The sequence below is a fragment of the Trachurus japonicus genome, chromosome 13 (assembly GCF_045865225.1).
Source record: "Trachurus japonicus isolate A0001 chromosome 13, Traja_1.0".
Lineage (NCBI taxonomy): Eukaryota > Metazoa > Chordata > Actinopteri > Carangiformes > Carangidae > Trachurus > Trachurus japonicus.
This window is the reverse complement of record NC_140919.1, coordinates 9,993,477-10,137,655: the sequence shown is the minus strand read 5'-3', so window position 1 is coordinate 10,137,655 and position 144,179 is coordinate 9,993,477. Positions and strand designations below refer to the sequence as shown.

Here is a 144,179-nt window from a genome sequence, read left to right as displayed (position 1 = left end):
GTCGCCTGAAATGTCTAGTGATTGATAAAAAAATTACTGATAAAAATATTTTTTTAACCAATTATTATTCTTTTTAATGGTATAATATGTAGGAATTCCCCCCATCTAGCGGTGCGGTTGCATATCGGAACGTATTCTTGATGTTGCATTCACGTGAAATGGGGCAGATGTCAGACAGACAACAGACGCTGCATGTAACAGGATAAACAAGCGTCTATGTAAACAAGTGGTCCGCCAGCACGAGGCAAAACAATACAGGCGTGACAATATGTTGTCATGGTGATGTCGTATTGTTTTACCGTCTTTCTCTGGTGGAGTAAAATGACATCCGGTTGGTTTGCCGACGGCCGTCTGCCTGACTACACCTGAATGCAACATCAGTGCCTCCGTCCTTCCTCACACTACACAGTGGTGACAGTTTTAACAGACGCTACCTGGAAAACTTAAACAACTCCTTTCTCGAATATAAATTGAGTTCAAATAAAATGCAGCATATAAAAGTATCTGAGCTGGTGCATCTTGATTGACGGCCGTGATCACACGTATTGTGGGGTTGCCAGAAATTTGTGATGTCAAAATGGGGTCACGAGCCAAAAAAAGGTTGGGAACCACTGGATTAGTCTTAAAGATCTCCACAAAGTTTTAGGAGGCCAACGGTCAAAGATCAAGGACCTCATTAAAGGTTTTGTTTCACCTTCTTTGTCTATCTCTGTTAGAGCTTGAAAGGGAATTTCTTATGAACCTTATTGACCTTATTGATTAGGATGTGCTGGATTAAGGTTCAAGTTCAGAGGCCGAGGTCCAGAACACTTCGGCTAGTTCTCAAAAAAAACAAAAACAAATTATGACAAGATTTCACACAAAAGATTCATATTTTACATGACTCTAGAAAAACAGGAATAGAACTGGTCCCTGACCTTTATAAACTAGTTTCTTCTCTATGAAGACTGTTCCCTAACCATTGTATACTGGTCTGTAACCTTTGTAAAGTAGTTCCTATACTATGTGAATGTTTTCTAACCTTTGTAAACAGTTTATAATAATTGTAAAACTTGTATCTAACCTCTATAAACTAGTCCCTACCCTATGCAAACTATTCTCTAACTTTTGTTAACAATCTCCTATGCATGAAAACTAGCCTCAGACCTTTGGAAACTAGTCTCTGACCATTTTAAACTAGTCTATAAACTATGCAAACCATTCTCTAGATCATGTAAGATAGTCTGTAACCTTTTGTAAACAAACTCTAACACTTGTAAAACATCTGTAACTTTAGTAATTGAGTCTCTAACCCTTGAACTATCTTTAACCGTTGAAAACTAGTCTCTAATCTATACAAACCATTCTCTAACCCATGAAAGCTTGTCTTTAACCCTTTTAAACCAGCTCAAACCTCTGTGAACCAACTGTTTATAAACTAGTCTCCAACCTTTTGTAAATTCACTCTAACCTCTGTAAGCTGGTCTCGGTGAAGGCAGTAATTGTAGTTTCTCCCTCTCTTCCTCTCAGGGTCGATGGATGAGGGAGTGTCTGAGGGTTTGCCGTCAATGCAGGGCACCTCTAACGCTGGAGGACACGCAGAAGACGATGAAAGGTATCAACGATTTGTTACAACTTGCAGCGAGGCAAGTCGCAGGCAGCAGAGTGAATATATAGTGAATATACCCAGAGCTTGTCAGTGCGGTGGGTGTCTGGGCCACACCTGTATAGGTAATAAATATAAATGGCAAAGACATGATGCACGTAAGTATGAAGAGGTTAACGAGCCCTTTAACTGGAAATGTATAAATGATAGACATTAAACGACCAGACACACGTCACTGACATGTCGGTCTAGAAACAGCTGGTGTCTTTAAATTACCACAACTATGACGTGAATAAGACTGGTATGGATATATTTTAAAGGGATAGTTCAACATTTTGGCAAATTGGCCCATTGCCATAATACCTATAGTCATAGCAGTAGGTTTGTTACCTTTAATTGTCGGTGCAAGCTGTTTTTAGAACGGCGGAGCAGAGCCGTGAGCTGCTCAGAGCTACGCTACGGGGGCTGATGGGATTTCTTGGTTTCACCTCATCAAACTCATCAAATACACAATCCAACAACTCCGCAACGCTCTGGTGGACAAGTTGTGACCTGCACATTCACCACGCTATGAGATAATAACACAACGTTACCAGACAGAGTTGTTTTAGAGGGAAATACATGCAAAACCGCTGATGCACGTTGCCTTCAGGGACAGTTTTTCATCAAGCAGTCTCTGTATTTCCCTCTAAAACAACTCTGTGTGGTAACGTTGTGTTATTATCTCATAGCGTGGTGAATGTGCAGGTCACAACTTGTCCACCAGAGCGTTGTGGAGTTGTTGGATTGTGTATTTGATGAGTTTGATGAGGGAAACCAAGAAATCCCTTGAGCCTCCGTAGCGTAGCTCACGACTCAATTAAAGGTAACGAACTTACTGCTATGACTATAGGGATTATGGCAATGGGCCAATTTGCCAAAAATGTTGAACTATCCCTTTTAATGAGAACAGCACGTATGAGGCTGATAACCACTTCCTGTCTGTGTGTTTCAGGCTGGAAGGTATCCAGTACCCGTACCACCTCTACATCAGCCCGTCGGCCCGACCCGGTACCAACGGCCCTGACCGGCCCTTTCAGTGTCCCACCTGCGGAGTCCGATTCACACGCATTCAAAACCTGAAGCAGCACATGCTCATACACTCCGGTAGGTGAAACACTGAGACACTTAAAGGGATAGTTCAACATTTTTGGCAAATTCTCCCATCGCCATAATCCTTATATTCATAGCAGTAGGTTTGTTGCCTTTAATTGTCGGTGCAAGCTGTTTTGAGATCGGCGGGGCAGAGACGTGAGTTGCTCGGTGAACACAATGGTCCCTCATATCAAACTCATCAAATACACAATCCAACAACTCCACAACGCTCTGGTGGACAAGTTGTGACCTGCACATTCACCAAGCTATGAGATAATAACACAACGTTACCAGACAGAGTTGTTTTAGAGGGAAATGCAGCCGGAACTACATTCCAGACACGACTGCTGGGCGGTATTTGCTTCATGTGTCGTAATGTTACATGATTATTTCATAGCGTGGTGAATGTGCAGGTCACAACTTGTCCACCAGAGCGTTGTGGAGTTGTTGGATTGTGTATAGACTGAATCTCCTTGTTGTTTACAACTACTTCTGGGTAGAAAACCAGCATGAGAACAATAGTGACAGACGAGAGTTTCGCTGTATATCTAATTTTTCATGTCACTATATCGCCGTTTAGACTAATCTGATGTTTGTAAAGTCTATAAAACCAATGATTGGACAAACATTACTATTTATGTGTGCACATATTTGTAATTAGTCATGGTTATCATAGATTAGCTAGGCTAACGGTTAGCTACCTGTTTAACTTTAATAACTCAGTGACTCAATAAACGGTCCATGAAAAAATATTTTCTCAAGCGGATATCTGAGTTCCAACATGACTGAGCTAACTGGAGTAGTTTCATGTCGTGTCCGACAACGGGAGGGTTTTAACAGCTGACGTCCTGGTGTTAGCTTAGCTACTGCTGTTAGCTTAGCTACCGCCGTTAGCTGTCCCTGTCAGCTGAGCCACTGGTGCTTTCTAGACACTGTGATTCCCCCAAACTGAATAAATACAACACATAGCAACACAAAACACACACACAGAAATAGTAATGTTTCTTCAATCATTTCAGATTTGTCTAAACGGTGATAGGGCGTGAAAAATATGATATATAGCTAAACTCTCGTTCGTTACTATTGATCTCATTCAAATTACGTGCTGGTTTTCTACCCGGAAGTAGAATGTAAACAACAAGGTGATTCGGTCTATTTGATGAGTTTGATGAGGGACAGGGGACCTGTACCGTTCACCTCCATTGTGTTTACTGAGCAGCTCACGTCTCTGCCCCGCCGATCTCAAAACAACATGCACCGATAATTAAAGGTAATGAACCTATACTGCTATGACTATAGGGATTATGGGGGGAGGAGGATTTGCCAAACAAGTTGAACTATCCCTTTAAGCCGCTTTACAGCTAGATTTGCTGTGGTGCTACTGTTACTTGGAGACTCTGGTGTGCTAGCGGCGGCTATCGTAGCCGTGAGTCCGTGGCCTCAGACAGATGACGTGTGGTGAGCTCACTTCGCTGGAACTCCACACCCTCGGATATTTCTGCAATCGACTCACTTTGTAATCACTCGGGGAGTTTATCAGATTTTCTGCAGCTTTCACAACCGACTCTGAAACAACTTTTACTCTTTTTTAGCTCGGCCCAACTCCTCTAAACACATTTTTTATGTTCAAACTCAGCAGCGTCTCCACATAAAGTGCATCACAGTAAGAAATAGTTAAAAGAGTTTTGAGTTTTATGTTGGTATCAGGGTAAAAACATGAAGTCAGTATTAAAAAAAAAGGAATAAAGGGAAAAGAGAAAAACCAGTTCTCGTGGGTGAAACCATTTATAGTCGGTGTATCTTACATATTAGGACATTGAGAGGAAAGTTTGGAAGCGTTGCCCTGTTGTAAGATGTTTTGGATGTTCTGTCCTCGTTTATTTTTAGATCATGTAGAAATTGTCCAAATTACCATGTTGGCCCTGTTCGCTCATATGATCCAATACTGTTGGATTTAATCTATGTTTAGTTACATCAGACGCTATTAAGCGAGGTTGTTTAAAGAGAGAAAAGTGCCGTAAATAGAGTTTGAAGTCTGGAATAGAAAAAGTATAAAATCTGAAACCTGCTCAGGTCACAGAGAAGTTTAGATGTTGTAGCTCTGATCGTTGTTGTGGTTTATTTTTGTTCCTGTGGAAAAAGATCAAGATGAAATATTATTTTTATAACCTGTAAACAAGTCTAGATTACAGTTTATAGACATATTTAAAGTTTATAAAACTCTCTAACTCTCTTTTTAGCCTGTGGTCGAAAAACAAAAAAAAATAAAAATCTGTCTTCAAATTGAATCAACAGACAAAACAAACACAGTGTTCGTCACTCAGACTGAGTCACATCAAAACACTTTAATGTCCAGTGTTAATTACACTGAGGATAAATCAAGTGTAACCAGCTGGAAAAGGGGAGAAAAAAAACCCTTCAGATAGAAACACGACCGGGCAGCAGGTAAATTCTGGCTCGTCTGTGACGTCCGCAGACTAAAAACTAAAACTGCTGCAGTCTGAGGAAGTTTTAAATCATTTTCTACGACCTGGTGAGAGAGTCGGACCTGTTTTTTTTTTTTTTTTTTGCAAAAGGCCGGTTCAGGACAAGAGTTTGAAGTGCAGCAGTGTCAGCAGAAAAAAACATGAACCATGAAATCTGCTCAACACAGAGCTGCAGGAGGAGGACAGGTCTGAGAATTTCACAATAAAAGTCTGCTGTAGTGTAGTAGAGGAGAAAATGGATAAGATAAGATAAGATGAGACAAATCTTTACTGTTCCCACAAAAGGAAATTCACTTTTTACTGCAGGAGAATGAGGTTGAAGACGTGAAACAAGTGATAACAATTAATACATTAGAAAAATAACAAATCAGCCAAACATAAAGATGTATATACATAGTGAATAATTTGAATAAAATGCAATTTCACACAAAAAACAAAAGAAATGTGTTGAGATATTGTTGCACAGAGTTTTGTAATTTCACAGAAAACGTTAAAGGGATAGTTCAACGTTTTGGCAAATTGGCCCATTGTCATAATCCCCTATAGTCATAGCAGTAGGTTTGTTACCTTTAATTGTCGGTGCAAGCTGTTTTTAGAACGGCGGAGCAGAGCCGTGAGCTGCTCAGAGCTACACTACGGAGGCTCATGGGATTTCATGGTTTCCCTCATCAAACTCATCAAATACACAATCCAACAACTCCACAACGCTCTGGTGGACAAGTTGTGAGCTGCACATTCACCACGCTATGAGATAATAACACAACGTTACCAGACAGAGTTGTTTTAGAGGGAAATTCATGCAAAACGTTGCCTTCAGGGACAGTTTTTCATCAAGCAGTCTCTGAATTTCCCTCTAAAACAACTCTGTCTGGTAACGTTGTGTTATTATCTCATAGCGTGGTGAATGTGCAGGTCACAACTTGTCCACCAGAGCGTTGTGGAGTTGTTGGATTGTGTATTTGATGAGTTTGATGAGGGAAACCAAGAAATCCCATGAGCCTCCGTAGCGTAGCTCTGAGCAGCTCGCGGCTCTGCTCCGCCGTTCTAAAAATAGCTTGCACCGACAATTGACCCTTTGTTGGCCTTCTGATTGGTCTGCTGATCCACCAATCAGAGCGCTTCTCCCCATGTCACATGTTGCACAACATTCTAAGGTTGGACAACCCTGGAATGAAACCCTATGAAACGAGATAGGTAGACAGCAATTTTTTTTGGCAAAAACTACTTAATAATTTTTCAATATGGTTAAAATGTGCCTGGGGTTCCTGCAATAGCAACTCACGATATCTGTAACGTATTCCTGGAGTCATTTTTATCCCATTCCCCAAACCTAAGACATCAATAAACATAGGCTACTTGGCCCATGTGTACTGTATAACATACTGTATTACTTTAACCTTCTGTTAGTTGAGCTTAATAATAGGGTTTGGGGGTGGTCCACTAGGGGGAGCTCTAGGCATAGGTCAGGGGTTAACTGCAAAGTTTTGTTTGTTGTTGTTGTTGTGTGCAGTCCTCATGAGAAGTGAGCCTGTTTTTCCCTGGCTGTACTGAAGTGCTAAGCTCATTCATTCTCCAGTCCACTCTCTGGTCGTGTTCATAGACAGAGAGGATCTAATACCTTCAAAATTATCTAGCAAACGTAACATTACCGCTGCTAATGTCTTTTGAACTTTGTGAAGTTTTACGAGGAAAAACGGGAGATCGGCGGAGATTAGGCGTTAGCTTGTAGCTAACGCTAGCTAGCGTCGTTAGCTACTAGCTAGTGAGTGACCAAAACAATGATTTTTCCCCATTTTTCGGAAAAGTCAGGTAATGCCCGTTCAATCGCTATTGAGCCACGTCTGTCCTCTATCATGGACACTATTTTTCTGATGCATAAGTTAATTAAAATTTTCTTTACAAGCAATTTAAATCTGCCTAATTTTCAATGGTTTCCAATGGGAGTTAACCCTTCCGTGACCATGGTTTGTCCAACCTAGCAACAGTAACCGTGGGGGGCGGGGCCTTGACAAAGGGTCAATTAAAGGTAACAAACCTACTGCTATGACTATAGGGATTATGGCAATGGGCCAATTTGCCAAAATGTTGAACTATCCATTTAAGTGAGTTCCTGGTGATTGTGACGTTAAAACAAATTATTGGCTGCCTCAACACGTTGAATGAATTGAGGGTAAACTATAAATAAACCCACCACTGTACCGGAGAAGCAGCTACTCTTCTTCTTTTCCTCAGTGAGTTCACTTCGCAGGACGTTGTTCTTTTAGGGGAAGACCAGATTACCACGTGTAAACAAAGTGAAGTGTGAGTCAGTGTGATGTGTTCGTCACGACTGTTGAGCAGCTGATGCAACACTGTGGAAAACCTCTGAAATATATTCAACCTGTGCTGCTCCGTCCTGAAGGAGAGGCCGAAAAGAAGCGTCTGTTCCAGTCGCACACATGATTTCTGATCAAATCAAGAGTTCAGTTTTATATTTAGTTGTTTGTTCAGAAAACTAAAATTATCCCACACGGAAACTGTCAACACATGAGCGTCTTTCAGATATGTAATATTTGAGTCACCTGGTTTACCTGTGTTAAAACACATTGGAAACATATGGAAGTAAATTGATGACAAAATGATTTGATTTAAATGAGAAGACTGTTTTTTTTTCTACCCTGAATATTTAAAAGTTTGAATAGATTCAATTGAAACTTTACTGTTTTTTTTATTTGTGTCCTGAATGATCAAAGCTGAATCTTTAATTTTAAATCTGAATGTAGCTTATTTAGGTCGCTTTCACACCTGAAAGTCCGGACCACGGTCCGGACCAGAGGGAAGAAATGATACATTGTTGCAATTAAGTTTTGGTCCGGTCTGTGTTCACACACGCACTTTTTTTGTAAACAAATGACACGTGGTCTACAGGTCGTTCAGCTATTGGTCAGAAAATTTGTGAGGGAAAATCACTTTCTGTCATATTTTGGGGAGCAGCAGCTTTGACAGTTCTCCTTTGCAAGGAGACTGTGGCAGTCTTTCACCGCGCCCTGCTGTCCTGCATGCTCTCTCTCTCTCTCTGTCTCTCTCTCTCTCTCTCTCTCTCTCTCTCTCTCTCTCTCTCTCTCTCTGTGTGTGTGTGAACGGCAATAACGGAGGAAGAGCGCTATGCGGAAATGAATGAATGAAATGATATTGCGTTGGTCGAGCCAAAAGCCGAAAAATCTATTCGTGGTTGACATAATTTATTATGGGAATCACTGCTGTTTTGGTTTGCTTCCTGTATTTGGTCCTATTAAAAGTCCGATTACGTTCTCACCTGAAGCGAACTGGACCATGGTTCACTTCGAACCGGACCAAGTCCTGACTTTTTTGGGGGACCATGGTCTGCTTGTTTGGTCCGACAAAAGTCTGGACCGTGGTCCGGGGGAGTGTTCACACCTGAAATTTTGGTTCGGACCAAACTGAAAAGTCCTAAAGTCCGGACCAAACGAGGCTAGTGTGAAAGTGACCTTAAATAGAGAAAATATGAGACACGTGAGTCCTTAATGGAGAATTCCGGTCATTTTTGACCCCAACCACAACAAACACTCAACAACAAACAACAATCAAATATCTATGGTACATAACTGGAATCCTTAGGAGACACCACTGAACTCATATACCGTAGTGTACAGTATAAACAGTATAAACTTTGTGTTTTTGCATGTAATCAATCACCTCAGATAGCCAAACTCTGAAACATCCTGGAAAGACATTACTATCCGATCGCAGAGCACCTGCTCTCCCCACCACAGAAACTAACACTTTTTCCTTGTTGTGATGATTTCTTTACAAAAATAAACGGTGGAGCAGTGCAGTGGTAATGTCTAGAATATCTTTATATGTTTTATTTTTTCTGTGGTGGGGAGAGCAGGCGCTCTGCGATCGGATAGTAATGTCTTTCCAGGATGTTTCAGAGTTCGGCTATCTGAGGTGAGTGACTACATGCAAAAACACAAGTTTATACTATAAGCTATTTTGTGCACAGACGAGCTGGGTACAATAGAACATTTTGTGCAGAGTCCCCTGAGAGTCAGAGTTAAAAGGCATTTTAAAGAAATAAGTGAGAAAACATAGATGAATGGCATTGAAGAATAAAACACAGATAAAGCTGCCAAAATATATTATATACACAGAAATGTAAATATGTGTGGACAAATGTAATGTTTACTTCACTGACTGTGGGCGTCTTCGCTCTCCAACACCTTGGAAACGACTTAGAGATGAACGGATGAAACTTTTTGTTCTGGGCATTTCGTGGAAATCCTGATTAGGAAAACAGTCTCACTTCCCATGGACACTGTTGTGATGTTGATGTACAGATGTGTCTGAGCTCTGGTTTTCTCCCTCTCCCCCCTCCTCCCCCTCTCCCCCCCTCTTCCCCCTCCTCTCCTCAGGCATTAAGCCTTTCCAGTGTGACCGCTGTGGGAAAAAGTTCACACGGGCCTACTCCCTAAAGATGCATCGGCTGAAGCACGAAGGTAAACGCTGTTTCCGGTGCCAGATTTGTAGCGCCACATTCACGTCCTTCGGTGAATATAAGCACCACATGAGGGTCTCCCGACACATAATCCGCAAGCCGCGGATTTACGAGTGCAAAACGTGCGGCGCCATGTTCACCAACTCTGGCAATTTAATTGTACACCTGAGGAGTCTGAACCATGAGGCATCCGAACTAGCAAACTACTTCCAGAGCAGGTGAGGAAGTCCGGGGGCGCTGATACACCCCAACCCCCCCCCACCACCCCACAACCCCCCCACAACCCACCACCATCATTTACTTACTCAGATCTCACCTGGATCAGAACATGAGCTACATGAGCTTTAGATGCTGACACCTGACGATCATTTGTTCCTTGTGCAGGTTTCTGTCTGTGATGAAGGTTTTACCTGATTGATGCATTTGTTTTTGTTTTCACTGGGGAAACTTTGAACGTCTCTCAGTTAAAGGGATACGCCACCATTTTTTTTTTCATGTCTTGCCTCACTCCCGAGTCCATGACAAGCAGATAGACACCATCCTTTCGACTGTGCGTGCAGTAACAAGGGAGATACGTACAGAGCTGGCGCACCGCTAATTAGCTTAGCTCAAACACTGGAAGAGTATAGGTGTTAGCCTGCCTCCTACCTGAGCCGAAATCAGCAGCATTTTAGCTCTAAACTCTGTAAATATATCACTTAATCGACATTTCAAACATGTTGAGGCGAGAAAGTAGCCGTTTAGATCAGCAGTGTGTCGTTAATTTGTCTAAATACCAGCTGTTTACAATTTTGTTCAAACGAATTTGGCGCTACTCAAGCTAGCTGTTGTGACCAACGCACTTCCAGTTACTTTCACAAAATAAAACACCCGTTGCCCTTTACATACAGAAAACCATGACGATAGAATTTGTGCTTTTACTTTGAAATAGGAAGCTAACCTACCCTCGATAGCTAGCTTGAACCAAAATAAACCGTCTTTGCTTAAACCCTCCGTTTTGACCGATCTTGTCCCGTTACCGGCATTTGACCGCTCAAGATGCCTTACCGGAGAGTTTTGTCAGCTCTGAGACGAAGATCGGCCTGCCGGTTTCCGTTTAGAGTTGCTGAAGAGTTTCTCTGATGACTTTAGGTGGAGGCAGGCTAACACTACCTATACACTTCCAGTGTTTGAGCTAAGCTAATTAGCGGTGCGCCAGCTCTGCCCGTATCTCCCTTGTTACTGCACGCACAGTCGAAAGGATGGTGTCTATCTGCTTGTCATGGACTCGGGAGTGAGGCAAGACAGGAAAAAAAAAAGTTGAACTATCCCTTTAAAGGAACATTCAGACACAGAAAGACAGAGCGAGAGAGAGGGGGAGGTTGAGGTGCTCGTTGGGTTTTCCTCCCTGGTGTCAGAGGATCGATGAGACTCAGATCTGAACGGTGAAAAATCAAAAAGTTAAATTCTTTAAACTCAGAATTCGAACATTAATCTCACTTGTTTAATCCAAACAAACTTTCATTTTCTATTTTTTCTATATTTTGATAATGATCAGTTCCTCATCCTGATGAATTGCTCTTTTAACGCTGCAGTTTATAAACTAAACAAACCAGATTGAACTTGTTATCTCATGATCTCAAAGCTGGCAACACACTGGATGTGCAGCAGTGCACTCACTGATTATTGTGTTGTTAAAAGGTTCTTGTACATCAGAAGAAATTCAATATTTATTCAGTGAGTGCACTATTTTAGAGTAGTGTACACCACGGTTAGTGTGGTTAACTAAAATGTGTATATATGTATGTGTATATAACGAAAACTAAATAAAAATCTGACTCAAACTAAACTGAAAAGTTGCAGGAAGACATAGGACTGTTTCCAGTACGACCCCTCAGGTGGATAAAAGTAAATGTGTCGAAACATTTGGGGGATGAAACTAAAAGGGAAACACAAATCACAGAGAAACTTCTACAAATCAAGACTTCCCTCCTAAAAAAACTAAGACATAAACTGCTTAATCAGTTAATGAAACTCAACAGAAATAAAAAAGCAAACTGAAAAATGAAATAAAAATAAAAACTAACGAAACAATGAAAATGTTGAAACTATAATAACTCTGGTGCACACATACAGTACAGTGCACATAGGAACATCTCACAAAAATCACCAATGATGTCGTATTTGCGTTAAAGCAGCAGCATCTGCATAAAACCAACACCTTCCACTTTAGTTGTCAGTGTCCAGACTGAATGTGAAGATGATTTATGAAATATTTAACCACTGTAGCAGCGGCAAGTTGACTTTTATTGATGTTTTCTGTTGAAAAAAATGAATTTATAAAGAAAAGAAATCAACATTTCAGAATAAAACACATGTAAAGCAGCAAAAACGCTTCAGAAACGTCAACAAACACACAATCTGGTTTATTGTCAAGTTGATTTTCACATGTGAGGAAGTTGTTGTGATTTGTATAAAACAGTAAATGTAGGAAAAACTAAACATGAATAAAGATTAAAGAAACGAGCAGAAGCTACAGGTCAAACCTGAAGATGGATAAAAAAGAAAACAGGTTCAGAATTAAAACTATTAAATAAACTTTTTACGTCACAGGGTTGTTAATTGGTCTGTTTCCTGTGCACAGAACCGTTCAGATGTGACGTTCATCAATCGACTCTGACTCTGAGCTCATCAAGATGTCGAACTGTTCCTTTAACTCCGACCATGGGAGCAGCTGGTACATAAATGAATAAATAAATACATAAATACAATAAAGACAATAAGTTAAACACCTGCAGCTCGTTCATGAGACGTGAGGACGAAGTGGGGGAAGTGGGAAGTTCAGTTTTCTGGACTGAAAACACACACACACACACACACACACACACACACACACACACACACACACACACACACACACGACATCATCAAGGACTTCAGTGTTGTTTAAAATCACTCGTTTTACAGTTTTCATCTTGAAAACTTGTGTTCTCAAATGTTTTGGCCCCGTAAAGTTAAAAAAAAAAATCTCCGGTCGGTGGCTCAGTCGTCTGTGTTTGTTTCTATATGAATGGATTTTCCTTCAGCAAACACAGGAGAGAGTGGGCTGTGTGTTTTTTTTTTTTATCAAAGCCTCGTGAAAGTCTGAACACAGTGTCTTTATGGAGTCGACAACGTGTGTTTTTTACTTCCCAGACTTTTCCACTTCTTAATCAAGTCAAGTCCTCACAGGTCAGCGGGACTCAAACGGGCCGTTGACTCCTCAAAGGTTTTATAGTAGCAGGTCGACGCCTGAGATCATGACAGGATGGAAAAAACTCTCTGGCAGTCGACTCGGCCTCTCGACTCCCATCATCCTTCAGTCCCGCACAGAGAAAAAGATATGTTATAACCACCACACCGACTGGATGTTTCTGTCTCTGTGTGTGTGTGAACCTGCTGCTTTTGTTCCTGTCTCAGTCTCAGTCCACCTTAAAGGGATACGCCAACATTTTTTTTCTCCGTGTCTTGCCTCACTCCCGAGTCCATGACCAGCAGATAGACACCATCCTTTCGACTGTGCGTGCAGTAACAAGGGAGATAGAGCCGTATCGCCCGTAATTAGCTTAGCTCAAACACTGGAAGTGTATGGGTAGTGTTAGCCTGCCTCCTACCCGAGCCGAAATCAGCAGTCAGAAGCTGATTTCATTTTAGCTCTAAACTCTGTAAATATATCACTTTATCGACATTTCAAACATTTTTAGGCGAGAAAGTAGCCGTTTAGATCAGCAGTGTGTCGTTAATTTGTCTAAATACCAGCTGTTTACAATTTTGTTCAGATGAATTCGGCGCTACTCAAGCTAGCCGTTGTGACCGACGCACTTCCGGTTACTTTCACAAAATAAAACACCCGTTGCCCTTTACATACAGAAAACCATGACGATAGAATTTGTGCTTTTACTTTGAAATAGGAAGCTAACCTACCCTGGATGTAGCTAGCTTGAACCAAAATAAACCGTCTTTGCTTGAACCCTCCGTTTTGACCGATCTCGTCCCGTTAGCGGCATTTGACCGCTCAAGATGCCTTACCGGAGAGTTTTGTCAGCTCTGAGACGAAGATCGGCCCGCCGGTTTCCGTTTAGAGTTGCTGAAGAGTTTCTCTGATGACTTTAGGTGGAGGCAGGCTAACACTACCCATACACTTCCAGCGTTTGAGCTAAGCTAATTACGGGCGATACGGCTCTATCTCCCTTGTTACTGCACGCACAGTCGAAAGGATGGTGTCTATCTGCTGGTCATGAACTCGGGAGTGAGGCAAGACACGAAAAAAAAAAAAGTGGCGTATCCCTTTAATTAATTATTTATTCTGGATAACGATATCTGATCCCTCTGTTTCTATAGAGACAAGACATACTGGGAAATGATTGTGCCACAGCAGCTTTCACATTAGTGCAGAAGAGAAGAGAAACAATTCAAATACACATATAAATCCACAAATCTGTAATAAAATATCCAAAATATGAATAAATAAATACAAAATACTGGTGTAATGTTGTAAGAACGGTGCCAAAATACATGAGAAAGTTTCAGACGAACGCTTTTATTTTGATACAGAAGTCCAAGTTTATACTTTCGAGGGCCCAGTCTCTATTAATCCAATTTAAAATCTAAATATTTTAAATCTGTATTGGTTTCAAACACATTGGCGACTTATGGAGGCAAATTAGAGCCGAAAGTAATTGACTTGAATCATCGACTGAAACACATTTTGAAATTTAAACAACACTGAAGTACTTTGACTTTTTCTTTGGTCTGAATTTAACCTCAATGTCCTGGATGTTCAGAGTGTGTTTGACTTTTTATACGGAAGCAAATCAGTGCCAAAATGATTCTGAGTTCAATCAGCAGCTAGAAATTTAATCACTATTGAAATTTTAAACAACACTGAAATGTTTTGACATTAAAAACTCTTTCTTTGGTCTGAGTTTCACCTCCGTAGTGAAAAGATTGAATTGATTCATTTGACATTTTAGCGCTTTTTTTATTTGCGTTCAGATGCAAATCTTGAATTTTAGCATCAGAGTGTTTGATCAACAACAGTTTTTAACTTGATTTCGGATCAAACGGCCAAAAAACACACTTGGACACATGATCAAAGTGATGTAGAAATACATTTTCAAATTTTACAAAACTATAAAGATGAGGTATTTTTGTGTCATGTTCACAATCAATCTAACTGATCGAATTGTCTGTTTATTGATGAATGAACTGATCACTTCTTCCAGGTTGAACAGTTGAATCAATCAACATCAGTGTTGAGATTGATTTTCTTGATCTTCCAGACTTATGGAGTTGTTTTCCTCCAGTGTGACGGAGGTTTATCAGGACCACTGTGTTATTTGCCAAACGTTGAGATAATAATAATTATTATTCCCTTTAAAGGGATACGCCGACATTTTTTTTTTCGTGTCTTGCCTCACTCCCGAGTCCATGACCAGCAGATAGACACCATCCTTTCGACTGTGCGTGCAGTAACAAGGGAGATAGAGCCGTATCGCCTGTAATTAGCTTAGCTCAAACACTGGAAGTGTATAGGTAGTGTTAGCCTGCCTCCACCTAAAGTCATCAGAGAAACTCTTCAGCAACTCTAAACGGAAACCGGCGGGCCGATCTTCGTCTCAGAGCTGACAAAACTCTCCGGTAAGGCATCTTGAGCGGTCAAATGCCGCTAACGGGACGAGATCGGTCAAAACGGAGGGTTCAAGCAAAGACGGTTTATTTTGGTTCAAGCTAGCTACATCGAGGGTAGGTTAGCTTCCTGTTTCAAAGTAAAAGCACAAATTCTATCGTCATGGTTTTCTGTATGTAAAGGGCAACGGGTGTTTTATTTTGTGAAAGTAACCGGAAGTGTGTTGGTCACAACGGCTAGCTTGAGTAGCGCCAAATTCGTCCAAACAAAATTGTAAACAGCTGGTATTTAGACAAATTAACGACACACTGCTGATCTAAACGACTACTTTCTCGCCTAAACATGTTTGAAAAGTCGATAAAGTGATATATTTACAGAGTTTAGAGCTAAAATGAAATCAGCTTCTGATTTCAGCTCGGGTAGGAGGCAGGCTAACACTACCCATACACTTCCAGTGTTTGAGCTAAGCTAATTACGGGCGATACGGCTCTATCTCCCTTGTTACTGCACGCACAGTCGAAAGGGTGGTGTCTATCTGCTGGTCATGGACTCGGGAGTGAGGCAAGACACACACACAAAAAAAATGTTGGCGTATCCCTTAAATCCTGACGTGGGCGTTTCAGACCCGACGTGTGGTTTGGTTTGATCTCAGGATCTCGTGTTGTCACGGCGTTCAGCGTCCCGGTCGGTGAAACTCAACTCAACTCAACTCAACGTCTTCTCTTGGTCCTTGCAGTGATTTCCTCGTGCCCGACTACCTGAGCCAGGTGCAGGAGGAGGAGGAGGTGCTGGGCGTCCAGTACGAGCTGGAGGAGCCCCAGCACCACCCCGTCTCCACCAACGCCTCCAACACCGCCGCCGCCTCGTCCTCCTCCTCCTCCTCCTCCTCCTCGGTCCAGATGCCCGTCATCTCCCAGGTCTCCTCCTCGACCCAGAACTGCGAGAACTCCTCGTCCGGCTTCCTCTCCCCCGAGCCCCTGGACCCCCTCAAGATGATGGACGCTGCTGACGAGACGGCCGCCATGACGGAGGAGACCAAGATGGACATCAACAACAGCGGCGGCGGCGGCGGGGGGGAGAGTTCCCCTGAGGCGTTTGAAGAAGAGCAGCAACACGTCGTCCAGGCCAAGGAGCTGGTTTCCATCACCATCGAATGAGTCACGTCGTCTTCTACTCCTCCTCGCCCGTCATGTCTTACTTTAACTCTGCAGCCATGTCATATGGGAACATCCACGGCTTTACAAAAGAAAGAAAAAGAAAAGAAAAAGGGGGGACGATGACGACGACTCGGACGTGTTTTGTTTTGACGGAGACGCCTGACGACTTCAGTTGCCTTAGTGTTGTTGTTGCCTCCCAGATGCACTTATTCATATGATTTTAACGTTTTACACCAAAAAAAACAACAAAAAGTCAAAAGTTTTCTTTTGTTTTATTTCTTCTGATCTCTTGAACTTGAACTTGAATGAAGCTCGTGCAGTAAATCACTTTAATCTGGGTTCAGCTCATCCCCCGGATCTGAATTTCAAAATAAAATAAGGCTTATCAACAGTGAAACAGTATTTTTTTTCTTTTTTTTTTGTTACAGAGGAGTTGTTTTTTTCCCATATGACGTGAATGCAGCGCTACAGTCGTTTCTGTCTTAGCCAACTTGAGGTCTGTTCAATCCAAGCCTTGTCCTATTTTTTGGAAAGTGCCTGAGTTCCCGTGTTATCAAAGCAACGTGTAGACAAAGAAGAAGAAGGAGAAAAAGAAGAAGGAGAAGGTCTTGACTTTGCCAACGGTGACAAATCAAGTCTTTGCAAACTGAGCTAAAGAAAAAACAACAACTTGTATTTCATTTGTAGTGATTATGCTAGTTTGTTTGGGCAGAGACTGTGTTATATTCCTTCAGTGCCGTCGCTATAGGCAAACTGTTCAATGTCAATATTATCTATATTGCAATAGCTTGTACTGTAGTTTACTATTTGAATGCTGTGTAAGTTGGGTGTTGTGAAATATGACATGTCTGGTGTGTGCGTGCTTTTCTTTTTATCAATATGAACACAGTACATTTCATTTTTTAAATGTTTAAAACTTGAAATTATATCGACAGAGTATTCCCTTTAGATGTTTGTGCAGTTTATGATTTGTTTTGTTTTGTTTTTAAATCGATCTTCGATGAACACTGTCGTTAACGTCAAAAGCTTAAACTCGACGAGTTTAGGAAAAAAACTCAGATCAGCACTGATGCATCTTTTTAAAAACAAGAAAACATACAAATCTAAAAAAGTCTGAAGTTTTTTCCTCACGGCTGCAGCGTCGCCGTCGTCGTCGTCCACCAACACGAGCTCGAAAAACACGAGACTTGGTGAAGTAGCGTTTCCTCCCAAGCTGGAGTTCGGCCTGTTGCCGTGGCGTCCTGGTGTTTTAGCGCGGTACTCTGCTGATGCTGCATGACTGTTACAGCGATGTTTCATTTCGGTACAACTTAGGCCTGTCACAATTATCACGTCATCGCCCGATCGCCATCATTTAGTTTAGCGCGGTGGTTCTCAAACTGTTTCAACATCATCAAGGACTCCCAAACTGACCACGGACGGACAAAATTGTGAAACAAACACCAGAAATACACAAATATGTGTAATATTTGACTGAATAATGTTACTTTTTTGGTTTACTTTTTTATGTACGTTCAAATTGGGGCCAATAGTGTGAATTTTTGGGAAAAAAATTGGGAAATTTCTAGTCTGGGGCTGTTGACTCGCTGTTTTGGTAAGCAACCGTTCCAGGGCAAGAGAGACAGGCCTTTCCATCAAAATAAAAGCACCAAGCTAATAAAATGCGGTGAAACTCTTTAATTTAAGGAATATAATTTACAAGAAAGTCCCAGAGCCATTAAGTTAACATTTTGCTTTCATTGTATTACAAGTTAATGTCTATTTTAATACGTTTTATGTTGGTGAACACTTTTATTTTGGTGAAATTTGATGATTTCCGTCTCCGCTAGAGACAGGAACCAGAATGCAGACAAAATTCGGAGTTAACAGACACGCGAGGCTAGGAAATTTCTGGAAAAAAATGTAATATTTCCGGGAAAAAGTGGTAAAATTTCAAGAAAAAGTTTGGGACCCCCCTTGACCCCAGTTTGAGAACCCCTGATTTAGCGTAATCGTTCAAATGGCTTCCATTCCTGTGGATGAAACCAACAGAAATGTCAGATTTCCATGACCATACTCTCGTTGTTTTCCAGTTGTTTGATGTTCGACGGTTCCTCTTTTAGTGACGTCGTCATCACGTTGCGCCCCCCTTCTTCTTCTTCTTCCTATGGTTTAATTGCACTTGAGTGGAGCCACAAACTGTTTATTTGGAGGAGCTTCATTTCTAATAATGGATGAGCGTCTATTGACATCAGCACCATAGATATAAATGGCTCCTCTTCTTCTTCATAAGGCGAATGTGTTTAATTAAAGGGATAGTTCAACATTTTGGCAAATTGGCCCATTGCCATAATCCCTATCGTCATAGCAGTAGGTTTGTTACCTTTAATTGTCGGTGCAAGTTATTTTTAGAACGGCGGAGCAGAGCCATGAGCTGCTCAGAGCTACGCTACGGAGGCTCATGGGATTTCTTGGTTTCCCTCATCAAACTCATCAAATACACAATCCAACAACTCCACAATGCTCTGGTGGACAAGTTGTGACCTGCACATTCACCACGCTATGAGATAATAACACAACGTTACCACACAGAGTTGTTTTAGAGGGAAATTCATGCAAAACCGCTGATGCGCGTTGCCTTCAGGGACAGTTTTTCATCAAACAGTCTCTGAATTACCTCTAAAACAACTGTGTCTGGTAACGTTGTGTTATTATCTCAGTGTGGTGAATGTGCAGCTCACAACTTGTCCACCAGAGCGTTGTGGAGTTGTTGGATTGTGTATTTGATGAGAGAAACCAAGAAATCCCATGAGCCTCCGTAGCGTAGCTCTGAGCAGCTCACAGCTCTGCTCCGCCGCTCTAAAAATAGCTTGCACCGACAATTAAAGGTAACAAACCTACTGCTATGACTATAGGGATCATGGCAATGGGCCAATTTGCCAAAATGTTGAACTGTCCCTTTAAGGTTTATTCTATAATAGCGTCATAAAATGATCAGTAAAGGTCAATTAAATCGTTAATTGCAATTATTTGTACGGCAATTAACGATAAGATGTCATCATGATTGTGACAGCTCTAGGTCCAACATCATCGTTTCATCCCGTGTGTGTGACGAACTGATAATATTACGTTACGATATGACCCCCCCCCCCCCTTCCTCCTCTAAACCCTCCAGAAAGCGTGGAGTGACCACCAGCATCGTCTCTATTTTTACTTCTCTTTCCTTTTCTTTAAGTCGTCGTTGTTGTGAAAGTTTCCCTGACTAAACATGTAGAGATTTACTGTACGTCCTGCGTCCAGGGAAGCAGGAAGTGGTGATGGCGGCCGTCTGCGATGGCCTGTGATGATGATGATGATGATGATGATGATGATGATGATGATGATGATGATGTTGCTTTGGAAGCGACGTGAGCGTGTTTGTTGTTGGTGTGAATGCAAATACTGTGAGTCCAATCATTATAGTAAATGATGATTTAAAACAATGTTGTGTCAAGCAAAGAGCCGAAAACAGTTTGGCAAGTTTGTTACCAAGTTTTTTTTTATTTCTGTTTTGTTTCATTTTGTTTTTCTGCTGATTTTGGGTCAAACCTCCAGCTCCTGTTACCTTGGTTACCTTGTGTTGTGTGTGTGCCAACATGGTCGTATTGAATTTTGTACTTGGACATTATTGTCGTGCCTGTACTTTCTCTGAGAAGAAGATAATGACGCCCATGGCGACGATCCATGAGTTGAATGCTACTGACTGTGAGTTGGGGGTTTCTCGTGAAGTGAAATCTTTTTTTATTTCCCCGTCGTCGTCGTCGTCGTCGACCCCCTGAACCCCCCTGACCCCCCGGACCCCCCCTCCTCAACAGGATGTGATGTGAGCCCTCCTGTACAGGGTTGATTGTAAATGCAAAGATGAATATTCTTATTATTAGCTGTGATGAGGACATTGATGTGACACTGTCCTCCTGTCCTGACCGTTGAAATCCACTTAGAGCATCTTAAAGGGATACGCCAACATTTTTTTCGTGTCTTGCCTCACTCCCGAGTCCATGACCAGCAGATAGACACCATCCTTTCAACTGTGCGTGCAGCAACAAGGGAGATACAGGCAGAGCTGGCGCACCGCTAATTAGCTTAGCTGAAACGCTGGAAGTGTATGGTTAGTGTTAGCCTGCCTCCTACCCGAGCCGAAATCAGTCAGAAGTTGATTTCATTTTAACTCTAAACTCTGTAAACATATCACTTTATCGACATTTCAAACATGTTTAGTTGAGAAAGTAGCTGTTAAGAACAGCAGTGTGTCGTTAATTTGTCTAAATACCAGCTGTTTACAATTTTGTTCGGACGAATTCGGCGCTACTCAAGCTAGCCGTTGTGAACAACGCACTTCCGGTTACTTTCACAAAATAAAACACCCGTTGCCCTTTACATACAGAAAACTATGACGATAGAATTTATGCTTTTACTTTGAAATAGGAAGCTAACCTACCCTCGATGTAGCTAGCTTGAACCAAAATAAACCGTCTTTGCTTGAACCCTCCGTTTTGACCGATCTCGTCCCGTTACTGGCATTTGACCGCTCAAGATGCCTTACCGGAGAGTTTTGTCAGCTCTGAGACGAAGATCGGCCCGCCGGTTTCCGTTTAGAGTTGCTGAAGAGTTTCTCTGATGACTTTAGGTGGAGGCAGGATAACACTACCCATACACTTCCAGTGTTTGAGCTAAGCTAATTACGGGCGATACGGCTCTATCTCCCTTGTTACTGCACACACAGTCGAAAGGATGGTGTCTATCTGCTTCTCATGGACTCGGGAGTGAGGCAAGATAACAAAAAAAATGTTGGCGTATCCCTTTAATAAGAGCTCGTCTCCCCCCCTCCCCTCTCCCCCTCCTCCTCGCCCTCGTGCCATCCTGTCAGTCACTTTTTCACAAAGTTGTGCCATTTGCCCTTTTGTCTGGGTACAAATCAAGCTTTTTTCCTCCAGGACCAAACGTCCTCTATGTCATTGGGGATTTTTTGCCGTGGCAATCAGTAACTGCACATAGTTAAAGATAAATAAATAAATAAATGAATAACTAGAAAGATAATCATTTCGAGTGGTCCATGCTATTTCAGCAAAAAGGGGGTCCCGCTGTCTCGCCCCTGAAAACACTGTATGATGTTGTGCATTTAAGAGGCTAGCCTTAGTAAACGGACCTATTAACTCTAGTTGCACAATGTCGAAATTTAAGAGAGAGAGAGAGAGAGAGAAAGAGAAAAAAAAACTTTTCTATTCTCCATTTGTACGTCATGCTTTTCATCTGTTGTGTTCGGTGTCTGTATTCAAAACAAACGTTTTTATAATGAAATGCTGCTGTTTGTTGAAAACGCAAAAGTGCCCAAAATATTTTTGTGAACCAATGGTGTGCAATAAATGGACAGGTGGTGTTTTAAGAGTTTTAATTCTGTCTTTGGAATGATGAATTATATATATATCTATAGTATATATATACATATATATATAAATCAAAAAAAAAAGAAAAAAGAATGTATCCTTTTTTGTTTTTTTGTTTTATTCAAATGTGACTGAAGGTAGGCAAGGACCCCGTCTGATCTGTGAAACAAGGAGCAAGGCTTCGATATCAAGTGACTGGTTCTGTTCGGTTCCTTTCTGTTTTTTTTGTTTCTGTTTTGAAAAGTTTCTGCATGTTCATATCGTCGTTGTGTGAAGCGGAGAGCATGTCTCCTCCGCCCGGTGCCGATGCGTTCTTCTGTCTGATGATGATCTATCTGCCTTATCTGTTCTCAAACGACTCTTCATCCAGCATAGCTTTTCGATCTGTTGTTTCAAGCATGCACCTTCTTCTTTTTTCTCTCTACGTTTCCTTTCCCTCTTTTTATGTGCAATGTTTTTCAAGAGTATCTCGATTATATACAGGACATGCCTTTTCAATGTACACTTGATGTTGTATACGTTTTCCAGTCCTTATGGTTTTATTTAAAAGTAGGAAAATATAAGGAAAAAAAAAAACCCAACAAAACAAAACATGGTAGCTCTTCATAATGGCATATATATTTTTGGTGACTTTTGTATGGGTGCTGTTTCATGGCACCTTTGGATATTCTTGTTAAATGTGAATAGAAACAGCTTAGTCTGGTGGGAGTATGGGGGGCCTTGGTAGTCTTCACTTTGTGACTGTCTGCAGTGTGTGTATATATATAAATATATATAAATATACAGTATATACACTCATACTATGTTGCGTATTCTTTATACTGTAGGCTACTTGAGTACAACCTGCTTTGAGACAGATGTTGTATTTTGTGTCTTTGATACTGTATTTAAACTGTAGTTTGGAGAAACTGTACAAAAAAAAGAAAAAGAAAAAGTAAAAACATCCCGGATAGTAAACAGCAACCTGCACAAGTGTGATTAGGGAGAACTGATGTTTGTGGTGTTGAGTGTTTTAACTGGATCATAGTCCACAGTTTAAAAGGCTTTTAAAAACTGACAAGACCACTCTGTATTTTAGGGTTCATGGTTGTTCTGAATCTTTACTAGTGCTCTGGCTTTGCAGTCCTGTTGTTATTATTAAAAAGAGTTGTTTTTTTTTGTAAAAGTATAAAATGTAAATAAAAAAAACTAAAACTCAGAATAAGTCTAAACCTTGTCTCAAGTTGTTTTTGTCACTGTAATATCTCTAAAGTTTATTTAAAAAGCTATTTCAACACATTTAGATTTGGTAGTACAACATGACCTAACATCAACACAAAGCAAAGGCGTTTTTTAACATCATAATACGAAGGATATACCCTTTTTTAAAAAAATTTTTTATAAGAGTTATGGCAACAACACTGTAGTTTCACCTCAGCATGTGAATGTAAAAACAACAGAGCAGCTGCTTTCTGTTTGCAACCTGATCCCAAACTGATGGAAATCTTCATCTGATCAACTGGTGGAGCCCCAAATCCATAAATATCAATTTATTCTCTTTATTCTCCGTCCAGTTAGGAGTCAACATGAAGAACCAGTGGAGAGAGAATTTATCACTAACAACATCATCATCATAACAAAATACTGAAGATCCATAAATGTTGTTTGACTGAATCCCCTCCCTTTGGGAAAGACTAAAAGTGAAATTTCTTCTACATTAGTCTCTATTTGATTATAATTTTATAATCAAATATATACTTTTTTATATTTTTCTTTCATGTTTAACTTATTTTGACATTTCAATTTTGTTTGTTTTACTTCAGTGGTTAGAAAAGGGACTAGTATCATCACTGTGTTGTAAATAAAGTTAGTTAAAAAAAAAAAAGAAGATAAGTGAAATGCAGTCAAATTATCAAAACATCTCAATTGTTTTTTTTTCCTAGTGTTTATATGAACTCTACTTTTGAATATCGTTAAGAAAACAGATTATTTTGACTTTTCAACCGCAGCTCGACTCTTCTGCGGCGACATTAGACCGGAAGTCCGCAGGCAGCGAGCGCGTAGCTAGGTAACCGTTGCCAGAGCGATTCTCCTTTTGCAGTGACCCAGTTGCTTAACCAGTTAACTACAGAAACAACCGGCCAGAAGCATCAGACAATCGTTTAAATCGTTTTCACAGCCCCCTAAGACGATATGAGATTCTGTATGAAAATATAAAGTGTGACTAACGTCCTGAGGAGGGAAATAGCACTAGAAATCCCAGAAGAAAAAGAAGACGCGCAACCGGGAAAGAAGGAGAATGGCCGCCATGCGGAGGAAAGTGGTGCGTGTTGTTTTTGGATTGTCTGCAATGGACTTCACATGTCCATGGACTATTACTATGAAAACATCTTTTGGGATTTTTCTGGCCCATGGACCTCTGAGGGAGTAAAGGAACGTAAATAAACCCAGATGCATGGACCGAAAAACGGACGGACCGCCTCCAACAGTGAGTAACTAGTCACCATGCACCTGTCGCCATCTTGCTGGTTTATTATGTTGCTCTTTCATTAAACCTAAGACAGTTTAGCAATGGTTAGATAGTAGTAGAACATCTTTTATTAAACTTTTCCACTCGTGGGTAGCCTACTGTAACATAAAGTGACCTAAAGTACTGTCGAAAAGGTAAATAGTTGTGTCTTTGAGTGTCGTAATGAAGCTTCTTAACTTGGCAACCATGGCGACCAGGTGGGCTCCTCCAGCAGTGGGCAGGTTGTTTCCTACAGTACATTCAGTGTGATCATCACTCATCAGCTTTTAAGTAAAAATATTTGTGATTATATTAAAACTCAAAACAGAATCTCTCATTTCCTAAAGTATTCAGACCCTCCGCTCTGTAACTCTGTAACCTGTGTTCAGGTGCTTCCTGTTTGCTTTGATTAGTTATTAATAATACAAGAAAGCTAGCTACACACCTGTGATAACTGTGCACGTGTGTTGTATTGTCAGGTGCAGGTTCTTAGTGGTTCTGGTTCCGTCCCAGGACCTTGTGTCAGTATTTCAGCTTTACACATGGGTTTATAACAAATAAATAACACAATTCTTACTGTCCGTGTGTCACATACCAACAAAAACTGATATTTTTTAAGAATAAATACATAGATGTTGCTCTTTTGACATGATATAGTCCAATAATACCAAAGTTGTTGGTGCTGTATTAAGATTTCTACTTAGGCTTTTGATCCAAACTGACTGTCCGGCATATGTGTGACTTTAATGATAAGAGTACCGGTATATTTCCAAATACAGTAAATGAATATAAAGTCAAGAGTCCCAACAACACACACAAAAAAAACATTCAGGGATAATATTTTGAAGTTTAAAAAAAAGGGTTCAACTTTTATCCGGCTTACATGTGAGCACCCACATACAATGTAAAGTTCACCTCATATAACCAGACATATGTTTCTTTCTGTAGATAATGGCTGTTACTTCTAACTCTGTGAACTAGAAACCAGTGTGCTGCTGCTGTTAACGTGGCCTTACGACTAAAATAAGTTTCACAACAAGTCCTGAAAAGCGAAGAGCAGCCTGTGCAGTTGGACTGGGTTTACCAAACATAGCCGATACCTTTAGTGGCACCACTGTCTCTGTAGTAAAACAACGGCTCCGCCAGCACAAAATGTTTTTACTGCTAATCCTGTGCTGTCACAGCGAGCAGCCTCTGAGCGATACATCTGTTTCTTCTTCCTTTGATTTTTGTTGATGAAATCCGAGTTCTCTCTTTCTCTGATTTGATGGCCGCTGCCGCCAAAGCTAACTGTGTTTTTCTGTAATTTATAACAAAAGAAACCCTGAAGTAACTGTGCCTGTAAATATAGAGGGCACCATCCGTTGTGTGGTATTTAGCCTAACAAAAGAGATGTTACATAATGCAGTACATTTATATGTTATATTATATGCAGATTTGTTGGAAGCTCCTATAATAATATCCATATTTATTGATTCTGCACCATGGTTATTGTTCATTATTGCTGTCAGTAGTGTTTATTCCATATGTAGCTATATAATTATTGGATGGACATCGTAATTTTTATTCAGGCAGGCCTTTGGCTGACTGACCTGACGTTGATGTTGATGTATTTTATTTGTATTCTGGTGTGTGGTTTTTATTGTGGTTTTTCTGTTTGTGACTTTGTTCTTAAAGCAGAAGTAAGCGATATTTTTGTGTTAATATAAGTCTTAAATAGTTATATCTTCCCACAGCAATCACTTACATAGAGTGTTTGGACCGAAACACGGGTCTGTCAGTCACTCTGCTCTGCTCTGAGCCGAGGAGAAAACTTTTCTCGTATCCTACAAGTTTTATCCAATGAGGAGAGAGAACGGCATGAAGGGCTGTGTGTGCAGCCAAGGGATGCGCCTGAATGTGGTGACGTAGGGACGAGGACCAATAGATCCATGACGAGGGCGGGGGCTGCTAACTCCATCGGCTGACAAGAAGTTATGGTGCGTTCAAGGCAACTCGTAACTCGTGTTTTTCCGACCTGTGAAGTCGTACCAGTTCGATCTGGTGCGACTTCACGGGTCGGAAGTTACGAGTGGCCGTTATAGTGACTTTCACAGGTAAAACAGGTCGGAAAAACATGAGTGGGTTGCCTGGAACGCTACAAAGTCGTAAGTTGTGACTTGAAGCTGTAATTTACGGTTTCAAAAGCCTGCCTGGAACGCAGCATTAGCTAAAAACGACCGGATCGCTTACTTCTGCTTTAATGTAAAGCCCTTTGTTATTTTATATCTGCGAAGGGTGCTATATAAATAAAGTTTATTTACTTACATACATCAAATAGAAGTTTCTTCGTTTTCCTGCATTATTTCCCTGTTGTGGTGTCGTCGTTCTTTGTTTTGTCTGCTCCAAACAGATGGCGAACACCATGAGCGTATGCAGAGTCAGCGTACACATTTAGCAGCTTTGTTTCTGACTGTAATTGGTAGGTTTCATTTGGGGCCGTCGTCTCTGCTGGTTGAGCTGAACGTGGCCGCTCACAACCTTCAACCTTTGCTGTTATGTTATGAACACTAAGTTTTTCCTGTTAAAACAAAAAGGCAGCGCTGGCGTGGAAGCGCTGCACGTGTAGAAACCGTGTTCCCCACAAAGGTCGAGCGATGATGATGAGGCCAAGTAAACATGTCCACAAAGTTGTTCTGGACTGTGATGGAGCGGTTGTTGTGCCAGTTGTTTCAGTAATGTAACTGAAGAAGAGTTGCTGACTTTGTTTGAACAAATAGAGTATTTTAGGAGTTTGATTGTGTTTGAGTTTGTTGAGGGAAAGAAACTCATGTTCTGCAGCACCAGAGGTCGGGTTGTGTTTTCATGTCGTGCAGCTTGATTAAAGGAACTGGAGGGAAGAGTTTTGCATATTTTTCCCTGGAGCTTGTGAAATGTGTTGATTTAACCCTTCAGAAGCATTTATATAAAAATTCAGATTAATTATGAATATACCATGATACTGACCCATTTTAACCACAGTACCCCCCCCCCCACAAGACCAAAATGATCTTTTTCTTGTTTGTAGTAAACCCACCATCCTACAGCTTTCTCATGTCACAGCTTGGGTCAGTATGGAGGAGCAGTATGGAGGTATCTGGATGTTTCATAGTGTGTGTTTTGGATGATTCAAAAGTGAACTCTATCCGCCGCCATTATATGAAAACCTGTTGCCAGCCGGACCCCCCCTGCAACTCCTAAAGCGTTTTGATGACTCTGGCAGTTCTCCAAACCCTTCCTTGGCATGACGGTGAGGAGATGATTGGTGAATTATCGATTTTGGGTGAAGTATCCCTTTAATCAGTCCTGTGTGCAGATGTTGTGGAAAACAACAGTTTTAAAAGTCTTATGGTTTTTAAAGGGGTACACTAACATTTTTTTTTTTTTCCGTGTCTTGCCTCACTCCCGAGTCCATGACCAGCAGATAGACACCATCCTTTCAACTGTGCGTGCAGTAACCATGGAGATAGAGCCGTATCGCCGTAATTAGCTTAGCTCAAACACTGGAAGTGTATGGGTAGTGTTAGCCTGCCTCCACCTAAAGTCATCAGAGAAACTCTTCAGCAACTCTAAACGGAAACCGGCGGGCCGATCTTCGTCTCAGAGCTGACAAAACTCTCTGGTAAGGCATCTTGAGCGGTCAAATGCCGCTAACGGGACGAGATCGGTCAAAACGGAGGGTTCAAGCTAAGACGGTTTATTTTGGTTCAAGCTAGCTACATCGAGGGTAGGTTAGCTTCCTATTTCAAAGTAAAAGCACTTCTGTATGTAAAGGGCAACGGGTGTTTTATAGTAGTAGCGCCGAATTCGTCCGAACAAAATTGTAAACAGCTGGTATTTAGACAAATTAACGACACACTGCTGATCTAAACGGCTACTTTCTCCCCTAAAAATGTTTGAAATGTTGATAAAGTGATATATTTACAGAGTTTAGAGCTAAAATGAAATCAGCTTCTGACTGCTGCTTTCGGCTCGGGTAGGAGGCAGGCTAACAATACCCATACACTTCCAGTGTTTGAGCTAAGCTAATTAGCGGTGCGCCAGCTCTGCCCATATCTCCCTTGTTACTGCACGCACAGTCGAAAGGATGGTGTCTATCTGCTGGTCATGGACTCGGGAGTGAGGCAAGACACGAACATTTTTTTTTGGCATATCACTTTAAAATGGTGGTGGTTACTGAACGTAGCCTGGTGTCTGGTGTATCAGGCATTAAACGGAGCTTCAGCAGTCCTCCTACTAGAGCTTTTACTTCCTGTTTTTTGGAAGCGAGGCGTTTGATTGGTCGTCAGTGGACGGGAAGGAAAGGACACGAGGAATGTGAAAATAAAGGAAGAGTCATTTCTCCACCTGTGCACATCTGGCCGGTTGTTATTGGAGATGGATGCTCCACAGTGTTGTTCAACAATGTTGTTTATACCTGAAACACTGAGGCCCAACATCTGCTCTCACATTGTTGTTATTAACACACTATCAATATTTCTCACTGGTCGTCGTCTGTGTTGCTTTGCTGTGTGTGTGTGTGTGTGTGTTTGGTTGTGTTGCGTTGTTGTGAGTGTTTGCAGCTTGTGTGTTGTCAGATTGATGAAGGTGTTTTCAGATTTTTGCTCTTGTTTTCCACTCAGATGATGGATCACACAATTTATGAATTATACCAATTATTAAATATACAAATGATAAAGTCTAGAATAAATTGAGAACAAATTCTTTGGATTAACCTTGTCATTGTTAAAGTGTTTTAGATTTTTTTTTTGATGATGAACAGTTATTGCTCCAGCGTCGGTCTGGAACGACTTAGAGAGCCTTAGTCGTTAATAAATAAACCAGTCATTACCGATTTATCACTTTTCTTAAAGCAACATTTATCTCATAAAGAACAGGGAGGGAGTTTTTTATTTGAGAGGAGCGTCGTTAACATGTGTGGCATAAATCTGGTCTAAATCTTGTTTCGTAATCAAATATTTTTCTTTTATATTCCTGGAAATCTTTGATGAAGAAGACTCAGAGGTTTTGGTGCTATTGAAGCTGAAGCTAATCTATTCCATCGTACGCAGCCAGAGACTTTGTTGCTGTTGGCCGCCGCTCCGCTCCGCTCGCCTCGCCTCGACTCGACTCGACTCGCTGCTGCAGCATCGTCGAGAGTAAACTCAACCCTGCAGCCCCCAAAAAACCTCTGGTCCTCAAGATGAAAACAATTACCTCCAATTCTAGAGAAGAGAACTGTATTTTATTATGTAATAATGAGGATAAATTAACCCTCCTGTTTCCTTCTGGGTCAGATTGACCCGATCTGTTCCCTTTCTTCTTTCCTTCCTTCTTTCCACAATCATTTTTCCATTCCTTCCTTCCTTCCTTCCTTCCTTCCTTCCTTCCTTCCTTCCTTCCTTCCTTCCTTCCCTTCGCCCATCCTTCTGCTTCCTTCCTTGACCTAATCTGTTCCTTCCCTCCATTTTTCTTTCCTTCCTTCCTTCCTTCCTTCCTTCTTCTTCCTTCCTCTTTTGTATTGATCTAATTGGCTCAATCTGTTGCCTCCCTCCCATCTTTCTTTCCACAATCCTTTCGTCCTTCCCTCCTTCCTTTTTTCCCTTCGTCCTTCCTTCTTTGCCTTCGTCCTTCCTTCTTTCCCTTCATCCTTGCTTCCTGCCTCCCTTCCTTTTTTCCCTTTGTCCTAACTTCCTTCGTTACTTTCTTCTTTTCCTTCCTTCCTTCCTTCCTTCCTTCCTTCCTTCCTTCCTTCCTTCCTTCCTTCCTTCCTTCCTTCCTTCCTTCCTTCCTTCGTCCTTCCCTCCTTCCTTCCTTCCTTTTTTCCCTTCGTCCTTCCTTCCTTTTTTCCCTTTGTCCTTCCTTCCTTCTTTGGTTTGTCAAACAGCTGCAACGTGTTACTGATGGAGACTCAGACTGAAGCAGCAGCAGCTTCTCTACTGGGAACAAGACAGGTGGATGGAGGTGAGTTAGTGGGACCACTCACTCTCTACTCCCTCCTCCTCCTCCTCCTCCTCCTCCTCCTCCTCCTCCTCCTCCTCCTCCTCCTCCTCCCTCTTCCCCCTCCTCCTCTTCCTCCTCCTCTCTCCTCCTCCTCTTCTTCCCTCCTCCTCCTCCTCTCCTCCTCCTCCTCTTCTTCCTCCTCCTCCTCCTCCTCTCTCCTCCTCCTCCTCTTCCTCCTCCTCTCTCCTCCTCCTCTTCCTCCTCTCTCCTCCTCCTCTTCCTCCTCCTCTCCCCTCCTCCTCTTCCTCCTCCTCTTCCTCCTCCTCTCTCCTCCTCCTCTTCTTCCCTCCTCCTCCTCCTCTCTCCTCCTCCTCTTCTTCCCTCCTCCTCCTCCTCCTCTCTCCTCCTCCTCCTCTTCCTCCTCCTCTCTCCTCCTCCTCTTCCTCCTCTCTCCTCCTCCTCTTCCTCCTCCTCTCCCCTCCTCCTCTTCCTCCTCCTCTCTCCTCCTCTTCCCTCCTTCTCCTCTTCCTCCTCCTCCCCCTCCTCTTCTTCCCTCCTCCTCCTCTCTCCTCCTCCTCTTCCTCCTCCTCTCTCCTCCTCCTCTTCCCTCCTTCTCCTCCTCCTCCTCTTCCTCCTCCTCCTCCTCCTCTTCCTCCCTCCTCCTCCTCCCCCTCCTCCTTCTTCCTCTTCCCTCCTCCTCCTCCCTCCTCCTCCTCCTCCTCTTACTCCTCCCTCCTCTTCCTCCTCTTCTTCCCTCCTCCTCCTCCTCCTCTTCCTCCTCCCCCTCCTCCTCCTCCTCTTTCCTCCTCCTCTCTCCTCCTCCTCCTCTTCTTCCCTCCTCCTCCTCCTCCCTCTCCTCTTCCTCCTCCTCCTCCTCTTCCTCCTCTCTCCTCCTCTTCCTCTCCCCTCCTCCTCCCTCCTCTTCTTCCTCCTCCTCTTTCCTCCTCCTCCTCCTCTCTCTCCTCTTCCTCCTCCTTCTCTTCTTCCCTCCTCATCCTCCTCCTCTTCCTCCTCCCTCCTCCTCCTCCTCCTCTCCCTCCTCCTCCTCTTCTTCCCTCCTCCTCCTCCTCCTCTCTCCTCCTCCTCCTCCTCCTCTTCTTCCCTCCTCCTCCTCCTCCTCCTCCATTAAGGCTCGGTTGCGTAACTTCCTTGTAAACTCTTTTACTGCGAGAGCCAAACATGTCTTTGCAGATGCATTCATGGCTTGTAGTTTACATTTTGTCGGGTCTTATCTATTGGACCTGCGCCTCCTCTCTCCCCCACCTCCCCCCTCCTCCCCCACCTCCCCCCTCCCTCCCTCCTCCTCCTCTCGCTCCCTGAGGGGGAGTTCAGACAGACCGGATACAGCAGTTTGTGAGAAGAGTGATAATGCCGCGGTGGAGAGACTCCCTGCCAGGAAAAATAAAACACACTGCATGACTAATACACGTCATACATTCCTAATCAATGGACGGAGTTGGATTCAATGGAATATTCCACAAATCACATCCTCGCCAGATTCATTAGCCTTTTTTTTTTTTTGTATCCACAGAAAATAATAGTTAGACGTTCAAACTCTTGTGCTTCTTTCTCTGAAGCGACACTGCTGTTGCTGACATGTTGTTACTTTTAAGGGGAGACACTACAGGTGAATAGGGTAAAAAATTATTAATAACACATATCACCATGAAACTTCCCAAGTTTATCACTCACATTAAGACAGTTATTTTTTGTATTACAAGTTTTGTCAAATTTTATTATGTAAATGAGGCAATATCTGATGAAATATGCGCTAATTTGCATATACATTTTCAGAACCGAAATCTGAACAATGGATAAAGCCACTTTCAAAATTCTTGTTTTATGTTGTTGAACCATTAGAGTCAGAAGTTTTTACAGAGGAGGATCTTTTTATCACTCTGTAAATGAGAAAATAGTCTCACCAGCCCTAAAAAAATCCAATTTCGCCATGTTTTTAGGAACAAAATGTTGTATAAATAAGGCTGTGAATAAATATATCAACAATCCCCTCTGTAAAAACCATCAGAATATAGACAGGAATAAAACTGGAAGGTTTGGTGCCTGATGCTGCATTGTTTCACTTTCCGTTAATTTCTGATAACGAGCTCCTCAGCACTTGACTTGATGTTTGATTCTTTCCACTACAGCTCACGACGACTAAATCTGATCTCACGTTTCTCTTTCTGTTGTGTTTTTTTTTTTTTGGAAAAGCCTGGTTTCAGCCAGACATGGAACATCCAGACTTCATTCCAGTGTAAATTCCTCCGAGTCACGTGACCTCGGCCCGCAACACGGAGGAATGAAGAGGAGGTAAACATGTGAGAGGAGGAGGAGGAGGAGGAGGAGGAGGCCTTGTAACAATTAACACACACCTCAATCTGAAATCACAGCTGCTGCTGAAGACGCTGAAGAGTCCCACAGCACATGAACGCCACGCCGGCCAACGTGCAGCCGCCTGTCTCACTTCATATATTTAATACTCTCTTAGTGAACTTTATCTTTATCTCATCTTCCAGATTAGGGCTGAATAATATAACAGGAACATTTATATTAGGATATGAGTCAGCTGGAGTTGTCATCTTTACATTGTCAATGAGAAAATATAAAATGTGGTACTTTTTTAAAAAAAGCTTGAAAAAAATCTTGTATTAGGGCTGTCAGTCTCCCCCCAAACCAGATTTGAATTTCTAATGCTTCTTATGTTATACAAATTATATCCAAATATTTAACCCTCCTTCTTTCCATAATCCCTTCCTTCCTTCCTTCCTTCCGTCCTTTGTCCATCCTTCTGCTTCCTTCCTTGACCTAATCTGTTCCTTTCCTCCCTTTTTCCCTTCCTTCCGTCCTTCCTTCCTTGGTTTCCTTTGTCCTTACTACTTCTTCCTTCCTCTTTTGATCTAATTGACCCAATCTGTTCCCTCCCTCTGTATTTCTTTCCTTCCCTTTTCCTTCCTTCCTTCCACAACCCTTTTCCCCTTCCTTCCTTCCCTCCCTCCCTCCCTTCACCCTTACTTCTTCCTTCCCTTTTGACCCAACTGAACCGATCTGTTCATCTATCTTACCTTACCTATCTTACCCTTCCTTCTTTCCTCCCATCGCTCGCTTCGTCCTTCCTTCCTTGACCCAGGAGGACAACAGGAGGTTTAATTTTTTGTTTTTGTCTTTTTAGCTCATTACAGTATATTCACCTATACCAGCTTATTATTACATCCTGCATCCACTAAAGGGCATTCCAACCAAATCTGTTATGTAACATTTGCCAACTCAAAAAAACTTCAAGAAGGGAAACTGAAATATAAATAGTGGTGCAACTGATCACAGTTGATCTGTGATTGGTACGATACGGCGATGGATTGTTTTACTCTTTCGTGTCTATCTTCAGAACGCTGAATGATAGTGATGTAATTCTTTATTGAAAGCAGGACACTTCAACCTTTACAAAGAGTCACTGGTGAGTCTGTAGCTTCTCACTCAGAAGCTGAGTCGTCCTGCCTCAAACGTCTGTGTCCAACAGGAGACCTGTGTCTTAATTTACATCAAGATGAAAATCAGCCGTAAATGCAATAAATAATGCGTAGATTAACCATTTACACATTTTATGCAAACTAAAACCAAGACAAGAAGGAGAAAGTTTGTTCACAGCAGGAAACAAAACAAAAAAGCCTGTGTGTCTGTCTCTGCCTCACTGCAGACACGCACTGTTTTCATGTCAGACCAGTGGGCATTTCTGTAAATAATGTTAAAAATAATATTTTGTATCATAGTTAGAGCCTTTATTCTTTTCCCTCTAATCCCCAAGACCTCAAAGAACAGTTATATAGTGTCTATAAATACATTGGAAATAATTTTCTGTGTTTCCAACAAATTTATTTTCCGTTTTTTATCTTTCCGATCATAGCCTTCTCTACATTCATATGACCCCACTAGAGGATGAGTATTTTCTGAAAGTCCAGGTTGCCCTGACAAAAAAGGATGTCAATGACTTGTGCATCACAGGGTTGAGGTTTTACAAACATGAATACACAAAGAGACCGAAATGCAGACGAAAAGGCCACAGAGACTCTGAAGGGTTAAACAAGTGAGTTCTTTGCAGATGACTGGACGTTCAGGTCAGGACGTGTTCGATCTGTTCTTGTGCCTCATTTCACTCTGATTAAAAGAAGCTGCAGCTCCTCTGATCTGGATATTTATAGTATTCTGGTGTATTGTTGTTGTTTTTGCAGCATGAGGTCATTGCTGTGTGTCAGCTCTTTGTCTCCATCCCATCGGTGCAGCAGCAGTGTGTCGGTGTTTGGAGCTGAATTACATTAACGGCCAGAGAATAAGTGCGAAGTCTGGAGTTCGCCTCGTTTTTTTTTTTTTTTTTACAGACGTGCAGTAAATGCCACGCAGCTGGCTTCAGTCGAGTGTTAGTGATGGTTATTGTGGAGCTGTTGTGCAGTTTGTTAGTGTGTGTGTTGGTGTTGTGTGTGATGTCAGTCCAGAAATAACAGCCAGTGGATGATTTGCATGAAGTTTTTTTTTGCACAGACATTCATTTTTTAAAAAATTTTACTTCTTCTCTTGTCAGGGGCGTAGCACCAAATTCTGGGCCCTGTACACTCGTAATGTCAGTGGGCCCCTCTATCTATCTATCTCTATCCATGCCAGTGCACGAAGCGCAGAGTTGTTTTTGACGTACATTTATAGACCGAATCGCCTTGTTGTTTACATTCTACTTCCTTTGAATGAGATCAATAGTAACGAACAAGAGTTTAGCTATATATCATATTTTTCCTATCACCGTTTAGACAAATCTGAAATGATTGAAGAAACATTACTATTTCTGTGTGTGTGTGTTTTGTGTTGCTATGTGTTGTATTTATTCAGTTTGGGGGAATCACAGTGTCTAGAAAGCATCAGTGGCTCAGCTGAAAGGGACAGCTAACAGTAGCTAAGCTAACGGCGGTAGCTAAGCTAACACCAGGATGTCAGCTGTTAAAACCCTCCCATTGTCGGACACGACATGAAACTACTCCAATTAGCTCAGTCATGTTGTAACTCAGATATCCGCTGGAGAAAATATTTTTTCATGGAGCGTTTATTGAGTCACTGAGTTATTAAAGTTAAACAGGTAGCTAACCGTTAGCCCGGCTAATCTATGATAACCATGACTAATTACAAAAACGTGCACACATAAATAGTAATGTTTTGTCCAATCATTGGTTTTATAGACTTTACAAACATCAGATTAGTCTAAACGGCGATAGAGTAACATGAAAAATTAGATATAGCAAAACTCTCGTCCGTAAACAACATATAGGGATCATGGCATTGGGCCAATTTGCCAAAATGTTGATATGTTAAATATCCCTTTAACAGTTGCTTCCCCTAATTCTGCCTTCTTTCTTTTTCTTTCCGCCTTTTCTTTTTCTGATACCCCGATTTCTGTTTTTTGGGCGGCATGATGAAAGCCTCATTCAATCTGGGCTCAGTGACGTTACACTTGTCGCCGGCCGCTGTCTATGGGCGGACTAAACCATTTTACGCCTCCAAGAGGGGGCCCCCAGAATGTCTAATATGTTGGGAGGACTTTGACACAGAGTTCATTCTCTCAGTTGATGTTATCAATATAAATTATTTAAAGCAGAAGTAAGCGATATATTTGTGTTAATCTAAGTCTTAAATAGTTATATCTTCCGACAGCAATCACTTACATAGAGTGTTTGGACCGAAACACGGGTCTGTCAGTCACTCTGCTCTGCTCTGAGCCGAGGAGAAAACTTTTCTCGTATCCTACAAGTTTTATCCAATGAGGAGAGAGAACGGCATGCAGGGCTGTGTATGCAGGGACGAGGACCAATAGATCCATGACGAGGGCGGGGGCTGCTAACTACGTCGGCTGACAAGAAGTTATGGTGCGTTCAAGGCAACCCGTAACTCGTGTTTTTCCGACCTGTGAAGTCGTACCAGTTCGATCTGGTACGAGTTCACGGGTTGGAAGTTACGAGTGGCCGTTATAGTGACTTTCACAGGTAAAACAGGTCGGAGAAACGCGAGTTGCGGGTTGCCTGTAACGCTACAAAGCCGTAAGTTGTGACTTGAAGCTGTAATTTACGGTTTCAAAAGCCTGCCTAGAACGCAGCATTAGCCAAAACGACCGGATCGCTTACTTCTGCTTTAAATGCAATTAAAATCATGAAATTAATATCAAATCCAAAATATACTCAATCATGAACTGAAATTATCATGAAATACTTCATTTCTCATATGGCACCGACATAAGATTGAACACATTTTGTGCTCCTGTCAGCCAGACACTCCTGTGTCCTTACATGACACCAACAGGATAAACCCACTGTTTTAACGCTCTTGCTTTACTAAGATCAAACTCTTTCCTTCATCTCAGTCCGACTGTCGCTGCTGTTTGCAAAAATGTAAAGAAAGAGAGAGAGAGAAGATTTCTGCATTAAAACTAAAAACATAATCTGATTTTCTTTGTATGGTCTGCAGTGAATGATAGAGCGACTGTCTGGATTTCCCCCCTGTTTATCCTAAAAACAATCATGCCGTATTACAAAACACAGGCGTAGACAAAGATTGAATCTATTTGCGCCGCTCAATGTAAAAGCTTTCAGTTAGATTTGAGTGATAGCGAGGAGCAGAACACATTTATTTTATTTATATGAACATGTTCCAGATTTTGACCTGAAAAATCTTTTTCAGCTACTGTTTCCAACATTCATCCTCCCACCTGTCTGTCCTGGGGCCAGCAGCGCAGCGCATTTTCCAACAGGATCACCAAAGCCATCATCCAGTCGGTTGTTACAGTTACATAACAGCACCGGCCTCTTAACGCACGTCTTGGTCAGCGCCGCGCGGCCACGGCGGTTTGCAACCTGGACTTCCTGTCGGAGCCCTGGGAAGCTGGCCTCCCTCCCGCCCTCAGACTCGCTGCACATGCAGAAGGTAGAGCCATCAGAGTCAGACCGTACGCACTTCAGCTCCCACTGACGTGACACAGATTTAGTGTTTTCTGTCTGGACTCTGTATCTGACCCGTAGGAGGGGGTCGACCCCCCCGCGTGTTGCTCTGACGACAGCGGCGGCCGGTCGGACAGTGTGTACCAGACTGACTGAGGCCACTGTGTCAGTTTATTATTATTCTTTATTCTGACTTCTCTGTCTGTTAAATTAAAGCAGAAGTAGGCGGAATGTTTGCGTTAAAGGGATAGTATCATTTTTTTTAAAGTGGGGTTGTATGATCTACAAATAGCCCCTAAGTACTTTAATTGCAGTAGAAGACTCTCTGCACTCTTCCCGTTAGCAACGCCAGCCCATAATAGCCCTGCCCAGAGATTTACAACATACATTGTTGTGAATGGACCCAAAGAAGCGGCCTATTTTCGTGGCCTAAAAGAGGTTTTACCTGAAAAAGAAAATACACAGTTCCATTGTTCGCTATAATATAATTTTTTCCAGCCCTTCAAAGTGCAGGAAAAACACAGTTTTTTTTTGGAGCTAACCAACTGCTGATCGGCGGGTGCTAACCCTGGGCGGAGGGATACGTGAGTTGGTTAGGTCCAAATAAAAACTGTGTTTTTCCTGCAATTTGAAGGGCTGGAAAAAATGATATTATAGCGAAACAATGGAACTGTGTATTTTTTTCACGTAAAACCTCTTTTAGGCTGCGAAAATAGGCCGCTCACAACAATGTATGTTGTAAATCTCTGGGCAGGGCTATTATGGGCTGGCGTTGCTAACCGGAGGAGAGCAGAGAGTCTTCTACTGCAATTAAAGTACTTAGGGGCTATTTGTAGATCATACAACCCCACTTAAAAAAAAATGCTACTATCCCTTTAATATAAGTTTTAAATAGTTCTATCTTCCGACAGCAATCAGTGTTTGGTCTGAAACACGGGTCTGTCAGTCACTCTGCTCTGCTGTAAGCCGAGGAGAAAACTTTCCTTGTATCCTACAACCTTTATCCAATGAGGAGAGAGAACGGCATAAAGGGGCGGTCCTCTCTGTGTGCAGCCAAGGGATGTGCGTGAATGTGGTGACGTAGGGACGAGGGCGGGGACTGCTAACTCCATCGGCTGACAAGAAGTTAGCCAAAACCACCGGATCACTTACTTCTGCTTTAAAGGTGCATTCCTGATTATTCATGCAATTATCCAACCAGCCAATCACGTAGCTGCAGCATGAAGTAGCTACAACCTGCAGACACAGGTCAGGAGTTTAGGTAAAGGGATAGTTTGTGTTCTTTTGTGTTGGTCATGTACAGAGTTGTTACATCAGATCCTGAGCAGCAGAGCCACATGTTGCTGTTTTTGGAAACTTTTAACTACTCCCATTGACGGAAGTCAGTGTCTGTTTGTGTGTACACTCTCAGAAATAATGTGTAAAATTTGTACCTTTAAGGGTCCAACAGCTTGTCACTGGGGCAGTACCCTCAAAGGTACACGTATTGTACCCATTAACATGGAAACATTTTTATACCCTTCCTGTTAGTACCTCATGGGGACATTTATGCACCCTGGGGTACAAAAATAGTCTTAAACACTCTAAGGAACTCAAATGTACCCTTGTAAATGGTACAAATTTGTTCTCTAGACGGTACAACCCCAGTGACAAACCATTTGTACCTTCAGATGTCAAATCTGTACTCCATACAACATGAAATAGAAAAAAAAATCAATTTATTTATCTGAAATATCAATGAAATATGGATAACAATTGATACAATATAATTTTCAATGAAACATTTCAATACAAAGTGTGTGTGTGATCTCAGCAGTTTGCTGTGAAAACCGGGGCCTGACCAAGATGGGATATTGACCCAAATACGCCGTTAAGTCCGATAATATGTATATATTTATTTTTTGATTAAAGGTCCAGTGTGTAAAATGGGGGAAAAACCGTGACATCCATCATTCAGATTCAAGAGTACAGCGCTTGCTCGCGCTAACCCCTCCTGTCTGCAAAGTGACGGTGTTATAAGGCTACGGAAATCAAACACATTTTATTTTATACTGTAGCGATACACTTATACAAATATATTCATGGGTAGTATATTCAGATGTTGCCAATAAACCTTGACAATAATTATACACTGGACCTTTAATAGAGCCTCAATTAAACAAAACAATTGAGGCGAAACAATAACTTCAGTTGATTTTGAGGAGCCATAACTGTTTTTGTTGTGATTACAGTAGTGTAATTCATCTTTACTCACTACATCTTAAACTTTTTAAACCTCAGGTGTGAATATAAACGATTAAAAATGTTATCTGCATCGGTTAGAAGCAGGAAGTTATCGGTTATCGTGCATCCTTAGTATAAACACATTTTTTGTAATGATCCAAACATTTGTGACAAATCTGGTTTGGAGTTGCAACATTTTACTGTTTTACAATAAATAACTTCAATAATTTCAAATGTCCTCGGTTGCAGCTCTGCCGTAAACTCTTTGTAGAATAAATACAAATCACTAGAAACAGGTGCAAATCCTCCAATGAATAGCTGTCCACTGTGTTTTCCTACAGTGTTGTGTGGATCATGAACACAACACTGACATTATTTTTCTCCAGTGGATCAATAACCAACGACGGGACGTCATTTCTACATGAAACCAGACAGTTTGGATTTCACCTGCAGAGTTTGAAGACACAACAAAAGTCTTCACATCGTTTATTCATCACTGAGACTGAGACGAATCGGAGCAACTCGCTGTGTGATTCTCTCCTGACCTGCAGCTGCAGCAGCTGCAGCATTAAGTGCTTTTTCACTTTGATTCTGTTTTGTCAGGTTGATAGCTCCGAGTCCAGCTCTGTGTAACTTCCCCCAGGAACATAAACAGACGGTATCGGCGTGACGCTGAGCAGGCCCGGAGCTTCCTGCACCTCGCTGACCGTGACCGTGCTGCTGGATCCTCTGGACGTCACCAACGCTGCTGCTATGTGTCGCACATATCTGTAATTCAGTTTTGCCTAGTCAAAAAGAACATTTCAGATATCCACAACTACGTTCTTCCTATCCATAATTGTTATTTCAGATATCCGCACCTACATTCTTCCTAGGACAAATGACGTCACTTTTGACATTCATGTGTATGGGGTTTGTCATTACAGATATCTACAATTCAGTTGCAGATATCCGCTATGTGAATTACGGATATCTGTAACTAAATTACGACTAGTACTAATTCCAGTTTGAGATATCTACAACGTCATTTTGACTAGTCATAATTCCAGTTCAAGATATATTTAATTCACCTCAATTAAAGTTATCTACATATCCCTTTTCAGATATCTTAAATGAAGTTTTGACTAGGCAAAATGACGTTGAAGATATCTCAAACTGGAAGTAGGAATAGTCGTAATTCAGTTACAGATATCCGTAATTCACATAGCCGATATCCGCAACTGAATTGTAGATATCTGTAATGACAAACCCCATACACATGAATGGCAAAAGTGACGTCATTTGTCCTATAGGAAGAACGTAGTTGCGGATATCTGAAATGTTCTTTTTGACTATAGGCAAAACTGAATTACAGATATCTTGAATGAAAAATCCAACTATTCAAAATGTAGTTACGACAAGTCAGAAAGACGTTGTTGATATCTACAATGTTAATTCCGGATAGTCAAACGTAGCTTTTAAATGTTAAATTTGCTTGCCATAGCTGCTGCTGCTGCGTCTCCTCGTCGCTCTGCAGATGTTTGGCAGTTTGAGCGTCTTAAATGTCAGACGTCCTCTGGAACATCGCAGCGATGTTTTTGTGTTTTGTGCTTTATCAGGCTGTCTCATAGTACTCACAGCTCCTTATGTAAGTGTGATTTATGAATGACTTTGGCTCTTGGAGGCTCCTTTAACGGTGTAGAGTCCTACAGCGTGATGAGCAGCAGACAACCTGACCTTCTAGGAACAGCGTGTATGGTGTGTGTGTGTATGGTGTGTGTGTGTGTGTGTGTGTGTGTGTGGATGGTGTGTGTGTGACCTGCTGACTGGTATTTTCCCAGCACTGCGCTGCCTTATATGGTCTCTGATGAGCAGGTTGTGGGCTCGTCGTCTGCCGAGTCGACGTCGTCTTCACACAGTCGACATGTCAGAGCATCGACATCATCACCACCTGTCGCTTCCTGCTCTGTCCCGATGACTCTGGGTGTCACCAGGCGTTCATTCGTTTGTTCGTTCGTTCGTTGGCCAGATCCTTTTTCCCTCCAGAGGAATGGGAAAAATGATTCTGCAGGCATGAGTAAACTCTGGCAGAGGTTTTTACGAGGCCTCACGTGTGGATAATATTTGTGTGTAGCAGCTCGACACGACACGCGGCCTCGCAAATGGAGATCAGGCGAGTCCAAACTAAGCCTGCGGCGGCGTGGGACATGTGTCTGTCTTATCTAATTCTTTCCAGAATCTTTAATTTAACGGCGCTCGTTGCTTTTGGAGATGAAATCATCCGTTTGTCTCGGCGCAGGAGGGAAAGGAAAAAAAAATGAAAAAAAACACCCCCAGGGTTTCGAGGCACAGATGACGTTTCATCACTCAAACAAAAAGCTACATTAATTCAGCCTGATAGTGGAGGTTTAATGCAGAAACCACCTGTTGAGGAGACGCCCTCATATCGCTTCCTCAGGTGACGTCATGTGAGTAAATGACGCAGAAGACTTCCTGTAGGTTTGTCCCATCCAGATCTAACAGATTTTTTATAATGTGGTTGAGACCAGTCCACTGAGACGTTACAAAAACATTTAACATTTTACCTCTTTATTGAACAATGAGCTGCACCGATGCGTTAAAGTGAAAACCCCATTTCCCCCCAGTTTGGTACCAGTAGGAAGCCTCCAGCCTGCTGAGCATTAAACAACAGAGCTGACATTTATGTAGAGTCATTGTATGAGCCAGCAGAGTTTCCATTAAGGCTTAGTGCTCCTTAGCAGAGTGATGCATTGTGGGAAAAGGGGGGGTAGAAAAACACTTGTATTGTCTTTACTGATGGGAGACAGGTGGAGATTGTGGATGTGACATTAACGGTCTGTACAGTGGCTTTAATTCACTGTATCTGCACAGTCGGTGTTCTGTGTAAAGGAAACTGATCCCGCTTCTATTAAATGTGAGGTTTTAAAGGGATAGTTCAACATTTTTGCCATAATCCCTATAGTCGTAGCAGTATGGTTCATTACCTTTAATTATCGGTGCATGCTGTTTTGAGATCGGCGGGGCGGAGACGTGAGCTGCTCAGTGAACACAGTGGTCCCTCATCAAACTCATCAAATACACAATCCAACAACTCCAAAATGCTCTGGTGGACAAGTTGTGACCTGCACATTCACCATGCTATGAGATAATCATGTATAATTATGTAACATTACGACACATGAAGCAAATACTCTTAACTACTTTGCGCTTTTGAAATCCGTCCGCCCAGCTGTCGTGTCTGGAAAGTAGTTCCCAGTTATGTATTACTACTTTATCTGGACATGACATACAAAGAGTCACTGAATATAAATATCTTGGCATCTGGTTGGATCAAAAACTTACATACAAATACCATATTGATAACCTTGCAGTTAGATTAAAACAAAAAATTGGATATTTCTATAGGCATTTCCAGTTATTCCACCCATCACTGCACACTGTAAGAAAGTAGGATGGGCACCTTTATCAATCAGAAGAGACATACATTACTACCTGTTATCTATAAAGCCTTAACTGGCTTTACACCACCATACCTTAGTCATTTATTGAACTGGCCATCTCAAATATACCCAACGCGCTCCTTCCTCTTTCCTTCTGCCTTCTTGTTATTCGTCGGTTTATTTATGCGCTCTCTGGCTGGCATGGCGGCGCAAGATGGCGACGCTCTCTAAAGCAAGACGCTTCCTATATGTAGATATAAAAGAAGAATTATAAGGCTACGGAAACCAAACACATTTTATTTTATAGCGATTATACACTTATACAAATGTATTCATGGGTAGTATATTAAGATTTTTCCAATAAACCTTGACAAATATTACACACTGGACCTTTAAAACGTTTGAACAGACACCACAGTCCTACTTTGCTTCAGGTTTGGCTGCACGATAAGCAAAAAAACACACCGCACCACAATTATGAAGTCAGATATGATGACATAATTGCAACTTTTGTTACTGTTGTGAATCATTTGTGAATCAAGTTGATGACGTGATGTTTGTTTCTGGTCTCGTACCAAACAAACGTGTTCCTATGTGTCTTTGTGTTTGTTGTCCCGGGCGTCTCCGCAGCAACACCACACTTAGGGTGCTGCTGACGGTGTTGTGACACATTTTTACCTTTATTAAAACCAGATCGCAGCCGCTGTGATTGAGACGTAGCACTGGGACAAATTATGATTAAGATTCGTCATTCGTCAATTCGACATTTGAGTAAAGTACAGACGATGACGTCATCTGTGACTGACAGGGCATGGTCGTCAGAGTGATGACTGGTCGCTCGCAGCTTTGACGTGCTAAAATGAGATTTGGATTATTATTATTAACATTATTTGATTGTTTGGTATCACAGGGTGACGATGGGATGTGACACAGCGGTCTGTAACAGGTTGTTTGAAGCTTTTCTTTTAAAGGGATAGTTCAACATTTAGTCAAATTGGCCCATTGCCATAATCCCTATAGTCATAGCAGTAGCAGTAGGTTCGTTACCTTTAATTGTCGGTGCAAGCTATTTTTAGAACGGTGGAGCAGAGCCGTGAGCTGCTCAGAGCTACGGAGGCTCATGGGATTTCTTGGTTTCCCTCATCAAACTCATCAAATACACAATCCAACAACTCCACAACGCTCTGGTGGACAAGTTGTGAGCTGCACATTCACCACGCTATGAGATAATAACACAACGTTACCACACAGAGTTGTTTTAGAGGTAAATTCATGCAAAACCGCTGATGCACGTTGCCTTCAGGGACAGTTTTTCATCAAGCAGTCTCTGAATTTCCCTCTAAAACAACTCTGTCTGGTAACGTTGTGTTATTATCTCATAGCGTGGTGAATGTGCAGGTCACAACTTGTCCACCAGAGAGTTGTGGAGTTGTTGGATTGTGTATTTGATGAGTTTGATGAGGGAAACCAAGAAATTCCTTTAGCTCTGAGCAGCTCATGGCTCTGCTCCGCCGTTCTAAAAATAGCTTGCACCGACAAATAAAGGTAACGAACCTACTGCTATGACTATAGGGATTATGGCAATGGGCCAAATTGCCAAAATGTTGAACTATCTCTTTAAAAATGGCGACCTGCTGTTTCTTGAAACTAAATTTGTCAGAGCTGTGAGACTGAAACTTAATGATTAATCAATAATACTTGATCATTGAGAAGTTTGACTATCACATGAAACCTGATGGCTCAGTGAGGTTGTGAGATGCGTCCTGAGTGAATACAGTGAATTTTACGGTGAAGCAGCGACCAGCAGATTAATACATCATGTAGATTTTCTGCCATAAAAGTAAAGTTTGGAGTTGGGACCAGTTTGAGCTAAATGGAAAAGTAACTCCCAGCTCACTGTAAACGCTGCAGCAACGTCTTAATTGTGATTGGCTCAGAGCCGGGGACTCTGCTGCCTTTAGGAGCTGCTCTTTATTGTAGTTAAACAATTAAACTTTAACTGGCTTGTTTAAGGGGATTGTTGTTGGACTGTAATTTCTTCATTGATGAAAAACACACTTTTAGTATTTTCTGCCACATACACTTAACCCCCCCCCCCCCCAAAAAAAAGCGGCGACGGCAACAACGGCGACGACGAGCGGAGGAGAACCGTAGTTTCGCTTTTACCCACCACGTCTCTCCCTCGACGCAGAGGGGAGGGGAAAGGGGGGGGGGGGGGGGGCGTGTTTCGTACCCGTGCAGGGAAGTTACATAGTGCAGTTTCAGCCGATGCGACCCCGCTCAGGCTGCGGCGGCAGCACCATTCATCCTATTAACCATTTTTCTACCATTGCAATGAGTCTGGAAACATTATTTTAAAAAAACTCCGCAATGTTACTTTAAAAAACTCCGCAATGTTACGTTTGCTGCAGCAGTTTAGTTGTGTTCACGTCTCATTTCCAGGTGACAGGCTTGAATAAAATATCAGAATCCTCAGAGTTTGTTTATTTAACACATCTCCAACAGCTGGATTAATTTAACCCACAGCACCGAGCAGAACACGTGTGGTTTTACTACTGGATCGAGAACCAGCTCGAGACGGCGAACGGACACATGTACGACTTTTTATTTGACTCGGACAACCAGAAACATTCACGGTAAATTAAAAGCCTTTAACGTAACAGTGTATCTGGAGAGACTGAATCACTTGTTTTCACCATGAGAGATAGCTGGCACGCGTCTACACATGTGAGCGTGAACTCATGAATTCACTCACATCTCTGCTATGCACAAGAAAAAAGGCCACAACATTTTATTTTCTCCTTTTTTTTGCCAAGTTCACTATGAAATAAAACTAAAAATGATTTTGTAGACTCTAGAAACATTATTTTATTTTTTGTTTGCTTGCCAGTGGCTGTTCTGTTCAGATACAAAGTCAAAAATGCGTAAAGAAAAATGAAAAGTGCCACTGAATCCTGTCGCGGTCGATGATGGAGACAGAGAGAGACGGAAAGGAAAGTTTCCATGAGCAGGTGGCAAATAACATAAAGTTACATAAGCTGTGGAGGAAAGGCTGCAGGCTATAGAGGGATAAAAGTTTCACGATTTGGCTTCATGTCCTTTCATCTGCACATGTGAAAACGCCGTTAAACTTCCTGCTTCATCTCAGCGATCAGACCACATGGTGCGAACAGCAGTCTGACTCAGCATCTGACCTCAGCGCTGCAGAAACCAGGCACCTGAACGCACCTGAGTGGTTTAAACTGATGGTTTGTTCAAGAAGAAAATGTTCAGATTAGTAATGTTAAAATTATCAACAGGAGGCTGGTTGTCGCCTCGATGAAACTTCTTCAGATTTAGTGCTAACATTCACCTGAGCCCAGTTGTTCAAAGGTAATGGGCTCTATGCACAGCTCCACTACTTCCTGAATTTAAGGCAGCTCCTTTATTTCCTTTCTTACATTATTGGACAAACTGATTAATCCAGGTGAGTCCGAGTAGTCACAATGACCAGACACACCTGGATTAATCAATTTGTCCAATAATGTAAGACAGGAAATAAAAGAGCAGCCTTAAATTCAGGAAGTAGTGGAGCTGTGCATAGAGCCCATCGGATCGGATTTTGGATAATGGATTGGATCAAATCTTATAAAAATGGGTTGAGACAAAAACTAAAAACTGTTCTGAGATCGGATTAGATCACGTAATCCAATCTTGGTTTTAATCCGGATCAAACCCTCAGTTTGTGTTGTTCAAAAACTTTTTGGATAACCCCGACCCTAACCCTTTCTTAAACCATTACAGTGATAAAGCAAATAAAGTTAATTTGAGATTATTCCACAAATTAAGAGTTTTTCCCCAACGACTGGACATGTAAATGAAATTTGAAGTTTGAATTTTGAAATGTGAAGTTTGAATTTGAAACACATGGGAAAAATGTTCACAATGTATTTGACTGATGTACTGTATATTTGCTCTTTTAAAAAAAAAAAAACTTAAACAGACCAGATAAAGTCTAGCTGCCTCAATTAGACCACTCATTATCTAGATTTGTAATCTTCAAAAGTTAGTATCTGGATCAGACTGATCCAATCCACCTGTGCTTTGAACAACTGGGATAAAAGTAAAGACGGATTACTGTACGTGATCCTAGATGGAAAAAACCAAGGGATTTCAAAATCTGGATCAAGGTCAAGGTCATGGTGACTTCACAAAACAATATTTTGACATTTGTGAATTCAATACCTAAAGAAAGTTGGCACAAATGTTCAGTTGCATTTTGAGGAGGAACCAATTTGGACATTGTAGCACATTTTGGTGCTTTTATTTTGGTTTTCTTGCCTTTTATTTTGACAGGACAAAATCAGTAGAAGCAGTAAATACAGCAGAGACGTGCAGTAAAGGCTTCGACCGGTCGGTAATCGACCTGATTATTGCCCTCACATTAACACTCGGCTGTATGTACCCCCGAGTCCAGGGCTGTCGGTCAGGAGCAGGTGGTCTTAGACACTGAACCCCAAGTTTCATAATTGTGTGAATGTGTTATGATAACTTTAAAGGGACATTGTGTAACTTCTCCTGTTATCTGTTCAGGAAAATCGATTATTTGGTTCAAAAGTCTGTTTTTCATTCATCAGTAATCCCCCCCATCAACAAACTGAAGTGTTCCGGTAAGCTCTGAATTTGCCGTTCATATCATTCATGTGGCGTTACACTGATGCTGCATTCACCTGCAGTCGGGCAGACGGCTGTCAGTAACAAACCAGATGTCATTTTAGTCACAGAAGTGGAGAGAAAGCTGGTAAAACGTGGGTCAGGTAAACAATACGGCATCGCCATGACAACATATCGTCACTTGTTTATGCCGTTAGGTGCAGCGGCTGTCGTCCGTCTGCCTTCTGTCCAATTTCATGTGAATGCAGCATGAAAAATATACGATTGAGTTGCTTGTGATATACAACCGCAACGCTGAGTAATTCCTACACAACCTTACCTTACCTTACCTGTACCTTTAATAATAAGACTGTGTTGTGTTGCGTTAGTTGATAATGTGAAGGATAAAAGGATAAAGGGAAAGAGGAGGAGGAGAGATCATGGTTGTATAAGGTCTATAATATTACTGCACGTTTTATTTAGTCACGTCGACTTCATCGTGTGCTGTCGGAAACTTATTGGTCACGATTCTTCCGTTTGCTGTGGAGCGAGTGGAGCATGAAGTCATGGCTTTCAGGAACGTTACTGTAAACGGCATCACAACAAGGTTTTCCAAAAGAGAAAGACAATAATAAAAGCCACAGCAGTGTGTGTGTGTTTGACTGACTGGGGTGGAACCTCTGTTAGCATTTCTCTCATCAGCAGAGGTTTCCAGTGGAGGTGGTGGTGGGGGTGTATAAGGATCAAACTGATGACTCACAACTGAGCTATTCAAAGTAATTTCCAAGAATGTGTTATTCTTGTAACAATACTGGGATGAAATCCTTGGCCCGCGCCGCTCTGAAAACCGTATTTGTGATCTATTGTTTTCAGCTGTTGCTAAGGACACTATCTCTGCCTGACGGGGGAATCTGACGTCAAACAATGGGGCTCATCTTCCCAAATAATCTTAGCAGAGATCTCGCAGGTTCATCCAGCCCCTCGGGCGCGCGTGTGACACACGGCGAGGAGGCCGAGCGTCTGTTTTCTCACTCTGTGGCGGCAGAGCAGAGAGGCCTCGTCATTTCATTCACATTCACATTCATCCTGTGACGTGTTTACTTACTCTGTGTTGAAAGTGGGCTCTCCTCCGGATGACAGATTTGTGACATTAGGCACGTGCTGCAGTCTCAGATATATAAAAAAAAAAGCATGCTTTCACTTTTTCCCTCATTAGTAACGCAGCAGCATTGTCTACAAACGGCTGCGTTTCATTTCATAGACGAGGTTTGAGAATTTATAGGAGCGGTATTTTGGAGCATATAAGGGATTTCTTTAGGCAATGAACGCACTGATTTCCAACCCACCAACCCAACCATCAGAAAAGGGTCTGGAGCAGTTTTTTCCATTCTTTCATGGCAAAGTCTTTTCCATTTGCATTTCTGGGAAGTCACGGAAAAGCCGACCTGACAGCAGTGACAGTAAAACGCCTCTGACACCTGTGACATTTTCCAGTAGTCCCCGGTGTCAGCCAGCACATGTGGCCAATTTGTGCGGGCTAGAACCTGCATATGATTTTCAGGGAACATGGACGTCGGGCACTTTTCATTAGGATGGCTCGCTAAGAATGTGCATGCCTTCTCCACACATGGCCCAGCCAAACCAAACCTGAAGTAAACATGGTGATTTGGGATTTCTCTCCAGCTAAAATTAATCAACTTTAAGCTTCAACTGGAACCTTTTTTTTCTGGGAAACAAATCCAGAGACGATTAATAATAATGATGATGATGATGATTCCAATCAAAACAACAATAACGCAAACAAAACTTAGAGTTAAACTTCAGATGTAAGATATTTGCAATTTAACACTCAACACTTGCTCATGCCAATGATATTTCCTGATGGTATAATAAATCCAGCCAGTGTTAATGGTTGTATAACCATAACACTAACCATTAAAGGATCTCTTTGTAAGATTTGTTATTGCTACATAGCTTTAACAGCTGATTATGTAGCAGTGCAACAGCTTCAGTCATCAGTGTGTTTACAAATCAAATCGCTGCTTCTTCAGGCTGGACTGGATGCTATAGTGACTCGGTATCGGAAAAGTGATGAGATGGTTTGACAGCTGCTAACCTCAACAGTTACTATTTCACCAAAGGAGGCAAAGGAAAGAAGTTTGATGTTTGTTGACTGGAAAGTCAACATCTGTTAAAGGGATACGCCAACTTTTTTTTATTTTTTTTTACGTGTCTTGCCTCACTCCTGAGTCCATGACCAGCAGATAGACACCATCCTTTCGACTGTGCATGCAGTAACAAGGGAGATAGAGCCATATCGCCCGTAATTAGCTTAGCTCAAACACTGGAAGTGTATGGGTAGTGTTAGCCTGCCTCCACCTAAAGTCATCAGAGAAACTCTTCAGCAACTCTAAATGGAAACCGGCGGGCCGATCTTCGTCTCAGAGCTGACAAAACTCTCCGGTAAGGCATCTTGAGCGGTCAAATGCCGGTAACGGGACGAGATCGGTCAAAACGGAGGGTTCAAGCAAAGACGGTTTATTTTGGTTCAAGCTAGCTACATCGAGGGTAGGTTAGCTTCCTATTTCAAAGTAAAAGCACAAATTCTATCGTCATGGTTTTCTGTATGTAAAGGGCAACGGGTGTTTTATTTTGTGAAAGTAACCGGAAGTAACCGCTTGAGTAGCGCCAAATTGTCCACACAAAATTGTAAACAGCTGGTATTTAGACAAATTAACGACACACTGCTGATCTAAACGGCTACTTTCTCACCTAAAAATGTTTGAAATGTCGATAAAGTGATATATTTACAGAGTTTAGAGCTAAAATGAAATCAGCTTCTGACTGCTGCTTTTGGCTCGGGTAGGAGGCAGGCTAACACTACCTATACACTTCCAGAGTTTGAGCTAAGCTAATTACGGCGATCTCCCTTGTTACTGCACGCACAGTCGAAAGGATGGTGTCTATCTGCTGGTCATGGACTCGGGAGTGAGGCAAGACACGAAAAAAATGTTGGCGTATCACTTTAATGCTATCACTGGGTACAGTATGTAGCAATAACAAAACCTAGATATTGTTCATTTAAATGATTTGCTTTTTTAATTGTTTGCTGTAGCAGTGAAACATCCCAAAAACTCTATGGGAACTCTGTATTATAAAACTGTCAGTGCTGTTGCATCAGGCATTTACAGTACTAATATTCTAGGATTTTGTCAACTACCTTTTTTACATACCGGTATATCATATATTTAAATATATTTAACCTTCTTTTCGCGACCAGAGACACCCAGCGATTCTTTCTCTTTGAGATATCCACTAATTTCATCCTCTTACTCACCACTCAGAAACTTCATCTCAGCTTTAACCAGTCATCAGTTTTTTTTTACATGATGGTGTTATTCAGCTTTTTCGTGCCTTTCATAGTTTTCCACCTGGACCTCCTGAAATCTGTTGGTAATTTTTTACATTTCGGCCCGACAGCTCATACACTGACTCACTCCTCACAACTGATACTTTAACTATTTACGGCGCACTTAAAACCACCTCTGGCACTTCGACTTCATTTGCTTTCATTGTTTATAGTTCAGCTGCCATCTCAACTGCTGTCACATACCAGCTCAGACCTCAACTATTTACAGTGCACTTTATCTCTGGCTGAAATATCACTTTGTGCGTTCATTGCAGTTAAACTGACTCATTTCAGATTCTTTAGAAAAAAAAAAGTGTTTAATCTGCTCATGCCTTTTTCAACTCAAGCTCTTTCAGCACTTTATCTTAAACAGCAACTCCCATTCAACATCTTGAATGAAAACTGCTTTTATTTCAGACTTTGCACGTTGTTGTCTTTGTAACTTTGCTTTTTTTTTTTTTTAAATCTTAAGATTACAGAGGATTTTGACTTGACTTTTCCGCTGCAGACCAACATTTGAGAGCACCACTTTGAGATAGTGGAGGTATGTGGACGGGGCTCTCAGAGTAGTATTTACTAGCAGATTTACAGGTCCCGTAATGAGCACAGTTAAAGTTCATGTTCCTAAAAGCAGCACGGCACATGTTCTGGACGGATGCTGTTGCACACAGTAAGCTATTTTTTTCTGTTTTTCAGCAAACAGACGTGTGTTTTTTTTGTTTTTTTTATTCTCACTGTTAATGCACCAAACTTCCCGTTTGGTTTGTGGAAGACGTAGCGGACGGTTAAAGGTGGTTTTTGAGCTGCAGCCTCAATATATCACGAGTAAAAAAAAAACTGTTAGAGAAGAATGAGAGGACGGTTTTCCTGTGGAGGAAAGATCTCCTCTTGCCAAGGCGTCTGTCTTGTGAGAACACTCAGTTTAAAGGGATACGCCAACATTTTATTTTCATGTCTTGCCTCACTCCCGAGTCCATGACCAGCAGATAGACACCATCCTTTCGACTGTGCGTGCAGTAACAAGGGAGATAGAGCCGTATCGCCCGTAATTAGCTTAGCTCAAACACTGGAAGTGTATGGGTAGTGTTAGCCTGCCTCCTACCCGAGCCAAAATCAGAAGTCAGAAGCTGATTTCATTTTAGCTCTAAACTCTGTAAATATATCACTTTATCAACATTTCAAACATGTTTAGGTGAGAAAGTAGCCGTTTAGATCAGCAGTGTGTCGTTAATTTGTCTAAATACCAGCTGTTTACAATTTTGTTCGGACGAATTCGGCGCTACTCAAGCTAGCCATTGTGACCAACGCACTTCCGGTTACTTTCACAAAATAAAACACCCGTTGCCCTTTACATACAGATAGAATTTGTGCTTTTACTTTGAAACAGGAAGCTAACCTACCCTCGATGTAGCTAGCTTGAACCAAAATAAAACGTCCTTGCTTGAACCCTCCGTTTTGACCGATCTCGTCCCGTTAGCAGCATTTGACGGCTCAAGATGCCTTACCGGAGAGTTTTGTCAGCTCTGAGACGAAGATCGGCCCGCCGGTTTCCGTTTAGAGTTGCTGAAGAGTTGCTCTGATGACTTTAGGTGGAGGCAGGCTAACACTACCCATACACTTCCAGTGTTTGAGCTAAGCTAATTACGGGCGATATGGCGATATGGCTCTATCTCCCTTGTTACTGCACGCACAGTCGAAAGGATGGTGTCTATCTGCTGGTTATGGACTCGGGAGTGAGGCAAGACACGAAAAAAAAATGTTGACGTATCCCTTTAAGTGTTTTGCATAATATGAAAGTTTGTCCATATAGCTAGATAGATACTGTGTATTGTAAAACCCCTAACCCACCTCCGTCCACGTGGTTGCAGCAGTTTTGTACCTGAGTTTCTGGGTTGTGAAGCATGAAGCTGTAAAATAATAGCCCCCCCCCCATCTCCTCATCTCCTCATCATGTGATATGTTCAGGTCACACTGCTCTGGCTGGTTAACAATAATGTCACATCGTCGTGTTGCAGAAAATGATCCTCTGTCATTATTTGGCAGCCGGGCATTCACAAAAAAAAAAAAAAAGTAGCAAAGTGTGCTTAAATTGATCCATCAATCAGGCTGTCTGTCTGCAGAGAGCTCTGCTTGTTGTCCTGGCTGATAAGTGCAGTGCAGGGGGAGGAAGAGGAGGAGGAGGAGGAGGAGGAGGGGTAATGAGCCTGGGTCTGGATCCCTCCTCATCTCAGGAATGTGTGCAGGTTCCTCTCCAAAAGTGCTGACGTCAGGAGTGGCCTTGGATTAAAAACAGCCGGTTTATAATAAAGATGATGAGCAGATAGACTGTGTATACAGCTGATCTGCTTAAAGGCTCAGCTCAGGTATGTGTCCGCTACAGCTGAGCCAGTTCAGCAGCAGCGGTCGGCGGTGGGCTTCCTCGGAGAACAACATTTTTTAAGTTTAAACGAAACCTCAAACAGCCTTCCTTGTGTACGGAGCTGTCAGTGAGATATTATATAACACGTTTACAACTTATTTGTTGAGCCTGAACAAAGACAAAGACGTTTGTTGACTGTTGGTGCTGTAACCGAGAGGCTTGTATCGAGTCTAGAAAATCACTATCATGTGTCTCTGTATTGGTAAATGATGTATCTCAGGCTCTTTTGTTTATCTGCACATCTTCTGTTCTTTATCTGGTGGCTGTTTCCCAGAATTCCTCACCACTGGGCTGCTGTTAACAGCATTTTTGATTTATTATACTGAAACAATCGGGTTGATAATCTTCTGTATTTTACTTCACTGTCAGCAAATGTTTCTTATTCCTTTTACACCATGAAGCTGATGATACCACAGTGTTGTGTTCACACTGCCCCCATGTGGCCAGCAAATCAAACAAAAGACAAAAATAAATCAGTATTTTTTTTATTTTTACAACACACACAACACAATTTCAACATTTTTTATAGTTTAACTCACTTCTATAATATAATTATGTGCTTTTACAATTTTTTTAAAGGGACATTGTGTTATCTATTCACGAAAATTGCAGTGCAGTGAGGAGAAATGGAGCGTTACACTGATGCTGCATTCACCTGCAGTCGGGTAGACAGCTGTCGCTAACAAACCAGATGTCATTTTAGTCACAGAAGTCCAGAGAAAGCCGGTAAAACGTGGGTCAGGTGAACAATACGACATCGCCATGACAACATATTGTCACGTGTATTGTTTTGCCTCGTGCTGACAAACCACTTGTTTACATAGAGGCTTGTTTATGCCGTTACGTGCAGCGGCTGTCGTCCGTCTGCCGTCTGCCCAATTTCACGTGAATGCAGCATGAAAAATATGATTGAGTTGCTTGTGATATACAACCGCAACGCTAGATGGGAGTAATTCCTACACAATGTACCTTTAATGTTAACTCCTGTAAAACGTTGTCATTCATCAGGACGTCTGGCTTTTTGAATTTTGACTCTTCCCGATAACTTACGTTGTTTTCAGCTTGTTAGCTAAGTTTGTCGTCTACACTGATGATCCCTGTACTGTGGATTTTAACACAAAAAACAGCCTTTCTCTGTGGCTTTAAAAACTTCATTTGCATTTAAATTATTATTAATAGGTGTAGAAATATATCTGGATTTTAAAAGATTAGTAAACGATCTTTTTTTAAACTGGAAGCGGAGAGCATCGGCTTCATCTACACGTGGGAAAACACACGAACAATGTCTCTAGAGTCGTATTGTCGTTTACTTTGAGATTATTTAACTCTTCAAAGTTATTTTGACTCGTTTAGGGTTGCAAAGGGGCGGAAAATTTCCAGAAACTTTCATGGGAAGTTAAGATGGGGAATTTTGGAAATATTCCAAATTGGAAACTTTCCATGGGAATTATGGGAATTTATAGGAATTAACTGGAAATTGGGGGTAATTTAAACAAACTATATCATATCCAAACATAAATGTGTATATATATATATATATTTTTATCATAAGCAGACGTCCATGCAAAATAATACAGTTTAAAAAACATGACATTTCAACAGATTTATTTGTGAGTAGAACTTTATCAAGTTTTAATTCTTCTATGAACAATCAATTATTTTACTGAACAATAAAAACATGAATGTTGAGTAAAATATTATATTATATAAAATATTTTGCAACCCTAGACTGGATTAAATCTGGTTCTACTCAAACAGGCTTAAGTAAAGCAGCAGCACTTGTTCTTTTCTCTAGTCTGAGCAGTATTTCAATCACTGCATCAATGGCAGACAGCCCCACCTGCATAACACACTTGAGTAAACATCTGTACACACTGTTCCCTGGACTGCCGGAGCAGCTGCACCTGTTGAGGTCCACTTGCAGGTCCGCACAGGTGAGTAAACCAAACATAGGGCATATCTGAGGGAAGACAATGTACATAAAGGAGCGACTGGAGCAAACGTTGGGCTCTGTTTTCTTTTAATCCTTCGTGTCAGCTCATGCGAAGCGAGAGAGAGAGAGAGTGGTGGACTGACAGGCCCACCTCTCTCTCTTTCTCTCTCTGCTGCTGCTTCTGCACCACAAATGAATTGAGGTTGTCAGCGGCGCCTCAGTCAGCCAAGACGTTATGAAACGCAGCCTATATGTTTTCATTCATGAGGTAAGTTTGGAGAGCAAACACCCACGGACAGAATGAGGAGAGGGTTAATGATGCCTGCTGCGTCGCAAAGAGAAATACTTAGTGTACTGAGACTGAATCAACATTTGAACTTCTTCAATCAGGAGAGCAGACGGCCAACGCCGGCCCCCACTGTGCAGACTCCTTACCTTACATAAGTCGGGGCCCGGAGACACATCTGGAAATCAACATCAGGCCTCAGAGTGCCCGTGGCAAAAAAGGGCTTCTCAAATAGACCACACATTGTACATCAGTTTGGTTTGGACATATTCTTTTTCAATCTCGCAGGCCTCACTTCATATGTCACTGCTTTCCACATTTTATTCCTCTCCTGGCTGTTCTGCAGAGCATCAAATGAACAAAACCTCATCGACAGATGCAAACCTGCTGACGACAGACTATTAGCTGTAATATTGCCTCAGGTGTTCCAGCGCTGACGCATTCAATATTAGGTACACCTGGAGAGGAGTCAAGACTTAAACACCTAATTCTTGTATCAGTTCAAATAGTTCGGCAACATTAGGAGGTGTAAAGAAATCCGGGAAAGAGGGAATGAAAGTTAATGCGAAGCAGAACGAAGGTGAAGTTTGGACAGAAAGGCTCCAGTCAGGATTCAAACTAGGACAGAAGAGAAGCAGCAGCAGGAGTCATGGAGGTTTAAGTTATAAACTGTACATTATCCACCTTAAAACGTCAAAAGAACAACGGGACATCTGTGTTCTAGATGTTGTTGAGTCATCCTCCGACTTCACCCAACCTAGTTTCACTTGGTGCGTTTTCATTACCCTTTGAAATGCGTAAAACCTAAATATCACAATTAAAAGCTGGTAATAGAAACGCCTACATTTAGAAAAAGTTCTCAAATATCGGCAAAACACTCTCATGAGGTGGTTTTTTAGACGTATCGATATAAGAGTGTATCGCAAAAGTGTAATGGAAACACTTTTTTCGCATTTACACGTCAGTCCAGGTCTGATCAGATATGATCCCGCTGGTAATTTTTTCTGTTTCCCTTCGCTCTCCCATCTGGTTTGAGTCGTCCCGTCCCGTGGACCGTTTTTACCCAACCTTATTGGGGTTATTTTAATAAAACTTTGACGTATGAGGTACAATCGTTCAACTCAGTCTGATAACTCAGCCGTTGTCACACGATAACACGTCCGTGTGGATAACCAAACAATAGTTCCTTCTGTTACAGTCGCGAGACTAGACTTTACCAGAATTATGGCTCATTCGCAAAACACTTGACGATGGAAACACCTGCAGATAGGAGTTGCACTTTTCGAAATTTTAGAAATATCGCTTTTATTTTGCGAAAAACCTGCAATGGAAACGCAGCTAGTGTTGAGCCAGAAAATGGACGTTTGTCCAGCCGCGAGCCGCATTTTAGAAATTAAACTCTTTATGCACCGGATATTTTCGACTGGATTAAAGCTGAACTCTCCAGGTCTGGTGTCTCCTCCTCTGTGTCTCTAACCCTCCTCTCCTCTATGTTCATTTGTTTCCAACGAAGCCGGTGAGAAATCAATCCATGGAGCGGTGGATAACGTTATTTATCATCTACCGTGTTACCATGTGTATATCTGTGTAGTCTTATCTGTCATAAACAAGAGATCTAGGACTGAAGCTGGAGCTAAGGGACACATGGAGCAGAGTTAAGGTGGAAATCCCGCAGAGTTCCTCTTTAAAGATTTAAATCATCAGATGTTATCAGAGGAAATCTTGGACAGCTCAACTCCCAGCCTCTCTGACACCTGACTTTTGGAGATAAAAATGCTTAATTCAGTGTTTCTACTTGTTTCTCCTGGTTTTCCTCCTGGTTTCTTTGTTGTGGAGACACCTGTGTGACCTCAGCTGCTGTTAAAAAACCTCCTGACGTCTGGTTCATGAGCTATCAGAGAAACACTGTAAACAGAAGATTAGCAGCAGCGTCTCAGCTCCTCCCTCGTGTTCTTCTGTACAGCGTCTGATCAAACACTGACTTAAAATCTGAAACTACTTTTCTTTTTTAAACTTCCATAATGACCTGGGTCTTTGTGTTTGGATGGTTTTTGGGGGTTGAAACCCTCCTGAACCACTGACCTTGAAGGAATCAGACTGTGATGGTTGGTGAAGTCTTTCCTTTATTGTTTTGACTTAGCGACCTCTAGTGGCGAAGAGGTTACGCCCTGTGTCTTTTAGGTGTTTATTGGTGCTAAAGCTAATTCTCTTTGGCTCCACATGAAGTTGAAAAACAAACAAGCGTATTATCACCTTATAAAGTGGCTGTGGTAAATGTGATGTTATTAACACCTCCAGCAGATAAACAGCAACATCGTTAATCACTCTCCTGTTAGCTTCACGCTCTGCTATGTTGAGCAGCCTGTCTGTTACCTATTAGCTGTTAGCTGTTCGGTGATGCTGATGTTTGGATTTGGTCAAAACATCTGTCTGCTGCTCATGTGGTCAAGACTGAACGTTAAAGGGATGGTTCGACATTTTGGCAAATTGGCCCATTGCCATAATCCCTATAGTCATAGCAGTAGGTTCGTTACCGTTAATTGTCGGTGCAAGCTATTTTTAGAACAGCAGAGCAGAGCCACGAGCTGCTCAGAGCTACGCTACGGAGGCTCATTATGGGATTTCTTGGTTTCCCTCATCAAACTCATCAAATACACAATCCAACAACTCCACAACGCTCTGGTGGACAAGTTGTGACCTGCAAATTCACCACGCTATGAGATATATAGAACATTATGAAACGGAGTTGTGAGACTCCGCCGAATCGCCGTTTATGGTCTGAACTACGACGGTATCTGATCGTCTTTGAACCTCCGACTTCCATTCTTGATCAATAAAAACATTCTTGGCAAATGTTTTCGCTTTCGTCCGTCTTGCGCCGGTCCAAGAATTTCACTGTGTGTGCAGAGGCTCATGGGAAATGTAGCGTGAAAACACTTCACTTTCCAAAACTCCTCGTTGTCCCTTTAAAATAATGTTTCTAAGCTCATTGAAGTGGTAGAAAAATGGTTAATAGGATGAATGGTGCTGAGCGGGGTTGCGTCAGCTGAAACTGCACTATGTAACTTCCCTGTGCGGGCAGTGAACACCGTGGTGAGCTCCAGAGACCAAGCTCTAGCCCGGTCCCTCTGCTCCATAAGCGCTCTGTGCTGGGCTGCACGGCCGACCAGCCTCCCTCGAGCTCTGGAGCTCTGCTCGGCATGGACCTACCGGCAATGGTGACGGCTACTGGAGCTGCCGTCGCACCGGTAATGACGGCGGCAACGGCACTGGTGGCGGTACCTGCAACAAATTCATGTTGACACAGGTAGCAGACAGTTGCTCTTAGGGGTGGGCAAAAATATCGTTATGGCATTATATCGCGATACGATATCGATATTAAAAATTTGAATATCGATTTTTTTTTGCTTTTGATGCCTTTATTGATATTATAGTTAAGAGAGACAGAGAGAGGGGGGATTGAGGACTGTAGCCTCTACATGGGGCGCCTGCTTAGGGGAGCATACATCAGTCCGAGTGCCCAAAAGTCCGACGGCTCATTTCTCCGACTACCCATTCTACAGTGTTAAGGTTAGGTTTAGGGTAAGGTTAAGGGTTAGGGCTACTTAAGTCGGAGAAATGGGAGGTCGGACTAATGGACGCAAAAATAAAGAAATGTATTGTCGGAGAAATGGGTAGTCGGACAGACGTCATGCGCCCGCCTGCTTAACCTCCTGCTCCACTCGACGCCCCCCAATATCGATATTTTTTCAATTAATAAATCATGTTTCAGACGTAAATCCAGTAGGACTTCCGCACCTCTGCTCCGCGAGGTGTCACTGTACTGCTACCTCAGACAGTGTGTTGTTCATGCAAATATGTTGTTGTAACTTGAACTTGTATAAAATGGCATGGATAATTTGAATTACATTGTTTTGACTCAGTTTGTCCCATGAATTATCACTATCATCTGATGTACATACAACTCTGATTTTAAGATGCATAATGCCTTTTATATTTTTCAGTGAACTATGTAGAATATCGTAGAATATCGCAATATATCGCAGTATCGTATCGTGACTCAAGTATCGTGATGCGTATCGTATCGTGAGGTCCTTGGCAATGCCCACCCCTAGTTGCTCTTCTCAACCAGAAAACCAGTACCACGAATCCTACATAGTGTTGCTTTAATACTCACGTTAATTGTGAAAACAAGTCATCGTGCGGCACTGAACAAGACCTGGTCAAAACATACGAGCTGCCCGACATAAAACCAAAACAATGAGCTGAAAGACGCTAAAAGCTGCAAATAATGTTCATAGTTTTATTGAGTTGAGTGTCAGAACTTCTGGCGTTGCCGCCCCCTGGTGGTGGTGTTGTTATGGACAGAGACCTGATGTCAGACTCCATCACGTAGACCGGACCGAGGTTCACTGGCCCTTGTGATCAGCTCATTAGTGAAACTTCTTCACTGCTGCTTCAGTGGAAACGAGACCAGAGTCGGCTTCGTGTTCTGGCTTCATGATAAAACTCTGGACCCTGGGTGGGCCGAGGGACTCGTGCACCCGCTGTTCATGCTACTGTCATGGCAGTGTGTGTGTGTTGTCTTTGAGTGTGTGTGTGTGTTGTCTTTGGGTGTGAAACAGTATTCACGCAGACTGAAGCTGTGAAAACGTCTTGGCCACAGAAACTGGGTGAAAAGACGTTTTCACACATGAGGTGAAAAGGTAATATTTATGGTGTGTGCGTGTTCTGCGTAACTGCACTTTCTACCTCGCAGTGAGCTCACACACACCTCCACCTCCACCCCCACCTTGCCCTCTTTTTCACGCACACACCTGACATAATACCCATAACCTCTTGCTCCTCCACATTCCTACAGTTCTTACATTAAAGGGATAGTTCACCCAAAATTCAAATTTCAGGACTCATTATCTACTCACCCTCATGTCGACTAAGAGCTGTGAGAAGTTTCAGAGTCCTCCGTCCCTTCTCTGAGTTACGGGGGGGTCCGCGCAGCAGTATTTGTCCGTATAATGGTTGTCAATGGATACCAACTTTCTTCGTCCAAAAAGACACACCAAAAAACATCCAAATACCTCCATACTGCTCGTCTGTAATGTCCCTCTTGTATTGAAGCCCCGACATGAGAAATTGTTGCATTGACACAGGAAGAGCAGTGAACTGAGACACTAGGAGCTTCCGCTACAAACAAGCTTAAAATATAGACTTATTTGATTTTTTTCTGAACAATTTCTCATGTCGGGGCTTCAATACAAGAGGGACATTACAGACGAGCAGCATGGAGGTATTTGGATGTTTTTTGGTGTGTCTTTTTGGACGAAGAAAGTTGGTATCCATTGACAACCATTATATGGACAAATACTGCTGCGCGGACCCCCCCGTAACTCAGAGAAGGAACGGAGGACTCTGAAAATTCTCCCAGCTCTTAGTTGACATGAGGGTGAGTAGATAATGAGTGAAATTTGAATTTTGGGTGAACTATCCCTTTAATTCTGCTTATGTCTCTCTGACGAAGCAGCAGCGTCTGCTGATGTCTGGCCGCGCCGCATGCCAACCCCCGGGCTGGACAGCGGGTCGGCGGCCTGTCTGTGAACCGAGGGGCAGCTTCTGTCTGCGAGCAGGACCTGGCTGGTTCTGTACACCGCGATCCAGACGGGAAGAGTCACGGGGTGAATATAAACATTTGCGTCTGCCTCTAATCCCCTAATTAGGCCAAACCTGGGTGTATGAGACCGGGATGATCTGGACCGGCTGCAGGAGCTTTGTGAGTGTTGCAAGAGGACAAGATAACATAAATATGAGCGGTGGATTTTTTCTTCTACATGGGGTCTAAATCAAAGCAGGGCTGGTTTGTTTTTTTAGCGCTGACCTAAAGAAAAGCTTTTTTTTTTTCATTATTATTCCACAGAAATCAAATCGTACAGTAGATACAGAGACATTCATGCATCTGTTCAGACACATCCAGGTCAGTTTGAGTGTGTATAAAATAAAGCAATCCCAATTAATTTAGCATCTTGCAGAGAGAAAGAACATTCAAAAGAACATACTCCTCGAGATATAGTTATAGTAAAAGAGCAACTTTAAAGGGATAGTTCACCCTAGAATGATATTTCGCTCATTATCTACTCACCCTCATGTTGACTAAGGGCTGGAAGAATTTTCAGAGTCCACCGTCCCTTCTCTGAGTTACAGGGGGTCTTGGCGTAGCAGTGCATGTCCATATAACGGTTGCAAAGGGACACCAGAGCTCTTCGTAAAAAAACACACACAAAAAAACATCCAAATACCTCCATGATGCTCGTATGTAATGTCCGTCTTGTGCTGAAGCCCCAAATTGCGTAATTGTCCCGAAAAAAATTAAATAAGTCTATATTTTAAGCTTGTTTGTAGCGGAAGCTTCTCGAAGCTCCTCTTCCTGGTCCGTCCAAATCTCGCGTGATTCGCAGTAACCGCACTGACGCCGGCGCAAATCACGCGAGATTTGGACGGACCAGGAAGAGGAGCTTCGAGAAGCTTCCGCTACAAACAAGCTTAAAATAAAAGCTGTGTCCCAATTCAGGGTCTGCAGCCTTCGGAGGGTGCATTTGAAGGCCAATTACGTCACAGCGCTGCGCGAAGGCTGTCCCAATTCGTCTAAATTCGAAGGGTCCTCCAAATGCAGCCTCCAAATGCGTCCTCCTTTCCCCTGCATTCGGAGGATGCATCGCTACTATCCTTCGCGGCCTCCCGTATCCCAAGATGCTTTGCTGCACCGTTGTTGTTATTAGCAACCTAGCCGTTAGCTATCGAACGTAGCAGCTCTGTGTTGTAGCCACGGTAACCCGGCTCTGCGGCCGGCTCGGAGGTGTGGCTGCCCCTGCTGAGCTCTGCTCTGCTCTGGCTGCACAGGTGAGGAGCGGAGGTAAAGCATCTGAGTGTGACAACTTTTAATAAGAAAGCTATGAAAACACATTACTTGTGCTTTTTATTCTCTATTCACTTAATAGCCTTAACAGCCTGAAGCTTAGCCCCCTGGCTGCTGTTCAATGGTTTGTTTATTAGTATATTAATGATAACTGCCCTTGTATTGATTCTACTTCTTTAAAAAAAAAAAAAAAAAAAAAAGGAGGAGGAGCGGAGGAGCAGTAGAGCCGTTGCAAGCGCCATTTTTAAATGTTTAACGTCCGGCCGTTGTTTACGTTACGCCGTTGTTTACGTTCGGATCAGGTAATGCTCTGAAGGCTAGACCGTCCCATTTACCGACCGTTGATGCAGCCGACGGAGGAGCCTCCGAAGCCGTTGCCTCCGGAGACCGCGTAGGCTGGGTCCTCCGAAGGCTGCAGCCCCTGAATTGGGACACAGCTATAGACTTATTTAATTTTTTTCGGGACAATTACGCAATTTGGGGCTTCAGCACAAGACGGACATTACATACGAGCATCATGGAGGTATTTGGATGTTTTTTTGTGTGTGTTTTTCTACGAAGAGCTCTGGTGTCCCTTTGCAACCGTTATATGGACATGCACTGCTACGCCAAGACCCCCTGTAACTCAGAGAAGGGACGGAGGACTCTGAAACTTCTTCCAGCCCTTAGTCAACATGAGGGTGAGTAGATAATGAGCGAAATATCATTCTAGGGTGAACTATCCCTTTAAGAGAAATAAAATATGTGTCTCTTATTCTCTGTCTTCTCGGCTTTAGGTTCCATCAAGTCCTGAATTGAATATCAAGGCCTGCACGATATGAGCAAAATGTCCGATGACACTGTTCAATATCGCGATGACGATATGACTTCAGATAAATAAGCAAATATTCAAGTGTGTATATTGACCATACTGTTTCTGTGTGTTTCTGCTTTAAAAGGAACACAGAATAGACTATGCCAACTGAATACAATATTTGAAAAACACATTTTGAGCAGGGTTAGGTGGCGGGTGTGTAGTGAAAATATGTGCTCCAAACCTGTAGGAGGCGCTGTGTAGAGAAAAAAAACAAACAAAACTTGCATAGTTTCCTTTTAAACAAAACGTTTAACGCCTCCGACATCCTCCAGGTGAGGGGGGGTCCTCTGATTGGCCGAGGCCTCGTCCACATGGAAATGGAGCTTCGTTCTTGAAAAGTTTTCCATGAACATGGCGACTAAACATGAGAAGTTGTGCCAGAACAAATATGTCGATGGATGTCGCGCAGACGCATTTTAGGTTCAGCATCTGAGGGACCCGATGGAAGTCCGCCGCCGCTGTTGTTACGTTACGTCGACCGGTGTCGCTCAGGTTACAGTTATAAATGTGAAGGCATGACGCATGTGTAACGGAGGTCCGCGGGTATGAGGTACCAATAAGGAGAAGTGACGGCGTGTTGTGGTTAGCGATATTGAAGTTAAAGGATAATTACAGTTTTTTACAATCTGGACCTTATTTCTATCAAACAATCAAAATTTATTTGTATAGCACTTTACAGTAGCCAGACGGTACCCAAAGTGCTTTACATCAAGGCAATAAAATAATACATAAAAATAATACATAAATCAATATATAAGAACCCAAGAAAGTGCCACAGTGCTGCAAGAAGACACAAGAAAGTGCTACTAGTGCTGCAGGGTGTTAAAGGCCCTCTAAAAGTGCATACAGTAGAATAAAAACAGGCAAAAATAAGTACACTTAAGAGCAGAACTTCCCTAGTCAGAGTTAAATGCTAATTTAAAAAAGTGTGTCTTTAGCTTCGATTTAAAAAGGCTGAGGTCAGTAATGGTGCGAATGTCGGGTGGCAGTCTGTTCCACAGCCTGGGAGCTGCAACAGCAAATGAACGATCGCCCCACTGTTTGTATCTCGACCTTGGGACCTCTAACAGAAGCTGTCCGGAAGAACGGAGGGCCCTGCCATGATCGCGGATAGTTAAAATCTCTGACAGGTAGGAGGGAGACAAGGCCGTTGATGGCATAAAAAACAAACAATAAAAGTTTAAAATCAATTCTAAAACAAACAGGAAGCCAGTGGAGAGACGACAGCACAGGGGTAATATGTTCCCGCCTGGATGTGCCTGTTAAAAATCGTGCAGCAGCGTTTTGGACGAGTTGAAGATGCGAGATTAAAGACTGGCTGAGGCCAACATACAATGCATTACAACAGTCCAGTCTTGAACTGATGAAAGCGTGGATTGCTTTCTCGAGGTCCAGCCGACTTAAAAAAGGCTTCACTTTGGCCAAGAGACGCAGCTGAAAAAAGCTGGTGCTAACAACAGACCTAATCTGCTTATCGAATTTGAGTCCACTGTCAAATGTTACCCCAAGATTCTTTACATGTGGCATAAATCTAGCATAAAATAAGAACATTTACTCACCCAGATAACTCATTTCACCAATATTTAGTTCTGATAGGCTAGTGCTATTCCCCTCTGAGTCCAACAACATCCGGGGTCTGTAGGTTGACCTACTGACCTCTGACCTGGATGATGTCACCTCGGCTTGTTGCTACCGGTAATGCTACAGTATGGCTAAAAATGGACCCAAATGCCGAAGCAGAATGATGATTATCAGAATGAGCCGGGCAGCGGTCTAGAGGCTGCATTGCGCTGCCCTGTGTACTCGCTTTATACGGATATACGCGGCTCTCGGCTGGAGCTAATTTCGTCGTAACGACTTGTAATGACACCAAAGTTATCTGGGTGAGGAAATGATCGTATTTTATGCTAGAAATAAGGTCCAGGTTGTAAAAAACGGTAATTATCCTTTAAACTCACTCACCCATAAAAGACGTGCTAATCCACTTGCTGAGTGGTCATTGACCTCTTGGAGAAACGATTAGCATCGTTGTCCGTGGTGCGGGAGACCCAGGTTCGAAACCCGCTCAGGGCAGGTCAGACATGCAATTAACTTATGCCCTGTACACACTGTGCCATTTTGGCCATCGCAGACGAAAGACGGCCGATCGTAGGAGAATCATGGCGAAATCTTTGGTCGTGGCTCCAAATCGGCCGTCTTACGTCGCACAGTGAGACAGGTTCTACGACGGCCGTTGTCAGCGTCTTGCGACCAAAGACGACCTGCGATTAAATTCTGACAGTGTCAGAAAACTGCTACGACCTACGTCTACTAATCAGCTGGTGCAGGTGACAGGGACGAGCACTGATTTTCGAGTAAATAGTCATTAAATTAAAAAACGAATAGTTTATCTTGTCATGACTGGAGAGGTGTATATTCCTTCTTACTGTCGCAGAGGAGGAACATGGACAGACTCATACAGCCATCAGAAAAGTTGTGTGTGAAACTCTGTCCAAAAAAAAAAAAAAACCCATGTGCGGATGATGAGAAGCGGTCGCCTACCGGAGAATATTGACGTGTTTACGCCGGGAGAGGTGACTTCGTCCTCGTTTAGATGTGCTCTCATTACGTGACGGTACTGCTGTGATGTTCTCTGCCAATACAGGCCGTGATTTCATTTTTAAATAACGGACAACTGGCGGTAGCCTACTGCTCCACTGGTGCCGGTGACTTGTGTCTGTGTGTGAAGAGGGAGAGAGGGAGGAAGGGGGGGAGGAGGGGGAGCGGGCGACCTGCGATTCAGTAGAACGATCATCGTACAGTCTGCACACGTCAAACTTGACGTCGTAGCAAAGATTGTAAATTCCACGTCGCATAGTGTGTCATGCAACAGTCTTATAAGACTGCTAAAATCGCACAGTGTGTAGAGGGCATTACTCATCACATTTCAGACGACCTTTTGCGATGTGTTTATCGTACATGTTGATATTGCGATGACACTGAAGACAAGATTAATCGGTCGACTCTACTCCAGCTAGCTGCTAACTTTGCTGCTCACTGGTTCAACAGTTAATCTGAGGCTACGTCCACTCTACGACATCGTCAATAACTTATTAAATCCACTGATCATGTGTAAACAGGAAGCAGATTGACTCAGTTCAACACATCACTACAAGACAACAAAACGACGACCGCAGTGTTTTCTAAACTTCATTTTCAGGGGTTGTTTGGACGACAGGAGGAAACATTGGAGAGACGGTGTGTTTCTGAAGTGTAGTTGTGTTGATGTGACTGGAGTTTGTTGATGGGAATGTTTGTGTGCAGCTTTATAGAGAGAAATGATCTCATTAGCCCACCATAAAAACCCCTGGGTGGGGTTGTTTTAACTCTACAACAGCTTAGATGTGCAGGTTGGACACTAATTAGACGGTCAGTGGTTCAATTTTAATATTCTTCTGTACAATTTACTGTAAAACCAAAACATTTAGGGAGGCTGAAGTCTGTGTAGATCAGTATCGGACCGTCACAGCTCCTCTCACGTCACCTTCGATTCAGTATGGAGGTGAAAACTGCTTCACAGTGAAGCTCTGAACTGGCCTCAGTCACGTCTCGACTGTGGAGACCTGGACTCGATTAAAAAGAGATGAATACCAGCTCTGCTAGTTCTTATTAGTCAGAGTATGTGCACACAGCACTGCACTTGCCTGAGGATGCTCAGAAAAAGCAAGAACCCAGCACAAAAAGCCCATAATTTAGATAAGTAAAACCAGACCAAACAATGGACACACACACACAAACACACACACATAAAGACTGAAGCTCCCAGATCCTTAAAGTGACGGACGCTCCACAGGTATTTCAACACAGAGATTAACTCCAGGAGGGAGGCGGTCTCCACGGCTGCTGCTGCTTCATACGTAGAAACATAAAGTGAAGTCCACGTTTTGTTTATACCAGGATCAGACTTAACGATTTTCTTTGTCTTTCCTGATGGTCTCCATGTCAGATTTAACGATCACAGTGGAGTAAATTCTTGCCGTGTCTTGGTCAGGAGACTGGCAACACTACAAGTTAGTCTAAACCCGACCAATCATCATCATTCACGACCCTGTGCTAGTTCATAGGTCATCGGGGAGGCGTCGCAACCAACTGTCAATCATGGCGACTGTAGCGTTGTGTGTGATGCTAGAGATCTTTAGCTATAAAAAAGAAAAAACGATGGTGGAGCCGTTCCTGGGTCTGGTGAAGAGGACAGCACGTACTGTCTGTTCTTCACAGAGAACATGAGCTACGTTTACCAATGTGTGCAACGATTTATTGGACATAGTCGACAAAAATCGATAACAAAATCGCCAAAAAAAGTCGCCAATTAATTCAATAGTCGATAATTAGTTGGTAACATCATCGCCTGTGTTTTTCACACTGTGGAGCTGAACTGAACGTAGCTCCTTCCAATCGATAGATTAATCGACTATCAAAATAGTCCATTGACACCATTGACTTGCATTGCACACATGTTATTGTATCTATATCTAGATATGAACATTCAAGATATTAATATCGAAAAAGCAACGATATAAACGATAGATTTCCCCCCGCTCGCCTGCATGTACAGCTTTGGCAGTCACAACAAACATCATTTTCACGATTGCCCTTGAAACCACAAACCTTATTTTATGGATCGACAGCTGAAGCCAACCAATGACAAACATACGAGGGCGGGAGACTGGGACGCGCACACACACTACATACACAGCGGGGAAATTAAAAAGAAAGAAAGCATTGGCGCTTTTCCACGAGCGCGGTACGGCACGACACGGCTCTACCCGGTTATTACACTAGCCCTAGTACCGGGTATTTATTTATTGTTAAAGCAGAGCTGCAGTAAAATGTTTGATTTTTAATTTATTTATTGGTGACTTTATGTTAATGTTGATGACTGGCAGTGAGTTCTTATCAATAAAACAGCACTTCCCGCATTCTTTGATGTTTTTATTTTTCCGAAAAATGCTTGGTTTTCACATAACCCATAGTCGTATCGTATCGATATATCTGGCATGAATATCGAGATATGAAATTTTGTCCATATCAACAGTCGCTGTCCGTCAGTTATGTTACGCTACACGTCAGTTCATCGTTCCTGACATTCATGATCGGGCCCGACACTGAAAATTTGTCAACCTCAACAAAACTAGCTATGTGAAAATCGGCCTGAGTTTGTGTCGTCTGATCCACTAGCATTAGTCGGTTGTTCCTGTCCATTATCTGTGCTTTTTGGTTTTAAAGGTTCAGAGCGTTTGAAGGAGTGAAGATGATCCAATGTGTCGTCTGTGACCATGTTCATGAACCTGCTTTAGAAACTATAGAAGAAGCTGCTGACTCCCAGACGACCCTTCACAAAGTCTCGGTTTTTGTCTGTTTTAATAAACTTCACAGTTGGTAAAACGCTCCACGCCTTTTAACAGTCCTATATCGAAAATGTTTTATTTACATGAGATGAAACCTCAAACCTCAGGTCGAACCTTCTCTCTGGACCAAACTCTGATCGTTCTAGGAAGTCGTTCATTAAATACCAACCCAGGGTAAACTCCCACCACCACCCAAAACCATAACTCTATTTTAAAAAGCCACATTAATTCCCCTTCCATCCGTCCCCTCTGTGGGAATCCTGTAGGGAAGCAGCTGCTTTTTATTGGAGGGGAAGGTTAACCAGAGCTGCGTCGGCCAAACCGACCAGTTAGTCTTCGATCTTTAAGCCTGGTCGCTCGTAAAAACAAAACAAAAACAACATAACAACCCTCACTACTGACGGAGCATCCATCTGAGAACAAGAACAGTTTTTTTTTTTTTTTTTTTACTTTTGCCCCCTTGAGGCCAGTTGTGGTAAAAACAGCTTCTTCTTGATCCCGCTGCGGTTTGACTTCAAAGTCGTTGGCGGAAGAAAGACGAAAGGCCGAACGCAGGTTTGGTTAAGTTCCCCACCTCCAGTAAAGAGGCAGCACGCAGCCACTTCCCCAGGCTTACTGTGTGTGTGTGTGTTGGGGGGGGGGGGGGGGGGGGGTGGGGGGGGGGGGGGGGGGGGTGGATAGGCTTAAACTCTGTCTGGGAAAACCGCACTGAGGGGTATTAGCTGCAGAGTAACTAAATCCCTCCTGAAAACAGCAGCAGAGGCAGGAGGTCGACCTTCACTCTCCTTCTGTTTTCACTGGTGCACCTGCACAGCCTCCTCTTCTCCTTCTTCTTCTCCTCCTTCTCATTCTTTGCACTGTTAATGATGAGCTACAGTTTGCACCATTTTTCTCTGAGTATAGAATGAATCGCCTTGTTGTTTACAAAAACCAGCATGAGAACAAAAGTGACGGACGAGAGTTTCGCTAGCCTATATCTCATTTTTCATGTCACTATATCACCGTTTAGACTAATCTGATGTTTGTAAATTAATGATTGGACAAACATTACTATTTCTGTGTGCACGTTTTTGTAATTAGTCATGGTTATCATAGATTAGCCGGGCTAACGGTTAGCTACCTGTTTAACTTTAATAACTCAGTGACTCAATAAACTGTCCATGAAAAAATATTTTCTCCACCGGATATCTTAGTTACAACATGACTGAGCTAACTGGAGTAGTTTCATGTCGTGTCCGACAACGGGAGGGTTTTAACAGCTGACGTCCTGGTGTTAGCTTAGCTACCGCAGTTAGCTTAGCCGTTAGCTGTCCCTGTCAGCTGAGCCACTGATGCTTTCTAGACACTGCGATTCCCCCAAACTGAATAAATACAAAGCATAGCAACACAAAACACACACACAGAAATAGTAATGTTTCTTCAATCATATCTGATTTGTTTAAACGGTGATAGGGCGTGAAAAATATGATATATAGCCTAGCTAAACTCTTGTCCGTTACTACTGTTCTCATTCAAATTACGCGCTGGTTTTCTACCCAGAAGTAGTTGTAAACAACAAGGCGATTCGGTCTATTACCCTTGTGATTTATATATGATCAGTTTTATTTATGTGTTATGTAAACTAGCACTGTCTTTGACCACTGCAGCACTTTAGCAAAACTGGAAAACATATCTGACAAAAACTTCTAATATCAAAAACAATCTTCTTCCTCCTCTTCTTCTTGTTGTTGTGATGAATCCTTTTCCACGAGGAGCTCACGTTACCGCGTCTGCTCCCACACGTCTCGTCACCATGAAGACGTCTCGTCTCGTCTCGTCCGCCGGGGGAACGAAACAAAAACACAGAAACAAAGCAGCAGCAGCAGCAGCTCATCTCATCACATCACTCACTCACTCCCGTCGCTGTAAATTCACTGTTGCCGTGCAGCACTTATCAGCGCTGTCAGGATTACCTCACCGGCCGATAAGAGTCTCTGCTTTACCTCATATTTCCATCTCCAGCTTCCTCCTCCTCTCACTTTTCACTCCTGCACATTTAGAAAGAGAAATTGTTTATAAAGTGCTGAAGAAAGGGATTAGGTTCCCTTCACCTTAATATGTTTCCATGTGCCGGTCCAAGAGCCGCGTAGCCTGACTCTAATATATCACCGCTTTGAATGTAACAGTACACCAGCTGTCCTCCACCGCCGCAATTAATCGGTGTTTTGGTTTTAATGAAGGCATTTCCATTTTTACTGTAATGACAGAACGTGCTGCTATCGCTTCAGCTCATCAGATCAGAAGCTCAGGGTTGATCGACAAAGCAAAGATGCAACAGAGAGAAATAATAATTATGATAATTATCGTTGTAGGCTTTTATTCTGGTGTGTATTTTGTTTTGTTTTGGTGGGTTTTATTTTGGCAAACTTAAAGTGATACGCCAACATTTTTTTTTTCGTGTCTTGCCTCACTCCCGAGTCCATGACCAGCAGATAGACACCATCCTTTCGACTGTGCGTGCAGTAACAAGGGAGATAGAGCCGTATCGCCCGTAATTAGCTTAGCTCAAACACTGGAAGTGTATGGGTAGTGTTAGCCTGCCTCCTAGCCGAGCCGAAATCAGCAGTCAGAAGCTGATTTCATTTTAGCTCTAAACTCTGTAAATATATCACTTTATCGACATTTCAAACATTTTTAGGCGAGAAAGTAGCCGTTTAGATCAGCGGTGTGTCGTTAATTTGTCTAAATACCAGCTGTTTACAATTTTGTTGGGACGAATTTGGCGCTACTCAAGCTAGCCGTTGTGACCGACGCACTTCCAGTTACTTTCACAAAATAAAACACCCGTTGCCCTTTACATACAGAAAACCAGGACGATAGAATTAGTGCTTTTACTTTGAAATAGGAAGCTAACCTACCCTCGATGTAGCTAGCTTGAACCAAAATAAACCGTCTTTACTTGAACCCTCCGTTTTGACCGATCTCGTCCCGTTAGCGGCATTTGACCGCTCAAGATGCCTTACCGGAGAGTTTTGTCAGCTCTGAGACGAAGATCGGCCCGCCGGTTTCCGTTTAGAGTTGCTGAAGAGTTTCTCTGATGACTTTAGGTGGAGGCAGGCTAACACTACCCATACGCTTCCAGTGTTTGAGCTAAGCTAATTACGGGCGATACGGCTCTATCTCCATGGTTACTGCACGCACAGTCGAAAGGATGGTGTCTATCTGCTGGTCATGGACTCGGGAGTGAGGCAAGACACGAAAAAAAAATGTTGGCATGTCTAGGGCTGCCACAAACGATTATTTTGATAGTCGACTAGTCACCGACTATTTTTTTCGATTAGTCGACTAATCGGATCATACGTAAATTGAATGTAAAACATACAGCTTATTGCACCAGCATGCAGCTGCTCTTATATACCATCATTAGCTTTCAGCTTGAAGTGTTTAAGGTATATGCTAACTAAAAATAAAGACAATTAAGATGATAGTTCATTAAACTTTTAATGAAATATGCAGCTTTAACTGTAGCATAAAGTGCAAACAGCTGAGTAAAATAAGGATAAGGCACTGGCCTAAACAAGACCAAAATAAATACTTAAAGGTTTTTTAGGTTTTTCTTTCCTTCATTTGTCTCTGGCATTAAACACAGCTACATTTAAATAAAACGAGGTGGACACCTGAAACTAAGGAATTGTTCACAATAATAAAGTTTTGGTAGGCCTATCATTCAAATATAACTTGTACTCAGTGTAAATAATAGTCGTTCTGTTAAAAAAAAAATCGAATAGTTTATAAGACAATCGTCTTGTCTGAAAAAATGTAAATGTGCCTTTTTACTGTCACAGAGGGAGAAACATAGAAAGACTCCACCAGAAAGTTCTGTGTGAAACTGTCAAATGAAAACAAGTGAAACTGAGGTGCAGCTCAAACTCTGCAAGGTGCGGACTGTGATGAGAAGCTACCGGAAAATATTGACGTAGTTTTACGCCGGGAGAGAAGACTTGCTCGTTAAGATGAGCGCTCATTACGTGACCAGGACGCTGTGACCAGACGCGGTAACGTTCCAATATAAGTCCGCGGTTTTATTTTTAAATGAGGAACGGCTGTTTTTCAGTCCGTGATTTAAAACGATGGAGCGGCGGTACCGCTGCTAGTAGCGCTTCTCATTTAAAATGACAGAGAGAGAGAGAGAGAGAGAGAGAGAGAGAGAGAGAGAGAGAGAGGAGCGGCGGCGGCGGCGGCGGCGGCGGCGGCTGCGGGCGGTGCCGCTTGATGAGGGACAAGACAGGTAGAGAGAGAAAAGAGAGGTGTGTACTCACCTTGAGTGAGTGAATGAGTGAGTGCACGTGTATGTGTGGTGGGCGGCTGCAGCGGTGGGTGCATGTATGGAAGGTGCCGCAGCAGTTTTGAGAGAAAAACAAAGTTTAAAAAAAACCAAACAACGACGCATCGACTATTAAATTAGTTGTCGACGATTTTAATAGTCGACGTAGTCGTGACTAGTCGACTAATCGTGGCAGCCCTAGGCATGTCCCTTTAAGCTGATACAGGAAGTGACGTAATGCACTACGGGTCACGGGGGTTTTTGAGCGTGTTTGATGTGTCGTGCCTGCGACCGTAAGTAAAAAAAGTATTATTTAGTTTGCATAGGAAGTTTGGATAACGCTTTAATTTACAGGCAGATAATTACATAATAATGTCAAGAAATAGCCTAGAAATAACAATTAATTGCATCATAATGTCTAGAAATAGCCTAGAAATATTCAATTTCATAGTAATGTCATGTTTTTCATAAAGGCTAAAGATTACACATGCTTTTCACGCTTTGAATTTTTGAGGAACTCCACCACTGTTGCAATTGATCGTTATTTCTGGGCTGTTTCTACGCAATCAATCGTTATTTCTTGACTATATTTCCCGACATTACTATTAAATTGACCGTTATATCTAATCTAGGCTATTTCTAGACATTATGATGCAATTAATTGTTATTTCTTTACATTATCATGTAATTAGGCCTGTAAATTAAAGGGGTTACCGAAGTTTATTGATAAAGGAATTAGATTTTGTTGGATTATCATTTACACTTTGTTGTGGGCACTCTTTGTTTTATCCAGACCAGCCACTCTGACTTTCTTTTTATTTGGGATAGGGAAGGTCACTACAATCGTCATAATAATAATAATAATAATAACAATGTGAGTCGTCCACCTGGTGGCGGAGCGATGTGAGTGTCGGTGCCGTCAGAGGCCTGAATAAACATTTATATTACCCCACTCAGCAAAAAAAAAAAGGCATCCTCCAGACTCTGTGAAGAATTCAAAGTATTTCTCTCTGCAGTGTGACGAAGCACTTGTAATTTCCAAGAAAGAAGGAAAGACAGAGAGAAAGAGCGGACAAAGTGGCTCGGGCTCGGAGAGACATACCAAAGCTTTACAAGCTGGAATTTAGTTTTATGAGAATAATCCCTATATGTGCATGATACGCACAGGAACCCGCGAAGTATCCTCTCCAACACGGCTTCCTCCTCCTCCTCCTCCTCCTCCTCCTCCTGCGTCCGAGACAGAAGACTCTGTCCTCTGGAAAATTCCACTCTCCGCTCCAAGACCATGTCCTGCGATAAGAAAACCTGTTATTCATGATGGTGACAGAGAAAATAATGGTTTGGGTTTTTTTTTTTTCTTTTTTAAAGAGGCTGAGAATCCAAAATGAGTCACTTGGGTTTACAGGGTTCCACTGGTTTAGTTATATAATTGAGAAAGATATTCTCACAATATTTTATCTATTTGGAGTTGGAAAGAAAGAAAGAAATGAGAGTTTTGGAGGCAGCAGCAGCAGCAGGACTGTTGTTCCTCAACATCAGCTCAGTGTTGTGTAAGAGGCAGCAGTGGAAAAGGAAAGGACACGATCAGCAGCATCGCTTTTTAACAAGGGACTGAACGAAGGCATGTCCATGGGATATTATTCTAATCAGCCCGATCAATATTCATATCAATAGTTATTTTATGCAGTGTAGAAGCAGAGCCGAGCGTTTTGCATTAAAAATAAGTCATGTTAAGTCATGTTAGGTCATGTTTTTATATGTGAAACACACATAAATACACATTTAGATTTATTAACAGTCAAATTAAAAGCATAGTTGCATTATGAATGATGTAACTATATTATAATTATTGATGCATTAAAGTCTCAGAGGTTAAAGACTCTGACTGTGACTCTGGGTTGAGTCTCGACTGGTTCAAGTCTGATTATTATAAAAACATTAGATTCCTGCGCTGCGTGTTGTTGTTCCTGCTCTATCGCTACTGTTGCTATAGAAATAAAGCCAGAGATGCCAAAAAAAATAACCTAAAAAAAAAAAAAATCCCCCAGAGAGTGATTAAAGGAGGATGATTCACTCTCTCTCACACTGATCTGTTAATTATAAAGTGATGTCAGAGCTTTTAGACGACCGCTGCTGAAGCTTTTATTAGTCGAGTTTAATTTATCTTTTATTCTTAATTAGTTTTAAATTGAGTTCTTACTCACTATATTCACTATATTATATTTTTACAGCATTTTTGTCGACTGTTTTTAAATAAACTGACTTGAATTAAAGGATAATTACCGTTTTTTACAATCTGGACGTTATTTCTAGCATAAAATACGATCATTTACTCACCCAGATAACTTTGGTGTCATTACAAGTCGTTCAGATGAAATTGTCTCCAGCCGAGAGCCGCGTATATCTGTATAATGTGAGTCTACAGGGCAGCAGAATGCAGCCTCTAAATAACACATTATCTGCAGAGAAACTCCTTCATTTCACCAATATGTAGTTCTGATAGGCTAGTGCTATTCCCCTCTGAGTCCGGGGTTAGCTGTTATCAACATCCAGGGTCTGTAGGTCGACCTACTGACCTCTGACCTGATGTCATCTCCGACCACGGCGCGGCTTGTTGCTACCGCTAATGCTACGGTTGGTTTCTGCGTGTTTCCGACTTGTCAGAACAAAATGAGCAGCTGGATGAAGTTCAGCTTCCACAGGCTTCCTCTCCTCAACCTGGACTCACTAAAGCTCCGGCTAGTTGAGATAAAAATGGACCTGAATGCCGAAGTGGAATCATTATTATCAGAATGAGCCGTGATATCATCCAGGTCAGAGGTCAGTAGGTCAACCTACAGACCCCGGATGTTGATAACAGCTAACCCCGGACTCAGAGGGGAATAGCACTAGCCTATCAGAACTAAATATTGGTGAAATGAAGGAGTTTCTCTGCAGATAATGTGTTATTTAGAGGCTGCATTCTGCTGCCCTGTAGACTCCATTATACGGATATACGCGGCTCTCGGCTGGAGCTAATTTCATCTGAACGACTTGTAACGACACCAAAGTTATCTGGGTGAGTAAATGATCGTATTTTATGCTGGAAATAAGGTCCAGATTGTAAAAAACACGATAATTATCCTTTAAGAGTTAAACCTGTTGCATCGTTATATTAAAGCAGAAGTAAGTGGTCCGGTCGTTTTGGCTAATGCTGCGTTCCAGGCAGGCTTTTGAAATCGTAAATTACAGCTTCAAGTCACGACTTACGACTTTGTAGCGTTCCAGGCAACCCACTCGTGTTTTTCCGACCTGTTTTACCGGTGAAAGTCACTATAACGGCCACTCGTAACTTCCGACCGGTGAACTCGTACCAGATCGAACTGGTACGACTTCACAGGTCGGAAAAACACGAGTTTCCTTGAGCGCACCATAACAGTCCTCGTCCCTACGTCACCACATTCACGGCGTCCCTTGGCTGCACACACAGCCCTTCATGCCGTTCTCTCTCCTCATTGGATAAAAACTGTAGGATACGATAAATGTTTTCTCTTCGGCTCAGAGCAGAGCAGAGTGACTGACAGACCCGTGTTTCAGTCCAAACACTCTATGTAAGTGATTGCTGTCGGAAGATATAACTATTTAAGACTTATATTAACACAAATATATCACTTACTTCTGCTTTAAATGAGTTTGTTCGCTGATTTCTTGATCAGAAGCACAGCCTGTTCTCCGTTGACAGTGGAGCCGTTGTGATAAATCATGACTCAGCAGTGTAGCGTGATCAGTGAAAGCTGTTTGAACAGGTCTGGATGACAAAGGGATGAGAGACTCTCCTCTTCCTCTTCCTCCTCCTCTTCCTCCTCTTCCTCCTCTTCCTCCTCCTCCTCCTCCTCCTCACCATGACCTCATCATCTGTGTTTACGTTATCGATCCGCTTCGTTTTCTTACGATACAGTCACTGACGTCACCTGTTAACTTAACTTACTCACCTCCATGTGAAGGTATTTTCTGTCTCTGCTGTGTCAGTGTGTGAACTGCTCTGACTTCACCTGTGTCTTACTGCCCTCTAGTGGACGAGCAGCGAACTGACGGAGCCACAGTGACCGAAGGAAACCACCAGAGGTCAGTGTGACGATGACACATCAACTCTTAATACATGTTCACTCTTTCAAAAATGTCCACCTATACTGAGAGACATTTCACATCAGTTACTCCCAAAATATTTGTGATAGCCTACATATCGGGCTGGGTCTTGACTAAAATGACAATCAGTTTTGACATGGGTTTCTACATGTTTAACCCCTTCCTGGCCAGTTGTTTTAGCTTTCTTTTTTTATTCCTGTCTATATTCTGAAGGTTTTTACAGAGGGGATTGTTGATATATCATTCATACAACATTTTATTCCAAAAAACAAAAACAAAAAGAAGCGAAATTTGATTTTTTTTTAGGGCTGGTGACAGTATTTTCTCATTTACAGAGTGATAAAAAGAGATAAAATCCAAAATCCTCGTCTGTAAAAACTTCTGACTCTAATATGTCAACAAAATAAAACAAGAATTTTGAAAGTAACTTTATCCATTGTTCAGATTTCTGTTCTGGAAATGTATGCAAATTAGTGCATATTTCATTAGATATTGCCTCATTTACACATTTAAACATAAAAATTGACAAAACTTTTAATACAAAAAATATTTGTCTTAATGTGAGTATTAAACATGGGGAGTTTCATGGTGAAATCTGTTAGTCAAATTTTATTTTATTTTTTTTTAAATACATTAAAAACCCATAGGCGGAGGTGGACATTTTTATCCACTTGAAGGGTCATGGGTGTGGTTAAAATTCATTACGGGTCCAAAAAATTGACTTTCATTCTGAAACTCGGGACATCCAGAGTTTACCCAAAGATAAACCTCCTCGCCAAAAATCAGACCCCAGTGACCTTTCATTTGACCGTGGGGAGTTGGGAAAGTGTGAGAGGTGGACAAAAATGTTCAGGGGTCATCTGAGGGTGGGACATTCTGTTCAACAAATTGAACAAATTGAACAAATTCATATTAGTCACCTGAGAACAAAACACAAACATGTTGGTAGAGACGGATTAGATTAGATTAGGTTAGGTTAGGTTAGGTGAGGTGAGATTTATTGATCTGCACGGGGAAACTATTTTACCACCAGGTCTTAAAACAAAACACAACCAAACATGATCTAAAGTTGGACATAATTGAAATAGAGCAGGACATGACTAATGACTAATGATTATGTAATGGATGTGCTCACTCCACCCATAAAGGACATGCTAACCAACTTGCCAAGCGGTTGTCAACGCAGAGGGCCAGATATGATCAGCGGCTACAATTACTCATAGATAACAGCAGGTCACTATATATAGGGGCCAAATACCGGGGGGTAAAATTCAAATACAGTAATCAATAAATCTATTAAATTTATTTTTGTTTTTTGTTGCTGTCTGACGAAGAGCACACCTTCACTGCTCAAGACGTACGTCACTACAATAAATTGATACGCTGAATCCTGCAGAGTTGCGAGTACTCTTGTTTTTTCTATTGTTATTGTTGCCCCAAACTGACCAGGAGACCCTGTTCAAATTCAGACAACTTTATTTATTCCAGAAGTGAAATTCAGTTTCATTCCAGAACAAAATAAAATATGTTAGAGACGGATTAAACATGGACGACCAAGCAAAAGCAGCAAAGAGCAGGTCACTGGATATGAGACAAATACCTGGTTGTAAAATTCAAATAATAAATAAATCTGATGAATGAATAGAAATGATTGTTCATTTGGTTTTTGTAATTGAGTTCAGTTTTCTTGCATGTTATCGTCGCACTACATGGAAACTGCAATAAATAAATAAAATGTAATAAAACTCCCTTTTAAAGTTTTAATAATATATCTTTATTTTTTTCTGCAGCGATCATCAGATGAAGTTTCTCTCTCAAACTGTGAGTATTAACCTCCCTGTGATGAAACACAGACTTATTGAAGTCGGTCAGTTTTGTGCAGGTCACAGTGCGTTTACATGAAACTTGACAAAACTGAATTATCGCCTTAATCCGACTGTAACAACTGACGTGCACGTAAACGCGTTAGTCCGACTAATACCAGAGTTCTCCAAATCCGACTAAGACACCCAGATAATACGATTTGGTAACACTTTATAATAAATACACACTATTAAGCATTAATTAAGCATTAAATACTGAATTCATAATTTATAACACATTAATACTCATTAGTATGTAGTTTATAAACACAGTTAAAAATGTTTTACTCATCATTGATAAGCACTAACTGTATTTATAAACTACATACTAATGAGTATTCATGTGTTATAAATGAATTCAGTACTTAATGCTTAACTAATGCTTAATAGTGTGTACTTATTATAAAGTGTAACCATTGATTTTGATTTAGCCTTAATTGCAGTTTAACTGGACAATGCATGTGCACATACATGCTCCACAACAGTAGAGATGACACAAAGCGCCCAGCCCGAACACAGCAAAGAAAGAAAAAAAAAGATTGAATGCATTCACACAGTGAGACCAGTGACAAGATGTGTTTTATTAAATAAATAAAAAAAGTTAGAAAGAAAAAAGTGCAGGGACTCAGGTGGGTTTGAAAAAGTTAAAAAAGCCTGGTACAATTTAAAAAACACCAATAAAAAAGTTAGTCAGAAACATGTGATGTCAGGTTTTATATTATCACATCAACAGCTGCGTGTTGCATCGTACAAAACCAGGACAGGAATCTGAACACATGATGAAGTTGAATTAAAAAAATATCATAAAATACTAAACCACTAGTTTCTTTTTAATGTTAAAAACACGAAGCTGCCAGTTTGTTTACAGTTTTGACGGATTGAAAAAAACAGGATTTGAGACATGAAGGTATACAGTAATAACAACATGTGTATGAGGAGAGAATCTACTGTTTTGAGAGAGAGTTGTGAATCTGTGGTGTGTGTGTGTGTGTGTGTGTGTGTGTGTGTGTGTGTGTGTGTGTGTGTGTGTGTGTGTTGTGTGTGTGGTGTGTGTGTGTGTGTGTGTGTGTGTGTGTGTGTGTGTGTGTGTGTGTGTGAGCAGCACCAACGTTTTTGAATGCAATTAAAACTCACAAACGATGAATTCTGTCAAATCTGGAGCTTTAATCTAATTCACACTCAGGTAAAAAGTCAAACTCACTAGTTGAGACAAACGTTTGACTGAAGTGAATGACAGTGGTGGACCACCGGGGGGCGCTGCAGCTGCACTGTGAACACATGTAACGCTGCTGCTGATGCAGAGGAATGTCTTATGTCTCAGTGTCAGTTTCCAACAACAACACGACGCTGGTGAAGGTTCAGGAGTTTAGATAGAACTACAAAAATCCAGTTTCTCAACTCAACTCAACTCAACTTTATTTATAAAGCGCTTTAAGAGCAGCCTCAGCTGGAACAAAGTGCTGTACATCAGTGAAAATAGGACATAAGACATAAAAACAATATAAAAACAGTAAAAGCATAAGAAATAAAAACAATATAAACAGTAAAAACAATAATGTTAAAACAATAAAACAATAAAACAACACACAGAGTCATGCTGGGTTGAAGTTTAGTTATGTTTGTTTCAGTGGCAGCTGGAAGTTGAACTCGCTGCTCGTTGTTCACGGTGTCAATGCACAGAAATGAAAATATGAATGAGTTGTTTATGGGTGAGAGAAGTGGATGCATGTAAATTACATACATATATATTTTGCATTTCACTTGTCCAGTTGAATTTGGACTTTTAGAAAATGCAAATCCACATGGTTGGTGTTGAAGTTTGTCTTTTATCTCATTAAAACCTGTGGCCACATTCAAGTTGTTTTTTAGCACATGTTTCCAGATTATTATTGTCCGTGTCTGTGCTGCTGTGTTGCTGTGTTGCGTTCACTGTACTGGGGTCATGTTGTGACGTTAGAGAACATCTGGACAGAGGTCAGAGGGGGAAACTGCTCCGTCTGTCTCTCTCTGTCTCTCTGTCTCTCTCCTCTTCCTTCCTCTTCTGTCCCAGAAGTCCGTTGCATCCCTCTTATCTCTGAGTCATTAACTGATAAAAACTCCACACAGCAGCAGCAGTCACACAACATAACATAACATCATCTATCTCTCTGAAGAAAAAAAAAAAAATTGAGTACACAGTGTCACAATACAGCTATTGACAAGGAAGTATGTGCTGCTGCTGTAGTTCTGTAGTAGAGTAAATACCCGGCTGGTGTTGTATTGGTGGGGTTGAGGTGGAATCGCTGCGCTGCTGGAAAAGTCTCGGCTGCGGTCGCTCAGGTGAAATTCCCCCTCGTTTTCCCTCTGTAACGTCTGACAGGCTCAACGGCTGATAATGAGGTTATTAATGACTTCTTAAAACCCACTTTCATGTGATTCATCCTCTTCTTTCATCATCATCTTCATCTGTTTTATCTACTCAGACGCTCTTTGTTTTACTTTACACCCTCGGTTTTAACTCTTTTTTCCTATCTTATTGTATCTCATTGTTTTTTAATATATATATATATACCCTACTTTTTTATTTTTAACTGCATCCTGCTTTAATTTGAGTCCTCTTGGTCTCAGTTTGTTGCCTGTGTTGCTGTATCGCTTGGCCTGTCCATCTCTTATGGTTTTATGGTGTTTGTGACTTGTCTCTTATACAGTGTGTTGTTTTGTGAAGCACTTTATGGTTTTAAAGGTGCTGTATGAATAAAGTTATCATTATTATTTAGTAGTTTAACTCTTCAATCATCACATCATAACCCTAACCCCTAAAAGCAGCACATCAGTGCAGCTGCTTTCAAAGAGTTCATTCTCAGAAACAAGAGTTAAAAGCTCCTTAAATTCATTTAGAAAAAAAATATAGTAACTCATTGATGTGAAAAATAAGAAATGTACTCTTACTCTTACTCTTACTTTTACTTAAAGTACATTTAAAAGCATATACTTTTGGATACTTAATTAAGTACCTTTAAAAGCAAGTACTTTTTTACTCTTACTCGAGTAACATGTTGACTGAGCAGCTGTGGTTTAAGACGGGGCAGATAAATAAACTTTATTTAAACAGCACTTTTCTTCCTCAGGTCAAATTAAACCTGTTGTCTAATGTTTTTGTTTTGTTTATAACATCTAGGATGTCATGACCGTGCAGGACACTTTCAGTAAATGTAATTAAAGCTCTTTGTTTTCATTGAGTTTAATAAGGTGTTAATAGCACACCGCTGAAATGCATTCAAACATTAAACTTTGTCAAAATCCATCAACATATGTGAACTATAGTTTAGTTCAGACTTTGTTCATGTAACTGAGGTTTATTGACCATAAAATACCCCCCCAAAAAAGAAAATAAAAACTAAGAAGGTGAGAAAAGGTGTGTTACAGGCACTTTACAGAAAAAGGAGGAATTTAAGCAGCAATTTAAGATAAAAAAAAAAGTCATGAAACAGGAAGAGTAGAGTAAAGAGTAAAGGGCAACAATACAAGATGACAATCACAGTCAGTCACAGCAGTAATAACCATCAAGATTAAATTGGGTAAAATGGATAATATCATCCATAAAAGAGAAGAAAGAAGAAAAATGAATAGATAAATAATGAATAAAGCTTTGGTCAGTGCAGACTGATTATATTGAGCATGTTTATTGCACTAGGAATAAAAGAAGATTTGTTGTTCTGATAATAATATTAGTAATAATAGTTATATGAGCTTCATTTCTAGTGTGTGTAGTTGTGTTGAAACGACCTGTGTGTGTTCATCGTGCTCAGTCACACGCCTTCGCCCAGGGGCATCTTCATCTTCATCAACCTTCATCTGTCTGTCTGTCTGTCTGCAGCAGTTAGAGTCGTTTGTGGTGATTTAACCTCCTGTCATTGAAGTCCACAGCTAAATGTTTTGAGTTATTAGTCGTCGTGGCAACAGCACAAAACACACTGATGTTGGATTTACAATATATTGAACCCAGAAACTAGAGTGAATGATGAGAGAACGGTCAGCTCAATATCTTAGGACTCATTGATTAATACAACAAGAAAATGATGAAAGTCTGATCAGTCAGTACAAATTAATATTTATTTTATTTATTTATGGCAGTGGTTCTACAACTTTTTTACAACAAAGACCAAACAAACTCCAGAAATACACAAATATGTGTTCTGAGACTGAATAAGGTTACTTTCTTAGTAAATTAGGGCCATTCGCTTGAATTTTTGGAAAGATTTTAATGACATTTCTGGAAAAAGTGGTAACATTTCTTAAAAGAAAAAAAAAGAAAGAAGTTAGAAAAAAAAATCTAGAAAACAATGGTAAAATTTCTCTAAAAAAAAACGTAAAAAAATCTTTTTTTAAAAAAAGAAAAAAGTGGTAAAATTTCTTTTAAAAATAAAGTTTTAAAAATTATAGAAAAAAGAGATGCAATTTTGAGAAAACGTTTTTAAAATTTTAGAAGAAAGTGGTAAAATTTCGAGTAAAAGTCCCTCTGAGCCTCTTGAACCTCAAGGACCCCTGGGGGTCCCCAGACCCTTTGAGAAGCACTGATTTTGGGAGAGCAAAAAGAAAAAAAAAAGAAAGAATCAATGAAATGGTTTATATAAAATCAAAGATAAACTCTGGTCTAATTTAAATATTAAAGAGCCTCCTGCTCAGACCCTGACGCACACTCCCTGTAAGTGTGTCTCTGTCTGTGTGTGTCTCGGCGTGTGTGTGTGTTTGTTTTAGCATTAATGAACAGCAGCTAATGAGTCTGAGACAATGAGCTTCCATTCAACCCTCTGTAATTAATGACCTACCCCTAACGTCAGCTGCCTTGAGCCCAAACGGCCACAGTAACGGAGCTGCAGACAGGTCTGACACTGAATAACACTACTTTCTTAGTAAATTAGGGCCATTGGCTTGAATTTTTGGAAAACTTTTAATGAAGTTTTTGGAAAAAGTGTTAACATTAAAAAAAAGGAGTTCTAGAATAAAAGTGATACAATTTATCAAAAAAAAAAAAATGTTTAAAAATGTCAAGAAAAAAGTGGTAACATTTCTCAAAAAAGAAAGGTTTTTTTAAATTCTAGAAAAAAGCTGTAGAATTTTGAGAAAAAGTTGGGGACCCTCTTGGACCCTCTCCAGGACCCCTGGGGATCAGAGCCTGACACACTCCCTGTAAGTGTGTCTCTGTTTGTGTGTGTCTCGGCGTGTGTGTGTGTTTGTTTTAGCATTAATGAACAGCAGCTAATGAGTCTGAGACAATGATCTTCCATTCAACCCTCTGTAATTAATGACCTGCCCCTAACGTCAGCTGCTTTGAGCCCAAACGGCCACAGTAACGGAGCTGCAGACAGGTCTGACACTGAATAACGTTACTTTAAATTAGTAAATTAGGGCCATTGGCTTGAATTTTTGGAAAAGCTTTAATGAAATTTCTGGAAAAAGTGGTAACATTTCTTAAAAGAAAAAAAGTTAACCACACTTTGAGAACGACTGATTTAGGGAGAGCAAAAAGCAAATCAAAAATTAACTCTGGTCTAATTTAAATATTAAAGAGCCTCCTGACGCACACTCCCTGTAAGTGTGTCTCTGTTTGTGTGTGTCTCGGTGTGTGTGTGTGTGTTTGTTTTAGCATTAATGAACAGCAGCTAATGAGTCTGAGACAATGATCTTCCATTCAACCCTCTGTAATTAGCCACGTTAGCTGCTTTGGGCCCAAACGGCCACAGTAACGGAGCTGCAGACAGGTCTGACACTGAATAACGCTACTTTCTTAGTACATTTCTTTTAAAATTCTAGAGAAAACTGGTAAAATTTCTAAAAAAAAAAAGAAAGAAAGAAATAGTTCTAGAAAAAAGTGATACAATCCCCCCCCCCCCCCCCCCAAAAAAAAAAAAAAAAACATTTAAAAATGTCAAGAAAAAGGTTTTCAAAATTCTAGAAAAAAGTTGGGGACCCTCTTGGACCCTCTCAAGGACCCCTGGGGGTCCCCAGACCACACTTTGAGAAGCATTGATTTAGAGAGCCTGACGCACACTCCCTGTAAGTGTGTCTCTGTTTGTGTGTGTCTCGGCGTGTGTGTGTGTTTGTTTTAGCATTAATGAACAGCAGCTAATGAGTCTGAGACAATGAGCTTCCATTCAACCCTCTGTAATTAGTGACCTGCCCCTAACGTCAGCTGCTTTGAGCCCAAACGGCCACAGTAACGGAGCTGCAGACAGGTCTGCTGCCGTGTATGTGTCTGCAGCCGCCCCAACGACATCCCATAATCGGCCTAATGTGTTGGTGCTGCTCAGCAAAGACATGCTAATTAGCGTTAGGTATAATTAGCATTAGGTCTAATTAGCACATGTTAGGTGGCCGACACACTCTGAGCTGCAGATAGTGACCTGACAGTAAACATCAGAGCGTTAACATGTCGGTGTTTAGCTCTGAGACGCCTGTCAGAAGCTTTTCAATCATGATAAATAAACTTTATTTAAACAGCACTTTTCATCCTCGGGTCAAATTTAACCTGTTAGTTGTTTTTTTATGAGAAAAATCTGATTTTCAGCTCTAAATAACACCCATGACTCCTGGACATTTTAGCAAATGTAATGAATGATCATTATTTTATACTTTATTATTATTCTATACAATACAGTGAATTCATCTGTATGTCTGGTACATACGGTTGAATTGACAATAAAAACCTTGAACCTTGAACCTTTCATTGAATTCAAGGTGTTTCATTTAAGTTAATAGCGCAACGCTGAAAAGGATTCAAACATTAAATGGCTCTTGTTTTAATATGCACTTTGCATTATTGCTGTCTTGCAAGCACATTGAGATTATGCTCGTCATATGAAATGTGCTATATAAATAAAGTTGACATATTAAACTTTCTGTCAAAATCCATCAACATATGTGAACTAAAGTTTAAATAGTTCAGACTTTATTTATGTAATAAAGGTTTATTGACCATAAAATACCAAAAAAAGAAGAAAATATAAAACTATTATAATTCACAAAGCTGTCAGAAAAGGTGAGATAAGAATTTATTTGGTGATAATTTTACAAAAATCACAAAATGCTTTACAGAAAAAGGAGGAATTGAAGATTGAAAAAAAAGAATAAACCTAGTGGAAGTGAGTTAAATGATAATCTTGTGTGTAGAAAGTTTATTTAAGAACAATCTAGAGATATCAGATAGATAGATAGATAGATAGATAGATAGATAGATAGATAGATAGATAGATAGATAGATAGATAGATAGATAGATAGATAGATAGACTTTATTGATCCCAAGCTGGTGCAGCAGCATTACACAGACACACAGTGACGATAACAACATATAAGAATATAAAGAACAAACTATACATAATAAAATAGCAATAGCAAAGATAATTCAGATTGAAAAGAGTTGAGATGTTCGGTGGCTCTAAGTTTAATAGATGTGAAGTTAATGTTAATACAAAGTAGTTGTGTAGCTGTTGTAAACTGTTTATTATTGTGATTATTATCATTATACAGAGGGAGCAGGTATTGTGTTGTGTCTGCCTCTCCGCCTCGGTCCCCACTGTGCTGGTGACGCTGTGGGCAGAGACCTGGGCGTGTGTGTGTGTGTGTGTGTGTGTGTGTGTGTGTGTGTGTGTGTGTGTCTGTAGCCTGGAGCTCAGGGAAACTCCACACGCCCTCTTTTTGTTTTCATTTGCAAACTTGGAGTTGACACTGACTCAGGCGACGTGACTTGAGGCGCTTTTCTCTCCACTCCACTCCCTCCTGCACAAAAGACTTAATAGTTCTGATTATTTTACACACTCATACACACACAAACACACACACAGTTTGTTGTGCGATGTTGTTGGAGTTCCCCCCGTGACTCGGTCCAACGGCCTCAGACTCAAACTGTTACACCGACACACGGCTGCAACACAAAACACCATGTTAGAAACTGACGGCTGAACGGCCTCTCTGATGATGTGTGAGGTCGTTGACACAAAACACAGCAGAGGAGACCGAGCTGAACACACACCTAAACACACACACACACACACACACACACTCTAGATAGAGATCACATAGATCTTATCTCACGCAGTCAGAGTCAGGTCTATGTGTGCGTGCTTTTATTTTGAAATGAGCCCATTAGTGGTGCTCTGATTACGTTTTCTTTGTTTTTGTTGCTTTTGTCACCAAACCTGTTGTCATTGATTTAGATGTAGTGTTTATTATTATTAACAGACTGAAAATATTAAATAAACACAGTAAAAAACAATTAAAAAAAAACAGTTTAAATGGTCTAAATGAAAAATTACAACGTGTCTCAGATCATTAACTCAGCTACATTTAACCCTCATACCTGATTTAAACCATGCGTGTGTATGTGTGCTAATCTCCCATAGTCTAATGCTCCATTCATTATAATGGAGCTGTTTCTTTAATCTGCCATAGCAGAAAAACTAAAAAGCATTATAAACTGATGTTGTTGCTCATCATTGACATACTGTATCCCAGACTGCAGTAATCCCCTAGTATCCCCATGTATTGAAAATACTGGCACCTAGACTCCAGAAATACACAAATATTTGTTCTGAGACTGAATAACGTTACTTTCTTAGTAAATTAGGGCCATTCACTTGAATTTTTGGAAATATTTTGATGACATTTCTGGAAAAAAGTAGTAACATTTCTTTAAAAAGAAAAAAAAAAGTAAAAAAAAAATTCAAGTAAACAATGGCAAAATTTCTCTAAAAAAAAAGGAAAAAAAAAACAAAAAACTTTTTAAAAATTCTAGAAATAAATTGTAAAATTTATTTTTAAAAAAGTTGTAAAAATTCTAGAAAAAAGTAGCTTCCAGCGTAAGCACTGGCAGGCCCGGCAGTGTTGCCCCTGTTGGCACCCGAAGTGTTAAAATTTGCACTCAAAAGGTTCAGATTGGCATCTAAAGGGTTACGTTTTTAAAATAATTGAAAACGTGGTAGTTATGATCAGAACTGAAGTGGAAAAAAAGATTTATGAAAAAAAAAGTGGAAAGAAATATTAATCTATGACATGTTTAGAAGTGGACAAGAATGTCCCATTTCAGAAATTAAGGAGTTTTTTTTTTTTTGCTACACAATGAAAAATTTCATCGTATATGATGTGTGTTTGAAATTCGAAAAATAGTCAAAAAATGCACAACTGGACCAAATATGATGAGGATAATTATTTAATTATTTCCAGTGTGAAATTAGTGGAGAAAATACACGACCGAGGGGACAACAATGTTGAAAAGAGTTGAGATGTTCGGAGATAAAACAGAACAGGAGCTCATGTCACACACTTTGTTTTATTTCATTGATCTACTAGTTAGTTAGTAGATTTTCTTGTCTTATTGACTTCAGTCTGGTTTCATTTCATGAACCGTCGTCTTAAATCTTTAAAAAGTTCACTGTTTAGTTTGGTTTCTCAGTCTTAAACCGCAGGACACAGACTGGTTTTAAGGAGCATTGACTCTAATCTAATGCACATGTCTAATGATTACAGTACCGATCAATAGCCGCATCCTCAGAAATCCACATCGACTAGGGGAGCGCCGGGTCGATTGATACACTTTTCATTTAAACGTCTTTTTCAAAGATGACGTTATGTACACAAACATTTTTATCATGTGATCAACAACTCACATGTGTATTCTCTTAGTTACAAGTGTAATTTAACACATATGTTGGATGATCGCGCTGTTTTATAACTTTGAACGTAAGTTGACATTTGTCTCAAACGCCCCACCTATGCGGGTCGTTTGAGACACAGAGGAGGGACGGTTGAAACAGCGTTTTAAACAGAAACTACTGTCATTACTCTAGTTTTTATGAAGCATATCAGACAACATACGGACTCGTTATTGCCAAAATGTCACATAATTTCTCACAATATAAATAGGTCAATTAAATAAGTTTATAAATATTTTTGTCCCGTGCGTAATTGTCAAGATCCGCATTTCGATTAAACTCGCCTTTCTTCTTTTGTAGGAGTTGTTGGACTACTGCATTTTCATTTTATTTACTTATTTCCCTGTCCTAAGTCATGTTTATGGATACACAGTTGAACATATTGTCATTTTACCCTCGGCATTTTCCCCTCACTTTGCTGAATATCTGTTGATTCATGTCATAAACACGTTTTATTCATTAAAAATATCTGGTGTTTATTAAAAATATGTTGTTCATTCAAATCGGTTGTTGTTCATTGCAGAACAATAGGGTATTAATACGGTGATTTATATACAGATATTGATCGCGCAGTGTGACCACAATCACTACGCACGGTGGCGTGAGGGACATTTGAAACAGCTGTATCAATCGTCCCTGCAGCGACTACTGACACTTCAACCTGTTTTGCCTCTAAACTTCAAAACTATGACATTGCATAGTTTAGGACCTGTTTATGTACGAATTCATCTGTTGTTAGGTCATATTATTATTGCATGAAACACACAATACAACTTTTGATCACAAAAAAACTACCGCACGTAACATTTTACTTTCCGTAGTCAAAAACAGGTTTGCGCTAATAACTTTTGAATGGCGTGACGTAATTTCACAAGCTTTCCCAGGATTGGTCGGTGTTGAGTGCTGAACATAGTGACAAAATCTGACGGCTCAAGCTTGTGTGGTTTTCGAGAAAATCGCTGTGTATCAATCGACCCGTGTATCAATCGACCCGGCGCTCCGCTACGTTTACATGGACAGCAGCGATCCGACTATTGACCTAGAAGACAATATTCTGATTAAAGAAGCTTTTAGGATTCCTTCCATGTTCCAGTTTTACATGTCAATGGATGGATTCATCCAACCCCCAATTTACAGTTTTGGGTGTTTCATTTTTAACTTGACAGAGGCTTCAGCTGCCGTTCGTCCGACTTCTCTGTCAGGGAACACGTGCACATAAATGATGGCGTCGTCTCCAACAACCACCACTACAAACTGGACGGTGGTGGATGGGAGTGTGAGATGGTTTAGTAACAGCAGAAAAAAACACAGTGAGACACAATTAAAGTAGATTGTCTTTACAAACTCACAATCTCATCCGTTTTAAAATGACCTCACTATAAAATGTTAGAGGAAAAGACTTGGAGGTAAAACTAGAGGAAGAGAAACCTACAGAAGTGGTAAAATGATGAGTTTTCCATCTGCAGCAGCTTTTTTTTTTTTGCAGCAGTTTTTTGTGTGAAATAAATCTGAAGTATTTCTACATTTTAATGGTATTTGACCGTAACAACCCATCTGCATTGGTTGTTTCCAGTGAAGTCTATGGTATTGATTACACACAGGAGGAGGATTTACATTTGTTTGTTTTGCTGCTTCCAGTGAAGTGAAGTGTTTGAGTTGAACTTCTGTGGTACAGGATGTTAAACCCTACAGGAGCTGCACTATATTGACTATATGTCTCTTTATCAGGCACCTGTTGCCCTGTGTGTGTTTAGGTTAATGCATTTACAACTGAATGAGAAACCGTGTGTGTGTGTGGTGGGGTTCTTCAATGGGCCCAGAGTCTGGGTTCAACACTGAGGAACTCGTTTGTGTCCATTTATATGAATGAATTTCCCTTCAGGGATTAATAAAGTATCTTTGATGTAGCTTCAGATTGAAACCTGTGATACTCAGATGTTGTTGCAGTAGATTGGACTCAACTCCGTCGGTCATAAACACCAGCAGCTTCTACATGGACGGTTACTGTGTGTTTTAAAGGATGAGACTTGATGAAGTTTATATACAGAGCTGTGAAAAAAAATGTGCCTCCTTCCTGATTTCTTACTTTTTTGCACATTTGTCATAAGATCATCAAACACAGTTCAATAAGATAACCAGGGTAAACATAAAATGCAGTTTTTAAAGGTACATTGTGTAGGAATTCCTCCCATCTAGCGTTGTGGTTGTGTATCTCAAGCATCTCAATCGTATTTTTCATGCTGCATTCACGTGAAATCGGGCAGATGACAGACGGACGACAGTCACTGCACGTAACGGCATAAACAAGCCTCTATGTAAACAAGTGGTCCGTCAGCACGAGGCAAAACGATACACTTGACAATATGTTGTCATGGCGATGTGGTATTGTTTACCTGACCCACGTTTTACCGGCTTTCTCTGGACTTCTGTGACTAAAATGACATCTGGTTTGTTACCGACGGCCGTCTGCCCGACTGCAGGTGAATGCAGCATCAGTGTAACGCTCCATTCCTCCTCACTGCGTTACCGCGGTGACTTTTCACATGGCGACACCACATGGCAGCCAGCACCGAGCTTACCCGCTCCATGTCTGTCCATCATGAACTAACCTAATTTTTTTGAAAGTAGAGTTTAATTTAACTGTCCACACCCAGACCTGATCACTGTCAGACCTGGTGGAGTGAAATGAAGCAACACATCATGCTTTGATCTAAAGATGAATAAATAAAAGAAAATATATTTTTTTAAAAACAAGTCTGGAACAGTGGGGTCAATTCAGCCAAAGCTAAGGTATGGCAAGGTTACTAGTCACATGACTGGTACTAGTCACACTGGTAGTCACATGACTAGTAACTACAGTATCAATAATATAACTTTTTCAAATGCAGCAAATGCAATGCAATGCAAATGTGAGAGCTGTGTAACATTAAACTAGGGATTTCAAATGTTTAATCAAAGAGGAACTATGCAAGTCCGCCTGGCCATTTTCATTTGTTTACAATGAAGCCGCAAAAAATCAATACATGGCCACGTGCATCTGTTTACAATGAAGCTGCCGAAAAATCAATACATGGCCACGTGCATCTGTTTACAATGAAGCTGCCGAAAAATCAATACATGGAGCGGTGAAATAAGTTTTTTGAAGTGCATCCACCTTATTGTTCCACATTGTTAGCCAAGATAATGTTTCTGAAATTCAGTTTACCAACTTTTTGGTCCCCAGCACTAGCCTTAGTAACCAAAATAAGTGATTTGAGGGCATCCCCCAATTTTTTTTTAGGACATTCACCTTCACTGTGCCCCCTCCAATTTATGGGTTGCAGGACGCCCCGTGCGCCTTTACGCATCCGTTTTCAGCACCATGGATAACAAGCGGCAGGTAGAGCAGTAATAGCCTTTCTGACAAACGCAATTTCACTCATTCTGTTAACTTCATTCACTATGTAATTGCAACAATATCACATGAACATACCAGGTAAACTTAAAACTGTTAAAGTCCAAATGCAAAGAGGAGAGGGAGGGAGGGAGAAGAGGAGAGACAAATCATATTTCCCTTAAACAGATTTTTAAGAAGTACATTGGACCCACCACCTGCCTTTTTTGATGAAAAATGATTCCAAAGTTCTCTGCTTCCTTTTCATTTTACGTTATTTAGCTCAGCAAAACAAATCGCGCTAATAATTCTGACCTGTCGTCTCGTCAGGGGGGGCTGGGAGATACCACATTTCAAGATATGGAGGGGGGATAAGTGTTGGGAAAGATAATACCTAGAGAAATCGATTGTGTTGTTATGATTTTCATTTGTAGTTAATTTGTATGTATTAAATAATAGAATAATAAATACAAATGGACACAGAGTAATTCCATAAATTTATATATATAAAAAACGAACATTTACATTTCCCCCTGGAGCCAAGGTGTGGCAGCTGCCACACCTTGCCATACCCAATTGACGCCCCTGGTCTGGAAAGTGTTACAAATCCACTTGTAAAGCTTTGGGACTCCAGTGAACCACAGCCTGAGTCTTTATCTACAGTTATCTCACCGTCTGATATTAAAATTAGTTTGATGATCCCACACATTTAACTATGACATATGCAAAAAAGTAAGAAATCCGGAAGGAGGGAAATACTTTTGGTCCAGACCAAACTAACATGTTAGGCTGTGTCCGAAATCCCCCCCTACTCACTAGTGACCAGGCCATTTTGTAGCGGTGTCCGAATGTTTAGTGATTATTAATGTTCACTATATTGTGACATGTTACCAGCGCTAAAGCCAGAATTAAAACAGTTTTTAGCAGCTTTACTGCTATGGCTGTTGGTTGCGGCGAAATGGTGATAGAAATTCTAATTTCTGTTAGCCCGTCTATGGGGTTTTACATTATACGTTAGCATTAAGCTAGTGGACTGTTTAGTTTTGACACTGTGTCATGGCACACATTTTGTGGCCTCTAGATATCTTATTTTGTTGAAATCTGTCATAAAAGAGACTATGTTGTTAAGTGTTTTTCTATTGGTCAGTTAAGGTCATGTGACCACAGGAAGTGCAGCCATTCTTTCTCCATGCGGTCAGGCAGACAGCTCCTCTCCTCTTTTCTTCTACGTGAGTGCCTTGGAGAGCCTTTGCTTGTAAGTTTTCTGTGTTTCTGTTCAACAGAGCATATAAATAATTTAAAAATTCTTAAGTTGGATTTAAAAACGATTGTTTTGGAACAAACAATGACTGTGATAATATAGTTCGCTAAATGCTAAGCTAAGCTAAATGTAGCTTATTGTTATGGCTTGTGCATTGAGACTGTAATCAATGTAAATTCATTCTGGATTGTATTTTGTGAGTTACTAAAGTACTGTAACTTTATATTCATTTCAGTTTTACAAAAAAGGATGGAAAGAAGAGTAAAAAGGATTCAGTAAACATACTCCTGCGTCCGACTTTCTCTAAATCCTGCTGTTAGCTATCTGTCAGTTTGTGCGTAGATACACGCCTCAGGGACAGAATACACTGGCTGTGTGTGTTTTGAACGTTGTTTCAAACTATGTGGGTTTGATTGAACATATTTGACGCTTAAATATATATTGCCGCTTAATATATTGCTTTACTCCTCTTTTTATTTTGGTACCTACACCGGCCGTTACGGTCGCGGTCGGAACGTTTTAATTACGCGACGTAATACGTAATTAGCCTAACTGTGCGGCGGAGTAGTGTCCGAAAGTGTTTTTCATTTGACCAGTGAGTCCACTATATTGAATTCACTATATAGTGAGTAGAGAGTAGTGAATGAGTGAGTGATTTTGGACACAGCCATAGTTAGTTTCTGATTAGTGTGTTAGTCATGAAACCCAGAAACAGAAGCAATAGTTGTGAGTGTTGTTAACGGTGCTAAATGTCCAATGAGCGATGACACTGTTCAATATATCGATGAATCTAGATCGTCATTATCAGGTTAATATGACATCAGTTATCTGTAGTGAAGAAAACACATTTATTTTGCTGTTATTTTATCTTCAAATGCTTCGTTATGTAAAATATTAGATTAGATCTGTAAACTTTATTGTTAAGAGAAGGTTAAAAGCACAAAACACTCAAAATACTATTTATTAAGAAGAGAAACCATGTCAATAATATAAAACAGTGTCTATATAGAGTATATAGTATATATACAGTATATATAGTTTATCCTGCAGAGCAGCTCAGCTGTACCTGCTGACACCCACTACAGAGCCTCGGGTCACTTTAGTTTCCATGTACTTGTCACGCTCTAACGCACAAAACAAACAGGAACAACAGATAGAGCTGATATGATTGGCTGAGAAATATATAAACAAAAAGTCAGAATGAGTCGACTGATTCAGTCCGTGTGTGTGTGTGTGTGGAAAACTGTGTCGGTCACAGTGATGGGAAGTGTTGTGTTATGTTGTGTTGTGTTGTGTTGTTGTGCAGCGTGTGTTTACCTGGACTTCAGTATCCTGGTTATAATCATTCAATCAATTCTGGATGTCACGTTTACCTGCACACAGACAAACCTGTTCATTCATATCCCTGGTTACGTGACACATACAACACCCTGTCTTCTCATCTCTGCATTTTTTTTGAAAATCTGTAAATATGAGAGACCACTGCAGGTTTGGTGTCGTTAAATGCTAATATTGCATCATAAATACGGCTCATTCGCCTTATATCTATAGCAACGGAAGAAGAGAACAACTTTAGTTTAGTTTTATCATGATTTTCTTATTCTATCATATAGGAAACGTCAGGTTTATTTATGTTAATCAGTTCCAGTCAATACTGTTTTGTCATAGTAAGTGAAACCTCGGCTGCATTGGGTGCTCAGGTGATCAGTTAAGCCGGCCAATCAGATGAGACGTCCTCAGGAAAAGGTTTTTGAGCAGCAACTGATTCAAAGAGAGAGGAAACCAACCAATCCACTGTGGTGCCGATGTGTAAAGGCAAAAAGATCAACCTGCCCTGTTACCATCGCCTGGTGGCCCGCTACCGTTACCACCAAGGGGATGGATCATCAGACTATGTGTAGCCGTAACTCCCAGACGGCCACTCCCTCTGACTCTGGCTGCAGTAAAGTGGATGATCCAGTCGTCTGCAATACGGGATTAAAATTATTCACAATTTGAATTTCTGACGTTCATAACAAACCAAACCGTTGGAAAATCGGTCAAAAACTGAGCGCGTAGCCTACTGGTTATTTTAGCAGAACAGGCACCAGAGGCTTAATGCGCTGAGGGAGAGAGTTGACTGAGCCAAGATGGCGGCCGTGTGGTGACACCGTGTCATTGGACAGCAGCGTTGGGTGAGTCATCTAGTCATGTTATAGTACTGGAGACCGGTCTTGGTCTTGGTCTTGGTTTCGGTCTCATTCGAGCTGGACTTCAATAACCTTAAGATAATTAAAACTGTTCGACTAGAGCATCTGCTTGTGTAACCATCTGAACAACTTGGTGTCACCAGTGTCGACCAGGGCCTGAAATTCACTACATTCCCTCAAATCTAACACTCATAATGCAGGAAATTCCCGCCATCGTTAGTACTGGTGGTACACAACACTGAGTATTAAACCTCAGCATGCGACAAATAAAACTGCTGTGTAGTTGCAGCATCATTTATTCACAACTTGTCCACCAGAGCTTTTTGGAGCTGTTGGATTGTGTATTTGATGAGTTTGATGAGGGAAACCAAGAAATCCCATTCCCCCGGGCATAGACGTCGGAACTAGGGGTGCGGGGGGTGCGGCCGCACCCCCTCCCATCCGCCCCTCCCGCACTCCACCAGCCTCCCTATATCCACAGAATTAGCTTTAAAAATAAATAAATAAAATAAAATCTGAAAAAACTGAATTTGTCTGACTCACACTTATCTCATATAACGCAGATCTATGCTTTTGATGTGATATGCAGCCTGCCTGGCTCCATACAGCAGCCTGGCATCTGGCATAGTGGAGTCAGGCTGCTGTAGCGCTTCACTCCCTCCATTTCAGTAGAAAACGCTGTAGTACTCCAGGCCTGTGTGGAGCGTGTGTGGCGCTGTAGCGCTGCCACACAGAAACACCAACAACAGAGAAGAAGACAGAAAGCTTCCCCACAGTATTCAAACTTCAGACATTACAAGTGGATTAAATGTTGACTGGGAGTCGTGTCAGTGCAAATATGACGATCGATAATGATTTAACGGGCGAGATTCGGCTGCAGTGTCAGAGGGACTGAGTAGCTAAGTCAGACAGACGCTGTTGTTAAGTTACGTCCATAGACTGAAGCTGTAGACTACACAGCGGTGTGTCTCGGTACAGGTAGAGCGGTGGGGGTATGACATCATCGTTTCAGAAAAGATCCGTTTTGGGTGTTTTCGGACCACAAATGTGCAATGCTTCATAAAAGAAAAGTCCAGGTGCTTCAGCTGGCCTTTGAGAGAGACTGGACCCGGAAATGTCCAACCCAGTGGAAAGACGCTGTTCTTTAATGGCCACACTCGCCGCATACAACTCTTCTAAAAGTAACGCTAAGCCTCATTTAATGCATTTTGCCCGCCGTGGCATTGTTTATATTAGGCTATATCTTAAAGCTGAGTGTGGTTTTGTCCTGTCTGAATGTATGCTGCATCTGGCTGTGTGGTCTAGTAGCTTCAGTTGTTTCAGTGATGCCCAATGGCTGCGTGCGTGCGTGCGTAAAAGAGAGATGGCACACTGTGTGTGTGTGTGTGTGTGTGTGTGTGTGTGTGTGTGTGAGTGAGGGGGGGGGGGGTAATTTTCAGACAACGTCCGACTCTCCCAACAAAAATCCCGCACCCCCTCTCAGAAAATAGTTCCGACGTCCATGCCCCCGGGGCCACACCGGATGCGGTAGTGCTGAGAAGCTGAGCCATTTTCATTTTGGCGTCCATGTTAACAGATTGTGTTGTGTACACCAGACGTGAAGCGCTGTGATCCTCCGCGGCCCGGCTCGCGCCCTGCAGCGATCGTTTCGCCGTCTGGTGTATTTGGTGCGCGAGCCGCGAGCGATCGCATCAATCCTGGCAGGAAGTCACACAAAGAAACACGAGAGAATCCGGTCAACTTTCAAAATAAAACAATTTTCAAAATAAAACACAGAGATTGACAAATACCAGAGGTCAATGTGTGTAAATCTGTAGCCTATTTGTGTTTATTAATCTAAACAGAGCGCAAGAGGAACACACACACATCTACACACATACACATAAGCTACACACACACAGCTGGGGGGCAGAATCGTTAATACGATGTGTGTGAGAGTTTTTAGCCTACGGTATTTGTATTAAACAGAGAGCGAGAGAGATGAACACATGAACACACACAGACACAGCGGAGGGGCAGAAGGCTTGTCGACCAGCGTGGAGAAATGCAAATCTGGTGTGAACAGAAGGGCTCCAGCTCGCGGCTCTGCTCCGCCGTTCTGAAAACAGCTTGCACCGACAAATAAAGGTAGCAAACCTACTGCTGTGACTATAGCAGAGCCAAAATGGTGAAGTATCCCTTTAAATATGGTTTAGATTTTGTAGCAAACCTACTGCTGTGACTATAGCAGAGCCAAAATGGTGAACTATCCTTTTAAATATGGTTAAGATTTTATATCAAATCATCTTTTTTTAGCTGAGGAGGAATAATGTAAATATCAAGACACATGATTATTATGAGGACCGGTACTGGAAACAGTGGTGGTCTTGGAAATGGACTCATGGTTTGGTCTCTGTCAGGTTTCCCAAAACTGGGATATGGGCACATCCTGGTTTCTGAAGTCTGGATATGATGTTTAAATGCTCAAACATAAAAACTGGACACTCAAAAAGTCCAACCAGTCATAGTGTGTGATGTTTTCCAGCTCAGAGCTCTTTCTTTTTTTTAAAAACCGTCTCACTAAACTGCATTCAAATCCACACACATATAAACTGAGCCACTTTAATGTTTAGCCAGTTTATCTCTCTGTGTCTGTGTGAGCTCATGTCGGTCACAGTCTCTGGTGGAAAAGTCCATTGCTGCTCTTCCAGTACAGCGGCGTCTCGGAGACTAAACTTCAGCAGCTTCACACAGGAAACAATAACACATCGGCTGTGTTTGTCTCACGTCACAGATGAGTCATTTGTTTGTCGTTTGCTCCGAGTGTTTTATACAAATTCCCACACATCCGTTGGAGGAGTGAATTACACATTAATGCAAAAGAAAAAAAGAAAGAAGAAAAAAAAGTCTCATATTTCTTTTATAAACTCTTTCTGCAGAGTCGTAAATCATCCGATGTCAGACGACGGGACGAGATGCTTTGCTTTTTTATTTACTCCACTGAGGCCGCGGCTCAGACCGAAACAAAAACAACTAAGTCTCCATCCCACAAAACCAACAGAGAGAGAAGAAAGGAGAGAAAAGAAAAGCTCCTGCAGCTACAAATCAAAATGTGGAAACAATAATATCCTTTTTCTCTTCTCTCTTTTTTCCTCTTTCTGTTGTTGTTGTGGAGTTTATAAAGGTGGATGCAGAGCGGAGCGGGGCCTCGGCTGCCGACCCGACGCTTCCTAACCCTAACCCCCCCCCCTAATCTGGACTGGGGATGCAAATAGTCTAAAAAACGTCCCTACCAAACATTTGCATTTATCCAAATAGATAAAGGTCATTTTGAAAAGAGCAGCCTCCTGATGACAGCAGAGTGAGGTGGCATGTTCCCTGAGTCCCTGCCCTCCTCCCTCCGCCCGGTTAAAGCTCCCACCGTGGCACGCCACCGCGCTCACTATGCTGCTGCACGCTGGGATTTAACTACTGTAGGCAAATAACAGCAGACACACTGGGCCTGCGTGTGTGTAGATGTGTGCATGAGTGTGTATGTGTGTATGTGCGCGCATCAAACGGCTCAACAGCATCATGGACACAGGTGAGACTCATTCATTTATAAACTACATAAACAGCTGGGAAACTTCTTTTTTTAAAACCTGTTAAACGTCAGATCAAGAGAAAAATGTTGTGGTTGAACTTTATTTTGAAAGAGTTTAGTTTATAGTTTGTAGTTTTATTTTGAAATGATGTGATGGCATCTGGGCTGTTGAATCGATTCAGATCCGTTTAGCTTCTGATGTGGAATAAATTTATCAGCAAAGATGATATATGTATATATAATATCAGTACAGGAGGATTTGTAGTGTTTTTCTTACCTTTTTCTATTATAACTTTGTATTTAAACGCTGCTCGTTGTGAAGAATCTGGCCGTGCTGTGTCGGGGCAGAGTTGGGGTCTTATCTAAAAGATCCATTCAAAAAGCTCAGATCTTTTTTACATAAAGTTTTTTGCATGCAATATCTGTTTGCATAATAAAGTTTGCATTTTCATTGAGTTTATGCCTCTGCTTCCCAGGAATGTCCCCAAATCACACCGCCAAGCCGCCTTTCAGATTTGTGACGACGGATGTAGAAGACGCTCGTTTTTTTTATTTCTATCACTACAATTCATGCAGATTTGTTAATTTTGCATTAACTGATTAATTTCCCTCCCTCCTTCCCTCCGCTGTGTGTGTGTTTGCAGTAAATTGCGTCTTTTTTAGCTGTGTCCATTTGCATCGACCAAACCAAAGGCAATTTCCATGACATTTACACACCAATCCCAAAGAGTCATTGGCCCTATATGCATAAAACTGTCAAACATTCAAATGAACAACATTTGTGGAGGGGAAACATTTGTATGAAGTTGTGTTACGAGTCAAAACCAATTTTTTTTTATCATTATTATTTCCTGCAGAATACTCCAAGCGGGTTTACCAGGGCGTCCGCGTGAAGCACACGGTCAAAGACCTGCTGGCCGAGAAGAGGTCCAGACAGACCACCGGCCCCAGATACAGTGTGAGTGTCTCTCTGTCTGTCTCTGCACTGCAAAAACTCAAAATCTTACCAAGAATGTTTGTCTTATTTCTTGTCAAAATGTCTCATTTCTAGTCAAAACTAAACTTATACTTAAAATAAGACTCATCACATTAAAAAGTAGCTTGTTTTTAGACACTTTTTACTTCTTTCAAGCAGATTTTCACTTGAAGTAAGTAGAAAAATCTGATAGCGGGGCAAGTTTTTCTTTTCTTATTACAAACACGATAAACTTGCTTTCACTGGCAGATTTTTCTACTTGAACTTCAAATGAAATTTAGTTTGAAACAAGTGAAAATTACCTAAAAACAAGTTGATTTTTAGGTGATGAGTCTTATTTAAAGTGGAAAGAGATTAGTTTTGACTAAAAAGGGGCATTTTGACAAGAAACAAGACAAATATTCTTGGAAAGATTTTGAGTTTTTGCAGTGTGTCCGTCTTTTGTCCTCGTCCCGTCTCTTCCCACTTCATTTTTCTCCCAAACCAAACAACACACACTCACAAAAAGAAAAACCACAGTTGACATTCGGCTGGAAGCAACAATCCTCACAAATCTCCTCTCCTTGTTTACACTCGGGGCTCGAAAAGGTTTTTTTTTTGTGGAGTAACGATCCATGGTCAATGCATTGACCACCTGTACCGCTCCTACTTCTACTCCCCCCCCCACCACTACCATCCTCCTCCTCCTCCTCTTCTTCCCTCGAGTGCTCGCAAAGCCAATCTGTAAATATCTGCAGACGGCGTGTGTGGAGAGAAACACAAAAGTCCCATCTCGACCTCACAAAAGAAACTCTGACACAATGATGGCCAACGGTGGCCAACGGTGACGGTCGAGACCCCCCCCCAGCAGCAGCAGCAGCAGCAGCAGCAGCAGCAGAGAAAGGAGAGGAGGCATGTGTAGGAGGAGGCTGCCTATGCAAAGTTTGATCCACACACACCTGCCAGCTGACATTGTCCTGAGCTGTGTACCGGCCGCAGACAAACCTGCTATTGTTGTCTCAGAAACACACATCTACACACACACATAGGCTACACACACACACACACACACACAGAGAATTAAAAGTCTGCATGCACGAGCAAGACTTGTCTTTTCATTCTGCAGCCTGCCACTCAAAAGGCTTTTTTTTTTTCTCCCCCTTCTCCCCCCTCCTCCTCTCTCATTGTTGAGCGTCGGCATGTCCACTCTGAGGACAAAGACTGAAATACCATCAGTCACACGGCGCTCTGCTGCTCTCATGCTACGCTGCTGCTGCTGCTGCTGCTGCTGCTGCTCGTCCTCGTCCTCGCCGCTCCACCTGCAGCTACAGATCAACCACCACCGAGCCCCCAACTAGAACGATTTATACTGACATCACAGTTACTATCATCTCTGCAGGGTTGTTAAAGGATACATACCGTTTTTTACAATCTGAACCTTATTTCTAGCATACGATCCTTTACTCCCCCAGATAACTTTGGTGTCATTACAAGTGGTTGTGATGAAATTAGCTCCAGCCGAGAGCCGTGTATATCCGTATAATGGAGTCTACAGGGCAGCAGAATGCAGCCTCTAAATAACACATTATCTGCTGCTAAACTCATTTATTTCACCAATATTTTGTTATGATAGGCTAGTGCTATTCCCCTGTAGGTTGACCTACTGACCTCTGACCTGGATGATGTCATCTCCGACCGCTGCCCGGCTCATTCTGATAATAATCATTCCACTTCGGCATTCGGGTCCATTTTTATCTCAACCAGCCGGAGCTTTAGTGAGTCCAGGTTGAGGAGAGGAAGCCTGTGGAAGCTGAACTTCATCCAGCTGCTCATTTTGTTCTGACAAGTCAGAAACACGCAGAAACGAACCGTAGCATTAGCGGTAGCAACAAACCGCGCGGCGCTCAGAGATGACATCATCCAGGTCAGAGGTCAGTAGGTCAACCTACAGACCCCGGATGTTGATAACAGCTAACCCCGGACTCAGAGGGGAATAGCACTAGCCTATCAGAACTAAATATTGGTGAAATGAAGGAGTTTCTCATTCTGCTGCCCTGTAGACTCACATTATACGGATATACGCGGCTCTCGGCTGGAGACAATTTCATCTGAACGACTTGTAATGACACCAAAGTTATCTGGGTGAGGAAATGATCGTATTTTATGCTAGAAATAAGGTCCAGATTGTAAAAAACGGTAATTATCCTTTAATAACCATCAGCAGGTGGTTTCAGTAGAGCTGCAGCAACGTCATCCTAATTAATGCAGAATTTTAAAATCACACAATTTAGTTTTATGTACACATCTCTGTAGTTCAGGTCTGGGCTTTCAGACACACACACACATACATGAACATGAACATGCAGCAGATCGTTTTCTCTGTTTCCGCTGCACAAAACCACACTTTTTATTTTTTCTGAATGAACTTCCTGCAGCTGTGTTTCTATGATTCAGGAGGACAACAGGGCTGTGTCTCAATTTGAATACTTTCATACTTACACTAACTATTTTGAGTCTGTCAGTGCGTCAATGACTCCTAAACTGACACAGATTTTGAAACAAACACCAGCAATACACAAATATTTGTTCTGAGACTGAATAGCGTTACTGTTTAAAACGGTCTAAAAGCTGAGCGTGGAGCGATGGACACTTCGCCGTCTGGGCTACGTAGCAGAATATATATAATATTTAATATGTAAATCAACATAGTGTACCGGTAGGCCAATGTTTTCCGCCACAAAGAGGAGCTGGCTGATACGGTGGCGGTGGCAACGTAATCTCCATCTCACATTAAACAGGTGGCCCAGCTCTGGATAACAACACGCTAACCACACCTCACTTCCTATGGGGTCATGCTTTTGTCATGTTTTTCTTTATTTATGTCATTTTAATCCTAGAAAAAGGACATTTAGGCTGATACACTATGACTAATAATTGAAATGGGTACACAACATGTTACATTTGTAAATAAAGTAAATTAAAAAAAAAAAAAAGAATAAATAAGCAGGTGGTCCACACAGGCAAAAATAATACAAGTAAGCAGTGGTGGACAGTAACGAAGTAAATTTACTTGAGCACTGTACTTAAGTACATATCCAGAGGATTTGTACTTTACTTGAGTATTAGATTTCTTTGGTACTTATTACTCTTACTTGAATACATTTCCAAGACAAATTTTTTTCTAAAATCCTATTGGACACAAGCTGTGTTTGTCAGAGAAGGAAACCCTAACCCCTAAAAGCAGCACATCAGTGCAGCTGCTTTCAAAGAGTTCATTCTCAGAAACAAGAGTTAAAAGCTCCTTAAATTCATTTAGAAGAAATTATAGTCATTCATTGATGTGAAAAATAAGAAATTTACTCTTACTCTTATTTTTACTTAAAGTACATTTAAAAGCATGTACTTTTGGATACTTAATTACCTTTAAAAGCAAGTACTTTTTTACTCTTACTCGAGTAACATGTCGACTGAGCTACTTTTACTTGTAACGGAGTAAATTTTGACCAGTAGTATTTGTACTCTTACGCAAGTACTGGGGTGGAGTACTCTGTCCATCTCTGCAAGTAAGGCGTTCATCATCGCTAACAAAGCCGGCAAATGTGGCGACGGGCGACAGTAGCGTCCGAAAAAGACGAAGACGTTAACTTGTGACCGTTGTGGTCGTTAGGTCCAGTAGACGCACAACGACAGGATTCGATTGGAGACAACAGGAACTGTAGGAGTAAGAACGTAGTGTCGATGGTAAACTACATGACAGGGACTCATGGGAGGATTCAGACTGAGACTCAGAGCAGGACTGGATTCAAGATTTAAGATTCTTTATTTGTCACATGCAAAGTTAAAGTGTACACTTACTAGTAGGAGAAGAAGGAGTTTCCTCCCTCAGTCCAGACTCATGGAGGTTTCATTCATTATCAACCTGTGAGTGTGAATGTGAGCGTGACGACCCGTCAGACAGAGCTCGCTACGCCCTCGTCCTCCTCGCCCCGTGTCGGCTCTGATCAGCTCCACAGGATGAAAACAGTGAAGTTCATGGATGAAGTTTTGTTTCGGTCCAGATTTTCCTTGTAGCTTTGTTGTGACATCACAGACGAGGAGGTTTTATGGTTCTAGATTTATATCATCCAGTCCCACGGAAACACCAAAACCAGTCAGACCAGTGTGTGTGTGTGTGTGTGTTTGTGTGTGTGTGACACTGATGTAGATTATTATTCACATAGAGCTCCATTATTTTATTATTTAAAATATTTCAACCTCACAGTGTTAAACACTCTGCAGCTGTTAGTAATAAAAGCTACTGTGATATATTACTGAACAGCTTAACTAGAGGCTGACAACGAGGCTCATCGAGGAGGAGGAGGAGGACAAGAGGTCAAAGGTCGAGTCAGGGGATTAATGTTTGTCTCCAGACTTTGTTCACAACAAGAATTTTTATTTTTTTATGCAAAATCTGCTGAATTATCCTTTAAAGGGATAGTAGCATTTTTTTTAAAGTGGGGTTGTATGATCTACAAATAGCCCCTAAGTACTTTAATTGCAGTAGAAGACTCTCTGCACTCCTCCCGTTAGCAACGCCAGCCCATAATAGCCCTGCCCAGAGATTTACAACATACAGTGTTGTGAATGGACCCAAAGAAACGGCCTATTTTCACGGACTAAAAGAGGTTTTACCTGAAAAAAAAACCCAGTTCCATTGTTCGCTATAATATAATTTTTTCCAGGTCCATTCACAACACTGTATGTTGTAAATCTCTGGGCAGGGCTATTATGGGCTGGCGTTGCTAACGGGAGGAGTGCAGAGAGTCTTCTACTGCAATTAAAGTACTTAGGGGCTATTTGTAGATCATACAACCCCACTTTAAAAAAATGCTACTATCCCTTTAAATCAGCCGCTGTGTGAGTGAAAGTCGTAGCTCCATCTGATTGGTGGACGTCAGAGAGAGGAGACGAGGGTCAGAGGTCAGTGAGTCACATGGGAGATGACGACAACTACTGAGAACTAGGGATGGGCATGATTAATCGATGATCGATTATTGATCGTTAAGAATTTTATCGATCACAGAAAATTTTTATCGATTTATTATAAGGGATCATGTAGAGGGCAGAGGTTGTCATGGAGAAATAATATTTTTCATAACAACCAATAAACTCCATATAAGTATTATTATACAGGCCTGTTATTGTTATTACATGGTTTAAGAGTGAAATAATTCATTAAATATGATGGGGCGCCTGTGTCGCGGACATCAGCTGTGACACCGCGGCTCCGCCCGCTCTGATCAGCTGGTTTGGTTTCCAGCAGCGGTGTGGAAGGAGCCTCCACTCTCTCTGTAAGTTACAAGCTACAAGTCATTTATCTAACATCACAATTAGTCCGAAGCTGTTTAACTACGGTTAAAATGAAACTTAAGGTAAATATCCCGCATAGTTTGTTTCTCTTTTCTGTGCCGCGCTGATCAGAGCGCCGCTCCGCCGTGTTGGCCACAGAAAAAACAATAAAACAATAAAACACACGCTTTCACAGTTTGAAAGTGCTTGTGATTTTTTTTGTACAAGTGCAGCCAAACACAAGGCTGAAGAGAGAGGGACAGCAGAGCTGCTCTGACGGCTCAGCTGCAGGTGAGCCAGGCAGCGCAACGGTGCTTTTTTTTTTTTTTTTTTTTAATCCTAAATGATGCCGGCACCCGGCACCGTCCCTACAGGTGAAGCACAAGCACACAGACGTCCGTGTACGTTGTTGTCTGACCTTCTTCCTTCACGGGGACTGCCCTGGATTACTGGCACACGCCATAACCGCACGCATTTTGTTTTTAATTATGAATATTAATATTAACGATTAATCGATAATTGATCGTTAATTTTCCCGAAGATCGATCAAAAAGATTTCTTCAAATGCCCATCCCTACTGAGAACGCTCCTGTCAGGAACAGGAACAAAGAGTCGTCTGACAGATTTACAGGAATCAAACTCTGTGTTGATTCCCATTTGCATCGATACTGTTGAGTGTCATTGTCGTTCCCAACTGATCGTGCAGAGCTGCTGTCGCCTGAAGCTGCTTTCCCTCTCGCCAAAAAAAAACCTGTTTGATTTCTCATCGGCTTCGTTGGAAACAAATGCACATGGAGGAGAGGAGGGTTAGAGACACAGTAGGAACACCGGGCGACTCGCTGATCTTAGTGGGAAAGCAGCTTTAGTGTTAATTACTCAGGTGGAAGTTAAAAAAAAAGTTGCCTCTTTGCTGTCTTCGTAATCCTTCTTCAGTTTTTTTAAAAGTTTATTAAAGGAAAAGTTCACCAAAAAATGAAATCCAGTCATTAGTGACTCACCCTCATGCTGATGAATACTCCGGAGTAGTTTTTTATTCCTCAAAGTTCATCTGGAGACCCGGGAGGCCGAAAACTTTATATGAAAGTATATAGAGCCCGACACAAAAACGTCCATAAAACTACACAAAAACCATTTAATATTCCTCCACACTGCTCGTCCACTGCAATCCAAGTGTCCTGAAGGGAGATAGTCCAGAGTTTACTGGAAACAACCTCATTTAGGACATTTTTACAGCCTAAACAGTCCTGCATTGAATTTGCCTGGGGTGCGCTCTCATGCCTCAGTGACGTTGTTTCCAGTAAACTCTGGACTATCTCCCTTCAGGACACTTGGATTGCAGTGGACGAGCAGTGTGGAGGAATATTAAATGGTTTTTGTGTAGTTTTATGGACGTTTTTCGGTCGGTCGCTATATTAATCTCATATAAAGTTTTGGTTGGACTACGAACCGGGTCTCCAGATGCACTTTGAGGAATAAAAAACTACTCCAGAGTATTCATCAGCATCCTTTAATTATTTGCACTGGTGTTGGAGTGAACCCAGCTTTGACTATAACTGGACAACTGAAGTACATGTAAACACCTTAGTCCGACTGAAATCGGAGTTGGAAAACTCTGATTAAGACACCCAGATAATGTGATTGGAATTTGATTTTTCCGTCATGTATACACCTTAGTCGGAGTATAACTGGACAATGCATGTGCACATGCTCCACAACCGTAGAGACGGCACCAAGTGGAGCAGAGAAGCCGCCCGAACCCGGCAAAGTAAAGAAAAAATCCAACGTCGGCGCCGATTCAATGCATTTCACACAGCGCAACCAGCTAGAGTGTTTTATTTAAAAAAAAGAGAGAGAGAGATGAAAAAAGGAAGCCCGTATCCTATTCTCTCAGCGTGAATCCGGCCCAGACTGACGCGTCTGGTCGGGAACTAGTTGAGAATTTATTATGAAGCTTACTAAGTTGTTTATATTCAGTTTTTTAGGAGGTGACAGAAAAGTCAACAGGACAGGGGGCGTATTAACCCGCATGAGGGGGTGGACCTCGTCAGTTATTCCATTTTCTCAGTTGCATGTAAACTGAAACAAGGACAGAAGTCAGACTTGAGCCAAAATCGAATTTTGAGCAAAGCTCGATTAAGCTCTGCATGTAAACGTACTGAGAGTGACACTGACACACACTGTTCACGTTGGACTCAGAGTTGTAACACAGGAAGAGACGGTGTCTTAGTGAGGATCCAGACCTCCATTAGTCAACATGAAGCCTCGTCAGGTGTTTGTCCACAGTGTGAGACTGAGCTCAGTGACCTGGTGACCTGTGGACGAGGCGTCGTGTTGCTGTGATAGAGGCCTGCTGGTCGGCTGCTAGTGGGTGTTTAAAGACCCAGTTAATCACCTCATTATGGGTCAGGACCGTCAGCAGCACACATTTAAATCACAATCACCCTTTTGTCCCCAGACGACTCCCGTAGAACAGACCATAATAACAACACAGAGCTCAGCTAGAAGCTCAGAGGAGGCAGTTTAATAAGTGTTACAGAGCTCCAGGCTGATAAGATCTGAGGCAGTGCAAGTAAAATATTTCATCTACTTGTCCACGTGCAACCAGAAAATTTGCTGTTTGCTGTTTTTTTTTATAACTCGTGAAATGTGAAAGCGGTGACTCAAAGAATCTGTATCTGTCAGATGTCAGGTCAGTGTGTGTGAGGATCATGAATGAAAAGGAAATGTGAATATTTGTGGATTTACAGTGTCGCCCCTACATAGTTTTGATTGCACAGTTGGAGGCCACTGTGCTCCTAGTTGTGCTACGTCAGAGTTAATGTGGAGTCGTGTTTAAATGTTCTGAGCTCTGCGTGGACCGGACCGGTACAATAAGAGCATAGTAACCTGTAAATAACAAGAACTCTAAACTTTTCTTTTTGTTTTAGTGCAAAGAAGTACATTATTAAAGATTCCCGAGGAGTTTGTATTTGATTATAAAGAGTCTCTTATTAATGTGGATGAGTGTACGTTACCACTTCTTAATGGGTTCATTTTTGATAAATATATGGTTTTGTCTTTATAGTTATTGTGATATTATCATTTAGTGGTCGACTCACCCAGCATTTCCAAGTTTCGGTTTCCCGGACGCTGCCCGTCGGGTCATGGGAATAACACCGCCAGATCGCTAGAGGCTAGGGATATAGTCGAGAGTTTACTGGAAACGACGTCATTTAGGACATTTTTACAGCCTAAACAGTCCTGGATTGAATATGGACTTGCCTCAATGACGTCGTTTGGAGTAAACTCTGGACTATCTCCCTTCAGGACACTTGGATTGCAGTGGACGAGGAATATTAAATGGTTTTTGTGTAGTTTTATGGACGTTGAATCTAATTTTTTGGTGAACCATCCCTTTAATAACAGTCTGAACTAGTGGAGTTGACTCCTTCACGCTGCTTTAACGTTGAACCTGTGGACTCGGCAGCAGCAGCAGCTGGTGTCTTCTTGTTATTTACATACTTCTCACGCAGCCTACGTCTAAATGCAGATGTCGCCGTTGCTATGGAAACCCCAGATCTCCTTCACAAGTCGCTCGCTCTTTTACCTTTTTACCTTTTACCTCCTCCTGACATCTTGATAGTAAATCATTTCCAAAACGGTGCAGCCGAGCATGATGGGATGTCAAACTGGTTGTAATTGTACCGTGTCCGTGGGAGCATCTGCACTCTTTATGTTTCTCCCAACTCTTTTTCTTTTTCTTTTTTTTCTTACTTTAACTTTAGTTCGTCACCCGACTGTATCTGTCGTGTCATGGCGTCTTTTCAGTGCAGTGTTGACTCGTCGTATGTTTATAAATGGCGCATGAAACCCTGACGATGCACAAAGGAGGCAGAATGAGCCAAGCCGTCCAGCTCTTTATGTCGCCTGGCGAGCGCTCGGCTTTTATGGCGCAGAATAAAAGGCCATTGATGGAGAAGAGCAAACTCTGACCACAGAGAGAGAGGCTCTTCATGTCGGGACACGGACACGAAGAGCAGGGACAGTCGCTGTGTAAAGAGACAGACCTGACATCAGTTTCAGTTAAACCAGCTTCTCTCTGTGTGTGTGTTTGAGGGGGAACTGCCCAAACACGCAGCCACCGCCACAGCCGCCGTTACATAAATGACCCCGGCAACCGTGAGAACTGGAGCTGACTGATGGAGACAGAGAGACAGAAACAGAGAGAGAAAGAGAGAAAGAGAAAGAGACAGAGAGACACAGAGAGTTCAGGAGGCAACAGACATTTTTTTAAAAGCATGTTTGTGATGTGACGTGTGAAAGTGAGACACCAACAAAACCAACAAAAAAAATGTTAAGTCAACTTCATTTAACTGGACATTTCATAGCATAACATGCCATAATAGTACAGCATGCACACAACATAACATAATAGTCTAGCCCAGCATACACATAACACATGACAACACATAAGATACACATAACATTTCATAACTCCACACCCAACATAGCTACACATAACGCATACAGTATCAACACATACCTATAAAATAACAACATAACATAACTACCCATACACATAACATAATAGTCTAGCATAGCATACACATAACAACACATATAACTACACATAACATAACTACACACCCAACATAGCTACACATGACACATAACTGCACATAACATAACATATCAACATATACACATAACATAATAGCTTGGCATAGCATACACATAACACATGACAACACATAAGATGCACATAGCATTTCATAACTACACACCCAACATAGCTACACATACACATAACATAACTACACAAACACATAACAGCACATAACATAACTACACAATAATGTAACATAACTACCACCCAACATAGTTACACATAACATAACATAACATAACATACAATAACATACACATAACATAATAGCCTAGCATAGCATACACATAACACATGACAACACATAAGATACAAATAACATTTCAAAGCTACACACCCAACATAACATAACAACATAACATAACTACACATACACATAACATAATAGCCTAGCATAGCATACACATAACAACACATAACATAACTACACACCCAACATAGCTACACATGACACATAACAACACATAACATAACAACATATGCACATAACATAACTACACATCCCTATTCTTAACATAACATAGCATGACATCATAGCCTAGCATACACACAACACAAGACATAACACAACATACAAATGAGCAGAGAGCAGGAAAAGACAGAGACTGAAATGAAACAACTCCATGTTTTATTCTGACAGGATGTGTGTTTAATGTGTTCACTGTGTTCACTGTGTTTAATGTGTTCACTGTGTTTAATGTGTTCACTGTGTTGACTGGTCAGATGATGAAACAGTTGTGAGTCGCTGTGTAACAGGTTGTGGGAATACGATCATATGAGGAGGGTTTTGCATAGGAAGGAAGAGCCTTTTTATTTCTCTGTCTCTGTAAAATAAGTTTAATAAATCCATCATTATCATCATCCCTCCTCCACCACACACACACACACACACACACACAGACACACACAGACACACACACACACACACAGAGACTGTGTCTAGTGAGCTGCTTTCCCTACGCAGCCTTCAGAGATGCACTGAGCCATACCTGGGCCACATGAGGAAGTCTTGGCGCTGGCAAATCACATTCAAATTCTGCCCTCAAAATTTGCCTCCCTCCCAGCCAACACGGGCTTAATATCAACTCTTTCATGCTAGCAGTATGCAAACCAGCAGGCCGCGTCCTGTCAAGCCCCGTCTGTGCTGTGTGTGTCCCTGCACTCTGCTCTCCGCCACAACGACTCACAATATTTAACAGCATCGTTGGTCAAATTAATGTAACAACGTGCACGTCTTAATAATGGAAAACATCCACATGTGTTCTCTAAGTCTAAAGCATCCAGATAAGTCGATTTTTATTATTTTTAATACAGGTTGAAAGGTTCTAAAGTTTAAAAAAGAAAATAAAACAATATGCATTAATAAAAATCAAAGTTTTAAAGGGTGAATTTGAACATTTGTTTTCAAGATATACAGCTGCATCTCAATAAATTAGAAAGTCTATTTCCAGGAGTTCAAGTCAAATAGAGTGCATATAGATGGACAAATAACATAATTAATTAAAAATGCCTTTTTAAAATTGGTCTTTCGTAATATTCAAAATTTCAATCAATCAATCACTTTTATTGTCATTGCCATAAATAACAATGAAATTCTGTTGGAGCAACACAACCTTAAATAGGTGTAAAAGTGCATAATGCAAAAAGTGCATAGTGGTGCAGAATCCCATAATTCCCATTATAAATAGAGCCATAATCATTACAATTAAAATAAATTAAATAAATAAAGACATGAATTGTTTCATTCAGTGTTTAATGGATCTACCGTATATAATGTTTTAGTTTCACTTTTTGAATTGAATTACTGACATAAATATAAAGTTTCCATGATATTCTAATGTATTGAGATGCACCTGTATGTATATACTGTATATGTATATATGTTTTAGTGTGGAGCTGTAACTCGACCCTGGCTTCATTTCCCTCCTGAAGAGGAAACGGCAGCAGTTTGATTGTGAACTATAAAGCGTTTATGACGGGACACGCTGCCTCCGACTTACAGGGAAGTGTGAGAGTCGACCGCAAGTGGTCACATGACTCATAACACACGGTCACCTCAGAGCAGGAATAACCACCGCCAGCCAGAGACAATCATTAACTTCATCTGTCTCACATCATCAGACTCACATAGCCTACGTTTGTTTTGTTTTGTTTTATCTTATATTTTTCAGTCGCCTGGAGACATAAAAGCATCGGTCACAGAGATTAGATACATTTATGGTCAAATAAAATGGTATTAATTAGCAATAATGTGCTCTTCCTGCCTGTTAATCATCTCCCAGCCTTTTCCATATGAACTCTGTGACCTCGTGTAGGTGAGAAGAGTCACAAATTATTGTGTTAAAGGTAGAAAAATTGACTTTTCCTCGACTTTTATGTAACAACATTATTACAAAGTAGGAAGTATGCGTCCATTTAACTCTTTATACTTTAATTGTATTGTATTTAATTGTATTAATGGGGTTGTTATCCTTGTTTGTTGTTGTATAATTAAATTAATTAATTACTGAATCATTCGAGACTATATATATATATATATAAGTGGCCAAAACAGGAGCAGTGATTTGATGATGAGTGAAGTGATTCTTGCATTTTTATGTTTATGGCAATAATAATAACTATAGGCCACTGCTGGGAATTTGAATTAAGCAAATCAGGAAAAAACAGTTATTTATTTGTGAATGGACGGCGCCCCCCCCCCCTCCTCCAGCCTGAAGGACGCCGCGGGGACAGACGGGCCGATCGTAGCCCGCGGAGAGATTTGAATGTATAATATCATATGTAATTTAGGTATATGAAAATAGGAAGGAAACACTTGGAAATTTACTTATCTAGAGTTTGTGTCATTCCCTGCGTTGTAGCCACATGTTCTGTAGCCACATGTTCACGTTGTATTAACACAGGAAGTGTCGTCCTCAGGGAATCCCAGTGATCCCAAGTCATTCATTTTTCATTTTTCATTTATATAACTCAGCCTAAAGAATTAATCCACATTATTATTTAGTAATATAAATAATAATTTGATAAGTGGTGAAAAATAAACTTAATCAGTGCTTTTTATGATCAAGAGTGTCTACATTTATTTTGAAAAAACGTTTTTTCATAATCTTGGTTTTATCATTTTAGTAGCAGGTTTATTCATTTTTTTTTATGATTCAAACTAATTTTCATTTGAAATAAGTAGAAAAATGCGTGCTTGTAATAAGAAAGAAAAACTTGCTCCACTATCAGATTTTTCTACTTATTTCAAGTGAAAATATGCTTGAAATAAGTAAAAAGTGTCTAAAAACAAGCTACTTTTTATGCACAACTATGTATGTATATGTATATTTTAAGTATAATGAGAAGTTTTGACTAGAAATGACATTTTCACTAGAAATAAGACAAATATTCTTGGTAAGATTTTGATTTTTTGCAGTGTACTAATTCAATTTCAATCTATTTATTTATTTAGGGAAGAAAGAAGGGACAATCTGGTTTATTTATGGGCATTTGAATGTGAAAATGACAGACTGTAGCCCAAAGGTTCATTTCTGTTGTCCCTCAGCAGGTTGATGTTATGAAGACGAAGAGATTTTCATAACAACAACAAGACAGCAGAATAGAATAAATAGACAATAGATGATATAAAATCTACCAGTAGTCTAATTCTAGTCTACACTATATAGAAAGTAATTGAATAATAAAGTGAGGAGGAGGAGGAGCAGCGGTACAGTTATTGCACAATTTATCCATTAAACATAAACATAAAGATACATTTACACATTAAAACAACACAGTTTAGATCTTCTCTGGTGAAGTACTTATATTAAAATAGTTCCAGCTCTGAGTCAATTAACAGAAGTTACATTATTGTACCTGGATTGTCTTAGGAGAAAAACAGAACAATAAATCTGGTGCTCCAGTCTGTAATTAGAGCTGACATGAAGATGATTAAAGCTCTTCTTCCACATCATTAACATGTCGTCTGTTTTCTGCTGCACAGGGAGGCTCCACCACTCCGCCTTCCTTTGTCCAGATGCCAGGTGAGGAACCACACACACACACACACACAGAGACATACACACACACACACACACGTCTGTCATTATCACTGTAGTTGACGCTCTGCAGTTTGACCTCGGGGGCTGTAAACACTGTGAGACGGTCGTCCTCCTCCTCCATCATCATCATCATCATCATTGATTGATTGATTTTTTTTAATTTTGTACAAAAGAAAAGAAAAAATGCAATTAAAGAAAGATGTACACACACACATCTATACTCATACCTTTACACATATCTGAAAAGGAAAGACATTTTAATTGTGAATTACGTGATAATGTCAAGAAATAGCAAAGAAATAACTAAATATTGCGTCATAATGTCTAGAAACAGCTAGATTTTCATGTTTCATATCGTGTTTCATAGTTTTTCATGACTTTTTTGGGAAAGGCCAGAATTTTCCTCCACCAAGCTCTTGATATTGACCGATATTTCTGGACTATTTCTATGCAATCAATCATTATTTCATGATTATATTTCTCCACATTGCTATGAAATTGTCAGTCATTTTTAATCCAGGCTATTTCTTGACATTATGATACAATTCATTGTTATTTCTTAACATTATCACATAATTAACAGGCTGTAAATTAAAGGACTACCCTTTTTTTCTTACATTTACACTGTACATGTGCACAGAGGAGCAGGAAGAAGTGTATACTTATTTAATCCTGCCCCATTCACTAATAAATTATTGTTTGTTATACCAATACCAAAACTACATATATGATTATATATATATACAAATACACAAAATGATCATCTATGCACAATTGTACTCTGTTTATACCATAATCTATAGTAATGACATCATTTACAGGCCGTTAATTACATGATAATGTCACGAAATGGCAATTAATTGCGTCATAATGTCTAGAAATAGCCTAGATTAGAAATAACTGACAATTTCATAGTAATGTTGAGAAATATCGGCAAGAAATAACGATTGATTGCGTAGAAATAACCCAGAAATATCGGTCACTTGCAAGAAGACTTCGTTGAGAAAAATTCTGGCCTTTCCCAAAATATTCATGAAAAGCATGTTAATGTTTTACCTCTATGAAAAACATGACATTACTATGAAACTGACCGTTATTTATTGGCTATTTATTGACATTATCACGTAATTAACGGCCTGTAAATTAAAGGGTTACCACTACATCTAATATAATATTATATAGAAATACCATTTACACTCACATCATTCATTATATATACACACAATCTAATCAATTCAGTACTGATTGATATACAGATGTATAACCTATAACCTATAACTTCTTGTCGTCGTGTGCAGGCTCTCACATGTTGCCTAGCTACTACGGGATGAGACGTCCCTTCATCTCCGACTCAGACTTCTGTCCGTCCACCAAGCAGTTCTCTCCGTCGGACGTGTACTCGTCCACGCTGGGGGGTAAACCTCTGGGCTGCGAGCCGTCCTCCATGACCGGGTACTCCTCGCTCATCGACAGCTACTACCCAGAAGCCTTCGGGGATTACCGCGGCGCCGCCACCTTCTCCAGCTCCGGCGGCTCCTTCCTGCCGTCGTCGGCGGCGCTCTCCTCGCTGCTGCCGCCGTTCAGCGGAGAGTCCTCGCACCTCTTCCTGGTAGGAGTTTATCACAGCTAGACGTCTTCTTACAGCCACATACAGCGTCTTCCAGAAGTATTCACACCCCGTTCTGTCACGTTACAACCACAGATTTAAAGGGATAGTTCAACATTTTGGCAAATTGGCCCATTGCCATAATCCCTATAGTCATAGCAGTAGGTTCGTTACCTTTAATTGTCGGTGCAAGCTATTTTTAGAACGGCGGAGCAGAGCCGTGAGCCGTGAGGGAAATACAGAGACTGTTTGATGAAAAACTGTCCCTGAAGGCAACGCGCATCAGCGGTTTTGCATGTATTTCCCTCTAAAACAACTCTGTGTGGTAACGTTGTGTTATTATCTCATAGCGTGGTGAATGTGCAGCTCACAACTTGTCCACCAGAGCGTTGTGGAGTTGTTGGATTGTGTGTTTGATGAGTTTGATGAGGGAAACCAAGAAATCCCATGAGCCTCCGTAGCGTAGCTCTGAGCAGCTCGCGGCTCTGCTCCGCCACTCTAAAAATAGCTTGCACCGACAATTAGGGCTGCCACAAACGATTATTTTGATAGTCGACTAGTCACCGACTATTTTTTTCGATTAGTCGACTAATCGGATCATACGTAAATTGAATGTAAAACATACAGCTTATTGCACCAGCATGCAGCTGCTCTTATATACCATCATTAGCTTTCAGCTTGAAGAGTTTAAGGTATATGCTAACTAAAAATAAAGACAATTAAGATGATAGTTCATTAAACTTTTAATGAAATATGCAGCTTTAACTGAAGCATAAAGTGCAAACAGCTGAGTAAAATAAGGATAAGGCACTGGCCTAAACAAGACCAAAATAAATACTTAAAGGTTTTTTAGGTTTTTCTTTCCTTCATTTGTCTCTGGCATTAAACACAGCTACATTTAAATAAAACGAGGTGGACACCTGAAACTAAGGAATTATTCACAATAATAAAGTTTTGGTAGGCCTATCAATCAAATATAACTTGTGCTCAGTGTAAATAATAGTCGTTCTGTTAAAAAAAAAAATCAAATAGTTTATAAGACAATCGTCTTGTCTGAAAAAATGTAAATGTGCCTTTTTACTGTCGCAGAGGGAGAAACATAGAAAGACTCCACCAGAAAGTTCTGTGTGAAACTGTCAAATGAAAACAAGTGAAACTGAGGTGCAGCTCAAACTCTGCAAGGTGCGGACTGTGATGAGAAGCTACCGGAAAATATTGACGTAGTTTTACGCCAGGAGAGAAGACTTCCTCGTTAAGATGAGCGCTCATTACGTGACCAGGACGCTGTGACCAGACGCGGTAACGTTCCAATATAAGTCCGCGATTTTATTTTTAAATGAGGAACGGCTGTTTTTCAGTCCGTGATTTAAAACGATGGAGCGGCGGTACCGCTGCTAGTATCGCTTCTCATTTAAAATGACAGAGAGAGTGAGAGGGAGGGAGAGAGAGAGGAGCGGCGGCGGCGGCTGCGGGCGGTGCCGCTTGATGAGGGACAAGACAGGTAGAGAGAGAAAAGAGAGAGAACACCTATGTGTACTCACCTTGAGTGAGTGAATGAGTGAGTGCACGTGTATGTGTGGTGGGCGGCTGTGGCGGCGGGTGCGTGTGTGGAAGGTGCCGCAGCAGTTTTGAGAGAAAAACAAAGTTTAAAAAAAACCAAACAACGACGCATCGACTATTAAATTAGTTGTCGACGATTTTAATAGTCGACGTAGTCGTGACTAGTCGACTAATCGTGGCAGCCCTACCGACAATTAAAGGTAACGAACCTACTGCTATGACTATAGGGATTATGGCAATGGGCCAATTTGCCAAAATGTTGAACTATCCCTTTAAGTACTGACTCAGGGAGCTGAACACATATACACTACAACCCACTTTTCAGATTTGTATTTGTTAAAAATCTTGAACACCATGTTTCATTTTCCTTCCACTTCACAATTATGCGCTACATTGTGTTGGTCGATCACAAAACTGTGGTTGTAACGTGACAAAATGTGGTATGAATACTTTTGCAAGGCGCTGTGTGTTATATTTTTTACTGGTGCAGCAAGTGGAGGAGTGTGTGTGTCGAGTGGAAAGGCAGCTTCCTTCAGAGGATTAGACTGAAATTCACTCAATGACCAAGGTTCAGCTTTTCTTTCTTTTATTTTGAAAGTTGTCCAGGCCAATAACAGGTGAAAAACCTTAAAATACAAACTCAAATAGAAGTTTAAGAAAATTGTAACCCAAGAAACCATAATCAATCAACATAACCCAAAATTAGTTGCTTAATTTTTTAATTATTAGAAATTAATCTTGAAAATAAGTAGAAAATACCCCCAAAATAAATAAATGTGTGCTGAGACAGAGCCCTGCTGGAAACTGGAGGAACTGCATCTTACTGGAGTTCATTTGGATTAAATTAGAAACAACATAGAGACGTTAATTTGGATTTAAATTTCAGTTTCAGTTTAGTTTATTTGAAAAGGGACAATGCACTTAATAAACATTGTAGAAAAAACACATGTAAATGCACCCAAATTAGCTTAAAAAGCTAGTTTCCATCGACTGTCTCTCTGCCAGATTGTACAAGGCAACCTTTAAAAAGAACAACAATGGAATAAAATATTAATTTGGATTTAAAAAGGCTTTAAAAAGTCAGATTATCCAGAAATGTGTGTGTGAGCAGAGCAGCAGACGATGTATCTGAGGTAGATTTGACCTCAGACGAACCTCAACCGCCGCTCCTCTGCAGCTCAACGAGGAAACACATCGACAACAACAGAGGGACTTCTATTCTGAAAACCCCGTCTCCCATCACTCCCATTGATAAGGGATCTATGGAGCAGCCAGGAGCAGGAAGAGACGGAGAGAGAGAGGGAGAAACCTGTTTTAATCTGTTGTAATGTGAACCTGGCCTGTGTTTCTAACGCACTGCATGCTGGGAAAGGCTTCACAACGCACAGCGGAGGTCAGATAGTTGACTTTTCACATGCAAATCTGCTGCAGCTCAGCTCCACCGTCGACCGTCGACCACACTGGAACCACTGTGACCGGCTGCTGCTGCTGCTGCTGCTGCTGCTGCTGCTGCTGCTGCTGCTGCTGCTGCTGCTGCTGCTGCTGCATGTTTATACACATAGAGTCTGTATTTATTTAGTTAGTTATTTATTACACAGAGACGAGCCAGTGTTTGAATCATTAGACGTCACCTGTTGGTTTTAAATGTTTAGTTACAACATTAACAACAGAGAGAGAGACACAGAGTTTGTGTGTGAGAAGTGAAAGTAAGATGTGATGGAAACAGGAAGCAGACTGGGATGTAGAGGAGGAGGAGATGAACACTTTTGAGATTAAAAAATACAAACTCTAAATGAGGATAATAATACAGGTGAAAGATTAAGTGCAGTATAAAAGTGCAAAAACAGTGAGAACACGATGCGTTCACTGTCTGACACGTGAAGTTTCAGACTTTAACAAACTGAATTTAAAGCTGTGACAAGCTGAGAGGTCGGATGGAGATTCAGAATCAAAATCAGAAAATACTTTATTGTCCCTGAAGGAAACTGACGTTGAACACGACGAAGACGAAGAATAAAAACCAAAGAAAATACAAAGACAGGTCTAAAAATCTTCTGAAAACAATAAAGCTGAGACTAAAAACCTTCAACACAAATCTAAAACTTCAAACTACGTTCACAAAACCTCAGACTTTTCCATCAAAGTCGAACTATCACCTCACAGCCAGTTCAGATGTGTTCAGATCAAACACACAGTAACAACATATTCACCACAGAGCGTTCGTTAGACACTACATACAATAATTTAGGACGAAGCATCCAGGGCATGTCGTCATGTAAAATATAGAAAATGTTGATTGTAAATGCATTTAGCAAAAACAATATCGTAATCAGTGATATCTATAATTAGCAGTTAGTGTATCACAGTGATGATTAGTGACTGAGAACGTGTTTTAAGGTTTTGCAAAAAAAGAGCAGATGAGTTTTGCAAATTGTGTCGAATTATCTGACCAGCGTTTAAAGGGATAGTTCAACATTTTGGCAAATTAGCCCATTGCCATAATCCCTATAGTTTTAGCAGTAGGTTCGTTACCTTTAATTGTCGGTGCAAGCTATTTTTAGAACGGCGGAGCAGAGCGGTGAGCTGCTCAGAGCTACGCTACGGAGGCTCATGGGATTTCTTGGTTTCCCTCATCAAACTCATCAAATACACAATCCAACAACTCCACAACGCTCTGGTGGACAAGTTGTGAGCTGCACATTCACCACGCTATGAGATAATAACACAACGTTACCAGACAGAGTTGTTTTAGAGGGAAATGCAGAGACTGATGATGAAAAACTGTCCCTGAAGGCAACGCGCATCAGCGGTTTTGCATGTATTTCCCTCTAAAACAACTCTGTCTGGTAACGTTGTGTTATTATCTCATAGCGTGGTGAATGTGCAGGTCACAACTTGTCCACCAGAGCGTTGTGGAGTTGTTGGATTGTGTATTTGATGAGTTGGATGAGGGAAACCAAGAAATCCCATGAGCCTCCGTAGCGTAGCTCTGAGCAGCTCGCGGCTCTGCTCCGCCGTTCTAAAAACAGCTTGCACCGACAATTAAAGGTAACAAACCTACTGCTATGACTATAGGGATTATGGCAATGGGCCAATTTGCCAAAATGTTGAACTATCCCTTTAAGGTTTTGCCATGAATGAGAGTTTGAGTTTCATTGTGTCTCTGTCTCTGTCTCGTCCTCAGAGAGACTCGTGGGACTCGTCGGTCCCTGAGCCGGTGTCCCAGGTGGAGTCTCTGTGTGGGGACGGTCTGGCCCCCTCCATGCCGAGCCCCGAGCCCCCGGGCAGCCCCTCCCAGTCCCAGTCCCAGTCCCAGTCCCAGTACCGCTCCTCCTCCTCCTCCTCCTCCTCCTCCGCCGGCGGCCGCGGCGGCTCCTCGTCGCTGGGGGGGGGGCAGCCCTACACGCTGCACCCGCTGGAGGACGCCCACTACCACGCGCTGACCGCCACCGCCGCCTCCTACCCCGTCCTGCCCCCGCCCCACGCCTCCTCCTCCTCCTCCTCCTCCTTCTCCTGCCCGCCCGCCTACATGACCCCCGCCACCGCCGACCTGGTGTCCAAGATGGTGACGGACGACGGCGGCGACGCCCACGGCAACCTGTCGGAGGCGCCGGCGGTCTCCTGGGTGAAGGACGACGGCGTGAACTCGTGGTCGCCCTACGAGCTGAGGAGAGCCTACTGACCCACAGACTCTGACACAGGAAGCTCCTGTTGTTTCTAACAAACACTAAAACTACCACAAAAACATCTTTTTGTATAATTTATATGAGAAAGAAATGGTGAAAACAAGACACACAGACCAAAACTGGAAGGAAACGACAACATGTGGTAACCTTTTCATTTACAGGCCGCTAATGACGTGATATTGTCAAGACATAACTAACTTAGATTAGAAATAATGGTCAATTTCATAGTATTTTGAGAAATATAGCCAAGAAATAACAATTAATTGCGTCATAACAATAGCTTAGATTAGAAATAACGGTCAGTTTCATAGTATTTTCAATTTCAAAAACTTTATTATCCACAGAGTGGAAATTCCTCTTTGGTTTCACCATAGACATGTCTCACAAAACAGAACACAATGACACAGTAAAAAACATTTCAAGGATAAAAGAAAAAAAGAAATATATAAAATAGCCTACGGCAGTAACTGTACTTCACACATCACGCATTCAAGTAAGCCCACATACTTGAATGTGTGATGTGTGAGGTACAGTTACTGAGAAATATAGCCAAGAAATAACGATTGAGATTAGAAATAACGGTCAATTTCATAGTATTTTGAGAAATATAGCCAAGAAATAACGATTGATTGCATCATAGTAATAGCCTAGATTGGAAATAACGGTCAATTTCATAGTATTTTGAGAAATAAAGCCAAGAAATAACAATTAATTGCGTCATAACAGTAGCTTAGATTAGAAATAATGGTCAATTTCATAGTATTTTGAGAAATAAAGCCAAGAAATAACGATTGATTGCGTCATAATAATAGCTTAGATTAGAAATAACTGTCAATTTCATAGTATTTTGAGAAATAAAGCCAAGAAATAATGATTGATTGCGTCATAATAATATCTTAAAATTGGAAATAGCGGTCAGTTTCACAGTATTTTGAGAAATAAAGCCAAGAAATAACGATTGATTGCGTAGAAATAGTCCAGAAATACCGGTCACTTGCAACGACTTGGTGGAGAAAAAAGCATGAAAATCCTGTGTAATGTTTTGCCTTTATGAAAAACACGACATTACTATGAAACTGACCGTTAATTCGAGACTATTTCTTGACATTACCCCTTTAACAACCCCACCAAGAAGAAACCAGTGAAAAATGTATTTCTTTGCATTTCTTTTACCCTTGGGTGAACCATAAGCACAATCAATGACCCTGTGGTTTCTAAAACATTGATCTCTACCAAACGGTTGAGATCGTCAGGTTCACTGTGGACTTTTGGGGGAATTTTGGGGGGATTTGTTGACCTATACATTTTTGGAATCTGCAGACCTTGGGGATTCCAAAAACCAATGTTGCCACTTACACAGACACCTGTATGGCGGCCATTTTGGAATTTCAAAGTGGGCACCATAAAATACAGAATTTCAGTTATCTTGGCCTCTAAACAACCGAGAAACTCAATCAAATGTGCCAGACCTATGTTTCCTTAGTCAATGAATCCAATGGTGACTTCAGAATTGTGCTCATAATCAAGCTGTGGCGCCCCCAAGGGGTGGGAAATGAAATTGTGGCGCCCCCAAGAAGATGTCTAAGATCCCTAAGATGTCACTTAATGGTTTAAGAACAGAACTTCAGACAAATACCAGGGACAGTAGATTCATTCACATAAAATGCTAATTTATGAAGAAATAAACAACAACCACGAAAAATATTTCTTCGAACAAGGAAATTTAGCATTTCTAATTGTCACATCTGTACTGTGTCTGTGTTAAAGTGCAACAGCACAGAATTCCCACATTCAATACAGTTATTATATGTAACAGTGCAAAACAATTCATTTTTGCATTCAAATAGGAAAAGAAATTCCTGCAAAACAATAGAAAAATCTTTAATTTCTCGTTTTAATATCTGAACACGCCTTGTCTGTGTTGTTTTTTGGGACACAACAGTCACATTCCTGGTAGATTTTATAGCAAAAGAGTCCATTTTACTAACATTAGTTTATTTTACCATCAAGCGACAAATCAACCGTTTGGACTCTAAAACACATACAGTATATGTCAGAAAACTATCTGTACCAAATTTTTACTGAAAACAGTCAACATGTCGCAGATGGTTTTTGTGTTTCGGACTTCCTGGTTGTAGGGGGTGAAGGGAAGAATACTATTTAAAAACATAGCGCCCTCTAGTGGATTTCTGTAGCACAGCGAGTGGTAGAGATGGCTGAACCAGGTTGAACCAGGTTAGGAACTCCTCTCATTGAGATATAGAGACTCAAAATGAGCTCAACCAGATGGTCGAGCAGGCAGTTACGCAATTAGTTGTTATTTCTCTGTATTATCACGTAATTAATTGTTATTTCTTGGCTATTTCTTGACATTATCACGTAATTAACGGCCTGTACGTTTTAAATTAAAGCGTTACCCAACGGCAACACTTTTAGCGACGATTTAGTGAAGTTCATAAAACAACAGCAGAGTTTAAATGTACAATATTTAAATACATCATGTTTGTGTTGAGGTGGAATATTTAAGTAGAATCTCAGGTTAGTGTGAGGACGATATTTATTATTTACTGCCCCCAACCCCCACATGGAGGCATTTAGCCCCTAAAGTTTCATCTACTAGTCTGCAACCAGTACCGTAAATTTGCTGTTTTTCTTTTTTTTGTTATATATTTGGTAACACAAAAAATAAGTACACACTACTAAGCATTAGTTAAGCATTAGATACTGAATTCATCATTTATAACACATGAATACTCATTAGTATTTAGTTTATAAACACAGTTAAAATGTTTTACTCATCATTGATCAGCACTAACTGTGTTTATAAACTACATACTAATGAGTATTCATGTGTTATAAATGAAGAATTCAGTATTTATTAATGCTTATTGCCTAATAGTGTGTACTTATTATAAAGTGTTACCTTATATTTTAATTTTTATTTATTGGAAGCAGCAACAACACAACAGCTTTCACCATCTTTTTTATCCGTCCCCGCCCAGAGCAGAGTGATTCTCGTTGTGCATCCAATAGTAACATCTAAACAACACAGAATACATGCAACAAATACATAAATAAGTCAATAAATCAGTCATTATATTAGAATAAAAATGTTAAAGACATCAGAATCAGGCAGAGATGTCAGAGAGACGCAGCCAGACGTAGCCAGTAGCGGCTCTTACACTCGCCTGCTGTGAGATGGAGGTCGAGGGGTTTTTTTCCAGTTGAGGAGTAAAATTCGGATCATGAATGAAAAGGAAACGTGAAAAATTGTTTTGTAAGTCGATTTTCGGTCTGTGAGCCACTAAATGTTCTTCTTATGTTCCTAAAATTATAAGTTAGAGGCCACTGAGCTCCAAACCAATACAAGACCATCACTGTATCCAGTCCCATAATCACGTGTCTTGATATTTACATTATTCCTCCTCAGCTAAAAAGAAAAGAAAAGATGGTTTGATCTACAATCTAAACCATATTTAATGTAAATAAAGTTTGGATTGAACAGAAGAACACAATCTGCTGAAGTCTCCTCCCACTGTTGTCTGTTACCATGGTTACACAAGCAGATACTCTGAATTATCTGTAATTTATTGAATTACGTCACAGAAACCAGAGTTAAGTCTGGAGCCCTGAGTCTCAGCTTCAACACACGGATCAATACTCATCCCTGTAGTTTATCAATCAGTTATTGATCAGTCTGAGAGTTGAAGTTTAAAGGTGAAAGATGAAGATGATTCAAATTCTTCGTCTCTGTTTTATAAACTGTGAGTCATTTCTTCTGATCAATACTCATCAATACATATCTATCAGTTCATTATGGGTGTTTATCCTGGTCTGACTCACTCTGTCTTTACTCTGGGTTCATATATGTTTAAAATCAACATGAGATGCTCTTATTGTTGCTGTTTTTACTGTGTAATAAACATGAAATTAAATGTTATAATGATAAAAACACTCACTCATGTATTGATTAATTAGATATTATTGAAACTATATTATTGAATATTGATTAACACCAGCTCTACGTGCAGCACAGACATTAATTAATTAATAATAATAATAATTAACACATTTACATGTTTACAGCTCTGAGTGTCTTCCACTATTTACTGTTAATAAATATTGAAATAAAAACACGTGTAGAGACATTATTGATTATTGATAAACAAACGACTGACGACGACATGATCAGAATGAGTGAAGCTTTATTGTTGAAACAGACACTACAGGTGAATAGGGTAAAAATTTAAACCAACACATATCACAATGAAACTTCCCTGGTTTATCTCTCACATTAAGACAAATATTTTTTGTATTACAAGTTTTGTCAAATCTTATGTTTAAATATGTAAATGAGGCAATATCTGATGAAATATGCGCTAATTTGCATACATTTCCAGAACAGAAATCTGAACAATGGATGAAGCCACTTTCAAAATTCCTGTTTTATTTTGGATATCTCTTTTTATCACTCTGTAAATGAGAAAATACTGTCACCAGCCCTAAAAAAAATAAAATTTCTCCATGTTTTTAGGAATAAAATGTTGTATAAATCAGGCTGTGAATGATATATCAACAATCAACTCTGTAAAAACCTTCAGAATATAGACAGAGATCAAACTGGAAGGTTTGGTTTCTGTAAGTGCTGCTGAAGTGGAGATTTCTAGCTCATTTTGAGAAAACAGCCTTTAAAGACTTGTACTGTAAAACTCCATAGATTGTTAATGTAAATTGTACTTTTATGATTGGTTGTGGACATGGAGTCTAACTTCTAGTGAATTTAGTAGAAATCTACCAACAAAAGAGACTAAATTAAGTGAAATAAAAACCTTTATGTGGATTTTCTACCATTTCTTTTGACTTTTCTGAGAGAGAATACATGTTAAGGAAGAAAAAATAGCCCCAAATCTCTAAATTGATCAGTGTTTTTGCCTGTTAGCGTCAGTCTGGCCTTTACTGTGTGTGTGTGTGTGTGTGTGTGTGTGTGTGTGTGTGTGTGTGTGTGTGTGTGTGTGTGTGTGTGTGTGTGTGTGTGTGTGTGTGTCATAAACACTGTCCTGAATTGAACGCAGCAGGAGGGGAGGGGTCGATATCGATCAGCAGGAGGGGAGGGAGCGCACGTGCCGCTGTCTGACCGCGAGGTGGCGCCACTGCTGCACGAGACAGGAGAGAGAGAGGGAGACAGACAGAGAGAGAGGAGGAGGAGGAGGAACTTAGAGAGGAGAAGAGGAGAAAAGTTTTAACGTTTGACATGAAACAAATCTGCAGCTGGTGGCGATCTATTGATAATCGATCAGTTCTGTAACTGAAACTGGAGATCAATCAGATCAGATCAATAGGAAACAACAACAGCTGAGATTTAAAGTAAAAGCTGCGGATCAACAGACCTGAGGCGACTGACCGGGGATCAGGACAAAGTGACATTAGTTTATAAAATATTATTGATCACTTGATCAGAAAAGTCCCGATAAAAACCAATAAACTATAAAATCTATAAAGATCGATATGAAACCACCTGGCTGGTCCAGATGTTTGCAGCTGCTTTGATGCAAAACATAAAAAAGTGAATGAAACTGTTTGTAAATTGGTGTAAATTCTAATAAATCGATTATGTGTAATGTTTCTGAAAACACCGGGCTCGTGCAGCAGCGGATGTGATGACGGTGAATCCGCTGCTGCACGAGCCGGTAGGCTACGTGTTTTCAGAAGATTAGAATTTGAAATAATCGATTTATTAGAAGTTACCAAATTACAAACAGTTTCAATCACTTTTTTTTTCTTTTTTCTTTGTTAATGTTTTGTATCAAAGCAGCTGCAAACATCTGGAGCAGCCAGGTGTCTGCAGCTGCAGCTTCTTTACACTGGTTCTGTATATAGTAGCCTATAGCCTACTGTATGTAGCAGCCTATACTGTATACTGTATATAAGATGAGATCAATAAACACGTTTGAATGGAAATCAGATGTGAAACAGTTCGGATTGATCAGATTTGGATCAATAATTAGTTTCTTCAAAAAAATAAAAACGTTAATAAACTGGTTATTGATCTGAATCCTCATTATATCTGCGTTATAGTTAGTCATTTAGTTAGTTAGTTCGTTAGTTTAGTTTATCTCGGACATGTTAAAAGAATGAAACATAATACAGTACTAATGGACAGACATACGGTAACAAATAAATACTTTACAAAGACAACACATGAGCAAAAATAAAATAATTGAAAATAAAGATAATTAGATTGTTTCTGTCTGTTTTTTCAAATCCGAAAAGGAGTGGGAAGAAGTCAAACTTATTTACTCCCTGTACCGCTTCATTCATAAATGATCTATCAAGCTTCCTTCTCATTATAATCTATAGGGCTACAATAAGTTAATTTATGAGTTTATTCTAATATATTAGGCTATCACTAATCTGTATCTCTCTAATATATATAAGTATATGTAGATTTATTCTAATATATTAGGCTATCGCTAATCTTTATAGTCATAGTCTACATATAAACACATAGACAAAGACAAACTGAAGGCAACACCAACAGAGCAACAAATAAACTAAGTGTGTCTCTTTGTGTATTAAGTGTGTGAGATGTTTGTTTGTGTGTGTGTGTGTGTTGGGGTGGTGGGGGGTACAGTAGACCCGTGCCCCCTCCCTCCCTAACACAGCAAAGGACAGACGTAACAAATAAATACCGAAAATCCGAAAAGGAGTGAGAAGAAGTAAAACTTATTTACTCCCTGTACCGCTTCATTCATAAATTATCTATCAAGCTTCCTTGTCATTATCATCTATAGGGCCACAATAAGTTAATTTATGAGTTCATCTAGCTGGATTTATTAATATATTCTCACTAATCTTTATCTCTCTGATATATAAGTATATACATATACAGTATAGGTTTATTCTAACATATTTCACTAATCTTTATCTCTCTATAGTCAAATAGCCTACATATATACAAACACATGTAGCTACATTCATACATACATTCATTCTTGTCATTATAATCTATAGGGCTACAATAAGTTAATTCATGAGTTTATCTAGCTGGGTTTATTCTAATATATTAGGCTATCACTAATCTGTATCTCTCTAATATATATAAGTATATGTAGATTTATTCTAACATAGTATCACTAGTCTTTATCTCTCTGATAGTCTACATATAAACACATAGACAAAGACAAACTGAAGGCAACACCAACAGAGCAACAAATAAACTAAGTGTGTCTCTTTGTGTATTAAGTGTGTGAGATGTTTGTGTGTGTGTGTTGGGGTGGTGGGGGGTACAGTAGCCCCCCCCTTCACCCCCTCCTCGCGCCCCTCCAGGTGAGCTGCTGCAGCCACAGGCCCCTCCACTGCTGCTGCAGACCAAGATGGCTGCTGCTGCCCTTTGCCACGCCCACTTCTCCCTCAATTTTATGTTTTTCTCACCAAAAAACCTTAAAAATATGATCCAAAGTGTGCGCGTGACGCGGGGGACACCCCTGGGGACGCGTGTCCGAGCGCACGAGCCCGGAAAAGTGGGTGAAAAGCCGCAGTGCACGAGGCTCCCAGGAGCTGCAGTGCTTAATGAGGGGGGTGTGAAGCCCTGATATTGGAAATGGAGGATAAAATTAATAAAAGTATGGTTTCTTTTTGGTCAAAGTGTGAAATAAGAGTATATTACATTAAAGTGGGGCCTGTCTGACGTCACTGCGGACTCATTTTTAATGAAAAATCGATAAAACTCGGCTGCCTCTGAATATTCAAATTGAAAGTAACGCGCAATCAAATCATTGTCAAATCATTGAGTTCTAGGGGTTTTAAATAGTAGGCATGGAGGGAGAAAATCTCAAACTAATATGTTCACAGCTATATTACAATATTATTGTATGCTCTGACTCTGCCGGGAGACTTTTGTGTTGAGAATTTTTTAGATTTTTGCACAAATTTCGTTCTTGGGCCATTTTTACTGAGGTGGAAAAAGCAGCTTGTGGAGCCCCCTCCGGTCCTGAGCCCTGAGCCTCTCCTCATCCCTGGCATCATGTCTGGTGAGTTTTCAACTCGTGGTTTTGCCTTCGTGGAAGTGAATTTTGCAGCTTTTTCATCTGTTTGGATAAAAAAAATATAGAAAAGAAGAAGGGAGAGAAAGAGGGAGAAGTTTTAGAGACAACATGAGGCAGCAGCTCAGAGGGAGAGAAGGGAGTTATCTGTGTTTTAACACTGTGGATGTGGATTTATAGACAGTTTGAGGTGTTTCTGTGGTGAAGTTTAGATGTTGGTAAAGTTTTAGTTTCTCCACCTGCCGCCTCCTCCTCCTCCTCCACCTCCTGCTGCTGCTGCTGCTCCTGGATCAGCTCCTCCGCTGCTCCTCTGGCTCCTCAGCCCGTGATATGTTTGATTTCTCTGATCAGTGCTGTAAAACACAGGTCGGGACACGTGTGTGGTTATACAGACAGTTCTTCTTTAAAAACATTATTATTTAATTAAAGCTTATTCAGGCTCGATTTCTCGCCGGCTTCTGGCGTGTTTCTTTTTTTTTTTTTTGCGTAACACGGAGCGTGGCCGTGTAAGTGAGTGGGATGTGTCTACCCTCTCTCTTTTTTTTTTACTCCACTATTATTTGCCACATTTAAGACAAATCATCAAGAAGCGGTTTGAAGCTGTATGAATATTTATCAGATGAGGTTTCACACTCGAGGCTTTTTCGTCTCTTATCAAATCGCCTTTTTCCGCGGCAGCTTCGTCACTTTCCATTCCGCCTGTGGCTCTGAGCTGCAGCGGCTTCTCCTATAGGAGACCGAGCCGATTATAATATCCCATAATAATAATGATAATAAGGATTCAGAGTGTCAGATCTAACAGGAGGGGGGGAGCGGCGGGGTTTCATTAAACTTTAATCAAAGAGTTTTGGTTTGAGTCGTGAAAACAACGCGAGGTGAAAGTTTTAAACCAACTGAAGCGGCGAACATGGCGCTCACATGCGTAATAAACAGCCTGTTTTCATGGACACACACCCCGACACACACTCACACACATGTTGGACCCAAACTGCTGCTCAGATCGATCAGATCAGATCAGATCAGATCAGATCAGATCTGATCAGCTGTTTTCTCTCTTAACAGTTGCAGCTTTTTTAGGTTTTTACGCGTCGGTCGCTTCTTTTTCCGCCTCTTTGTTTGTGTCTGTTTTTGTTTCGCGGAGCTCCACGCGGACTTTTTATTGCCCAACTTTAACCGTTTCAACCCCGATCACACACACACAGTCACACAAACACACACAAACACACACACACACGTGTATCTGCTTTAAGGTTAAGAAACAAACTTACATTTTCGCCTTTTTGTGCCGTTTTTCCTTTTTGTTTCCTGGTTTGTTTTCGGGAGCGCGGAGCATGAACACACAACACACACACACACACACTCAGGAGGGGCAGCAGGAATAGGAAACGCCGGGTCCTGAGTGGGGGGACTGGAGGAGGGGAGACCGGGGGCTCGGGGGTCTCCCAGAAAACACACAGAAAAGAGTTTTTAATTTACGCACAGAAACAGTTTAATGTTTATTATTATAAGACCATAATAACCACGTTGTTGTTGCTGTTTGTGACGTTTCCACCTGAATAAATGAAATAAAAAGAATAAAAACACAGTGAAACTTTATGAGGAGGAGTGGGGGAGAGGGGGGCTGGTGGAGGTGAAGGAACAGTATCGATGATGATAAAGATGATCAGCGATCAGATTTAGTTTTTATGTTTGGAGCGAGAGAAAAAGAAGAAAAAGGAGAAAAAGAAGAAGGAGAAGAGGAAAAACAGGAGTGGGAGGGGCTGAGCGGGGTGGGAGAGGGGAGGAGGGGGAGGAGGAGGGGATGAGGGGGTGTTGAGGAGTCAGTGTGTGTTATTGTCTGCTGCTGAACGGTGTTTAGTAAACACAATCTCTCTCTCTCTCTCTCTCTCCATCAGACAAGCCCAGAGTGTACCAGGGTGTGCGCGTGAAGACCACGGTCAAAGAGCTGCTGCAGAGACACAGGGCGCGCGAGGCCAGCAGGAAGAAACTCAAAACGGTACAAAGAAAAAAAGAAAAAGAAAAGAAAAACTCCCCCTTTTACCTCCTAACCCCCCTCCTCCCCCTTCTCCCCCCCCAGCAGCAGCTAACTGCCCCTAGCTGTCAATGATTCACTCCCAGTGGCAACAACATCAATACTAACGTGTTTTAACGAAGCAGCACACGCGCACACACGCACGCGCATGCATACAGACACTCAGAGTTAAAAAAAAAGAAAAGAAAAGAAAAGAAGACAAGTATAAAGTTTTGTCCCTGATTAAAAGAACAGATCTAACCCTCCTCCTCCTCCTCCTCTTCCTCCTCCAGATCTCTCAGGCTCTCTCTCAGGAGCTTCAGGATCTCTGCGCGTCCACGTTGCCAAGTAAGTTCACGAGCACGAGCACAAGAAGCAGAAGCAGCAGAAGCAGAAACACTGTCCAAGTCCAGAGACAAAAAAAAAAAAAAAAACTCCACCAAAGCTGCAACACAAACAGAGAGAAAGACACACACACACACCTGTATGCAGCCTATGCAACTTCTGATACAAATCCACACACACAGTCACACACAGAGTCAAACACACACACACATTCTTTATAAATTAAATCAATCTAAAAGCTGTAAAGTCAAACACACACACATACACACACACTCCTCTCCTCCATTCCCACTGAGCAGCTCATCTTCCTCTTCTTCTTATAAACCAAAGCTTCAGTCCAACGTGTTGCCTCATCATCCCATGACATCATCGCTCTCTGAACTTATAGGTCCATTATTATAGGTCTGGTCGCACGCGCTCTGCAGATCGATTGGTCCAACAACAAAAAAAAAAAAAAAAAAGAAAAGAAAAAGAAAATAAAGAAAAAGAAAATATCCAATAGCCTAAAAAATAAACTTTTATTTTGAAATTCAGCGTGAAGCCAGAGTTAGCGCTCACTCTGCCTGACTCAGCTCTTTTCTATATAGAGACCGAGCGGCTTCATATATTTCTATATATATAGCCTTTATATATCGCTACTATATGTATGTATATATGTATATATGTAGGTGTGACGCGCTGACAGCTGATTAACCTGCAGCCCGTGACGTCATTCCACCTGTGTTATTTACTTATTGAATATTTATCATCTCGTTTTCCAGACTTCATCCCTTCGTCATCGTCGTCGGCTGCTCCTCCTCCTCTTCCTCTTCCTCCTCACACCTCCTCCTCCTCCTCCTCCTCCTCCTGCATCATGGAGCTCAGCAGCTACAACAACCACAACAACAATAACCACCACAGTTTAATCCCGGTGCACGGAGGAGGAGACGCGTTCACGGACATCCAGCAGCAGCAGTTTGGAGACGTGATGTTGCCTAGTAACTGTTACAACAGCATCAATAATAACATCGGTGGAGGTGGTGGGGGCTTCAGCGGCGCCCAGCTGCCCCCCCCTCCCGCTCTCCCGCTGCCCTGGTGCCACGGACTCTCCTCGGACGCGGATTTCTACGGAACCGAGATGGTAAGTGTCAAAAAACGTTCAAAATAAAGGCTCTTCTATTAGTCTATGTAATACTTTCAAAATAAAAGCCGGCTGTGTAAAAAAAAACAGGGTGATGCAGAATGAGTGAGATGTTAGGGAGTCATGTTGTACTGATTAGTCTATGGTTTGTTTTAAATTATTATTATTAATAATAATCTTTATTTTTAAAGCACCTTTCATGCAGCCCAAAGTGCTTGCACAAAGCAATATCAGAAACACATCATCAACAAAACAAAGTACAGCAATAACAGTGATAAAAGAGAAAAATTAACCCCTATTAAAAACCAAATTAAAAAGATATGTTTTAAATTTCTTTTTAAAGGGACAACGAGGAGTTTCTCCATCGGCAGAATGAAAAGTTCCGCAACAATAAAAAAAAGTCTCATATTAATGTCCAGGGCCGTTGCTAGGAATTCTGGGGCCCCCTGAAAGAATACCAAAGTGGGTGGGCCCCTGACTTTTCCACTTTTTTTTTCTCAGACTACGTAGCCTATGTATTATCATTTTTTATTTAGCCTACTTTGTTTTGATAATAATGCAGCATTACTATGAGTATTAGTCAGGGTCTTACGCAGAATAATTCAGTCATACAGAGATTAGACTACTGGGGGCCCTACTGGGCGCTGGGCCCCTAGAATTATCATCACCTTTCTCCCCTATACAACGGCCCTGTTAATGTGGATGAATCTACGTTACCCACACTTGTTAATGGGCCCATTTTCAATAAATATATGGTTTTGTCACTATCGTTATTTTGTTATTATTAGTGGTGGCGGAAATGCTGGTCGACCAGCGTTTCTTTACTTTCGGTTTCTTGGCGAGTCATGAGAATAACGCCACCGAATCGCCGTTTATGGTCGGAACTACGACAGTATGTGATCGTCTTCCAACCTCTGACTTTAATTCTTGATGAATGAAAACATGAGTCTGTCTTGCACCGGTCAAAGAGAATTTCACGGTGCGCGCGGAGGCTCATAAATGTAGTGTGAAAACACTTCGCTTTTCCAAAACTCCTCGTTGTCCCTTTAAGAAAATATTGAGGAATTGCACTTAAAGCGACACTTGCACTTGCACTTAAAGGGAATGCGGCTTGACCAGCATTTCCGCCACCACTAATAATAACAAAACAACGATAGAGACAAAACGATATATTTATCGAAAATGGGCCCATTAACAAGTGGTAACGTAGATTCATCCACATTAATATGAGACTTTTTTATTGTCGCAGAATTTTTCGTTCTGCCGCTCGAGAAACTCCTCGTTGTCCCTTTAAGAACTTTCTTATGAACTTCTTAATTTTAGATCTCTAGACATTTCTTAAGAACATATTGGTGAATGAAGTTGTTTTATCGGCTTTAATGAAAGAATCAGTCATTAACATCAATCTCCTCCTCCTCCTCCAGGCTCCCTGCTCCTCTCCCGAGTCCCTGAAGCTCTGCAGCCCCGTGGACCACAACAGCTACTCCCCCCAGGACTCCTTCTCCTCCTCCTCCTCCTCCTGCTACGACTCTCCCACCAGGATCGAGTCCGGCTTCTTCTCCTCCGGCTTCTCCTCCTCCTCCTCCGACCCCTACCCCCACCCCCACCACCACCACTACCCCCCCCAGGACTGTTTCAGCCTGTCCCACTGCTGGCCGGTGCAGCAGCAGCAGCACGACGCCTACTCTGCTGCCACCGCCGCTGCCCCAGAGCATTATGGGTACTACGGCCCGTGGGACTTTGGCTATGGCTGCCAGGAGGAGAACAACCTGCTGAGGAGCTCGGAGATGTGTTACAATGTGTTATGATGCTGAGACTGTAAATACTGTATGATGAAGAGGAGGAGGAGGAGAGGGCCCGATATTTTTCTACTGATGATGATGATGTTGTTGTTTTTTATAATGTAGATTTATTTTCTTACCTTTTGATGAAATAAAAAAAAAACATGTTGAACTCACACCTGAGTCTCTGATGGATGATGTTTTAGCTTCTTTATTTGATCAAACTGGGTTCACTGAGCTGAAGGAAATACACACATCCAGGGAAGAAAGAAAGAAAAAAGAAAGAAAGAAAGAAAGAAAGAAAGAAAGAAAGAAAGAAAGAAAGAAAGAAAGAAAGAAAGAAAGAAAGAGAAACGTAGAAAGAATGAATAAAGAAAGTAGAAAGCATTTCTCTTTCTACTTTCTTTCTTCATTCTTTCCACATTTCTCTTTCCTTCATTCTTTCTTGGATGTGTTTATTTCCTTCAGCTCAGTGAACCCAGAAAGAAAGAAAGACAGAAAGTAAGAGAAATGAAGAAAGAAGAAAGATAAAAAGAAAGAGAAAGAAAGTATTAAGACAAATGTAGAAAGAAAGAAAGAAAGAAAGAAAGAAAGAAAGATTATGGGTACTACGGCCCGTGGGACTTTGGCTACGGCTGCCAGGAGGAGAACAACCTCCTGAGGAGCTCGGAGATGTGTTACAATGTGTTATGATGCTGAGACTGTAAATACTGTATGATGAAGAGGAGGAGGAGGAGAGGGCCCGATATTTTTCTACTGATGATGATGATGATGTTGTTTTTTATAATGTAGATTTATTTTCTTACCTTTTGATGAAATAAAAAAAAAACATGTTGAACTCACACCTGCGTCTCTGATGGATGATGTTTTAGCTTCTTTATTTGATCAAACTGGGTTCACTGAGCTGAAGGAAATACACACATCCAGGAATTGATTGAAATTCTTTATTCAGTCGCATCACACAATAGCAAACATTATCGACAAAATAGTGACTGAAAAGGCAGAAGCATAATGCTGATTGATGCTGATTAATGCCTGTCCTACAAACCAAATTAAGATACCCAGCATTTTTACAATATAAAACACAAAACACAAACATAAGACAACAACTAACACACAAACAAACAAGCTAATGAACAAACTAAACTAAACTAAACCAGAGAAAGAAAGAAAGAAAGAAAGAAAGAAAGAAAGAAAGAAAGAAAGAAAGAAAGAAAGAAAATTGTAGAAAAAAGTAGAAAGAGAAATGTAGAAAGAAAGACAGACAGAAAGTGTTGTGATATTTACCCCAAAATCGTATATTGCTATAATGTTTGGGATATTGACATTTGCCTTAGACATATGATAAGCTTGTGACAATCAGTTTAATAATGAAGCATGTAATCAACTTTTCTATAATTGGTGTAATTACTGTGTTTTGCTCTTACAGCCCAGAGAATGACATACAGGGGAAGTATCAGATACACACAGGGACTGAGTGTACTGGTTGTTTGATAAACAATTGGGATATCTGGTCTTCGTACCTAGTGTAACTGTGATAGTCAGCTGACGCAGGGGAAAGCTGACGAATGCGGGGGGTTGCGTGTCTTGTCCTTTTCTCTTTCTCTTGTCCCTTGTTTAATAGGAGCTATCAACAGCTGATCAGCACCAAGCATGAGATTGGGGTCAGACACGAGGTCATGGCGTACGGACTCCAGCCAATGAGGATGCACATTACATCAATTACATCATATCTTGCATTTGTGTAATCAGTAACTTTAAAACCGGACAGGGACAGGAGACAGCATCAGACTTCGTGAACTGATGCTGCTGCGGCATGTTGGTCAGGGAAACTTAGTCTGGTCCGGAGCTCTGTACACGATCTCTTTTCCTAGTTGATTCTTTTATAAATAAATATCTAAAATTTTGTAACTGAACGTCTCCTGCATACTTCATCAAACGAACACGCGAGTTCAAGTTTTAGAACTCTTCAAAAGAAAGAAAGACATAAAGTAAGAGAAAGAAAGAAAGAATAAAATGTAGAAAGAAAGAAAGAAAGAAAGACAGAGAGTAAGAAATTAAGAAAGACAGAAAGAAAGATAAATTAAGAAAGAAAGAAGACAAATGTAGAAAGAAAGAAAGAAAGACAGAGTAAGATAAATTAAGAAAGAAGAAAGACAAAAAGTAAGAGAAAGAAAGTAAGAAGACAAATGTAGAAAGAAAGAAAGAAAGAAAGAAAGAAAATTGTAGAAAGAAAGTAGAAAGAGAAATGTAGAAAGAAAGACAGAAAGAAAGACAGAAAGTAAGAGAAAGAAAGAATAAAATGTAGAAAGAAAGAAAAAATAAGAAAGAAAGAAGACAAATGTAGAAAGAAAGAAAGACAGAGAGTAAGAGGAATTAAGAAAGAAGAAAGTCAAAAAGAAAGAGAAAGAAAGTAAGGAGACAACTGTAGAAAGAAAGAAAGAAAGAAGACAAGTGTAGAAAGAAAGAAAATTGTAGAAAGAAAGTAGAAAGAAAGAAAGACGGAAAGTAAGAGAAAGAAAGAAAGAATAAAATGTAGAAAGAAAGAAAGACAGAGAGAAAGAAAGAAGAAAGACAGAGAGTAAGAAATTAAGAAAGAAGAAAGACAAAGAAAGATAAATTAAGAGAGAAAGAAGACAAATGTAGAAAGAAAGAAAGACAGAGAGTAAGAGAAATTAAGAAAGAAGAAAGAAAGACAAAATGAAAGAGAAAGAAAGTAAGAAGACAAATGTAGAAAGAAAGAAAGAAGACAGAGTAAGAGAAATGAAGAAAGACAAAGAAAGATAAATTACAGTAAGAAAGAAAGAAAGAAAGATAAATTAAGAAAGAAAGACAGAAAAATGAAAGACAGAAAGAAAGAAAGAGAAATGTATAAGAAAGAAAAATGAAAGACAGAAAGAAAGAGAAATGTATAAGAAAGAAAGAAAGAAAGAAAGAAAGAAAGAAAGAAAGAAAGAAAGAAAGAAAGAAAGAAAGAAAGAAAGAAAGACAAAAAGAAAGAGAAAGAAAGAAAGATTATGGGTACTACGGCCCGTGGGACTTTGGCTACGGCTGCCAGGAGGAGAACAACCTCCTGAGGAGCTCGGAGATGTGTTACAACGTGTTATGATGCTGAGACTGTAAATACTGTATGATGAAGAGGAGGAGGAGGAGAGGGCCCGATATTTTTCTACTGATGATGATGATGTTGTTTTTTATAATGTAGATTTATTTTCTTACCTTTTGATGAAATAAATTAAAAAACACATGTTGAACTCACACCTGCGTCTCTGATGGATGATGTTTTAGCTTCTTTATTTGATCAAACAGGGTTCACTGAGCTGAAGGAAATACACACATCCAGGGAAGGAAGGAAGAAAGAAAGAAAGAAAGAAAGAAAGAAAGAAAGAAAGAAAGAAAGAAAGAAAGAAAGAAAGAAAGTAGAAAGCATTTTTCTTTCCTTCATTCTTTCTTGGATGTGTTTATTTCCTTCAGCTCAGTGAACCCAGAAAGAAAGACAGAAAGTAAAAGAAATGAAGAAAGAAGACAAAAAGAAAGAGAAAGAAAGTATGAAGACAAATGTAGAAAGAAAGACAGAAGACAAGTGTAGAAAGAAAGAAAGAAAGAAAGAGAGTAAGAGAAATGAAGAAAGAAAGACAGAAAGAAAAAATAAGAAAGAAGACAAATGTAGAAAGAAAGAAGACAGAGAGTAAGAGAAATGAATAAAGAAAGAAAGACAGAAAGTAAGAGAAATGAAGAAAGACAAAGAAAGAAAGAAAGAAAGAAAGAAAGAAATGAAGAATGAAAGACTGAAAGAATGAGAAATGTAGAAAGACAAAGAAAGAGAAATTAAGAAAGAAATAAGACAAATGTAGAAAGAAAGAAAGAAAGAAAGAAAGAAAGAAAGAAAGAAAGAAAGAAAGAAAGAAAGAAAGAAAGAAAGAAAGAAAGAAAGAAAGAAAGAAACAAACATGTAACTCACTTCTGACCTGTGTCCTGAAGTAGAGGAGGTCAAAGGTCAAAGAGACCAGACTCTAGGGGTTAAACTCAGGGTCAAAGTTTCCAAAACTTCAGCTTCACCACAAACACAACAGGAAGAAAAACTGATGAACTTTCAATAATAAAAATAAAAGAGGATTGACATTTCATGCCTGTAACAAATGAACAACACGTTTTGAAACAACATGTAAAACATAAATTGAATTGAATTTATTAAAGGATAGCCTCTGTAGATGTAGCATCTCATTTTCAAGGGGGTTCCTCGACAGACATACACATAGAATACATGACAACAACACTACTTTACATTATAGACATACATAACATATGACAAATACAGACATCTTGCTCACACACTCTCACTCACATAAATCTAACATAGAGATATTGAATAACAAGGATCAATGATGTGAGCATAAAAAAACATAATAGTAAGAATAAAAAAAATAGAAAAAGAAAGAATGAAAATAAATAAATGAATGAATAAATTAGAAAAATTAGCAATTTGTTTTAAGATAGGAGTATAGTGACATCCTGAAACAATGAAAATTATAAAAGAACACAAAAAAGGAGGGAGATTATTCGGTAACACTTTATAATAAGTACACACTATTAAGCATTAGTTAAGCATCAAATACTGAATTAATCATTCATAACACACACATACTAATTAGTAGCCTATGTAGTTTATAAACACAGTTAAAAATATTTTACTCATCATCGATAAGCACTAACTGTATTTATAAAATACATACAGTACTAATGAGTATTCATGCGTTATAAATGAAGAATTCAGTATTTGTTAATGCTTAACTATGTGTACTTATTATAAAGTGTTACCGATTATTCCAATCCGATGGGGCTTTATATTGGAATTACCTTTAAAATAGATTAAAAAATGTAATTAAATTTAAAATTAAATTAAAATAAAAAAATGTAATGTGTCACATCATCTCTCACACATTCAGTTTTGTTTAATAATGTGTCAATAATCTTCTGTATAATGTTGAAAACAACCAAGAAAACAAATAAGAATCAATGATTAAAAGTGTAAAAGATATTATATTTAAAGAAAACCTCCACTTCTCTGTGTGTTTTCTAACCTCTATGATCATTAACATTGATTATAGATCAGAGTCGTACGTTAAGTCGTCATCATCACAGATTAATGACCTCGGTGTCTCTGTGAATACACAACCTCACGCTCATCAGCGATGACGTCAACACGGTGCGTTACCATGACAATCAGTCAGTCAGCGTCTCCACATCATTAATTAGCCTCGAGTTGTTTCTCATGTTAACGACGTTCGTGATGTAAAAAACACACAACTTCACTTTTTAATGAGCGAATAAACAAAAACAGAGACAGAGGCGCCGTCAGTGACATCGGTTTGTTTTGGTCTTTAGCATCAGAACAGACGGGTTGCTATGGAAACCCAGAGGAGCCATTAAACACCATGGAGATGTAACAGCTTTGAATGTTTTAAATGAATAAACCTGATTGATCTCAATGATTGATTCTCTTTTATTTGAGTTTTTTATCTCATTATTTTATCACTTTTATCATTGAGTTCATTGATTCTTATTTTCTTTCATGCTTTTCTATTATAGGCCTATAGTATAGTACAGTATTAAAAAAAAAGTATTGTTGTTTTTAGCAGGGCCGGCCCTAGGATTTTGGTGGACCTAAACAAGATTTTTGTTTGTGGCCCTGCACTCTAAGCGCAAACACCAAATCACTGGTTAAAACTGAATACAGACGTGTTTATGCCCTCTGAGGTTTGAGGCCATTTTCTCAAATTTAACATATTTTCTTAAATTTATCTTTTTAAGATACTTGCAGATGTAACAATACTCAAGTGTTTTATGTCTAAATATTAGAACCTCCGCTGTAAGCACACTGAGGCCAATTTGTCCTAGAACACTGTATAAAGAAATAATTTAGGTCTGCTTTTTGAAAAATGTCCAATCCCTTGTGAAAACACATCTTCAGTCATGAGAATGAACTGTTTTGGTGCTTGAAATAGGATATGAATACAGTAATAGATAAGTGTAGAAAACAAGTCTAAAATGAGATTTTGTAAAATCGCTTTTTGAGCACAAATGTTGTCATTCTGCCGTTCTGTTTTCACCAAATGTCTCAAATGTGAGATAAAAGAAGCTGAATATTGACTTCACATTACATATAAAGCTCATAGCGTGCTGCAGACCTCAGGATGTTTAAATGACTTGAATGAACCCCGGTACCTTTCTGATCATGTGGCCCCCCACCTAACGGCTGTGGCCCTAAACAACCGCATAGTGTTTATGCCAGGGGCCGGCCCTGGTTTTTAGTATAGTAGATGTCACAGTGTCAGTTTAAAACAACTAGAAGTTTGTTAATAGATGTTTTATAAAACATTTATTAACTCAGAAAGTCATGATTCATTCAGGTGGGTTATTGATTATCTATGAACTCACTCATTAACATTAGTCCATGTCTGTATCAGTGCAGCATCAACGTTCATCTGAAGAGTTTGTTAATGAATGAAATAAATAAATAAATAAATAATCTAATGAACCACTGATTTCTCATAATTAACTAGTTTGTAACTGATATAAAACTTTTAAGTATGAAAACACAAACATTAAACATGTATCTATACATTATAGATGAGCTGATTGATCCACAGTGAAACATTCACGACAAGTTTAATAATGTTTAACTAAAAGATTGACAGTATATAGTTATTATAAAGTGACTTTTATTTCTTCATCATTTTATTGTCACCATTTTATCAGTCGAGTGAATCAATCACAGTGATGAGCTCATTAGTTTATTATAAGTTTTTTTTTTCTTTTTTTTTTTACATAAAAAAATATTTTTTTTATTGCAACATGCACACTGGATAAAATACATGTTTCTAACAAAGCACTCTTAGTTTTACATGTTTTTTTGGAGTTTATTTTTAGTTAATCAGTTTATTTTGCAGCGTCACACAAAGGTCAAAGGCCAGATTCATGTGAAACTTCTTGTGTGCACATCGTCTAAAAAACCTGATGTGAACTTCAACCTGATGCAGCTGCACATTACATTATCCTTATTAATGATATTATTAATGTTCGTTGGTTATTAATCTTGTGTACTGAATTTCAGGCCGTGACTCCACAGTCACAGCTAAGTCGAGCTGGATTTGAGCGTCTCGTCGGACTTCTGTCCTCGTCACAGTTCACATGCAACATGAAAATTGAATAGGTGGCGATATGCGTCGTTTCAGCGGGTTAATACCGACCCCCGTCTGTTGACTTTTCTGTCACGGTGTAAAAAAAATGGAAATAAATAACTCAGAGTTCTCAACTTCAGTTCCCAACCGGACGTGTCGCTCCGGGGAGGATTACTGGCTGAAAGTAGCCGGCCTAACTGTTGTGGAGCATGCTCACATTCATCATCCAGTTTAACCCTGATTAAGGCGAATACATGCAGGAGAAAATCTGTTTTCAATTGAATTATCTGTGTCTCAGTCGGATAAGGAGAACGTGTTTTCATGCGTTTCAGTCGTCCAGTTACAGTTGGATTAAGGCGATGGTTCACAAGCTGTTTTGGCTGGTGAGTGACCCCCAATTTCCAGTGACCCCTATAGACCCAGCGTCAATCAAGATGCACCAGCTCAGAAATTTTTATTAGGGGTGGGAATCTTTTACTATCTCACGATTAGATTTGATTGTGATTTTTGGAGCTTCAGTCTGTCGGTGTGCAAAGGATCCTCATGATCTACTCCAGTCTGCTTTGCAAGACAGAACGACTAAAGTGTCTTTTTCACATGTATTGAGTTTTAAACATTTATCCATGCTTAGAGTGAATTGTTGAAACTGTTGCATAAAAGCAATATCACATATTGCTTAAGTAACAAAATGAAAAGTGCCTCTTTATTAAAAAAAATAGTGCAGTTAAACATGCTGCCTTTTAAATTCTAAGGAAATGGAGGCAGACAGTCAGCAGATTTGTTTCATTTTTTTTTGTTTTTAAAATCGATTTTGGGACGTTTTATATCGATTCTGAATGAGAATTGTGATTCTTATGTGAATCCATTTTTTTGGCACACCCCTAATTTTTATATGCCGCATTTTATTCAAACTTGATTTATATTTGAGACAGTGAAAGTATAGAAAACAGTTGTTTATTAAGATTGTGTGTGGTGTTTTTAATCATAATTCTAAAAAGAATAATAATTAGTAAAAAAAAAAAGACTAATACAAATATTTTTTCTATCAATTACTAGACATTCCAGGCGACCCCACGTGGGGTCCCGACCCCAAGGTTGAAAAACACTGGACTAATTCAAGTGACATGTAAATGTAATGACTGTTAGAGAAGTCAGGGCTCTGCCATTAAAGTGAAAAGGTCTGAGGGGGGGTGAGGGGGGGTATAAGGGGCATTAGGGGCATTAGGGGTTAGGGTGGGGTGAGGAGGGGGTGGGTGGGGGTCTGTGGGCTCCTAACTGACAGCAGCAGTTCAAACAGATCTCGATCTGATCCACCCAAACACTGATCCGTCTGCAGCTCCGCACTGTAAACACACACACACACACACACACACACACACACACACACACACACACACACACACACACGCCCCGAGGCTGCAGGAGAGGGGAGTGTGTGTTTATGTTTATGTTTATGTGTGTGTATTGGGGTGTGTGTCGACGTGCCTCGGCCCCTTCAGCTGTTTGATGCCAAAACAAAGAATCAGCTTCTCTCTCTCTCTCTCTCTCCGTCTGGACCCATGTCACCGATCTGATCAATACGTCTGATCAGATACCAGTTATCAGTTATCAGGGGGAGGAGCCAATCAACTAAACCTATAGTTTTATTAATCCGCTTGTTACAACTAATAAAACTTTATCTGAATGAACTGGCTCACCTGCTGCCAAATAGTGAACCAATATGACTCTGTAAATGTGGCTCACCTGCCAAATAGTGAACCACACTGCAAAAACTCAAAATCTTTCCAAGAATATTTGTCTTATTTCTTGTCAAAATGTCTCATTTCTAGTCAAAACTAATCTCTTTCCATTTAAAATAAGACTCATCACCTAAAGATTAACTTGTTTTTAGATCATTTTCACTTCAAACTAATTTTCACTTGAAATAAGTAGAAAAATCTGCCAGTGAAAGCAAGTTTTTTGTGCTTGTAATAAGAAAGAAAAACTTGCTCCACTATCAGATTTTTCTACGTATTTCAAGTGAAAATCTGCTTGAAAGAAGTAAAAAGTGTCTAAAAACAAGCTGCTTTTTATGTGATGAGTCTTATTTTAAGTAGAATGAGATTTGTTTTGACTAGAAATTACATTTTGACAGGAAATAAGACAAATATTCTTGGTAAGATTTTGAGTTTTTGCAGTGCAACGTGACTTTGTGCTGTTAAACCTCAAATCTCATTAGTTATTGAGCTTTAATTGTTAAATTAATTAGCAGTTATGAGCCAGCAGCATAATCTTAGTCTGATAAATTACTATTACAGTTTTTCTCAATTAAACTAAAACACTAAACCCTGTTGTTTGAACCAAATGCTCAGTTGCCTGAACCCACTGATTGAATCAGTCACTTCTTTTGGCAAAACCATCAGCACTTTTCACCTGTTTAGACACAACTTACCAACACATTTTCATTGTGATGCACCTGTGTTGCATAATGCTGAGCACAGGTGGCAAAAGTCAAACACAAGTAAAGCACAAGTTTCACCGGTTGAACACAACAACTCAAAATTGATCACACTTGTGTCTGAGGGAACATATAAACCAGTTCATGCACTTCTCATTTCTATATTTTTGTACTTTATTTTTTACGTAGGCTTACTGTATCCAAGTGTTATGCACAAGATTTTGTACTGTACAAGTGCTACGTGTGAATGCACAAGATTTCTGTTTTTTGTGCTTTTTTATTTTTT

The 144,179-nt window shown here is 40.7% G+C and overlaps 3 protein-coding genes and 1 long non-coding RNA gene across 4 annotated transcripts in view; 3 read left to right on the top strand and 1 right to left on the bottom strand.

Annotated features, from left to right (window-relative positions):
- Window positions 1-17,445, top strand: part of zbtb44 (zinc finger and BTB domain containing 44) — a 26,836-nt gene extending 9,391 nt beyond the window's left edge. Inside the window, exons 3-6 of the mRNA XM_085794815.1 lie at window positions 1,510-1,594; window positions 2,580-2,731; window positions 9,621-9,921; window positions 16,087-17,445. Of these exons, the coding sequence (XP_085650941.1) occupies window positions 1,510-1,594; window positions 2,580-2,731; window positions 9,621-9,921; window positions 16,087-16,507 (959 nt within the window). The 3' untranslated portion in view covers window positions 16,508-17,445. The remainder of the gene's footprint in view (window positions 1-1,509; window positions 1,595-2,579; window positions 2,732-9,620; window positions 9,922-16,086) is intronic.
- A 6,736-nt stretch (window positions 17,446-24,181) lies between these two features.
- On the top strand, window positions 24,182-121,037 carry pou2af2a (POU class 2 homeobox associating factor 2a). Its single transcript, XM_085794392.1, has 7 exons — window positions 24,182-24,376; window positions 77,103-77,198; window positions 79,010-79,040; window positions 100,011-100,111; window positions 114,067-114,106; window positions 115,423-115,733; window positions 120,475-121,037. The coding sequence occupies exons 5-7, from the start codon at window positions 114,100-114,102 to the stop codon at window positions 120,970-120,972; spliced, it is 816 nt and encodes a 271-aa protein (XP_085650518.1). The 5' UTR covers window positions 24,182-24,376; window positions 77,103-77,198; window positions 79,010-79,040; window positions 100,011-100,111; window positions 114,067-114,099; the 3' UTR covers window positions 120,973-121,037.
- A 7,627-nt stretch (window positions 121,038-128,664) lies between these two features.
- On the bottom strand, window positions 128,665-129,371 carry LOC146975447 (uncharacterized). Its single transcript, XR_015037355.1, has 2 exons — window positions 129,258-129,371; window positions 128,665-129,063 (listed from the first exon to the last, which is right to left on the bottom strand). It is a non-coding gene; the product is annotated as an uncharacterized LOC146975447 (long non-coding RNA).
- A 1,538-nt stretch (window positions 129,372-130,909) lies between these two features.
- On the top strand, window positions 130,910-134,302 carry pou2af3 (POU class 2 homeobox associating factor 3; the record flags this gene model as incomplete). The annotated part of the gene is made up of 4 exons (XM_085794619.1): window positions 130,910-131,014; window positions 131,323-131,377; window positions 132,205-132,494; window positions 133,919-134,302. Coding segments are annotated over 4 exons (834 nt in total), but the record flags the coding sequence as incomplete, so codon positions are not given.
- Window positions 134,303-144,179: the final 9,877 nt, after the last annotated feature.

Excerpts from the sequence above, each read along its gene's own strand:
- pou2af2a (XM_085794392.1), top strand. Across the intron at positions 115,734-120,474 it reads AGTCCTCGCACCTCTTCCTG|AGAGACTCGTGGGACTCGTC; the intron begins GTAGGAGTTTAT and ends TCTCGTCCTCAG.